The 144,179-nt window shown below is 37.6% G+C and overlaps 1 protein-coding gene across 19 annotated transcripts; it reads right to left on the bottom strand.

Moving 5' to 3' along the window:
• Window positions 1-36,488: 36,488 nt before the first annotated feature.
• On the bottom strand, window positions 36,489-124,325 carry CD36 (CD36 molecule (CD36 blood group)). Of its 19 annotated transcripts, XM_080665660.1 has the most exons (18): window positions 100,724-100,821; window positions 81,551-81,712; window positions 81,198-81,235; window positions 79,322-79,402; window positions 72,345-72,437; window positions 71,662-71,855; window positions 62,571-62,731; window positions 57,448-57,595; window positions 56,605-56,784; window positions 54,988-55,079; window positions 52,335-52,381; window positions 49,906-49,975; window positions 48,208-48,395; window positions 46,381-46,499; window positions 45,364-45,437; window positions 44,164-44,218; window positions 43,050-43,214; window positions 39,129-40,155 (listed from the first exon to the last, which is right to left on the bottom strand). In XM_080665660.1, exons 6-17 carry the CDS (start codon window positions 71,779-71,781, stop codon window positions 43,050-43,052), a joined length of 1,419 nt encoding a protein of 472 aa, XP_080521786.1. In that variant the 5' UTR covers window positions 71,782-71,855; window positions 72,345-72,437; window positions 79,322-79,402; window positions 81,198-81,235; window positions 81,551-81,712; window positions 100,724-100,821; the 3' UTR covers window positions 39,129-40,155. The 19 variants fall into 19 exon arrangements, with proteins under 19 accessions (XP_080521782.1, XP_080521793.1, XP_080521786.1 ...); XM_080665669.1 differs by lacking the exon at window positions 81,198-81,235 and having other exon boundaries at window positions 100,724-100,794; XM_080665659.1 differs by lacking the exon at window positions 81,551-81,712 and having other exon boundaries at window positions 100,724-100,794.
• Between the last annotated feature and the right edge of the window lie 19,854 nt (window positions 124,326-144,179).

Genomic DNA, 144,179 nt, shown 5'->3' with positions numbered 1-144,179 from the left:
AATAAGTAAGAGCTTGAGTTACTGGGATTCCAGTTTCTTGCTGGCTGCTGTTCAATTCCACTGTCTAACCAGACCAGATTTTTTGAGTCAGTCTCATTTGGCTTTGTTCAGCTACACATGGCCTTGGTATAAAATGGTGCCAAAATGAAAGGCGAACATGCTTTTCCTTACTCTGCATTTTCTCCAAGGTGTAAAAATGAAGAGCTTCACCCTCAGGGTCACAATGACGACTTTCTCCAGTTTTCTCAGCAGTAATTGAGAATCATCTTGTCAGCATCACTGTCTTCTCAAACAGGTGTTGGGAGTGAGACAATCAATCACAGGTGGTGTAGAGCATAAAAAAAAAATCATTAAAAAATTCCAAGTTTACCCTGGCAGGTGTTTCTCAGTGGGTTAGAGCAGTGGTCAGCAAACTGCGGCTCGCGAGCCACGGTTTGCTGCTCTGTTGACTAATGAGTTTGCCGACCACTGGCCTACACTCTCGATTCCAATAATTACAGGCTGTTGTTGTTCCTTGTGATTAAGCCCCTATCCCAGTGGTTGGCAAACTCATTAGTCAACAGAGCAGCAAACCGTGGCTCGAGAGCCGCATGTGGCTCGCAAGTCGCAGTTTGCCAACCACTGGGTTAGAGCATTGGCCATCATACCAAAGGGTCACAGATTCGATACTCAGTCAAGGGCATGCACCTGGGTTGCAGGTTCCATCTGGCCTGATCAGGGTATGTGTGGGAGGCAACCAATCAATGTGTCTCTCTCACATTGATGTTTCTGTCTCTCTCTCTCTCTCTTCCCCCTACCTCCTGCTCTCTACCTTCCACGCTTTGTAAAAATCAGTGGAAAAAGATATCCTCAGATGAGCATTTAAAAAAATCCCAAGTTTGCTCGCTGTTGTGCCTTTCCGTTTAAGGAAATCCAATACATGGTCTGACACCTGAATGGATGTACCTCTGCACTAACCCAACATTGTCTTACCCCACACCAAAGGTCCTTCCTTTCTCTACCTCATCCATGCCTCTATCTCCTCAATTCCAGAGCTTCTCAAACTTCAATGTGCACATTAATCACCTCTGAGCCTTGTTAAAAGGTAGAGTTTCATTGACTAGGTCTAAGATTAATATGGAGGGTCCATATTTTTAACAAGCACCGAGGAGAAGCCTGTTTCACTTTTATAATTGACTAGTAGCCCTGCGCATGAATCCGTGCACCAGTAGCTCTCTGCGGGGCCTGGCCGCTCCATGCCCACTGCCCAGAGGCTCTCCGCGGCCCAGAGGCCCATCCGCGGCCCAGAGGCCCATCCATGGCCAGGCACAGAACGCTTGCCTCGTTGCCGGGGTGACAACGCAAGTGTTTCCCCCACCCAGGGTCGCTCCTTGCCCACTGCCCAGAGGCTCTCCATGGCCAGGGTGGAATGCTTGCCTCGTTGCCATGGTGACGAAGCAAGCATTCTGCCAGGCTGCTCATGCTGCCCACTCTCAGCAGCTACCCCCCCGGGACTGGGGCACTCCAGCAGGGCTGAGAGGACTGGGCACCTCCATCTTGTGGCTATGGGCACCTCCATCTTTTTGCGATGGAGTGATGGTTAATTTTCATATTACCCTTTTATTAGATAGGCTGGTTGAAAAGATGAAGACAGAATTTGGAAGAAGCCAAAGGGTAATTTATTTTTTTTTATCTTCTCCCCATTCTTCACAGTAAAATCAGTGTTCCTTTTTTTTACCAACAAATAGAAACCATCTTCAATTAGGACAGTTGAAGCAGACTTGAAAAACATACATTTTATCTTTGTTTACAATTACCTATTTCTTTTGTAGTAACATATGAAGAACTTTTCTCTAAAGAACTTAAGTGTGTATACTTTTTATAGCAAAACTCATTAAATCAATAGGATTTTCTGTGTGCTTATTTTAAAAACAGTTAGAAAAAAAGTTAAAATTATTTTCACCAAGACTTAACCTGATTTAGGATAAGGTTAAGACCAGTTATGTACTAGTCAAAGTTTAACAACTATACAGAAGAGGGGTGGAGGAAAGTCCTGATGTGTAACATCTGTTCTTTTTTAAAAAATTATTTTAAAGAGAGAGACAGGGAGGGAGGAAGGAGGGGGGAGAGAGAGAGAGAGAGAGAGAGAGAGAGAGAGAGAGAGAGAGAGAGATAAAGAGAGAGAGAAAACATCAATTTGTTGTTCCACTTATACTTTCATTCTTTGATTCTTGTATGTGCCCTGTCCAGGGATCGAGCCCACAACCTTGGCATATCTGGACAATGCTCTAGCCAACTGAGCAAGCTGGCCAGGGACCATGTGTTCATTTTCATGGTATAAATACAACCATCCTGGCTACTGATATGAAGTCACCAAATACTAAACTGGGAAGAGATTCACATGATTGCATTCAGAGCTGGCACTGGAAACCACTGAGAGACTCTACACAGAAAGATAGTTGAAGCTGTTGAAACTACAGGGAGGATAATATTACTCAAGGAAAATTACAAAGGAAAAAGAATGTTGACTCTGTTATCTTCTATAGAACTTTGTGTCTCTATGAAATTTTCTATTGCATTTATCATTGTCTCATAGTTAATTTTGGATTTGCTCCCCAGACATTAGATCAGAAGTCCCTGTTCTAAATGTCTTTGATACTGTATAGTAAGTTATATTTTTAAAATAGGTGCTGATTTTCAAAAGGAAGGGAGCATAAAAATTGACTTCATTATAAGTATTTTCAAGAAAAAATACAGTATTTATAACTTTTTAATTAAAAAACAGGGTACTGATAAAGTAGCTCTTTATGGTAATCATCTGTAATTTTCAAGAAAATATTTTCTAAATTATAAATATTCTAAGGAAGTGTCTGTATTTCTAAAACAAATGTGTGAATAGTTGTGAAGAAGCCTGCCAGAATTAAGTTAGAAGAAACGTGAACAATAGAAATCTGAGAGAGGCAACAGGTAGACACATCCCTTCCCTTTCTCTCTCACATACCATAGAATCAATATGAACTATAACTATGATAATAGAGTATATTATTCTTTCTAACTGCTAGACTAATCCTATATAATAGAAGGGTAATATGCAAATTGACACTAACGGTGGGACGATCAGAACAACCACTCCACCAGTCACTATGTGGCACACTGACCATCTCTCGGTCCCTTTCCCCGGCCAGCAGGCTCCAATTGCCCAATGGTGAACAGGAAACTGGAGGTGGGTGGCGGGGGATGCAGGTGGCACCAGGCCAAGGCCCCCACCCCACCAGTCGCCCCACACACAAAGGGCACCCCACAGCGGGGGTGGGCTGGCGAGCAGGCAGAACGGCTGACCTCTGGGTTCCTCCCCCTGGCCAGCAGGCTCCAATCACCCAATGGCTAATGGGGAACTGGGGGTGGGTGGTGGCAGGGAGCGGGGCCAGCTGTGGGCAGCCAAGAAAGATGGCCCTGATCACAGGCCAGGCCTAAGGACCATACCTGCACATGAATTTCATGAGCTGGGCCTCTAGTAAGACTATAAAAGCAATGGATAGGCTATTGAATGTCATTATAGCACAGCATTTTGATTCAGGGATATGAGTTTCTGTCATTTAAAAGCCATTGTTAGGCTAAGGACCTAGGCCAATGGTTGGCAAACCACGGCTCGCGAGCCGCGGTTTGCTGCTCTGTTGACTAATGAGTTTGCCGACCACTGGACTAGACTAAATGTTACTGTGTAGTTGGAAGCTGTGAGAATTAGGCAATTGTGGCATATTGTGTGCAAAGAGGTAAAGGGTAGTATATGACAGTGGTCGGCAAACTCATTAGTCAACAGAGCGGTAAACCGCGGCTCGCGAGCTGCGGTTTGCCGACCACTGACCTAGGCAAATGTATGTATGATCAACTAGCATAAAATTATGAATCAATAAGAAAATACACATAACTTTCAATTACTCATGGGATGTTTAGCAATCTTGGAAAAAGAATCTTAGATCTTTTTTTTCCCCATTGAGAGCCTCAACTCAGGAGTTTCTCCAAAATCTTCATCATTGGCTTCTTCCTGGCAATGTTTTTGGACCAAACAACAAATCAGCTCCAACAAAAACCAAAAGTGAAACCAAAAAAAAAAAAAAAAATGACAAGTGAAATTATTTCATTGAATAATAAAGAATTAAAACTAGAAAGAAACTAAGAGATGATATAACGTGTTTTAATTGATTTCAGGCCTTGAGGATTACACAGTGTCTATAGCTAGCATTTAAATGTGCCTCAGAGAAGTTTAGGACAAAATGAGAGTCCTTAATAAGAATCCACTGGATCCTGATTAGTTATTAGACACCATCCTTCTTTCCTATTTATTCTAGTTTGAAAAGGAGTTCGCTGCAGGGCAAAACACTACCATACATCCACACTTCGATATACAGGTATTTCCGGTTTAGTTATCAATTTAATTTTTTCCTTTGGTCATTTTATACACAACAGATAACATCACCAAATGGCTTTTAGGATAATGCACCATTTACATGGAAACACATTGCCTAACTAAATTTGAGATACCTCCCAATTGGAGAGAGCAGCTTTTATAAAAATTGCCTTCACCAGGCTCATTCCAGCTAAATTTACACGGCCTGTTTTAATGTGCATATTGTCATGACCCAGAGACTGCATTAAGTAATTAAGAGACCAACCACATACTGTCATTTGCTGTAACTGAATCTGTAGATTCAATCAATAACCACCTGCAAGTGCTTCGGGCTACAGGATTAGGGCACACCCGACTGAGTCAAGCCCTGGGGGACACAAATGGGAGTGTGTTAATTTGTGGCTCCATTATGCAGTTTTCAGTCCCATTTTAATTAGTCATAAAATGTAGCCTAAAGCCACGTAGTTCAGAAAACCATCCAAGACAGCGTCTTCCTTTCCTTAGGAAAGATTCTAAGTAGAGCTGACAATACAAATCAAGTAGCCAGTTGAGCACCAGGGAGGACATGACTTCTCTCTGCCTTCCTAAGGCATGGTTTATCTCCTAAAGAAGAGCTGAAGCGTGGGACTGCTGCTGCGGATGTTCCTGTTTTCTGCAGACAAAAAGAAATAGTCATTTTTGAAGTGCTAATACCACTGTAAACAAAATTCATTTCGTTTGAGTTTTTATAGCTCCACTGGTGAAAGGGCCCTGCAGCTGTTGTTTACTAAATTGTCATTTGTCGGGTTAAAAGTTCACCCACTCACCCAGAGTATGGTCACCGCTCAGGAATCAGATGACCACACCAGAGCTACATAGTCTATGGATCATATAATTTGTTTTGGATCAGCTTCCTTCCAGATGCTACAATCTGGTGTATTTATTAAGAATTGGCTTAAGCCCTAATTCACTCTGGAGTTCAACAGACAAATCGATCGGGACCCATCCCAGCACATATGTCTCCTCCAAGCTGAAAATGATTTAGGGTTTTGATGGCAGTTACTCACCACTGGATAGATTTGTACTCATTCTAGGCAGCTCCACAGTGTTTCCACCCTACAGAAAACTTGAGGTGAATATTTCCCAGATGGCTTTTTTAGACAGAGGTCTCTTACAAAAGAAGAAAAGGACACTTTTACAAAGACTCGAGATCAGCTCATATTTAAGAATTTTTGATAGACAAGTTCAGAGGCCTTTTCAAACGCTACAGGGTGCTTCTGAAACATGTTTGGAATGTAAACACAGACTTGCCTTGCCCAGCTGCCACCTGGCTTTGAATGTGACCTTTCATAGAATTTTTGTATTTTAAAGCAAAAAAGAAATCTTGGTGATTATTGGGGTCAGACTGTTTCTTTACAAAAAAGAAAAATAGAACTAAGGCAAGTGAAGTAATGCGCTTACATGAATTTTAATTCCATCCAAACATCCAAGTTCTCTCCCATTTCAGAAGGTGTCCTGGGGTATGTGTCTTGGGTGCAACTCAGCATCACCTCATTTATTGATGACACTGTCTTTAACTTGCTTTTATATTCATTTATCTCCCTTTATTCAGAGTCTTGCTTTCCCCTACATTTACCCCTGCTCTACATATCATTTTTTTCTTTTGCTATCTCCCTTTCAGAAACATTCCCACCCTAGTGGGTTTTGCTCAGTGGTTAGTGTCAGCCTGTGGACTGAAGGGTCCCGGGTTCGATTCTAGTCAAGGACACATGCCTGGGTTGCAGGGTCAATCCCCAGTAGGGGGCATACCAGAGGCAGCCAATCAATGATTCTCTCTCATCATTGCTATTTCTATCTCCTCTCCCTTGGTCTCTGAAATAAATAAAAACATATTTTAAAAAAGAAATATTCCCAATTCTAGCCCTAAGTTTTCATTATAGTACCAAAAAAATAACCTGAAGAAAGAAAACAAATTAAAGGCCAACTGAATACCTGCTCACATGATTTCAGATTTCTCTCAAGTTTCAATGGAAGGTTTTTATTTATAGCATTTGTCTGAAAAATTCACTTCTTTATAACATTTGGGATTTTGTTCTTATATATTTAACTTCAGATTTTTTGTGAATATGCTGACCAAAGACTTCAGACTATTTTGAATACCTCACAGTACCAAGCATAGTGCTAGACTATTTCAAAAGGTTGATTTTTTATCTGAATCTTTTAGATCAGTGGCTTTGATTTAGAAAATGTGTGCAATCAATCAAATGGTTCCTTACAAATACTTTGGGGGGAAGAGAACATTTCTAAAACACAGATTTACCTTTGCATCTTGACTCTAACAGGAATTTGAACACCCTATTTCATAGGAAAGTGAGCTAATCCTGGTATCTCATTCAGGCATTTTAAGGTTTGGGGGATTTAACTTTTCTACCCATATGAGAAGGCATCTCAAGTCTTTCATTAAATCTTTGCTTCCACTACACACACACACACACACACACACACACACACACACACACACACACATACCGCTACAGCTGTGTGCAAACGTACAAAATAAATAGTAAGTCATTTTAGTCATAAAAGTGTATTAAGCTAATCTGCAGTCCTGTGTTCAAAATTTGTATGATAGCCACAAAAAAATGAAGGTTAGAAATATTATGCTAGAATTAAAGAAATACGTTGTCATCTTGATCACTAACCATAATGGAGACTATAAATTAAAGAAATGAAAGTACCATAGGCCAATGGAAAGACCTGTGAAAGGGTAACGGGAATGTTCTCAGTAAGACACAGATGGGGCAGTGCGTCATGTAGAGTGTGAGTGTGACTAACAGAAGGCACAATGGTCTGGAAGGGACCGAGGACGAGCGGGCAGTGCAGAGCCACTGGCACAGAGTGCAAGGGCTCATGCTGAGGGAAGGACTGAGACCCAGCATGGAGCACATTGACCAGTGCTGAGTAGCCATCACTGCTGACGAATGGGGGTCACAGGAATGTGAAAGGTCAGCGGGTGGCACACTGGATGACTCTGTACTATATAACTACAGACGTGTCAGGAGTGAAGTGTTAAAAGAGCGTGTCAGTGTGTGTGCTCAAATATAGCAGGGTAAGTTACTGAGATGATTTATTTTGCTCTCAACAGTGTTTTCTCTTTCTCTCCCTGGCCTCCTACTTCAAAGCAGGTAACCAGGCCCCCATACTCTGTTGCCTTTGAGAAGATTTCTGTAGCTTGATCGAAAATCAAAATTACCTTTAAGAAGTTTGCACTTTATGATTCATTATATAATGTTAATTCTTTATATTATGTTAATTAACTTTATATAAATTAACTTTTTTTAAATAATTGCATTTAAAAGAATGTTTAAAGTTTATATTAATTTACATTTTTACATTTTCCAGTTTTATTGAGATGTATATAATTGACACACAGCACTGTATAAGTTTAAGGGGTACAGCATAATGATTTGACTTACATATATTGTGAAATGATTACCACAATAAGTTTAATTAATCTGTTATCTTATATAGATCCAAAATAAAGCAAAAGTTTGGCTTTTTTTCTTAAATTACAATTCTTAGGATTTACTCTCTTAACAACTTTCATATATACCATACAACAATGTTAACTGTAGTTATATGTTATATATCACATCCCTAGTACTTATTTACCTTATAACCATTAGTTTGTTACTTTGACCACCCTCCTCTAATTTCCTCTCCCCCCATGCCACCTATGGTGACCACACCCTCCTCTAATTTCCTCTCCCCCCATGCCACCTATGGTGACCACAAATCTGATCTCTTTTTCTGAGGTTTTTTTTTTTCTTTTTTGGATGGAACATTAGGCAAAGAAAGGAGTTATATCATTGGATGGAATCTGAAGACCATAAGGAAGGGTTGTTGCAACACAATGTGGGAACACTGGAATATATCTAGAACCCATGAGTTCACTGGAGTATCTCTTGATCTTTTCATGCCTACTGATGAGTCTCATGGGCAATTGCAATTAACCCAAACTGTCAGCATTAAAGCAACTGAGAGCTCCAAACCTTAATGAAGCAAGCCAATGAGACTCAAGTTCTAGCCCATGGTAGGAAAGTGTAAAACTGGTGATAAAGGAAGAAGAAAATAAATGTGACTTATTCCTTTTGGACTAGTTACAGAAGGATAGATAGAACATTGTTCCATTAACCTTTGCATATTATTTTATGGAATCATACGAAATTTTTTAAAAATATGTTTTATTGATTTTTTACAGAGAGGAAGGGAGAGGGATAGAGAGTTAGAAACATCGATGAGAGAGAAATATCGATCAGCTGCCTCCTGCACACCCCCCACTGGGTATGTGCCCCCAACCAAGGTACATGCCCTTGACCGGAATCGAACCTGGGACCCTTCAGTCTGCAGGCCTATGCTCTATCCACTGAGCCAAACCAGTTAGGCCCATAAGAAATTTTTGAAAAATAAACATAACAAGGAGAATCAGCCAATGTAATCACATCTATATATATATATAAAAGCCTAAGTGACCAGCCAACCAGTGGACCGGTAGCTATGATGCACACTGACCACCAGGGGGCAGGTGCTCAATGCAGGAGTGGAAACCACAGGCATGGAAACATGGAACAGACTGATAAATCTCAGAGGGAAAGGGGAGAGGAGGGAGGGTGGGAAGAAATTAACCAAAGATCTTATATGCATACTAGAGGCCTGGTGCACAATTTGTGCACTGGTGGGGACCCTTGGCCTAGCCTGCACCCTCTCACAATCCGGGACCCCTCGGGGGATGTCAGAGAGCCAGGTTTGGCCTGAACCTCACAGGCCAGGCCAAGGGACCCCACCAGTGCATGAATCCATGCACCAGGCCTCTAATATGTATATAGTTATAGTGAATGAGAGTGATAGGTAGAGAGAGTGAGAGCTATTAAATAATTATACATTTTTAAAATAAATTAGGTAATGATGAGCAAGGAATATTCACACAGATTAATAAATAGGATAAAGATTCCAGAAATAGATTTAGAATTATACTAATTTACAATATAATGAAGCCATATATTATGTGGTTGAGAAAATAATACACTTTTCAATAAATGATGTTAAGAAAACTACAGGGATTCCCACCTTCTGCCTTTATTACAAAGATATGATGGAAAAAAGGGGTTTGGAAATAGAGTTTGACCTCTAGGTGATTTTTTTTGAGGTATTGCTTCCTTGAAATTTGACAAGTATTTTATAATTCTCCACAAACAAATGTTGGAAATTTATAGAAAAACAAAGTCCTTACAAAACCTGGAAGTTCTCCTAGCAAGGTTGGTGTGGGCTTGTAGCTATTGTGATTTAAGGTACAGTTTTAAGTGTAACCTCACACCACGTATATTGAGAAAGAAGTAAGGAGAGGTCATTCCAGAGAAAGGGAAATAGTGACAATAAAATCCTCACATATTCATAAAGCTTTTGTTAGGGCCAAAAATAGAATATTGGGGACTAGCTATAGTTACAAGAAATATTAATCATGCTCTGTTAACTGTGATTGCCTTGTTCTGATTAGAGAAAGGACATTCTAACCTGGCTGGGAGTTGTAAGCCCCTGAGACCCAGGAGTCAATCTTGGACCTGGGAGTCAATCTTGTGATGCGGAATTTTTGGACTGGAACCTGGATTTTTTGTCTGCCAGAGTTGAAGGCCAGAGTTGAAGAATGAATCCACAGACAGAGGGTAGTATAGCAAAGGTGGAGATTTACTGAAGAACAAGTACAGACTCCCACGTGGGGAGGGGGAAGAGTCCCACAGAATAGATTCCCAAGTGGGGAGGGGGAAAAGTCCCACTGAGTTCCTTTTCCCTATGGCTTATAAAGGCTGCAGATCCTGGTGCCTTGATATCCCCTCTAATTGGTCACTATTCCCTTAGACTGCTTACTATAGTAACTCCTGGGCTCAAAGGTTGAACTTCACATGGGACCTGTGAGTTCTCCCCCCTCCTTCCTTATTGTTTTCCTATTCCCTTTGGGCTTTCTTCTTCTCCCTCCCAATGAAGGACTTCCTTCTCTTTATTCTGTAAATACAGACCTTTTGCTGTTCCCAGCTCCCTCATTCTATGGAAATGTACCTGTTGCAGCTTTTCAGCTCCCCTATTGTATGGAAATACACCTTCTGCTGCTCTGCAGCCCTGTGCTTCCTCCATGGTCCCCTTAATTTCTAACATTTCCTAAAACCTATCTTTTTCACCCCCAAAAATTCCTGTTTCACTTGGAATGTGGTCCATTCTCATTCAAGGAAGATTAACAACCTTGTCCAAACAATGGAGTCCCGCCCCAGACCGCATTGCCTACTTCCCCATGTAATCTTTGTCCTACCCAGTGTAAGCAGCTGGCTTGTGGGGGGTTGCAGAGCAGATTTTTGTGGATGAACTACTGCTCTCCCATACTGACAGCATTATTGGAATAAATGCTCCTATATGATTCAATCCTGTCTTTACTTATTTGCCTCAAATAGTGACAGGCCACCCAGACCTCTTGGTAGTCCAGTTACACTTTGAGAACACCAGACTGACAAGACAGGGTGAAATTTTGGAGGAAATTGTGAGAAATAAGGCTGGCTAGTAATAAGAAGGCTGGGTTAGGGTGCAGATTGTCAGAGAAGTTTAAATTAGGTATAGTATGAAATGGGAGGTATGAGGAGGGTTTTCATGTCACCAAATAATATGAATTCGGCATCACTTTAACTTGCTTGCAATACAAATACAATCACAGTTCTTATTTTCCACTTAGTTGTTTGAGTTTTCAAGGCTTTTCATTTTCCCATTTAAGATATCCTCTAGCCCCAGTGCCACACTAAATTGTCCCAGAACCAAGGTACTTAGTTAGTACAAGGAGATTAGCTCTGCCTCCAAACACCAGGCAGAAAGAGAGGATTGTAAAGTCAGATTAACCCATGTCCTCCACCGGTTTGGTCAGGACAATCAGAGAATGTTTGTCCCCTCCTGCAGGGGTGCCCTGGCTAGGCAGATACCTGCACAGGATGGCATGGTGACTATCTTTCAGCTTCAAGGCTAGAGATCATAGGTAAATATTTATTTTCTCAGACATTATGTCCTGAAATAGGACACTATACCACAGTGGCTGGGTCTGAACTCATGCTGACTCACAAGGAAGCAAGAGCACAGAGATGTTCTTGGAGGGTAAACTCGAAATTCCACACGCTCTGCCTCCCAGCAGCTGATCATAGAGTAAACTTTGCTGCCCTGCTGCACATTGCCTGCAAGTTTAACAAAACCAAGTGTTCTTGAGGATGTGAATAAACTGCAAGGTTTATAAAATGCTGTAGGAGTACAAATAGTTATGTAGTAGGCAATTAGGCATGAGCAGAGTAGGGACCATAGGCCAGGTAGGAAGGTGTCCAGGGGGAAAGCCTCCCGGTGCCTAGCAAGAGACAATTGTAAAGTGGGACCTCCCCCTGTCCCCCCTGCCCCCCCCCCCAAGTTACCTTTCTTCTCCTGGCAGGTCACCAGCCATGCAGTAGAGCCACTTAGAAGAGGAACAAAGGGGCCAGAGAAGAGACTCATAAAACTCCCATACAAACCTCTGCATAACCACTCTCTTAAGCATTAAACCCTAGAGATAACATCTAGGCCTCAGTTGTGTTTCAGCTCCAGGCCCAGAAAAGCAGCAAAGCCAGGAGGGGTGATGCCATGGCTGACATCAGAACCAGCTGTGATGTGTAATGGCCCCCTGCACTGGCACTCACCAATCAGTGGAGACCATGACCCCAGGGAGACACAAGAGTCCAAAAAGGCCCAGCCAGGACCACCTTGCAGATATAAACCAATACTAGCTACCAGCAGGGGCCCATTTTCCCCTATGGGCTCACTCTTCACCTTGCATCAGGTAAACTTCGGTAAGTTTCTCTTAGAATTCCAACCTCCCTGTTTTAAGGTAAGAGGCCCACTTTGAGCTGTTTTGTCTTTCTTCAAAAAATTCTTAAGGTGGAACTAAAGGTTAAGAGTTGAGAGAACCTAGGCTAAAGATTAGAGTCAAGATAACTAAGCACAGTATTAAAAAATTGGCTGTTGCCTGGCTGGCATGGCTCAGTGGTTAAGTAACGACCTATAAACAAGTCTCAGTTCTGTTCCCTGGGTTGTGGGCTCGGTCCCCACTAGGGGGAATGAAGAAGGCAGCCAAACAATTATTCTTTCTCATCATTGATGTTTCTGTATCTCTCTCCCTCTCTGAAATCAATAAAAATATATATATTTTAAAAATGGGTGCTGCCCTAGCTGGTTTTGTTCAATGGTTAGAGCATCAGCCTATGGATGATTCAATTCCTGTTAAGGTTCCAATGCCATTCAGGGTGCACGTGGGAGGCAACCAATTGATGTGTCTCTCTCACATGGATGTTTCTCTCTGTCTCTTCCACTCTCTCTAAAAATCAACGTGAATCAGGATTTTTGGACTGGAACATGCGGTGTTCCCCTGGACAAGTTGGTTCCTGGACTCTTTTGTCTGTCGGAGTCGAAGAATAAACCCACGGACGGAAGATGGTATAGCAAAGGTGGAAATTTTATTGAACAAGTACAGACTCCCACGTGGGGAGGGGGAAAGAGTCCCACAGAGTCCCTGTTTCCACGGTTGATAAAGGCCGTAGATCTTTGTGCCTTGATATCCCCTCTGATTGGTCACTATTTCCTTGGGCTGGTTACTATAGTAACTTCGGAGCTCAAAAGTTGAACCTCACAAAACCTCACTTGGGATATGTAAGGTTTTCCTCCCCTCCTTCCTTATTGTTTTCCTATTCCCTTTGGGCTTTCTTCTCCTTCTGGATGAAGGGCTTCCTTCCCTTTATTTTGTAAATACAGACCTTTTGCTGTTCCCAGCTCCCTCATTCTATGGAAATGTACCTGTTGCAGCTTTTCAGCTTCCCCTATTCTATGGAGATATACCTTCTGCTGCTCTGCATCCCTGAGCTTTTTCCATGGTCCCCTTGATTTCTAAAATTTCCTAAACCTGTCTTTTTTACCCCTAAAAATTCCTGTTTCAAATGGAAGAAATATCCTCAGGTGAGGACTAACAACAACAACAATTTTTTTTTTAAATGGGTGCTGTTACACATACCCTAAAAAATAATTTCAGATCTAGCAAGTTAAATATGTTAATATGCATGTTAATATGCTTGTACTAAATAATTCCACTTCCTAACTATATGCTCAAGATGAGTATGTTCATGACTGTATTGGCAAAAGAAGTGGAAATAATCAAAATGTCCAGCAATAGAAAAGGACTACATAAATTATGATTTGCAATGGATTCAATAGTAAAAATATGTGAACAAGAACTACATATGTCAACATGGATAAATCTTACAAGCAATGCTCAACAACACAAGCAAGTCATAGAAGAACATATAAGTTGAGGCCATTTATCATTTCAAAAATATGATAAACTAAACAATGTAAAGCTGCGGAATATGTACATGTGTGGTAAATTAACAAACACAAGGGAATGATGAACACAAAGTAAGATCCTGGTTAACTCTGAAGGGGAGGAGAGCTGTGATGAGAAATATGCTTATGAGGTGTCCCAAAGATATTGTTAACTTTATGCATTACAGAGAACACAAGTGTTTATTTTGTTTTTCTGTAAGCCATCCATATACATTATGTATTTTGTGCACACCCATCTATAAACACATACATCCTAATATATATAAAGAGCTAGGTGGCATCACGACCGAACGGGTGACCGGTCACCATGAAGTACATGGAGCACCTCTCGGTCCCCCCTCTCTCCCAGCCCTGAGCCGCTCAGCATGAGGGGGTGCTCGTGGCGGGGCAGGCCTGGGGACTGTTGAGTGGCGATGGCAGGCTGCTTCATGGGGTGGCCGTGAGCTTAGTGGAGCAGTCACCCAGGCGGCAGCGAGTTTCGTGAAGCAGTCGTGGGGCGGGAGAGTTTCGCAACTTCATGGGGCAGCAGCAAGCTTCATGGAGTAGTCGAGGAGGGGGGTGGGGCTTGCAGAGCAGTCGAGGGGCTGGGAGCATCACTGAGTGTCATGCAATGGAGCCAGGCTAGGCACGATTTCGTGCGCGATGGGCCTCTAGTAATTTCATCCATAAAATTATTTTTAAATAATCATTAAATGGGCTCTGTAATTATATAAGTGCAAGTCCACTCAGTAGATGTTCAGTGCTCTCTCTTTTCTTCCTGGCTTGCAAAAGTCTAGGGAAGTGAAGAATCATTTGTATAACAATCTGTTGGGGATTTCAGAGAGTGAAAAGATTGAAATACCAACTCCTCAGGCAAAACACTTCTTATGGATGATGACAACCCGTCTCTTCTTCCAGCAGTTTGACCTCCAAGGTCTCCTCAGCAGGTGACCATGGCTCCAAAGCACAGCCTCTGGTTTAAACATCTACTTTACATTGTTTGGACATTCCACTCTTCCAGCGTTTCTCCTTCTCTCTTCCTTTCCTCAGCTACTTTTCTAATTTTTTTAACCTTCATTCTTCACTTGCCAAATTCTTATAGCTCAAAGTAATAGAGAACATATGGAACAGGATGAAGAGAAAAAGACAAGAAAGCACTTCCAAAAACTGTTTTAAAGATACTCATCGTATCCCTGTAGGTAGTTGAGGAGGACAGATCCTTCCATATTAAATAATTATAGCAAATGTTGCAAAAAAAGTTTTATTTATTTTTATTCTTTATTGATTAAGGTATTACATATGTCTCCTCCCCCAACATGCCCTCACCCTCCCTTGTGTCTATGTCTATTGGTTATGCTTATATGCATGCATACAAGTCCTTTGGTTGATCTTTACCCCCACCCTCCCCTCCCTTTCCTCTGAGGTTTGACAGTCTGATCGATGCTTCTCTGTCTCTGGATCTGTTTTTGTTCATCAGTTTATATTGTTCACTATATTCCACAAATAAGCAAGATCATATGATATATATCTTTCTCTGACTGGCTTATTTTGCTTAGAATAATGCTCTCCAGATCCAACCATGCTGTTCTATTTTTATTTTTTGTAGAAAAGCAAGCAAGAATTTATTGACCCCAGAAAAACATACTGAAGTCAGTGAAACATGGAAGGACATAGAAGAAGCAACAGGAGAGCCTAGGCTGGGCTGCTTTGGCTCACTGGGAAGTCAGAGAAAAGGGGGAAAAGGGGGACTTGGAGACAGGTTCAGGGGGTTAGCCCAGGATGAGCAGCTGCTGCCGATTCCTCCCCTGGTTGCAAGTCTCATGGTAGTAAGAAGTTACAAAATAGTCACAGGGATTTAAAATATAGCAGAATGAAATGTAATCAATAATCTCTATATATAAAAGCCTAAGCGACCATTACAACTGGGCAACTGGACAACTGGCCAGTAGCTGTGATGCACACTGACCACCAGGGGGCAGGCTCTCCAAGCAGGAGCTGCCCCCTGGTGGTCAGTGCACTCCAACAGCCAACCTTCCCCCAGCCTTCAGGCCTCAATTGATTCTGAGTGAGATGGCCCCGATCAGCCCTGATCACCGGCCAGGCTGAGGTGCACAAATTTGTGCATTGGGCCTCTAGTAATATAATAATTATGCATGATGCCAAGTGGGTACTAGAATGATCAAGGGGCTTACTTTGTATATTATATGTCTAACCACTTTATATATTATATGTCTACTAGAGGCCTGGTGGACAAAATTTGTGCACTGTGGGGGGGGGGGGGGGGCGGTCCCTCAGCCCAGCCTGCACCCTCTCCAATCTGGGACCCCTTGAGGGATGTCTGACTGCCCATCGGGATCGGGCTTAAATGGGCAGTCGGACATCCCTCTCACAATCCAGGACTGCTGGCTCCCAACTGCTCGCCTGACTGCCTTCCTGATTGCCCCTAACTGCTTCTGCCTGCCAGCCTGATCACCCCCTAACCACTCCCCTGCCAGCCTGATTGATGCCTAATTGCTCCCCTGCCAGCCTGTTTTCCCCTAACTGCCCTCCCCTGCAGGCCTGGGTCCCTCCCAACTGCCTTTCCCTGCAGGCCTGGTCGCCTCCAACTTCCCTCCTCTGCTGGCTTGGTCACTCATAACTGCCCTCCCCTGAAGGCTTAATCGCCCCCAACTGCCCTCCCTTGCAGGCCTGGTCCCTCCCAACTGCCCTCCCCTGCTGGCCATCTTGTGGTGGCCATCTCGTGTCCACATGGGGGCAGGATCTTTGACCACATGGGGGCAGCCATGTTGTGTGTTGAAGTGATGGTCAATCTGCATATTTCTCTTTTATTAGATAGGATAGAGGCTTGGTGCATGGGTGGGGGCCAGCTGGTTTGCCCTGAAGGATGTCCCGGATCAGGGGTTCCCTTGGGGCGTGGGGCGGCCTGGGCGAGGGGCCTGTGGTGGTTTGCAGGCCGGCCACGCCCCCTGGCGACTGAAGCGGAGGCCCTGGTTTTTGGGGTTTATTTATCTTCTACAATTGAAACTTTGTAGCCTGGAGCAGAGCCAAGCCTTCTGCTTGCTTCGTGGCGGCAGCCATTTTTTTTGGATTTATGTATCTTCTATCATTGAAACTTTGTAGCCTTAAGCGGAGGCCTGGGCCGGCCAGGGTGTGCAGAAAGCTTGGCTTCCTCCATCGCCAGGGAAACCCAAGCCTCCCTCCTGCTCTCTGTGGCCATAGCCATCTTGGTTGGGTTTATTTGTATATTTGCTCCTGATTGGCTGGTGGGCGTGGCTGGTGGGCATGGCTGGTGGGTGTAGAGGAGTGATGGTTAATTTGCATATTACTCTTTTATTAGATAGGATACACCTAAAACAAATTTTAAAAAAAACAGCACAAAAAACTTGGAGAGAGAAACCAAGATGGCGGCATAGGTAAGCACCTAAACTGCTGCCTCGCACAACAATTTCAAAACTACATCTAAAAGACAGAACAGACACCATCCAGAACCACAGGAAAGCTGGCTGAGTGAAAATTCTACAACTAGAAGGAAAGAGAAAAGCTCACAGAGAATTGCAGGTACAGCAAAGGGTCTTTGTGCGTGCAGAGGGAAGGGCGGCTGAGAGCCTGGCTGACTTTCTCTGGCGGAAGGGGGAAGGAAGCCCCTGACCGCACTGAACCCCAGTTCTGACTGCACTGAACCCCAGTCCCGGGTGAATCCCTGTGGACCCCGGCTCATACAGGGGGTGTCTGGACTGTCAGGTAGAGAGAAAGGCACCAGGAGACTCGGAGACCCGGGGGAGACCCGGGGGAGCCCCAGTGGGCAGGGGTCTGGAGACGCGCGTGCCAGTGTGCACAAAGGCTGCGGAGGTTGCCACAGGCTTTCCCTAGCAGAAGGGAGTCGGAAGAACCTGCCTGCACTGAGCCCCAGTTCTGACTGCAGTGAACCCCAGTTCCAGGCGAGCCCCTGGGGACCCACGCTCTTACTGGGGGGAATCTGGACTCTCAGGCGGAGACTCGGGAGCCGGGGAAGGCAGAGGTCTGGAGGCGCGCACGTGCCAGTGCACACAAAGGCTGCGGAGGTTGCCACAGGCTTTCCCTAGTGGAAGGGAGTCAGAAGCTTCTGACTGCACTGAGCCCCAGTTCTGACTGCACTGAACCCCAGTTCCAGGCGAGCCCCTGGGGACCCACGCTCTTGTGGGGGGAATCTGGACTCTCGGGCGGAGACTCGGGAGCCGGGGAAGGCAGAGGTCTGCAGGCACGCGTGCAAGGGCAAGGCTGACTGGAAGCCAAGACTGTCTGCTCCGCCCTGAGACTCCACCCCATCCAAACTGAGCACAGAGGCTATTGCAATTTGGCAAGTCTAATCCTATAAGGCTGTCTCCAACATCGAACTTCTCCCAGTGTAGAAACAGCTGATCCTTACAGCCAACTGGCCTGGAGGTCAATTCCTCCCAGTGATACCAACAACAATCAAGACTTAACTACAACAAGGCTGTACACACAGTCCACAAAGGGGTGCACCAAGAGTGTCCACCTCAGGTTAACTGGGAAGGCCGACCCACTGGGCCATATAGGAAACCTAGCACACAAATCTACCCTACCAACTCAGGGAAGCAGTGAAAATGTGGCGTCAAAGAAACAGATCACAAACGAAAGAAATGGAGGAAAACAAACGACTGGATATAGAATTCAAAACCACGGTTATAAGGCTTTTCAAGAATATCCTAGAAAAGGCCGATAAATATTGATTTTTTTTTTTTTAAAGAGAGGAAGGAAGAGGGATAGAGAGTCAGAAACATTGATGAGAGAGAAACATTAATCAGCTGCCTCCTGCACACCTCCCACTGAGGATGTGCCCGCAAACAAGGTACATGCCCTTGACCGGAATCGAACCCGGGACCTTTCAGTCCGCAGGCCAATGCTCTATCCACTGAGCCAAACCGGTTTCGGCAAGGCCGATAAATATAACGAGACCCTTGAAGATATGAAAAAGGACCAACTAGAAATTAAACATACACTGACTGAAATAAAAAATATTATACAGAGACCCAACAACAGACTAGAGGAACACAAGAATCAAGTCAAAGAATTGAAATACAAAGAAGCAAAAAACACTCAACTTAAAAAGCAAAAAGAAAAAAAAATCCAAAAAGTTGAAGATAGTGTAAGAAGACTCTGGGACAACTTCAAGCGTACCAACATCAGAATTATGGGGGTGCCAGAAGAAGAGAGAGAGCAAGATACTGAAAACCTATTTGAAGAAATAATGACCGAAAACTTCCCCCACCTGGTGAAAGAAATAGACTTACAAGTCCAGGAAGCACACAGAACCCCAAACAAAAGGAATCCAAAGAGGACCACACCAAGACACATCATAATTAAAATGCCAAGAGCAAAAGACAAAGAGAGAATATTAAAAGCAGCAAGAGAAAAACAGTTAATTACCTACAAGGGAGCACCCATATGATTGTCAGCTGATTTCTCAACAGAAACTATGCAGGCCAGACGGGAGTGGCAAGAAATTTTCAAAGTGATGAATAGCAAGAACCTACAACCAAGATTACTCCACCCAGCAAAGCTATCATTCAGAATAGAAGGGCAGATAAAGACCTTCACAGATAAGAAAAAGCTGAAGGAGTTCATCACCACCAAACCAGTATTATATGAAATGCTGAAAGGTATTCTTAAAGAAGAGGAAGAAGAAAAAAGTAAAGATAAAAATTATGAACAACAAATACATATCTATCAACAAGTGAACCTAAAAATCAAGTGAATTAAAAACCTGAGGAACAGAATAATCTGGTGAATATAATAGAATCAGGGGCATAGAAAGGGAGGGGACTGATAATTCTCAGGGGGAAAGGGGTATGGGGGGGTTCAGGAAGAGACTGGACAAAAATCATACACCTATGGATGAGGACAGTGGGGGGGAGGTAAGGGCAGAAGGTGGGGTGGGAACCGGGTGGAGGGGAGCTATGGGGGGAAAAAGGAGAAACAATTGTAATAATCTGAATAAAGATTTATTTAAAAAAAAAAAAAACTTGGAAGAAAGTCATGTCCAAAGTAAAACAGGCCTTATCAAGTTAGAAAGCTTCTATATTGCTTTAAAATTATTTTACCTTCACCCTAGCTGGTTTGCCTCAGTGGATAAAGCATCAGCCTGCCGACTGAAGGTTCCTGGGTGTGATTCTGGTTAAGGGCACAAGCTCAGGTTGAGGTCTCAATCCTCTGTAGGGGGCATGCAGGAGGCAGCCAATCGGTGATTCTCTCTCATCATTGATATTTCTATCTCTTTCTCCTTCTCTCTTCCTCTCTAAAATCAATAAAAATATATTAAAAAATGATTTTACCTTGGCTTTTTAATCCTCAGACAAGTTAAAGTTCTTTAAGTTACATTAAGTATTATTGATGTAACTTAATAATACTTAACTCATGTGCAATAGTTAGAATAAGGAGTTGTAGTGCAATAAAACGAGGGATAAAAATTAGAAATTCTAATCTTGCTGGTGTCCTGAAGAAGGCTTAACCTTTGCTTGTGGATTCAAGACCTGGTCAGCTGTCATGCTGGATGCACTTTGTGTGCTGTACTCTGCAGTTCATAGAAGTTGAAAGCATGATTAGTCTAACCCAAATGTTAATCCCAATTGGCAGTGAGAGCTATCCAGGAATTTGGGGCCTGATTCCTGATTCTCTAAGTCCCTGGGCCAGATGCAAGATCCCAGGGGAGTAGTGACTCAAGAAGATGATGAAGAGTTTGGCAGTATCTCATGTAAGTCAGAAGGCAAATGGGTCCAGGTGGGTGTGCCTGACAGTGAGATGTGCAATGTGTTGAATACACCATGGAAGGACTGTGAGCAAAGAGCCAAGGGGCACCCCAGGGACTCTGAGAAGCCAAGCTAGGTCAATTATGTATACAAGCAGAGGACAGTTAGGTCACTAGGAGAATTCAACTGCAGGCTGGAGCAGCTTGGCAATAATAAATAAAAATTTATAACAGACATGACAGCAGTATTTATCACACTTTCAGCATTTGGAAATGGCTTGTCATTAGCATGAATAGTATAGCTCTGACCAGAAATTACTACTATTTGCATATGGTGCAGTAATTAAACTTGTGGTCTTCTTGTAATACTTTCCATTTTACTGTCTTCTCTGACTTGCACGTAGATAACTTCCTGGTTCTAATTCTCCTGTTATTTAGGTTTTTGTTCTTATGAATAAAATTAAAGTCAATAAACTCTTATTGAGAAAGTCTCATTCATTACAACAAACATGCCAGACAACACGGGGGAGATAATGATGTGGAAAGAACTCTTATTTCTTGGAATTTATCATCAATGAATTTCAATTTAGATGTGACTTAAGCCTGTCTAGATTACAATGCTTCATTTTGTTTAACAAATACTTATTTATCACTTATTATGCACTAGAGGCCCAATGTACAAAACTAGTGTAAGAGTAGGCCTTCTTTCCCTCTGGCACCCAGGACCCAGGCTTCCCTCACAGCCCCAGCTTTGTCTGGTCTAATTAGCATATTATGCTTTTACTAGAGGCCTGGTGCACAAAATTCGTGCATGGGGGGGGGGGGAGGGTGTCCCTCAGCCCAGCCTGCACCCTCTCCAATCTGGGACCCCTTGAGGGATGTCCGACTGCCCATCGGGATCGGGCTTAAATGGGCAGTCGGACATCCCTCTCACAATCCAGGACTGCTGGCTCCCAACTGCTCGCCTGACTGCCTTCCTGATTGCCCCTAACTGCTTCTGCCTGCCAGCCTGATCACCCCCTAACCACTCCCCTGCCAGCCTGATTGATGCCTAATTGCTCCCCTGCCAGCCTGTTTTCCCCTAACTACCCTCCCCTGCAGGCCTGGTCCCCCCCAACTGCTCTCCCCTGCAGGCCTGGGCCCCGCCCAACTGCCTTTCCCTGCAGGCCTGGTCGCCCCTAACTTCCCTCCTCTCCAGCCTGGTCACCCCCAACTGCCCTCCCTTGCAGGTCTGGTCCCTCCCAACTGCCCTCCCCTGCTGGCCTGATCGCCCACAACCGCCCTCCCTTGCAGGCCTGGTCCCTCCCAACTGTCCTCCCTTGCTGGCCATCTTGTGGTGGCCATCTTGTGTCCACATGGGGGCAGGATCTTTGACCACATAGGGGGCAGCCATCTTGTGTGTTGGAGTGATGGTCAATTTGCATATTACTCTTTTATTAGATAGGATAGAGGCCTGGTGCATGTGTGGGGGCCAGCTGGTTTGCCCTGAAGGGTGTCCCAGATCAGGGTGGGGGTTCCCTTGGGGCATGGAGCAGCCTGGGCGAGGGGCCTGTGGTGGTTTGCAGGCCGGCCATGCCCCCTGGCGACCCAAGTGGAGGCCCTGGTATCTGGGATTTATTTATCTTCTACAATTGAAACTTTGTAGCCTGGAGCGGAGCCAAGCCTTCTGCTTGCTCCGTGGCAGCAGCCATTTCTGTTGGGGTTTATGTATCTTCTATAATTGAAACTTTGTAGCCTTAAGCAGAGGCCTGGGCCTATCAGGGTGTGCGGAAAGCTTGGCTTCCTCCATCGCCGGGGGCAACCCTAGCCTCCTGCTCTTTCCAGCTCCATGGCTGCCGCCATTTCTGTTTGGATTTATGTATCTTCTATCATTGAAACTTTGTAGCCTTGAGTGGAGGCCTAGGCCAGCAAGGGCAGGCGGAAAGCTTGGCTTCTTCCATTGCCGAGGAAACCCAAGCCTCCCTCCTGCTCTCTGTGGCTGTAGCCATCTTGGTTGGGTTTATTTGCATATTCTCTCCTGATTGGCTGGTGGGTGTGGCTTGTGGGTATGGCTTGTGGGTGTAGCGGAGTGATGGTTGATTTGCATATTACTCTTTTATTAGATAGGGTTATTATAGATTATTATAGATAGTATTATACTATGCACCATTCTAAGTTCTTTAAAACATTAACTTATTGAATCTTCCTCACAACCTACTAAGCAAGATTTCAGTAATATCTTCATTTTACAGATGAGGGACTAAAGCAGTGGTTGGCAAACTGTGGCTTGTGAGCCACATGCAGCTCTTTGGCCCCTTGTGTGTGGCTCTTCCACAAAATACCATGGTCTGGGCGAGTCTATTTTGAAGAAGTGGCATTAGAAGAAGTTTAAGTTTAAAAAATTTGGCTCTCAAAAGAAATTTCAATCGTTGTACTGTTGATATTTGGCTCTGTTGACTAATGAGTTTGCCGACCACTGGACTAGAGGAACAGAAAGGATAACTGATTTTCCCAATGTCTCATAGCTAACAAAAGATGAAGATGGAATTTGAACCCAGTCATCCTGGTTAAAGACTCCCTGCTCTAAATCTCAGTGTTGTAATACTTCTCAAAAGCTATGAAATATATGTTAATTCTAGTGAATTACTCTTTCCCACTGACCTATGCCAGATCAGAAAAAATTCTTTTAAAATGTTGTTATTGATTTTAGAGAAAGGAAGGGAGAGTGAGAGAGAGATAGAAACATCAATGATGAGAGGGAATCATTGACTGATTGCCTCCTGCATTCCCCCCACTGGGGATGGAGCCCTCAACCCTGGCATGTGCCCTGAGTGGGAATCAAACATGGGTCAGTGCTCAATCACTGAGCAGCACCAGCTGGCCAGAAAAAATTCTTAAGTGGGGGAGTGACACTCATACAAGCATAGCTATATATCTGATTACACAAAGGATCCACCAAAAATCTGAAATTTGTCAAGGGAGGGAAAGGGAGATTCAAAGAGAGAGAACCATTGATGTGAGAGAGACACCTCAACTGTGTTGTCTCCCACATGTGCCCCCACTGAGGCTGGGGATCAAGTCTGCAACCAAGGTACATGCCCTTAACCAGAATGGAACTCGGATCCTTCAGTCCACAGGACAATGCTCTATCCGCTGAGCCAAACTGGCTATGGCCATAAGAAAACTTTTGGTATTGAGGCCTTTAAATAGTATAAAGTTGAAAGAGGAAATTAATAAGTAAATGTGCTTGTTGATCCCATAGGAATTCACTTCTCTTTTTCTTAAATAGAAAATTGAATAGAGATTTCTTAAGTTGGATATCTGCACTTTTTATAGTTGCGATATTAATAAATATATAAATATAAGCAATTCCTCTTGAGTTCCAGCCGGTAAATGTCCCAACTTTGAAAAAATATTTTAAACATTGTGCTGGTAACTTATTTACTCGGGTTATTTCTTGCTGGTTTATATTAAATCTTAATATATTTAAATGAGTCTTGTATCTGCTCTATTATTAAATTTCTTTTGTGTTTATATCCTATCTCACTAATTACATAATCACTTCCTTGAAGGTTTCCTATAGTTCTGTCAATTCTCCCATAGCAAATAAGATAGTTCCAGACACATAGCAGGTATTTAATAAACATGCTTTGATTAATTAAGTCAATTGGAGTTTTCTTTTGTTTAATGTTTGTAATGTTAATCACCATCTGTGGGCCCATTTAATTATTATAATTATATCAAAACCAAGCACGGTAATGTTCTCCTCTAGGTTTGTGCCTTCTTAAAATTCACCTAGACGTGTAAGACACTCTTGCAAGCACGTGTGTGTGCAGGCGCGCACACACACACACACACACACACACACACACACACACACGATTATTGGAGATTAAAGATGGAGAGTAAAACTGATGTTTTCTGTAGGAGAAATACATTGCCCCTTCCACATCTGGTACCTCTACACCCCAAGGTACTCCTCAGAGATATCATTTGTGCAAATGTTTATATTTTTAATAAACTTTATTTTATAACTTCTATATAGTCTGCCTTCAGACATTCTCATAGGGGAAATAGGCAATTATACTCATTTGTGATAAATGACGAAGTAAAGTGAAATAAGGGTTTGGGGGAGCACATAGAAAAAATAGCTACCTTACACCTGGATGGGAGAAATGGGGAAGGATAGTACAGAAAATTCTTCTGTGCAAGTAGTGGGCAGAAGCCTAAAAGATAAACCAGTCATCCAGTTTTCTAGTTGTCTGTCACTGTATATCAAATTATCCCTAATAGAGTGGCATAAAACAATTATTTATTATTATTATCCCTCCTGGTTCTAGTATGAACCAGGTAGGCATTCCAGATCATGATCCCTGTTATGGACTAAATGTTTGTGTCCCCTCAAAATTGTATGATGAAGCCCTATTTCCCATTGTGATGGTGGGTGGAGATGGGGCCTTTGGGAGGTAATTAGGGTTAAATGAGGTTAAGATGGTGGAACTCTCATAATGAGATTAGTGCCCTTACAGAAAGAGATACCAGAGAGTTGCTCTCTCTCCCCACCATGTGAGAACAGAGCAAGAAGGTAGCCAACCCTCTACAAAGGAGGAAGAGAGCTCTCACCAGAACCCGACCATGCTAACACCCTATTCTCAGACTTCCAGCCTCTGGACTGTGAAAAAAGGCATTCCTGTTGTTTAAACCACTCAGTCTATGCTATTTTACTATGGTACTCGGTGCTGATTAATATTAACATGAGGTTATTTTCTAATTTAGTACATTAATTTCATATTAATATCAATATGTTAAAAGGTCTCTACTGTAGTTATAGTCATATGGCATTTGAGGCTGGAGTCATCTCAAAGGCTCTCCCCCTCCCTCCCACGATGGAGTGGACTAAGAAAACTCAAACAGCTGGAATCAGAAAGTGGTGGGGCTCCACAGGCATTTCTCAAGTTCTATGCATTTTCTCCATCTGGTCTCACCAGCAGCGTGGTTTCAGAGTGGTCAGCCTTATTACTTGGTGGCCAAGGGGACATGTCTCAATAGAGAGTCAAAGCCAGGCAGAAGCTTCATCGCCTCTTATGACTTATCCTCACCTCCTGGCAGCATCCCTTAGTAAGTCATTAAAGCCAACACATAATCAAGGGGAGAAGACCTTGACATTACCTCCTGACTGAAGAAATATCGAAGAATGTGTGCATATGCTTTAAAGTCACCACACCCAGTGAAGAAATATCCCTGTGCATGTGTGGTGTGTGGATTTATATGTTTGTGTGCTGGTCAGAAGAGAAGGCAGAAAAGGAGGCTTGCTTGGTGAGAAGCAGCACAGTGGCAGAGTGCTCATGGGCTTCTGTGGAATTATATCCATTGCATTCTCACAGAGTTCTTCATGCTGCCATATCAAATAGACGGTTTTTAGTCCTTAACTTCTTTGATAGTCCTGGCTGTTTCCCTATGCCCCAGGAAGAGTCCATTCTTTGTCTCTCATTATGTCTTATCTCTCCTGCCTGTTTTGCTTGCTTCTTCTCCAGCTTCTTTCTCCTTTATTATGCCACTAGTGGCCCAGTGCATGAAATTCATGCACATTAAAAGGGGATTAATTAGAGAAAATATTTTAATATTGCTATTTGCCCTCTCTCTATAATAGAAGTGTCAGAGATGAAAGAAAATTAGTAAAATGTATATGAAAATCCTCCTGTCAGAATCTGGGGGGCACCATGGGACCCAGAGTCAAGTCCCCGCCCACCCACAGCGCCTCAAAATAGCACAAGACCCAGACCCAGCCAGCCCCACCCGCATTGGGCAAGATTCCGATCTGGCCGGCCCCACCCTTGTCAAGCCCTTCCTGGCAAGGGGCGCAGCCTCAGGTCCCCTGGCCTGGTACCGGGTGGGGGCACAGCCTGAGGTCCCCCATCAAGCCCTACCAGGCTGGGGGGGTGGGCATGGCCTGAGGTCCCCTGTCAAGCCCCACCAGGCTGGAGGCCCAGAACCACGCAGCCTCAGGTCCCTGCTGATTGCTTGTTAAGGCTCGTTATGGGAACTCGGCCTCGCTGTAGGCGCAGACATCTTGTGTTACAGAATCCCTGCCTCTGTTGTAGGTGCAGCCATCTTGTGTTACAGAATCCCTGCCTCCGCTGTGGGTGCAGCCATCTTGATGGTTACGGCATGATGGTCAATTTGCATATTCCCTCTTTATTAGATAAGATATCCTGTAACTCACTTATCCCGATATTCTGTTTCCTACATGATGCTCCAATCTATCCTTCCCTCTCCACCCTAACTACCAGCAGCCTTGGTGCCTACCACTGTGGTCATTTCTCTCATTCGTCATATATTTCCTGAGGCAGAATGAAGGGACTAGGGGCAGAATGCACATTTAAATAAATTGATTAGGGAAGACCTCATGAGAAAATTATTTTTAAGCACAAAATGTTGAATAGGTGAGGGAAAAAGCCTTGTGAATATTTGGGAACATAGATATCCCCCCGAGTCAAGGGAGCAGCAAATACAAAGACCATGTTGTGGGAGTGTGCCTGACATATACAAAGATGGACAAGCTGATCAGTGAGTCTAGAACTGAGTGATGTAGGGAGAGAGTAACAGCAGGTAAGGTCATAGTTAAAAGTGGATGGTGCACAGATTACCTGAGATCTTGAAGGATATTTCATGAACTTTGCCTTATACTCTGAGTGAGAGTCTTAGGCCAATGAGTGACATGAATCAGCATTTTAATAGGGACGCTGAATACTGGGTAGAGACTACAATGAGGAAAGGAGGTGAGAGTGGCAGGAATGGAAGCCTCCTTTCCCATGATTAAAGTGAATGGTGGCTTTGACCACTTGCTTAGAATATTGCAATAGCAAAAGGATTGTTATTTGTTTCCCATTTACAGATAGGAAATATTTTAGCATACATATATGCTCAAGTGGAAGAGACTCCTGTGCTAGTATGGAAATGAGAGATTTACAAGGCAGCCCATGAAAACAATCATGTTGGTGGGTAAAAAGCAATCTGAGAAAGTTCTGACACAGTGGCCTGTTAGCTCTGTGTGTGAGTGGGTGAAGTCATGGGCTGTCTAAACAAGACATGATAGGATGAGAGTTGCCCCTCACTTTCCATCTGACACATTTAAGGGATGTGATTCTAATATATAGAAATTATTCCACACTGCTTTAGACTCTGCCATAGGCACTCATTACTATGCCAGAAGTGTTTTTCTGTACTTGAGCCTAAGATTAGCATTGTAATACACAAGGTTATTAATATGTGTTTACTACCTTCCCTCCTTCATGTTGCTCAGGCTTTGTAAACAATTCCACTCCTTCTGGAGTTACTCAAGTGAAAAGCTGTTTAATAACATATTAATGCCTGTATTTTGGATAATCTGTTCTTGCCACTTACAACTTAGTGGTTTCAATTAATAGCACTATGTGTTTTCTTTATATGAAACTAGAGGCCCAGTGCACAAAATTCGTGCATGGGGGGGGAGGGTCCCCTCAGCCCAGCCTGTACCCTCTCCAATCCGGGACCTCCTGGGGGATGTCCGACTGCCAGTTTAGGCCTGATCCCCAGGATAGGGCTTAAACCGCCAGTCGGATATCCCTTTCACAATCCTGGACTCCTGGCTCCTAATCGCTCACCTGCCTGCCTGCCTGGTTGCCCCTAACAGCCCCTCACTGCTGGCCAGGTTGCCCCCAACTGCCCCCTCCCTGCCTGTCTGGTGCTCCTAATTGTCCCCTTCGCCAGCCTGATCACCCCTAATTTCCCCCTCTGCCAGCCTGGTTGCCTCTAACTGCCCTCCCTGCCAGTCTGGTTGCCCCCAACTGCCCCCCCCCCCCCCTGCTGGCCTGGTTGCCCCCAACTGCTCCCCGCCCCCACTGGCCTAGTCTCCCCACACAGCCTGCTGTTCAGTTGTTTGGTCGTCCCTCACTAACCCCCCTGCTGGCCTGGTCATAGGCAGCCATCTTATGGGGGTATGAGGGTCAATTTGCATATTACCTCATTATATAGGATGTCCTCATTTGTGTGGGATTCTGTGTTCAGTTGGAAGTCACATGGGCCTGTACCCACTTGCCTCTGCTCTGGAGGCTGCCCACTTACATCTTTGAGATGTGCCTCTGAGGTGGGCTAAAGTCTGCTTTACATGTAGTCCATGTCAAGTCAAATTCCAAACAAAACCTTTCAATTTGTTGCAATTCTATCACTTGTCTCTATCTGGAAACAAAGGACAGAAATTGATGTATTTATATAGACCTCTAAAATATGCTTGGAGACCACAGGGGTGCTTTTTTAGGGGCCCTAGAAACTGCTTAAAATCTCAACCAGTCATTCTGGTTTCTTTGAAAGGTGAAAAGCTTTGGAAGGAGTATGTAATTCATTCTGAACTTATCAGGTATTTATCGTTCAATGTAAATGCGAGTCTGGGAAGTAGGATTTGATGGGTAGGGAAAAGAAGAAAGCTTGCATGTAGGGCACTGCTGGAAACTGAGAGTGGTGTGTTAACAAGGGGAAAACACAGGGGATAAAGTTCACCTCCTTCACCAATGAGGACAAGCATATCTTGATAATAACTTTAACAGCTGAGGAGTTTTAGTGTGAAAAATTATTAACAAAAAGGACAGAGGAAAAGTTTTTATGATAGAAAACACCTGCCTGAAAGGAGCTGATAAATGTTTTGTTATTTTGAATTTAGAGTTTATTACTTAGAATATTCACAGAGTGTTCAAAGACTTCCACTATATCTTCATGGAAGAGCTAGACACTCTCTGATAAATGCACTTGGGCCACATTCTCCCCTAGTAAGACTTGGCCACAACCTGTGCTGGGGAATATTTTACAACCTATTGTGCTATCCAGCTCCAGATCTGACAAGTCACATTCTATTCCCTTCTCACAGATGGACCAGCACGAGTGTTTTCACAGGCTGCTGCTATAGTTAGAGTTTGAGTCATATTGCATGTAACCTCAGACTGTAGTGATTAATTTGAATCTTTAACTAAGCTTTATTGTTGGGATGTGGTCTGCAAGTGTGACTCTATACTCTTCTTGGGAATATAGAGGGAGTTGGGGCTATTACTGAATCTGAATTAGTAGGAGTTTAGACCAAAGGGGAAGCAAAAATCTCTACAGAAAGGATCCTAGAAGGGTGGAGGGAAGTGTGAGGGGCCAAGTATGACACTATCTGGCTTCTGTCCCCTAGATTAGAAAATTAAGTGACTCCAGCAATGTGACTCTGAAGAAGTTTCCTGTTTTCCTCTCATGAGAGCCAAGTGAGGGTTTTAACTCACAGAGGGAGCAAAAGTCCTGTGAGACACAGTATTAGAATCAATAGAATGTTTTACCTGGAGTAGAGAAACTTGGCAAGTGTCCAAAGGAGTCTGGGAGCCAAATACAGACACCAGCCAGAATCAATGAAAAGTGATGCTTCCCGGAGCTAGAAGGCGCTGAGGGTGCTTACCAGAGTAGGAGACAGGCTACCTGACTTGAGGTCCTCAACCCCACATCTCAGTCAAAAAAGGGGAGGGAAAGACTGAAGTAATATGAGTAAATCAACGCTGTGTAGTGCTTCATAGTTTACTATTTGTTATCCACAATTTATGGATGAGAATATAGAATCTCATGAATATGAATCTCTTATTCTTAGATAGCTCATTCTACATGATTCCTCTATTTAGTGTCAAAATTATGACTAGGACCCAATTCTCTTTTTATGTTCTTTCCACTATACCAAAATACACAGCCATGCCAATTGGTTCAATGTGAAACAAACTAACGTATAGGAAGTGTTTCATATGAAGTATATCTCTGCATAATAGTGATAAGAGTTCCATTAATAAACTGATTAAACATGTCAAAGTCAGAGGCCCAGTTTTCCAATAAAGAAATAGTCCCTTATGTGGAGGTGGGGGACAAAGAGACCAAAGAACTTACATACTTATATGCATAGCCCATGGACATGGACAATAAGGTGGTGAAGACCTGGGGTGCGGTGGGTAAAGGGGGGGAATGAGAAACATCTGTAATACTGTCAACAATATATATATATATATATATATATATATATATATATATATATATTTAAAAAGAAATGTTCAAGACCATTTTTCTCCCTTCGCAGCCACTGTATTTAACATTGGATTTCTTCTGCCATCTGGTGGAATATTGACAAACTACAAGTAAAACCTAAGGAATTCCCTGGAGTGGGTTATTCAATCTTTTTCTAAAATTAATGTCTTTGTCTTCATCTTTACCCTACCTCTTTAAAACACTTGTATGCACAGATTATTTTTAATATCAAAAATTAGTCATTGTTCTTTCATCTTGAATTTTTCTACAACCTAGTTTTTTTTTAAATCTTTTTTTCTTTTCTTTTCTTTTTTTTTCTTAAATATATTTTATTGATATTTTACAGAGAGGAAGGGAGAGGGATAGAGAGCTAGAAACATTGATGAGAGAGAAACATCGATCAGCTGCCTCCTGCACACCTCCCACTGGGGATGTGCCCACAACCAAGGTACATGCCCTTGACCGGAATCAAACCCGGGACCCTTGAGTCCGCAGGCCAACGCTCTATCCACTGAGCCAAACCGGTTTCGGCTCTTTTTTTCTTAATAGACTTACAAGTCCAGGAAATGCAGAGTCCTGAACAAGAGAAACACAAAGAGACCCACACCAAGGCAGATCATAATTAAAATGCTAAAGGTTAAATAAAGACAAAGAGAGACTCATAAAAGCAGCAAGAGAAGAACAGTTTGTTTCCTACAAGGGAGTAACCATACAACTGTCAGCTGATTTCTCAACAGAAACTTTGCAGGCCAGAGGGAGTGACAAGAAATACTCAAAGTGATGAATACCAAGAACCTACAACCAAAGTTACTCTACCCAGCAAAATAGCATTTAGAATTGAAGGTCAAATAAAGAGCTTCACAGACAAGAAAAAGGCAAAGGAGTTCATCACCACCAAACCAGTATTACATGAAATAGTGAAGGTTATTTTTGAAGAAGAAGGAGGAATAGGAGGAGGAGGAGGGAGAGGAGGAGGAGGAGGAAGAGGAGGAAGAGGAGGAGGAGGAGGAGGAGAAGGAGGAGGAGGAGGAGGAGGAGGAGGAGGGGGAGAAATCTTAAAGATATTTTATTGAGTTTTTAGAGAGAGAGGAAGGGAGAAGGAGAGAGAGAAAGAAACATGGACGTGAGATTTGCTGCACTCTACTGGGGATGTGCCTTGACTTGGAATTGAACCCACAACCTTTTGATGTATGGAATGAAACCCAACCAACTGACCCACACCAGCGAGGGCTATATACCTAGTCCCTGACTACTAACATGTGCCCCAGGACAATTATCTCTCTTTTTCCCCCCTGAATCTTCATTTACTTTTTTAAAAATGAGGTTAAAATCTCTTTCAGTTATAAAATTCCATGGCATTCTACAGCATCTTGACTAAACACTAAAAATAAGTACAACTTCTTAATTGATTCTGTTTCTTTATTTTCATACCTAACTCTTCCCAACCCTCACTTAAATCATTCCTATGTATTAGTGAGTTATTAGAAGACCAGAATTATGTGCAAAAATCAAATGAAGTTTTAAAAGATGGTTAACTATGTCATGGGAAAGACAATTAAAAATACCCATTGAGAGAACCATTGAATCTACATAACATATGGACAAAATATTTTAAAATTTTATTGAATCAGTCCATAAAATTTTATTTTATATTTACAATAGCACTTTGAGGCCTTTAAAGCAGGTATTGTTATCACTATTTGCCAGTGAGTAAACAAATATTTGGTTGCTCAATCTCACAAAGGCAGGCAGTTAAGTAGAACCACCTGGGAGCTCGTGAGAAATGCAGAATTTCAGCCCCATCCTAGACCTACAGAATCTGGCATTCTAACAAGATCCCCTGGGGATTCAATGCCAATTAAAGTTTGAGAAACTCTAATCTAGCCCATGAACCATGTATCAGACCAAGATGTCTTTCCAGGATATGTAAGGTAGCCATGTGTTCTTTGGGGGTGTTTGAATCAGTTTTAATCTGAACAAAAACTTATATATGGAAAAATATTGTCTCAAGTGAGTAGTGACAAGTGCCTTGGAGCCCATATGAGCTGCAAAGTCTAAAATATTTTCTATCTGGTCTTTTACAGAAAAAAAAAAATTCAGATTCCTGTTTCAGTAGCTTAAACACATTTTCATAAATGGTAAATATCTTACTCAGCATATAAAGGGGTGGAAAAAAGTAGGTTCACAGTTCTTGTATGAAAATATATATATTTCAAGAATAAATAATAACACAAGAATAAGCTGTTTTTCATATTCATTATTGTAAACCTACTTTTGCCCAACCCATATACAAGACTGAGTCAAACATGTTGCTTTAATGTTTAGAAGTGAGTCCTACTGTTAATATATAATGAACATTGGGAGTTTTTGCTTATAAATATTTCTAAAATATGACAGTAAATTAAACTAGTTGACCATAAAAGTTTATTCCATTTAATGGTATCAGTGGTTAAACCCACATACCAACTTGTTCATTTCATAGTAACCTGGTTGAGTTTCTGTGAAAAGTGCTGTTGGAATTTTGATAGGGATTGCATTGACTCTGTAGGCAGCTTTGGGTAGTACGACTATTGTATCAATATACATTCTACCATGAGAATGGAATATCTTTTCATTTATTTGTGTCATCTTCACTTCCTTCATTAATATCTTACACTATTCAGTATATAATTCTTTCACCTCCTTGGTTAAATTTATTCCTAGGTATTTTATTCTTTTTGATGCAATTGTAAATGGGATTGTGGTTTTGTTCTCTCTTTCTGATAGTGATTAGTATATAGAAATGCAAAAGATGTTTTTTAAAAAATATTTTATTGATTTTTTTTTTTAGAGAGAAGAAGGGGGAGGGAGAGAGAAAGAAGAATATCCATGCGAGAGCAGAACATAACTTGGCTTCCTCCTGCACACCCCCTGCATCCCGGGCATATGTACTGAACTGGGAATCAAACCAGCAACCTTTTTGGTACAAGAGACAATGCTCAACCAATTGAGCCACACTGGCCAGGGCAATGCAATAGATTTTTGTATAATGATTCTGTATCTTGAAACTTTACTTAATTCACTTACTAATTCTAACAGATTTTTGGAGTCTTTAGGATTTTCTATATATACATTTTCCACTGAGTGGCCAGATTATTATGACCACCTGACCTTTGTAGGCAAATTAGCCGTACACTGCATCGTATGGGATACGGAAGCCGAAGGCCTGTTCGAACACCTTTGCTGTCTGCAGTTACCAAGATAAAACGTCTCCAATTCGCACAGGAACACAAGGATTGGACAGTCGAGCATTGGAAAAAAGTCATGTGGTCCGATGAATCACATTTCCAGTTGCATCATGCAGATGGCAGATTGAGAATTTCGCAGAAACAGCATGAAAGCATGCACCCCACATGCATGAGTACAACGCTTCAAGCTGATGGGGGCAGTGTTATGGTTTGGGGCATATTTTCCTGGCATGATTCGGGCCCTTTAATTCATGTGGAACAATGTCTGAATAGCACAACATACCTAACTATTGTTGCTGATCAAGTTCATCCTATCATGTTGATGGCGTATCCCAATGGAGATGGCTTCTTCCAACAAGACAATGCGCCATGCCACGGTGCTCGTATTGTGCAGGAGTGGTTTCAGGAACATGAGAGAGACTTTACCTTGCTTAGGTGGTCCCCACAATCACCAGATCTCAATCCAATTGAGCATTTGTGGGACGAAGTTAAAAGAGCCACCAGGCAGCTGGTTCCACAACCATCAAATCTCACAGAACAGGACAGTGCTATTCATCAGGCCTGGTGTCAGATTCCTCGCATCACCTTTCAACATCTTGTGGAGTCAATGCCAAGAAGAATCGCTGCAGTATTGAAGGCAAAAGTTGGCCCAACGAAGTACTGATGGGGTGATCATAATAATCTGGCCACTCAGTGTATATGGCATCTATATAAATAGTAACAGTTTTACTTCTTCCTTTTCAATGTGGATATCCTTTATTTCTTTTTGTTGCCTAATACCACTGGCCATCCTTTTCTTTTTTCCTGACCTTAGAGGAAAATCTTCCAGCTTTTCACCATTGACATATTGTTAGCTGTGGACTTGCCATTTATGACCTTTATTATGCTGAGGCATATTTCCACTATACTCAATTTGTTGAGAGTTTTTATCATAAATGGTGCCCATCTAGGGATAGAAAGAAGATGGTGACTTTTAGCTTCTATCCTTGGAGAGCATCTCAGCAGGTCCCTAATGTGTGTTCAGTTAGATGCCTGCCCCTGAGGCCAACACTTTAAGATTAACAAATGAGCCTCTTTCACACAAAGTCTGGACCCCTCTTAATTGGCTGCCTCTAAACTGGGTCCTCAGTTAGGTGAGTCTGAGTGTGCAAGCCCTTTAAAAGCTGTTTCTCAGCTGTTTGCTATAGTCTTGTAGGTCATGTGGATATGAGACCCACTGGCTTTTAAAGCTAGATGTTTTGGGAATGCATCTTTCAGGTACAGGTTTTAAATGTTGGGGTATCTGATATAGGGTTCAAACCTTTCATTCCTCAGGGAGAAGCTCCAGGTTTTGAGTCCCCTCTTGAATGTGTGTTGCCATGCCATGGGTGGGATTTATGGCAAGATTGGGTATCAGCCTCTCCTACCCGCTTCAATGTTTTTTTTGTTTGTTTGCCCAATGTGTAGCAGTTGGTAAGCTAGTTTTTAGTTTGTTTGTTTGTGTTCAGAGAAAGTTGTTCCATATGTAGTTATAGATCTGGTGTGTTTGTGGTAGAAAGTGAGTTCAGGGTGCTACCATTTTAAACCAGAACCAGAGCTGAATATCCTATATAATAAAGAGCTAATATGCTAATTAGAATGGAATGACCTTCCAGAATGACCAGTGGCCCAGGGCGGGGCCATGAAGGCCGAGACAGCTGGGGCTTCGAGGGCCAAACCCCTTGCATGAATTTCGTGAACCAGGCCTCTAGTTTCTAAATACACAGCAAACATAAATAACACAGGAAGAGAACACATTCAGCAAGAAATTATTTGCAGGAAAATTTTTAGAATCAAGTGATCCAACTGTCCATTTAGTTGGGTATGCTACTCTTGCTGTTTCTACCTGCACTTCTATGAAAACTGCTACATGTGAGCTGGTGGCAGGGATGGGGTGGCCTGGGAAAGGGGAGTGGGGGAAAGGAAATGACTACAGCAGTAGCCAATAGAGATAGAGTCTTCACAAACTTATAGGACCATTATTTTTAAATGATTAGTCTTAAATCTCTGAGGCAGTGGTCGGCAAACGCATTAGTCAACAGAGCGGCAAACCGCAGCTCACGAGCCGCATGTGGCTCGCGAGCTGCAGTTTGCCGACCACTGCTCTGGGGGATCCTGTTATGCTGCAGATTCTGATTCAGTGGGTATGCATGTTTAACAAGTCTGCAGGTGACGCTGAGGCTGAGGCTGTCACAGTTCCCCTTCATAAGTGTGTAGAATGGAGCATTTCTGAAATGTGTAGACATAAGCTTACTAGCCTCTGAGAACAGTTGGCAAAGGAAAATAGGAGTAATGCATAAACAGTCCATGAATAGACAATAACAGCTGCTTATAGTAGCAATATTAAACCCCATTTCTATAATCAAAAGTTAAAAAGAAAAAGAAAAATTATTTTTCTAATAACAAAAGTATTTACAGGCACGCCTCAGAGATATTGGGAGTTCAGTTCCAGACCACTGCAATAAAGCGATAAAGCGAGTACTATAATAAAAGAGAGTTGTAATCTTTTTGTTGGCAGAGGGGTCTTGCCTTCAATTTATATATATAAAAAAGCACCATCTGTGAAGCTCAATAAAACAAGGTATTTCATGAATACTTAAAAATGCAGCTACCTTTGAGCTGAAAAGAAAAAAGCAATGATCATGTATGTATTTGATACAAATATAAAACACTCATTTTTAGTTTATTAGCTCAGATCACTCCAAACAACTCAGAAAAACCAATCATCAGTAATTTTGTTGACATATGCAGAAAAAGGTAATGAATAGTGATTTCTTAGGTAGAGTTCAAAATCCACTTAACATGGTAGATAAGCCAGAAGAGGTGAGCATAGTGAAAGCAGCCACAGTGTTGCAAACATCTTAGACTTCAACCACAAAAACTGACTTGCCAGCTCCAGCTAAAAAGATATTGTGGAGCTCTGACCATTGACAGGATATTAAAAGATTGACAGAATATTGCATGCATATAAATCCAAACACAAATCTCCTGAATGTTCAGAGTAAATTTTCAGAAAAAAACATTTCTTTTTCTGATATGATACTCACTCTACTTGCTTTTTTTTCTGACATTAAAAACTAAATAGATTGTTCTTTCTTCATGCACTTGTCAGCAACAATAAGCATTAATCCATTTTCACAAGCTATAGATTTTCAAGCTTAAGTTATGAACAGCAATTATAATTTTTGTGATAGTTAAACATAGTTTGAAATGAAAATGTGCCTCTCTACCAAATGGTAGAGTTTTCTATTGGATAAAATATACAAACTCATCCAGGTACAGTTATAAGTATTCAAACATCTACCTTCCCCGAACACCATACTATTTCTTTAGAGCAAAACAAGAGGTCACCTATTTAATACATTCCCCAATGTACTCCACTCTGACCTCAGTGCCTGTGTGTGCCATTCTTTAAGGAGTTGTTTTTCCTACTGGGTATTTTTAATATAATCCACTCACATTAGTGTATGGATTGTCTTTCCTCATATTTTATACAACTTAGAGAAAAGATGGTGAGGAAAGATAAATATTAGAATTTACAGGTATTTAGTTAAATAATATTAAAGATACATCAGTCAAAACTTTTTCCTTCATGCCTATGTACTGAGATGCATTTCTGTACGAAGATTATAAAATCTGACTCATTGATTAGATATGCAGACCTTATTTGAGGTGGCTATGTATTTCCTCATCCAATTCCTTTTTTAAAATATATTTTCATTGATTTCAGAGAGGAAGGGAGAGGGAGAGAGAGATAGAAACATCAATGATGAGAATCATTGATCGACTGCCTCCTGCACGCCCCCTACTGGGAATTGAGCCCTGAGCAGGAATCAAACCATGACCTCCTCATAGGTCTATGCTCAACCACTGAGCTATGCTGGCTAGCCTCCTCATCCAATTCTTCAGCACAGTGCCTACTTTACATAATTTAGACCATCTCAGTTCAAGAATTAAAGAGATTTCCTTATATTTCTCTTAGAGCAACATGTCCACAAATATCCTAATGCAAAGAGAGTAAAGTTTTCTCTTAATCCTCAGAAGAGGATTTCTAGAATCTCATCTTACACTTCATTATCTTAGGAGGATATATTTTCCCCTCCTGGTGACTATAAATGGACAGATACTAAGTCAGTATGCTTTGAGTACCTTCAGATTTTTTAAGGATACCTCTGAATTGGTGGTGTCTTGGTTGGGGTATTCATTATTTACCCTGGAAGCTAAAATTAAGACGAAGTAATTCTTAATTTTATTATCCAAACAAACCCATTTCTAATACTTCATCCTATAAACCTCTCTGTATAAAACACAAGACATAAAGTGGCTCATTTTCTCTCTCTATAAAGATCTTTTTAGGCAGACTGGTGCTCTCTGCAATATGTGAACCCTTGCTAAAGAAAGCAAGATTACCTAACAATCCTCCTATCTAATAAGAGTAATATGCAAATTGACCATCACTCCAACACACAAGATGGCTGCTCCATGTGGTCAAAGATGGCTGCCCCCATGTGGACACAAGATGGCCACCACAAGATGCCCAGCAGGGGAGGGCAGTTGGGAGGACAGACCTGCAAGGGAGGGCAGTTGTGGGTGATCAAGCTTGCAGGGGAGGGCAGTTAGGGGTGACCAGGCTGGCAGAGGAGGGAAGTTGGGGGCGACCGGGCTGCAGAGAAGGGCAGTTGGGGGGGACCCAGGCCTTCAGGGGAGAGCAGTTGGGGGGGACCAGGCCTACAGGGGAGGGCAGTTGGGGGGAACAGGCCTGCAGGGGAGGAGAGTTAGGGGTGACCAGGCCTGCAGGGGAGGGCAGTTAGGGGCAATCAGGTTGGCAGGGGAGGGCAGTTAGGGGCAATCATGTTGGCAGGGGAGCAATTAGGCATCAATCAGGCTAGCAGGGGAGTGGTTAGGGATGATCAGGCTGGCAGGCAGAAGCGGTTAGGGGCAATCAGGAAGGCAGGCAGGTGAGCGGTTGGGAGCCAGCAGTCCTGGATTGTGAGAGGGATGTCCAACTGCCCGGTCTGAACAGACAGTCAGACATCCCTCGAGGGGTCCCAGATTGGAGAGGGTGCAGGCTGGGCTGAGGGACACACTCTCCCTGTACACAAATTTCATGCACTGGGCCTCTAGTAAGTCTAGTAAAAAAGAAATTTTTCCCAGTCCAGAATTTAAGTCATGATGCTATAAAGAATTAAACCAAATATCCTTTGCTTTTCTTCCAACTGACTCAAAAAATTAGGCTAGGACAAAGTGTCAATATTGAATTAGGAAGAATATTTCAGAAGGAAATATGGATTCACAAAGAAATATAGATTTAAAGAAAATACTTTAAACAGAAAATCAGGGTAAACGTTTTGTGACAAAAGAGGAACTAGGCAAAGTGCAGGAGTTTAAGTAAGAATGTCTTTTAATGGCTGAAATCATTCTGTCAGAGGTGATAATGAAAGCAAAAATATTACAACAAATAACTATTAATGCATTCTCTTCTTTGTCATTGTTCATACATTAATTCCTTTATTCTCATTTACATATTTTCATACTAGGACAACATTCTGAAGTCATGAAGTATAAGTTGTATGTAACTGAGTAGAAAGATCAAAATCAACTCAGATTTCCAGAAGAGCTGCAGAATGTGGAAAATTACAAAGACCTTAACATGGAGAGCCAAAATGTGCTACCAATGACTCCCATCTGCATAATCAGTGTTAAAAATAGAAGCCCATACTGTTATAAAGTAAGACCATAATTATAATGCCTGCTGTTGCTATGCAAAGAATCCCACAGAGAAGGAGATTTAGGTAATATATAATAAATAAACACACAGGCTAATCATTTATTTTTCCATTCTTAAATGTCTTGCAAAATAATGATGCTCATGAAATGTAATGTACTGACAATCCTGGGGTCTGTTGCAAATGAACAGGCACACTGCCGAGAATGATGCTGTCTTCCCTTGATGAGAAATATAAGAGTTGAGGGTCCTTAATTTGTTTAGAATGTCCACTCCTCCGCTGAATTTGTCACCAGGGAATCAATTAGTGAATCAGCACCAAATAAACATAATTTGTCCATGCTAGAACCTGGTCCGTAGAAACTGTGCACAAGATGAATTTTTAAAGGTGCTGGTTTCTTGTTCAGATTATGGATTTTAATGACATCTTAATAATTGTTAGAATTGTATTGCTGCTTATTGCAAAAATGAATAGAGCCACCATTTCATCAACTCTAAGATTAGGCACTTTTTAAAAAAATAAAGCGTATTAAATCTTCATTTGTAGGTCAGTATTCACAAAGGTCCCGATGTTGCTGGTACATAAATGTAAAAATTCATTTGCTATCTAGAAAGTAGAAGAAATGTTACTGTTTATCAGGAAGCAGTGAAAAAAAATAAAACAGGTAATACTCAAATTTACATATCCAAGATACCCTACTTTTTGTTATTCAGCATCATTTGTCAAGCTGCAGAGAAAAGCTCTCTGGTGAACTATATAGTAAGACAATGCATATTCCCATTCAAGAAGGATAAGCTTCCCAACTCTCCAGACCTGCATGTAGCCAGGTAAGGATTGTTCACCAATGAATCTGCACTGGGCAAGCATTTCTACTCTTGGCTCTCCCTTCAGGCCATCTCCCATTCGGAGGTGTCTATACTATACTATTCCTTTTGAAGGGACTATTTGTTTGTGCTCTTTGTGATCCATTGAATAAAGCCACACTTTAGCTCCACCATCTTATATTTTATTTCCTTTTGTACATCTATCTTCTGTTTTTCCACTTGGTTACAAATCTTCCCAAAGGCATAATTTTATAATACTGAAAACTGGGGCTTCTTTAAGGAAATCTACATCTCCTGTGATTCTTCTAAATCTAATAAATCAAATAATCTACATAGAATTTTTTTCTCTACTTGTAAAAGAAAGGCATATAGTTTTATAAATACCAGTCACGTTTCCTCATAACAGTTAAAGGTAAAGAAAACTAATACATTTGTTGACAGAGATGCTCTAGAATGTTTTCAATCCTTTACCCTAATTTAGCCACACAGAGATCCAAGGAATTTGACATTCAGGGCTCATTGAGCAGTGATAAAATTTATTATATAATTTTAAGAGAGAATACTTGCTAAAATAAAACTTTTAACTACTATACTTCCTTTTGAAAACATGCTTTCCCACCAGAACAAGTTTTTGTTTTGTTTTATTTTTTTGTTTTTCAATGGATTATTTTTATCTCTATTATATAAATGGTTATATGAATATCTTAGTTTAATCATAACATGTTTGTTATTGGACTAATGGTCTTAACAGTGATACAATATTTCCCTTATTTATTATAATATGAATATATTATATTGTTATTTTGAATACATCCTATCCAAATAGATTGTAGCCATAATTGTTCAGCCTTTTTTTCAGTGACTAAATAGTGGCAAAAATGATCAAAACAAAAGATTGGGTTACCTTCCTAGACACAAGCACTCAATCACTCAATCACACAAACACACACACACACACACACACACACACACACACACACACAGAAATAGTGTTCTGAAAATTCCACTTAAAAAATTATCAATTTGACTGGTTCACATTTTGAAAATGGACAATTCTGCACTGTTAAAATTTACAATGTTCTGGAGTGTCTGCAGAAGATAGAACAGATGCTGATGAATCCCTGGCTATTAGAAATGCATGGAATTATATTAGGGATTCAATGTGATAGTACATATAACATATTTATCATGATCTTGGCACATAGTAAAAGCTAAATAGTTATCAGTGGCAGCACCACAATCTGTATTTAAGACACAGATTAGGGTCAACAGTCTGATTGAAAGTAAAATAAGAAAACTTGTTTTAAAGTTGTTATTTTAAAGCAAGTGTATTGCTTTTATCTTTTATTTTATTTTATTTTATCTTATTTTATTTTATTATTTTTAAAATATATTTTATTGATTTGTTACAGAGAGGAAGGAAGAGGGATAAAGAGTTAGAAACATCGATGGGAGAGAAACATCGATCAGCTGCCTCTTGCACACCTCCTACTGGGGATGTGCCCGCAACCAAGGTAATGCCCTTGACCAGAATCGAACCTGGGACCCTTCAGTCTGCAGGCTGACGCTCTATCCACTGAGCCAAACCAGTCAGGGCTATTTTATTTTATTTTATTTTATTTTATTTTATTTTATTTTATTTTATTTTATTTTAATGCGCCTGAGAAGGAAAGGCTGATGAGAATTATGGATGAAGTGAAAAATTCTCCCCCAGAGGCTACACCAGTGGTACCTATAATGATTAAAGAAAGGCTTCCGTTTAGGGAAGGTAGGATCGGCACTCATTCCTATTTATGTGCAGGGGGCACAGACACTAAATAATAACTAAACCAGAGGCCTGACCACCTCTGGAGTTCTGCTAACACGCAGATGTCCACATTTACATGATATTCTCTCTAATCCCTGAGTAATTTGGTTTTGCTGTGTTGAACACTACTTTCTCCTATTCTCTTTTACTGTTATATTCCAATTTTAGCTCATGAATTTTAATTGTTAATTCTACTTCCACATTAATCATCTAGGAAACACATCCTGATATTGGACAATGTATGGCCAGCATGTCTGTGAAGCAATCGGTATTTATAGTAATGTTATCTTCATTTTAAATTTCATTTTAATGTAGTATTTATTTTAAAGGCATATTTTATCTCTACCATTTATTATCAAGTTTTTAGTCTCTTTTTAATTTCTAAGTTATTTACTTTCTCTTTTTATTTTATTTCCTTTGTAAATTTCAATCTCTCCAAATATCTACCATTTTCAATTTTACATAACCTTTTCTAATCAATATGTTAAATTATTTTTTATTTTTTAAAAACATAAACTAGAAATAATCAATAAATGAAGTCAGAATTCTGCAAAAAAGCTATATATGTACTAACTTTTCAAAGGTGAAAATGATCTCTTATTCCATTCCTCTCAGAATAAAGATGGAATCTAGTGATCTGCTTGATAGTTATGAGCCTTATTTACTCAGTCTTCATTTATATCTTCATTTACATTAAGTATCTCAAAAGTTCAAGAATGTATTGAAAAACAATAATTGGCTAGACATGTCCAGAAGGAGTTACAAAATAATTTATAAACCCTCTTTGATAAAATGCAAAAAAGTAACATGTTAACTAATGTTACTAAAGTAGTATACATACATATATTTGTATTTTTGTATATACTTACTTATTTTGTTTTCATTGATCTGCATGCACAGTATGAAATCATAAATCCAACAAATAGCACCACACCAACACCGAGCAAGACCATTTCTACCAGGCCAAGGAGCTTTATTTTTCCAGTCACTTGGTTTTTGAACATTTCTGCCTTCTCATCGCCAATGGTACCAGTCTGTAATCAAGTTAATAATTAGCATTATTTGTGTAGATCATTAGAGCAAAATACTTAAAATCCTCCACTTACATATCACTCTTTCCCCCCAAACATCTATATAGGTATTAGTCATCTGTATCTTTAAGACATGCCAATGAAATTCCCTTTGCATGTTCAAGGAGACAATATATGCCAAGGTAGAATACAGAGTGAAATATAACCCACTTCCCTTTACACATGTTGTCTGGCACTCTTCAATATGCTAGCTCCATTGATCTTTAAAACTGTCTTACTGAAATCTTTCACAATTTTCCAAAGTATTTTTCCTAGTGACATAGGAAAATGGCAAGGGTCAACTATTTAATTCCCTATAAAGACTTGATGCATTTCCTAATTCTGTGGCTAATCAATTCCATGGTTTACACAAAAAATATCCTGTCAGGCAACAGTGGTCGGCAAACTGCGGCTCACGAGTAATTATTGGGATCGAGAGTCTAGGTCAGTGGTCTGCAAACTCATTGGTCAACAGAGCGGCAAACCGCGGCTCGCAAGCCGCAGTTTGCCGACCACTGGATAGACCTTCTACAACTGCTTTAACCTAGCTTTTGTAAGTTTGGTTGGCTTTTATTAACTATAATATTCAGTGAGCCTTGAATTATTTGAAGTTAGATGTGTGAATGACTCTAACACAAACATATGACAAGAAAAAATGTTTAACAGATGCATTTTGAAAATAATCTAAAATGATAAAAAGTGCACAGAAAACTAAGACAAATTTGATATTTCTATGTGGTTTGGTTCTCTCAAATAGCTATAAGTAATATTATGTAAACTCATCTATAAGGACAATGAAAACACATACAACCTCCAATATACATTAAAAGTATATTCAATTTTGAAATGTCGAAAGTATTTTTATATACAAAGAAGTTTACTGCTTTTAATACTAATAGATAAAAATACTAACCTCATTAAGCCAAAGAATAGGCACAATATAGTTCCTAGTCAGACGCTTTAAAGCCCTGTAATATACATTTAAAATTATGAAAATATATTATACATATATGACAGAAATTTTAGTAATTACCAGTATCAATAAATATTCAAAAATTAGTTACTCTTGCAACTTGGTAAAGTTCCTTGATTTTTGTTCCCTGTAATGAATCATTTAGGTTTTAATATGGCTGTTTCTCAGATATCTTCTATTCTAAAAGCCTTCATAGCAGATTTATAGTTGATTGACTCTTTCTAAACACAGATTTTCCCTTTAAACTAATTCTACTCAGGAAAGTAAAATAAGAATTTTAGAAACTATTGTCATAGAAATATTTGGAGAGTAAGCAAAATGTGAGATGCCACCTAATATTTTAAAACATTCCAAACTATATATAAACTAGAGGCCTGGTGCACGAAATTCATGCACGGGGGGTGGTGTTCCTCAGCCCAGCCTGCACCCTCTCCAATCTGGGACCCCTCGGGGGATGTCCGACTGCCAGATGTGTCCCTGCAGGATCAGGCCTAAACCAGCAGCCGGACATCCCTCTTGCAATCTGGGACCGATGGCTCCTAACCACTCTCCTGCCTGCCTGCCTGATTGCACCCTAACCACTCCCCTGCTGGCCTGATTGCCGCCTAACTGCTCCCCTGCTGCTCTGATTGCCCCAAACTGTCCTCCCCTGCCAGTCTGATTGCCTCCTAACTGCTCTGATTGCCCCAAACTGTCCTCCCCTGCCGGCCTGATCACCCCCTAACTGTTGGCTCCCCTGAGTTGGCCTGATTTTGCCCCAAACTGCTTGCTCCTTCACTGGCCTGATTGCCCCTAACTGCTTGCTCCCCTGCCGGCCTGATTGCCCTTAACCACCTCTACCTCAGCCCCCAACACCGTGGCTTTGTCCGGAAGGAAGTCAGACATCCAGAAAAAGTTCAGTAGACCCAGTCTAATTAGCATATTACCCTTTTATTAGTATAGATTCACTTCAGTGAATACCAGATGTACTTCTAAATTACAAATGAAAGTTATAAGCATTTAATAATTATTATTTAATATAGTCAAGCCAAAAAGAAGTTCAAGTTTTATATTATTTCCAGTTACATTCATAGATTTACTCACATTCTTACAAGAAAATACTAAAAATCATGTAAAGATAACCTTGGTCAAGATACTCACTCAATTTTTTTTGATTGCTTGACCAATATGTTGACTTGCAGCCGTTTTGCAAATTGTAAAGTGAATCCAGTTATCTAAAAAAGAGAACAAACTAAAATTATTTTTAACTTCTTTTGAAAACATTCTTTTATAAATAGCCAACATTAAATTGTAATGTTATATAGAACTTAAGGTGAATCTGTTCTATTTGAAACTTGTGTATTTATTAATAAATAATTGGACATGTTAAATATTTCCTACATAACTATCCATAATTGCATTATGTGCATATGTATGTGCATGCATATACATGCAAGCACACATGCATATATATGTAAACACACATATAATTTCTTTGCCCACTCTAATGTCAAGGTTTTAGCTAGATTTGTGATGTTTACCAGAAATGGTTTTGGGGAATCAACAATAACATAACAGTACTAAAACATAAAAGCATATACAGTTTATATAGTTCCTAAAATATGCAAGGTCAAGTATATATTCTGTCAGAATCCATATATCTTCAGTTTGATCATACTACTATCATTATTAAGATAAAATAAAAATTGCTACTAAAATTCCGGCATTCCATTAAATTTTTGAAAAGTAGAACAGTAAAATAATTAAAACTGTTGTGCTTATAGCATTTTTATAGATTTTTTGTGACACTAAATATAATAGATCTAGCCCCCAATTCACATATACCTATAAAATCTCCTTTTATCCCTCATAATATAATATAAAGGGTTTCTTTATATAAGCAATGATTAGAATCATTCCCATCACTAGTATTCCTGACCCATGATCCATTAAAAATGCTTAAAAAGTTCCATAATCTTAAAAACTAAAATTAAGTTACCTTGATATTTCATAAGGTAATAGAAAAAAATCAATGTAATTTTTATCGAAATAAAAGTAATTTATCAATAAATATGATTAATAAATGTAATTGACAAGGAGATAATTTATTTTTTTTCTTTCAGTTAATTTAAAAAAACACAATATTAAACAAGGCAGATCAATAGTATATTTGCTTACAGGTTCAACATCTAAGAATGTGCTGTGTTCTTCTTCATTTGGATGTAAGCCTTCAATAGTTGCTCTAATTTCAGGAGTAGCATGTAGGAAATGAGGAAGTGAAATGATCACAGGTTTTCCTGAAAACAAGTTTTAAGAAGATAATTGGGGATAAATATTTCACATAACACTAAAAACAGATTCTTTGAAAATACAATTTTAAAAAATGCATAGCTGGGTTTGAACACTAATTTTGGGGGATGAAGGTGAGGGAGAATTATAACATCTGATTGCTACTGTACAAATAAAATAACAAAATTCTCCATTATTCTACTAAGCAGTCAGTTGATTCTGTTGTTTATGCCTTAGGTATTAATTTTTAATATGTAAGGTTTAGCTGCTGAACACAGTTTTAACCATATATGTTTTTGTTTTAGGTAGTAATATATCTATGAACTAAGAATTAAGTAAGAGGTTTTCTTTCTTTATTCTCACCACTCCAATATAAAGAACATGAGCAAACCAAGACAGACCACAAATTGTGTGTAAGTCAGCCTTTGTTTCAGAGACACACTGAAAATATACTTATTTTTATTTACTATTTTCAAAGAAAGAAAAAATGGCCGATGGATAAGTTGAAATGCTCATAGTATTCTGGGAATTATTTTCCTTTTACCCTAAATTTAAAAGGAGCACAAGGATTCTATATGGCAAAAGAAACAATAACAACAACAATAATAACAATAATAAGGCTATCAATAGAATGGGAGAAAATATTTGCCCTCTAGATATCTAATAAGTAGTTAATATGCCAAAAATCCAAAATATACAAAGAACCCATACAACTCAAAAAGACAATGAGCATAATAATAATAATAATAATAATCCTATCTAATAAAAGAGTAATATGCAAATTGACTGTCAATCCAACCCACAAGATGGCTGCCCCCATGAGGTCAAAGATGGATGCCCCCATGTGGACACAAGATGGCCACCACAAGATGGCCAGCAGGGAAGGGCAGTTGGGAGGGACCAGGCCTGCAAGGGAGGGCAGTTGTGGGCAATCAGGCCAGGAGGGGAGGGCAGTTGGGGGTGACCAGGCCAGCAGGGGAGGGCAGTTGGGAGGGACCAGGCCTGCAAGGGGGGGGGGCAGTTGGGGGCAATCAAGCCTGCAGAAGAGGGCAGTTAGGAGTGACCAGGCTGGCAGAGGAGGGAAGTTGGGGGCGACCGGGCCTGCAGGGAAGGGCAGTTGTGGGGGACCCAGGTCTGCAGGGGAGGGCAGTTAGGGGCAATCAGGCTGACAGGGGAGCAGTTAGGCATCAATCAGGCAGGCAGGGGAGTGGTTAGGGGGTAATCAGGCTGGTAGGCAGAAGTGGTTAGGGGCAATCAGGAAGGCAGGCAGGCGAGCAGTTGGGAGCCAGCAGTCCTGGATTGTGAGAGGATCGGGCCTAAATGGGCAGTCAGACATCCCTCGAGGGGTCCCAGATTGGAGAGGGTGCAGGCTGGGCTGAGGGACACACACCCCTGTGCACAAATTTTGTGCACCGGGCCTCTAGTAATAATAATAATAATAAATGGAAAAGAGCCTAGACATTTTCCTTAAGTAACACAGGGAAATACTAGTATGATTTTATTGACTAATAACTAACCTTTGCAGCACTGAAACACAATTAGGACCTTGAACAAAGTACAAAAGCAAAACAAAAATTTCCTACCACCACCCTTACTTTCTGTCCTTATTGCTTTCTCACTTTAAATTTTTGGTCAAAGGGATCTTGGGTAAAGGTTACATTTTAAAGAATACTGCAAATTACATCATGAATTGTAATACTGTAAATATTTACTCACCTTCTTTGCACTTGCTAATGTCTAGCAAACCATAAAAGGTACAATTATTTGAGATCTCTGGGTCTGTGCAAAAACAATGGTTATCTGGATTTTGAATTGGAGATGCAAAGGCCTTGGGTGGAAGAATAAATCTAAACACAGAAATTCCTTTCAGATTAAGTTCGGCTCCAAACACAGCATAGATGGACCTAAACACAGAGAAGAAAAAGCTTCATTCCAGGCATCTGAACTATATTCCGGAGATTAATTTTTTTTTCTTAGTTTTAGATTTATATTTTTGCTTTCACTTGGAAAAATCTAATATACTCTTATCAGAATTCTTACTAATTTTTAGGAAAAAAAAAAAGTCATTGTGAAATTTTAAGGCATACCAGAACTCAGTATGCCTTAATCAGAACTCAATTTCTTGCAAATGGTTTGAGCTATCCTTACCTTTATTTTCAAAATCTTCTAAGAATAATTTTTGCTTGTGAAGTACCATGGTGTATTGATACTAAAGACATTTTTTTTAAGTTTATTTCCTTCATAGACTAAATATTTATATGACTGCCTCAAATACTTTTTTGTGCCCACTTCAAAAAAATAAAACTAAAATGTCTGTCTTTCAAAACAGTCATGAAGAGAAAGACCACTTACTTGTTGCAAGTGTGTGCATGTGTGCTTAATATAATATATCCTATACCTCCATCATTTACCAAGTGTCCACCATAATCTTGGTAATGTGCTGGGGCTCAATAAATATTTCTTCCAATCCCCAGATAACTCTATAGGAAGAAACACTGCTCTCTTTAATTTTACAGATAAGGAAAAGATTCAGAGATATTAAACACTTGCTTCCAACCACATAGCCTTTGGGAACAGGGTTAGGATTCAAGCATATTGGTGTGGGTTCCAATGCTCTGTGGTATCTACTAGGCCCCATCAATTGGAAAAGATGCTGTAGTGGAGGTGGAACACATTAATTAACATAGTTCGGTGACAGTGGCATCACCTTCTCTGGACATCTTAGAAAAAAAATGGGCATAGAAGGCTAGACTTGACTATTATTAAATACTAGAGGCCCGGTGCACAAAATTCGTGCATGGATAAGGTCCCTAGGACTGGTCGGCGATCAGGGCCAATCTGTGGGGTGACCAACGGGGTGATTGGGGGTTCCTGCTCGCACCCACCTTGGCCGGCCTGGCACCGCCCACTCACCGGACCCACCTCCCGCCGCCAGTAGCAGTCACCTCCCTCTGCAGGTCAACTGGTGGGGTGATCAGGGGACCCCCGCTGGCACCCGCCTTGGCTGGGCTATGGCCTATGGGCTGGGGGCAGCTCCTGTGTTGAGCATCTGCCCCCTGGTAGTCAGTGCATCATAGCAGCTGGTTGTTCTGCCAGTGGATCGATTTGCATATTAGGCTTTTATTATATAGTATAATGCAAGTTTAGTAAAAGAAAGAGTTCTTGCTTAGAAATAACAAGAAGAGAATGATTTATATTATGTAAAATATCTTTCTACAGCCTTTACTTTTTTTAAAAAGCATTAATAAACATATTATGACTGTCATATTATATTTATTCTTAATAAATGAAGAAAAGTTTCACTACGTGTACTTTATTTTTCTCAAATAACATTAAGTGTGAGCTTTTTGGCCTGTATTTTATTACATGGGGAAAATTTTCTGACTCACAGAAATATATCAGTCTTTGTCTTACCTGCAAATGTCAGAGGAGAAGAATTGCAGTACCCGGGTCTTCTCAACAAAAGGAGGAAATGAGGCTGCATCTGTTTAAAAATTAAGCCAGTGGCAAGTGATTAGATGTAATGTGTGTCCTAGAAGAATACAGAAATCTCTATTCCAGCATGGTCAATAGAAATAGTAATGTAAATTGTATCTGTAATTTTAAAATTCTCTAGCAGCCACAATTTTAAAAGTAAAACAAAATATGTATGTTTTATTTAACCCAATATACCCAAAATATTGTTATTTAAACATGTAGTAGAGTGGCACTTTTTTTTTTTACCATGAAATTGACTTAGAATTCCTTTTCAGTTTGCATTGTACTTTTGATAGTGATTCATTCATCTGCTCTAATGGCTGACTAATATTATTGAAATGATTTTTTAAAGTTCTCTCACTAAGAATTTCTTGCAAATGGTTTGAAAACATACCCATCAAACTAAAAAGAGCATTTTTTTAGTTTATTGAATTTCTGCTGTGGTTATGATCCATGGCACACTTTGGATACATGAAGAAATAATGAGATAACTCCTCTATTTGCTCCTTAAAAGAATATCACCAAACTGAGCCACCACTGAATGTTTTGTTTATAATATAAGACTCATCCTTCAATTATGAATTCTAGGTTATTTTTCTGGTAAGTTTCTAACCATATAATCTTATTACCTTTCACTTATACTCTTGTGATAAGTAAAATGTAACAGAAGATCACAATGTACTTGATCCTGCCATTAAGAGAACTGAATGTTTCAGATTGCTTAAACTCCCCAAACAGGTCACTGAATGGGCATTGCCTACAACTGTCTCACCAATGTCTTAACCATTAAAGAAAAAGAACATTGAAAATATTTAAAAATCATTACCTGAAATATCACTGAAGATTACATCATAATCATAGCAACAATTAGATAGCTGATAATAGCAGGGTGTTAAAAAAGCATCCAAATGTATATTAATACTTTTATTTTAATCTCTTCCAACTTCATGAAGAAGGTAGAGGAAGCCTTTTTAAGTTGTGATGAAAACACATTGCAACTTTTTCTGTTTCGTGACCAAGAATCTGTCTTATAGGGATCATAGCAGAGTCCCCTACTCTATCCAATCTACCTCTGCTCCTGGTTTGTTTTATTTCTGTTTTCCTCTTAGATCTTATAATTTCATACCAGTTTCTCACTTATTTATACTATTGTCATTATTGAATGTCCTAGCTCCTCTTTTAAAACTTCTCTACTTCTTGGCTTTGGACAGAAATGTTTAATACTTTTTTTTTTCTAGACCATAAAGAACCCGTCAGTACTTAGGAACAGCACAGTGCCTTTCACTCTGCATCTAAGGACTGAAGTATTATGCCTGTGCAATTACTAGAGTTAGTGGTATTGGGACACTTTACAATTGATAAGCAGACATGCTTTACTTAGAATTTTTTTTTTTTTCCTTTCATCCACTCTCAAGGCTCAAAGCACTACCAATCAAACCCGTGTTTGTTCTATAAGGGAGTGATAACAAAATTAAATAAAAATGCCAAACTCAACAACACTTTGGTATTCCTCTTTATTACCTATTTTTTGCATAATTTTGTATCTAAAGTTCTTCGTCTTTATTATACCGTTTTCCTACAGGGTATTGCCTCACCAATTTTGTGAACATCATTCTTCTGCCTCTACTTCTTAGTTGTTGAAAGCCCACCTCTGTTTTAATTACTCATGATGTTTGATTTCCATTGCTCTTTAAAATCTTAATTCTTAAACTAATAGGCACATGTGTACTTTGTTTTTCTTCAAGGAGTACAATCAGCCAGTTCTAACCATACTGTAGGTTCATAGTCCTGTGTTTTTCCCAAATCTTATTCAGAATGTTCATCTTTGCATACATTTTTCATGGTTAGTAGACACCTTACCTTGTTTTTTGTTGTTATTTTCGCTCTCATTCTGACCACCTTATTCAAATAGACAGCTCTGTCTTGCAACTCTATCGATCGATCCTACCTCAGCACGAAACCTTACTTGGAACCATGATTCACCTTCTGTAATTACCTTGATTTTTTTTTTCAATTTTAAATTATATGTACAGTATTTACAAATGATGTGAATAGTAGCTATGTTTTTTATTCCATTACTTCTATTGTCAGGAAGGCAGTTCATTAAGTAAAGCTTTTACAAAGCAAACATTTCCCTAGTAATTCAATAAAGGCTAATCCTTGATGCTTAGTCTTCAGAAATCCTATCACATTAAGCAGATATTTACTAAACCTGTAAAAGAGTAGAGACTCTGAATTATGTTCTGGGGTTATAAAGACAGGTAAACATATACTCTCCCCTTCAGAATCCTCTAGGTATGATGGTGGATTTGTGGGAGAGAGGGAGATGGGTTCATTGTGATTATTGCCAAGAAAAATGCTCTTACCTGTACCATTGACCATGTCACAATAACTTGGCCAATAGCCGAGAGTCCTTAGGAATAAAAAGAAAGAAAGTGAATAAACATTCTCATTTCAAGAGCACCTTTCTTATGTTACTTTGTCTGTTATGATGCAATACCGCTAAAATAAAGCTTAGACATGACAAATGCTAAATTCAAGAAATGTTGTAACTCCTTCAGTCCATATTTTCTTTGAAGCTTTCATCTTGTTGAAGTAAATTAAGTGCCTGATACCATTAAGTAACCAGATTACAAGATAAAACTGTTTACATAGAAACAATTTGGAATAGACACCAGTCTGAAAAAAGGAAATTGAGAAACATTGACCAGAAATTTAGATCTCTGCGTAGGGGATATTTTTTTTTCCAATGGGAGAAATAAATTATTTGGTAGTATGTTGAGTACTCAAACTGAATAGAAGAAATAATATTCAGTGGGTAACTGATGTGAGCTCAGTATGAGAGGAGAGGGTAATGTGGGGAAAGAGAAGCAGATGTTTGATTAATAGAGATTGGAAACATGCAGTTAACCAATTTAGAACCGCCCTTTTAGTTCTTGCATGATCTGGCATTAAAGTAGGACTGAGTTTATTAATTTATGCTCTCCTATCTAGACAAGACATATATATCTGGACACTGAGTGGCCAGATTATTATGATCTCTGAATGCATAATAATCTGGCCACTCAGTGTATATCCTATATAATAAAAGGCTAATATGCAAACTGTCCCCTCAACCAGGAGTTCGACCAGCAGGCAGGCTGGCCAGCTGCCCATGTCTCCTCCCCCTGGTCAGGCTGGCAGGACCCCATCAATGCACGAATTCATGCACTGGGTCTCTATACTGGGTGGCCAGATTATTATGCGTTCAGAGATCATAACAATCTGGCCTCTCAGTATATATATATATATATATATATATATATATATATATATATATGCACACACACACACACACACACACAATAAAAAAATATAGTGGTAATAGTTTCTCTGTATCCTCGGTCACTTTTTGGTGATAGAAAAACTTATTCTTATTCTTAATATATCATCCAGTGAGATACCAATGCATGTTGATGCTTCTTTTTAAAAACAGAATAGGTTGTTAATCATGCTCAGTGTTGCCATGATCAGTTACATTAACTTTATTATAATCTTGAAATTCTTACTCTAACTGGGAGCACTTAGCAACTCTCCTCAAAATCTCTCTGTAATACTGAAATAGAGGAAATGTTCATGTTCTTCAATATATAAACCATGATGTGACTTCCCCTTAAATGATCATTTAGAAGTGTTTGCTTTCCTCCACTAAACTCTATAAAAACATGTAACTATGGACTCCGTAGAAGAAAAAGTACCACAGTAGTGAATACTCAACTGTTGTCAATTCTTCCATAGGGGCTCAGATGTGAGGAAATGGTTGGTTATATTAATAAAAACATTTTATCTCTTCAATATTTTTGACAGAGAGAGAGAGAGAGAGAGAGAGAGAGAGAGAGAAAGAGAGAGAGGTGAGAGAAACATTGATCTGCTGCCTTCTGCATGTTCCTTGACCAGGGATGGAACCCTAACCTGGGTGTGTGTCCTGACAAGGAATCGAACCCACCACCTTTTGGTGTATGGGAGGACACTCCAACCAAATAAGCCACCTGGCCAGGCTCTTTCCATTTTGAATACTTTGATCTTTTTCGGAAAGCAAGTGGCCTAAAACATATTTATTAACATCAAGGAGAAGAAAAGGTTTTCTGCCCTGAAATGTATTATGGTTCTTCCTATTTTACTCATATGATAAATTTCCTATACTTCAGTTGAATAGGCAGGAGCTGGGAAAAGAAAGAAAATCATGGCTGGCAATATGAACATATCACATTCTATTACTACTTCAAAAGAAGCATGCTCCTTATTTCCAAGTTTTATATGCAAATTTTAAAACTACTTGAAATATAAAAAACTACTTAAAATATAGAAACATTTTATATTTTCATTAATAAGAATTTTTAAAAAGCTGAGCTATCATATATAGAAATTATTTCAAGAAGTTTTTGAAGGGGTAAGTCATAGAAGTGTTAGCACGGATTCATTAAGCTTTTATCTTTATAGACACATTAGGTCATGTCAATGGGATGAATATTTTTATTTGATATGCTCCATAAACAAGTTTAAAAAGCCAGTAAAACGTATTTGTATATCTCCTAGATCCTTGGTCGGCAAACTGCGGCTCGCGAGCCACACGCGGCTCGCGAGCCGCAGTTTGCCTCTCTGTTGACTAATGAGCTTGCCGACCACTGTCCTAGATGATCAGCTGGTGCATTGATTTTCTCTCTTTTCATTTTGTGGTTATCTAATTGGATGGGGCACTATAATGCTAGTTACACAGCAGAAATGAAAACAGTCCCTTTGGATTTCTTCATGTAAGAGAACCTGGGGCTGATTTTCAGCAGTGAGGCACTGGTATAACCAGCTTTCATAAATAAAGGGTTAATGCCTTATAGAACAGGAATTCTCAGAGCTGAGATAGAGACAGATCTGTTGCAGAGGTGAGTGTCTACGCAACACCTGCTTTAGAGTACCCTGGTAACACACACACACACACACACACACACACACACACACACACACACACTTTACCTGGATACTTACTTTTTATCTTTATAAGTGTCAATTATGGCAACTTTGCTTACATCGTCTTTTCCATTGTAAACTCTATAAACTCCATCTACAGTATCGTTGTACTGAAAATACATGTACCAAGAAAAAATTATTTCTAGAACAACCCATACTCTCCAAGTTATAAAATATGTAATTAACTCATTTTTGTATTTCTCAGACTGGTTATTCATAATTATTTTATATGATTTAAAGTATATAGGCCATGAAGTTTTAAAATTATTCTTTTAGATGTTAAAAAGACAGAATATAAAAGATTCCAAGAAATAAGTGCTAGATGCTGAGACAAAGGAAGAAAACATATCAGAAGTTGATATAACCCAGACTCTAGTGTTCTTTTTCATAATTAAGCCAGTAAGACAGTTTGGATTACTATTCCTATTATATTGAGGTGAGGACATATTGAACAAAATCTATGAGAACAATGACAGATTTCTAGAGTTATTCTAAATATTATGATCTTTAATAAGTGGTTACCAAAAACTAGGTATACAAAATTAAAAACAAAATTACCCAAGTATTTGAGTTAAAAAATATATAACTGGGCCTTGCTGCCATCTCTCAGTAGTTGAGAGTTGACCTATGAACCAGGATGTCATGGTTCAATTCCCAATCAGGGCACATGCCCAGGTTGCAGATTTGATCCTGTGTGGGGCGTGCAGGAGGCAGCCAATCAAAGATCCTGTCTCATCATTGATGTTTCTATCTCCTTCTCCCTCTCTGAAATCAACAAAAATATATGAGAATAATAGTAGTAATAATTGGTCAATGGGGGAAAAGAGGACATATGTAATACTTTCAACAATAAAGATTAAAAAATAATAATAACTGAATCTCTGATCCCTTAGGCTCTCTACATTGATACTTAACTGATAATGTTGCAATCATGAACACTTTCTAAAAGTAAAATAACAACAATGAACTGGAGAATATAACTAATAACACATAGAGTGTCAAATCATTGTCAAAATTCCAATTCAAGGGTCAGCTTGTCTTATTTATAATTCAAAACATTGATCTATAGTTAAGTCTATCACTAAATTCACATTTTCCTTAATCTTCAAACTGTCATTTCATTTATAGACCACTAGAAATTTTTATTAATAAACTCCATAAAAATAGGACATTGCTAATTTATCAGTGTTGTGTGTGTAAATTTAGGCTTTAAATGTACATTAAAACAATTTGTAAGAGGTCTAAAGAAGGAGGAATGAAAGAACTAATACATTTAACACAATTAAAATGTTGACATTAAACTTGATTTTCTGAGAAGGTAAGTCAAAACTGAAAATAGTGTTCAAAGCCTTACCAGCGTATAACTTAATTTTAGACAAATTGTATATTTATCAAAAAAGAAATCCTGATCAAATATCTTCTTAATTAAAAATTTAATTGTTAAATTTATATAAGTAAATTTTATAAACTTGAAAAGCTGAAGCATGTGAACTAAAAGATTTTGAAAAATTAGAATATATATTCCCAGATAATAAATAGGGCTAACACACTAAATTATAAAATTATAGATTTCCAATGCTATTTTATTTATCCAATTAAAGAATAACAATATCAACATTTATATTTGGTACTCACAGGATAAAACACACCAACTGTTGAAGAAATTGGGTATGGTACCAAATTCAAGAATGGATCCTTATAGCCCCACAATAGTTCTTTCACAGTTCTCCTTTGAAACAGAGATGACTTTGACTTTTTGATAAGTGAATTGAGTAACACTTGAACAAATGGATTTGGATAGAGATGGGCTGCAGCCTACAAAAACAAAACAAAACAAAAAAACAACAAAAAAAAAACTGTGTAAGACATCATTTGTAGTATTAAATATTTAACAAATAAATGGATTAAATATGAGAATTAATTTTTTTGAATATATTTTATTGATTTTTTACAGAGTTGAAGAGAGAGGGATAGAAAGTTAGAAACATCAATGAGAGACATCGATCAGCTGCCTCCTGCACGCCCCCTACTGGGGATGTGCCCGCAACCCAGGTACATGCGCTTGACCAGAATCGAACCTGGGACCCTTCAGTCTGCAGGCCGACGCTCTATCCACTGAGCCAAACCGGTTAGGGCGAGAATTAACTTTAATAAAAATTTTTAAAAACTATTTTTCTAAAATTACTGCAAAATCTTTCCAGAGCTAAAAGTATAATTTTTTCTAATCCCTAGATAAGCACATTTGAGTGCCTCAGTTTCAACGACAAGAAGTCTTTCAAAATTATTTTTTTCCAATGATACACTTGAAGTGGTCTTCCAATTCAGTTGATTTTTTTCATCTTTCCTAATGACCAAAACTCTATTCAAATAAGGACTTAGGAGCAGAATAAATACTATCTAGTGAGAGTTCTAATCATGAGATTAATTATAGTGGATTCCAGAGCATTTCAAAACACATCATTTTGTTTGTCTACTCACAGCGACAGCCAGATTGAGAACAGTGAAAGTGTCATTCTCTGATCCAACTGACAGGGTAGGTTCAAAGATGGCACCATTGGGCTGTACAAAGGAGACTGTGTTGCTCAGAGAGTCCTGGGTTATGTTTTCCTTGGCGAGATAACGAACTCTGAAATACAGAAGTAAATAAAATTAAAAAAAACATTGTGTCAAGTGAAAGTTAGGTCTCAAATGCCATTCATTTATACAACGAATATTTTTGAATGTATAGAATGTGCCAGAAATGATGTTAAACCATTGGCATAAGCCAATGCTGGTTCTCTAGCAAATTAGAGAAAGGGGTCTTAAATTTGCACATCATAATATGTGTTATTTCAGGAGTTTACAGAGTACATGGTTAAAACAGAACAGATACAAATCTAGGCTTGGGGTGGTCATGGTGGGGATAAAGGTCAAGACACATTTTTTAAAAATATATGTATTTTATTGATTTTTTACAGAGAGGAAGGGAGAGGAATAGAGAGTTAGAAACATCGATGAGAGAGAAACATCGATCAGCTGCCTCCTGCACACCTTCTACTGGGATGTGCCCGCGACCAAGGTACATGCCCTTGACCAGAATCGAACCTGGGACCTTTCAGTCTGCAGGCCGACGCTCTATCCACTGAGCCAAACCGGTTAGGGCCAAGACACATTTTGTAGCAATTCCACATAAGTGGTCTGAATTACAAAAAGAAGTTTAGTTAGGGAAAACAGGTTTGAAAGTGGCACATAGGAGGTAAGAAGAACCTGGTGTATTTTTAGAAATGCAAATGGTAGAATTTGGTTGGATTATAAAGTGAGAGAGTAAGGAGAGTGGTAGGAAATAAGCAAGATCTCAAACATAAAGGCTTATATCTCACACTCAAATGTTTAGTCTTTCTCCTTAGGGTAAGGAGGGGACAGGAGAAAGGTTTAAGTGGGAGAATATTAATAACACATTGTCTTCGAAAGAATGCTCAAAATAGATAATCTATCCAGCACTGGCTGGCTGTTCCATATTTTTCAGTGCTTCAATGAGAATAAAGATAACTAATGGAATATAATTTACTTTTTACCGACTAATTTCCCTCCCTTTCCCATATATTGAATCTTGACTAGTATTAAACCAGTATTCATTGGCTCTACCATATCTAGTTTCATGGTACCAACTACATTTCAGGGATGTATTGAAGGGTGATTACTATGGAGAAAAATCTTGGCAAGTACAAGATATTCACTGAGATAAAATAATGGACACACCATTTGTTGCACTAGAATATATTTTAATGTTTATGATGTAAGAAGAATAGATAACTAAGGTAAAGACTGAAAAAAATGGAATTGAAATGTAAAAAGCAATACTTTTCACTCAGGTATAATAAAAATGTAAATTTCTGTAGGGTATGGATTATGAGTGTTTTGTCTCTCCAGCTCAGTGCCTGGTGGATGGTGAGTTCTCCATAAATATTTTTGAATGAACAAATTAATTAATGGCTCACATTATTTCAAAAGAGACCTCCCAATCATCTAGAAAAAGATTTTATTTTTAATATTTAATCAAAGCTTTATTATTTATTCTTATTGGAGTTCTAAAGACATACAAAGAACATACAAATCTAAATCAGCACCCAGGACAGTTTATTACTAGTTATTTACTATTTTCTCTTACAGAGATGTAAATTTAAAATTATATTACATATTATTCACATTTAAAGTTGAAATAATAGGTATAAAATTGTGACCTCAAGTCTAGCTTATTTAAATTGTACTTACAACATTATACCAGTAGATGGCACTCACTGAGAAAAATTCTTTAAATTGAGGCCTGTTAATAGAATGTGCTTTTTAAAAAAAGAACATAATCACTCAATTTTTTGGTTTAAAAATTAGAATGTAGGCAGGTTTTGGAAAGTGTTGGTTAAGAATGTCAAAGGGAGTAATTTGCCTTATATTTTTTCCCAAGACTGCTTTCTTTGTATTCCTGCAAAAACAAAGTAACTCAAACATTCTATATGTTTGAGATTTGAAAATATTCTGAAGGATTTACTAAATATTCATAGAGCTATAGAGATGGTGAATGTTGGAATAAATGCCATTAAGATCTCAATCCTGGAAATTTTAAGCAGCCATCAGCCAAATAAGCCTGTGGTTCTGTATGAGACAGAATACCCTCCTACACTTCCAATTTCACCTGGATTCAGAGCATCATTTATGGGGTGGTAGCTTCACTTCAACAGATGTAAGATTCTCAAGCTATTAACTTTTTCTGAAAGGTAGTTTCCCATTATTTAAGGCATGCCAGCAGACACTAATGACTCAATTATGGTGACATTTGTGAGACAGGATGACTCCAACATGATCAAAAACCCCTTTAACATTGTCACATGCTAACCTGACTAGCTCAGTGAAGACCTGCATGGCATCCTTGTAAACTCAGAGACCTAAAGTAACCACAAAGGTGGATCTGAAATTAAACCTTCTTTAGCTAAAAGCAGTTTATGGTGGGTAGTCATGTCCTAGGCTGGTATCTTCCCTGACAAAGGTCAATCTCTACCTTAACTAAGCCTGCCTATTGTCTTTTGCATCTGATAACATTCCTTTGGAATGTCAGGGTAGCTCACCTTTTCCCAGACCTCACAGGGCACAACCAGTACACTAGGACCGAGACCATAAATCCTCTCATTGCTTTATCATGTTAATTGTTGACTGTTAACTATCCTGTACCCACCTTTGTAAAAGATATATGTGTCTATCATTTTACTTTTCATCCAATCCCAGAGGTTCCCAGCTGTGCTTTCTCCCACCCCCCTAAATTATCACCAATGGATTTCATGTAGCCCACTTGCGGCATCTCTTTTGATTGTAATGTATAAAACAAGATGCACAGCTGCCGTTCTCAGGAGCATTATCTTAATCCGTTGAAATTTTGCTCCCCAGCCGTTGGCAACAATTAGGCTCAAAAAAACTCACAAAAATTCTTCACAGGTTTGACTGTTTCTTGTGTTGACAATTGTTATATAAGTAGAAATTTATTGTTTATAAACATTAGCTGCAAATCCAACTTGTTTCCTCCAACCCTCCCATCATTGCCTCTTCAAATGAATCGAGTGTATCTAACCCACACCTTTTTGTCCTTTAAAGGTTAACGCCTCTAAGAATGAAATATACATTACTTGTCACCTATCAGAGTAGGGCTAGGACTAGATTCAATATTATGTTAATGTTTCCCCACATTCTCCACAAAGTAAAAAGCAAACAAACATAACCTCCTCACAAACAAAAATTTAAACAAAAAATATAAATTTTCAAATTCTAACAACTATTCTCTTTCCTCACATGCATTCAATTAATCAGAGTATGATTTTTAAACAATATGCTTCGATATTCATTTGGTCACATGTGACTTCTAGATTTTCATAGGTACACATCATATGTGCAACATTTTTTGAAACAAGATATTCATATAGGCTTTTTTAAAATATATATATTTTATTGATATTTTACAGAGAGGAAGGGAGAGGGATAGAGAGCTAGAAACATCGATGAAAGAGAAACATCTATCAGCTGCCTCCAGCACACCTCCCACTGGGGATGTGTCTGCAACCAAGGTACATGCGGAATCGAACCCGGGACCCTTCAGTCCGCAGGCCGATGCTCTATCCACTGAGCCAAACCGGTTTCGGCTCATATAGGCTTTTGATAATAACACAAAACTATAGGAGCATGAAAAAAATGAATGTTCTTTCTAAAGTAAGCTTGCTTTTTTTGTAACAATGAAAATCAAGTCTTCTTGGACAGAGTTGTAAATGGTTACAGACATGTGCACAGACACAGGAGACATGGAATAATTGCTAGGACACAACAGGCACCATGGCCTTGTATACATCATGTGCTATTGCAACAGGCACTACCTTCACAAGTATCGTATTTCATTATATTTTGACTGTGAGTTGTTAATATAGAAATATAATAATATGTGGAGAGAAAAAATATACAATTATAGATGATCTAAAATAAAAAGATACTAAAACTATAAATTATTTAAAAATCATTAAAAATATATATTTGTGGTAAGAATTGCTCATGGTATGTAACTAGTTATAATCCTTGAAAAAAAAATCACACGTTTGTATATCAAATGATACAGCAGAATTTAATTATGTTCCCATATGGATCTCGTTAATATATGCCTAATCCTTGGTTAAGGTTAGTGTTTGTAACAGCTCAATCTCTGCTTTTTTTCTTACTTTGATAGTGGGTAAAAAGACATAGTCTATAACTTAAGTAGGGGAAAACATACAAAAATCTAGGAGTTACCAGATCCTAGGTCTGCAAGAACATGAACAAATCTTACCACATCCCCTGATGTCAGTTTTGTTTAATTACAAGATGAAAAGTTCTGGCTATTATTTCCCTCTTAGTTTTAATAGTCCAAGATGCCATTCCAAAGCATGTTAAATTATTAGGAAATGTAGGATAAAGTTCTAGCATATTCAGTCTCAGTACTAATTCAAAATTAGTTTGAATAGAAAACCTTAGTAGGTACTGCAGTTGTGTAAAATCAGTTTAATGTTGTGGTTTTCAAATTTGAGTGTGCATTGGCATCACCCAGAGAGGTTTGTAAAACTTATTTTTGGTTTCTAACCCAAGAGTCTCTGATTGACTTGATCTGGGGTAGAGTCTGAGAATTTGCATTTTTACCAAGTTCCCAGTGTGATGCTGATGCTGCTCGCCTTGGGACCACACTTTGAGAACCACTGCTGTAATCTACACATTCAATCTTAAAATGTTAAAATAGTCTAGTTTTTAAAATTCTGATAGATACCTTTTTCTATAGATCACGCATATCTCAGAGTCATGGGGAATATATTCCAAAAGTGTAAAACTACTGCAATTTCTTAAACGTAGGCGTTAATTGATGCTAGTCAACATAAACCTAAACAGATATTTCTTATAATCAGTAAATCCTTAGATTAGGATTCTATACAGGCATAAACAAAATATTTCAATGTATACGATTGACAAGGTAAGTACCTTTCAAATCAATGGCATTTATCATATGGAAGCCTTTTCAGAAATGCATACGGTCAAGGAAAGAGCGGCATTTAGTAGAGGGGACTCACCTGTATGTATAAGGACCTACTTGCTTAACTCTGACATTTGTGCTGTTAAGTGTCACTTCCTCTGCGTTTTGCACATCAAAGATCCAAAACTGTCTGTAAACTTCTGTGCCTGTTTTAACCCAGTTTTTAAAAGCAGTTGTACCTTCTTCAAGGACAACTTCCTATAAAAAACACACAGACACAAAACAAGCGTGGGTTATTTCTTTGTAGTAAATAAGGGCACTTCTGGGTGTTTTCACCTTTAATTAGCCAAGGAAAAGACCAGGCGCAAGTACTTCGTACATGAGAACCTTTGCAATCTCGCCACTCACTTGCAACAGAAATGTTTCAACAAACCATCGTAGCAACCTCTTTAGTTAACCTTTTACAAAAAGGATCTCTGTGTAATACTGCACACATGTCTGTTGATCTTAAGGCCAATCACTGGCAAGCCTTCGACAGTGACCCTTTGGCAATATTGCAGCAGTTAGGAACAACACAATTTATTAAGCAAATTTTATTAAAGCTCTTCTGAAAAGTTCTTATCAAGTGGGACGTTAACTTCTCTTCTGCAATATGTGAGTTGGGCTGATGAGGCAAAAACAGAAAAATTGAGAGAAAAGTCTAGTGGTCATGGATGCTATTTTCTTTTCTTCAAAAGCTGGAGACTTCAGGGGATGATCACTTAAGGTTAATTAAATTAAAGAAAACAAATGCTCCCAAATAAGAAACACAAAATTGACTTCCGCACTTCAAAATTATGCTCAATATGGCTTCCCCTAACTCTCAATATATCTGCAACAGCCCAACAGTACATGTTTCCAAAAATTACAATAGTCTAATTTATTATTATTAGGAGACTAGTTTTAAATAAAAGGATTAAATAAGGAAGTTGTCCTAGTATTCTTTTGTGAAATCCATCAGACATTGTGGACACTCTTTGTAGTGGACAAACAAAATACCAATGGCAGAACCAGAAAACCCTATTTTAGAAATCTGTCCCTTTCTTTAGGAGCTGTGGGACTGAGTGGAAAGCCACCAGACCCCTCAGGGTTAATCTCATTATCTGTAAAATAAGGGAATTTTAGATGCTCTCCCAGTTTCCTTCTGTGGCTTTTGCTCTCAGGGCCGGAAGTCTATGAAGCTATAGTAACTAGTGCCAACAAAGGTGATTTCTTGGCAGGCAGTATTTCCAATGAAGAACCTTGTTAAAAATGCCCAGATAGAAAGCTCTAACTTCCCTTGGTGTGCTTAGAGGAAGAGGAAGAAAACTATTTCACAGAACATGAATCTAAAGAGGCCCATAAATATAGGAACACAATCTGATCTATTTGTTTCCTTCACCTGGAAGCGTCAGTTCATAGAATGATGAATCCAGAAGGGACACTGAACATTATTATCATATTTTCTAGTACTGAGGCTCTGCGAAGCCAGGTGTCTGGCCAAGGATAACCTGGCACATCGTAGTAGAATCACACTGAGAATCCTAGGCCCTGACCCTTAGACTAGTCCTCTTTTACACCATGCTATTTTCTGTCACCTCTGCACTTAGTTGGTAAAAGTAAAATTGAGTTACATATCTTCAGGAAACTTTACTTATTGCTTAAAGCAGAGACTAAGGCAATTCCTTGGGGAAGAACAGGGCACCAATCAAAAATGCCATTACAAAATCCTTGCTGTTGCAAGCATTTACACTGGATACACTGGAGCTGCTAAAGTGATGGTGGGCCCTGTTACTTTCACAACCAATTACCCTTGAAAAACTTCCCATTCTCTCCCAGAAAGTTAGATTCCTGTACTAACCAGCCTCAATTTAAGACAAAATCACAAGCAGATAATGTATCATGGCTATTTTTCTAACTGTAAAGTTGTATAATGAGGATGCTGAAGCTGAAATCCATATAGAAGCTGTGTGCTGTATTAATTTACCCATTTCAAGAGACCTATGAGAGGAAAACACACCTATGTTTGTACACATTGCTCTCACACTTCAAGAATCTTAAGGACTAATGCAATATCAATTATTTGTCATGTACCTCTCAAGCCACTTATTTTAGTTCAGTTCTTGATAGAAAATCAATACATGCTTATGGAATTGAAAAGGGAATATGATGGGATATCCTTGGTAGGACAGAATACCTCCCTCACCCTAATGCATATGCATTTAATCTTGAAAGACCTAATATGCCTTTCTTCTAAAGGCCAATACATCACTTTGCCTTAATTATTAATCTGAAGATATTGTTCATTTTAAATGTGAATATTGAAATGAATGCTTTGATTTGCCAACTGTTAAATTTAGGGTCATCTAAACCTATCCAATCTTTTTTTCAGAGGTAGAAATGGGTCCTAGAGAAAAGAGAAATCTGATTCAATGACATTTGACAATTTAGTGGCCGATAATAAAGAAACCGGGAATTTTCACTACCATTTTGCATGGTTTCCATATCGTCATGATTTGTTCAGAGACAAAAATATTGAAGCAGTCAAAATAGGAATGCATTTCTTCTGATCCTAACATTACTCTATGTATTAGAACATTGTATAGACACCCTTTGACCACCAGGACTAACTATGTCACAAGTTCTTCTTTTAAAAGGAGCAAAAGATTTTATGCCTTTGTGAATTTTAAAATGGATTTGGGCTATCTAGCCTATGTTGTAAATCCTTGGCTAAATTTGAAGTATAAAGCTGATCATTATGTGCCCAGACAAAGTAATGTAATGTGAGATCCTCTGACGTGGTTGATGTGCACATCAGTATCTGTCTCCGACTTTAAGTGTACAGACTACCCAGCCTCAGCAATGGCTGGAGTCCAACCCGATGGCTTCTGTGGCATGGTCTCCAGCTGGGTTTGGAAGCCATTGACTTTGAAACTTGTATTCTGTTTCCTTAACTTGAAAGCAGATGTTTGTGATAGTAATATCTTCTATCTAGTCACATGCTCGCTTGATTATTATTGTTGCAGAAAAACAGTACTCATCTATATGACTAACAACTTCAGTGTATGCAATTATTAAAATGAGCTTGATGTCTTCTTATGTGTTTAGCATGGACAGTACAGTTGTAGAAAATATATCCATTTCTCAAGGATATTATAAAACACTAAGAGGCAGAATCATGTATAGCAGATTGCAATCTATGAGTTAGATTCCCTTATCCTACCCTCTCCCTGACTAAGTACAGTGGCTTCTTCCCTCAAAGCATAAAATGAAGTGGTTAAAATGAATCTAAGATGCTATGAGTTTGAGACTCAGTTTGGTCATGTATTAATCATTTAAACTCAGACAGGTTAAATTACTTTGTACCTCAGTTTTCTGATGCGTAAAATGGGAATAATAATATTAGGTTAAGCCATATGAATTAGAATTTTTGAAAGTCAAAATTAGTTGAACATAGTTTAATTAAATATTTATCTCTATAGTTTGTTATAAATATGAGCACTTAAAAAGAGTTAGATACAGCAAGCATTCAATAAACATGTTAACTATTATTACTATACAAATCCTACCCACTCTATAGAGGGAAAATGCTAATGTAATTTATTCCCAGACTGCTTTAATGACATCACTTATATTATTTACTATCTAAACAAGCCATGTGGCAATAACTCATGTACTATCCCATGAAACTAATTTTTCTGCTACTTAATTGTTTTTATATTTATACTGACCCCAGTGAGATCAAAACTTCCTTAAAAAAGCAGAAACTAAAAATAATATTTTCCTCCCCACTCACTACCACAACTCGTTCTGTTAGGATCAGTTACAACTGATTTCCCCAAGTTCAAAAAAAGTTATTTTTATATGCATTATATGTATGTGTGTGTGTGTGTGTGTATGTGCGCTGAGTCAAAAAATGGCCTTAGTCTCAGATTATCAAGTTATCGATTAAAATCCAGAATAAAATTCAGTGAAACAGATTGAACTTAATATTTCTAAAATTCAGGAAATTAGCTTCCAAGAATTTATGTGGGAACTTAAAATAAGAGTTTAGTATTTGGTATGAAAACTAAATTATGTTCACATTATATTGGGCTGGAGGAAGAAAATTATATATGCTTACCTGCTATTTCTTGAAACATTGTTTTTAAGTGATTTTATTAGTGCAGTTAAAATGCAAATATTTCTAGTGTTTAATCCATTTTTACTGCTATATTAATTTAAAATTTGTTCTAAATTATTTCATGTACTCAGATATTGTCACTAAATTTTTTAAAATTCTACCTTCTTTAACAACTAATACTTCAGACATTTATTTTTAAATTTTAAATGCTAAAAATGCATGAACTATTTTGTTATATGTAGAAATGCTATAAGCATATATGTGAAATTAATATAAATAGAAATTAATTTATATTATTAAAATGTGGTCTATTGATTAAAAAACCTAGTCATTTTAATGAACAGAGATAATTATTATTTCAATTTACTTTCTCTGAAAGAATTATTTCAAGCTACTAAAGGATCATTCTTTCAAGAATTGGAGGAAGAAAAGGATGGCATAATTGAATGATGACATAACTGAAACATTCGTCTTTTAATAGGCAAATAAAAGGAAAACTTTAATTCCATTCTTGGTGTTCTATGGTTAATATCCTAGGAAAATTAAATTAAAATGTATTTAAAATTACTTATGTTACACAATATTCACTAAACATTTATCAAGTAACATTAACAAAGTGGAGTGATAAATTATCTTTTGTGAGTGGTGGCAGAACTTTGACCTTTTTCCAAAGTGCTTTGCACATTTGTGGCAGCTTGAGCCATTGGCTTTTAGTCTACTTAGCAAGATTACATAAACCTGCTGACTCAACACAAATCCATTAGGAATCACAGTATAAAATGTTGGTAAGAAAACTTTCCACTATGATCCATTAAAAAAGCATGAAGTCCCTAAAATCATCCCGTGGAAATAGAGTAAACTTCATATATGAAAGGAAATTTCTGAGCTAGTTTAGACCATTTCAAATGCTTGTGTCAGGGTGTCATCTTTTAGAATGGGATGGTATCATAGAATTCCGACCCTATATTTTATAAATAACAACAATATAAGATGATTATCTAATATTTTCCAACTAAATAGTTTAATTCTTTTTTAATAGTGCTAGTGTACAGGTAATAACTTTACCAATTTGCTATTAGTCAATTAAATAAAGAAAATAATTTTCAATGAGTTTCAATGGTAAACAAAAACTGGCCAGGACAAAAACTTGTACATATTTCTAAAATAACAGCAATATCCTAAGTGCTCCTGAGGCAGGGGTAAGACAATCAGCTCTTGCGTTTGTATATCATTCAGCCATTTGATTCTTACTATATGCTAAACAGATACATATGCCAGTCTTGTTTAAAAAAATAGTTTTGTAAACTAAAGGGGAAAAAGAACAGTCTTATTTAAACAAAGAAAAAGTTCTAGCATGTTAATGTGACTACAATCGTCAATTCAACATGGTTATATAGAAACGTGAGACAAAAATCAGGCTCAGTAACAAATGTACCAAAGACTCTGACCATTGAAGGGATTCTGATATTGCCTTAGTAGTTGATGGATATTGTAGCTGGGATACAATGTAAACCATCATTTAATAGGTTTTGGGAACTCATTCTTCTCTCAAATTTCAGTTTTGTACCTCTTCCTTCTTCCAGAGTCTAGATTCATACCTTTTGTCTTGTAAACGATTGCACAGTACATCCTCATTTCAAAACAAGAAGATAAAAACTCTACTTCTTTATTTCATGCCCCCTTTATTACCCTATCCTACTGAAATTATACTTTCAAAATCATATTGACCATGTTTTAACCATTATTGTCTTGATTTTTATCTGCCTGAGAACATTTTATTCTCTTTCCTCGAGTGTTGGCCTCCTATTAACTGCCCCCAAATGACCCTCTTTTGTTTTTATTTCTTCATTTAAAATCATTTCTTTCCATTTTCTGTTTTGTCTTCCTACCTCTGAATTATGCACAAGTCATAGAGTATTCTCTCTGCCCATTTGTCTCTACAGTCATATTCTCTGGAAAGCAAATCCACTGTTTAGTTTTATCTGTGTAGTAATAATAAAATCCACTTGAACTCTGACATTTGAAATATGCACTGGTGTTCATATCAGACCATTAATAATAAAACCTCTGTGTTGTATTCTTCTAAGGTATACATTTCTCTTAGTCACGAGACTAGATATGTAGTTTGTTCTCCTCTCTCCTAACAGTCCCTCCATCCAAACTGCCACTGCATCCCATGTCCCATCACTTCTTTCTATGGACTCTATCACACTAGAACAGTGACTTTTGTTACAGGATGTGCAAAGATCTTTCTAAAGAGAGTCATCCTAAGTTCTCCTTGAAAGGCTTTTCCCTATTTTGCTGTTTTTTGTCTTCTTACTTCCCAACACTGTCTGCTATAGCTAGAGCACAAGACTTGTATCATCTACTTTCTGCCTGAGATTGATTGCCTAGTTTTGGAAACTGAATCCTCCTCCACCTTTAGGCTAGGTGTGTTGGCAAGTGTTTCTTAAGATCTTGTGATTGTAAAATGGGTAAACTAATAGTACCTTCTTATAGATATTTGTAAACATTAAATAAATGAGTAAATGTGAAGCTCTTAGTAGCAGCACTAAATAAATGCTAGCCATTTGATATCAACTTCTAACTGCACACCTATCATAAAACTTACACCAATGACTATTGCCTAGAACATCATGAATTAAATATTCTTCTGCTCATGTTCAAAACTTTCTAAATCTTACCCCATGTTTTTGTCTTTCTAATCATTTCTTGTTAATCCCATATTTTTTGGCACATCCTCTATTTTCCTTATTTCTTCTTTACATCATTTAATTGCACTCCCACAACTTTTTCCATAGCATTTATCAACCCTTTCATGCATTTATTGCAGCTTTCTTTGAACTTTTAAAATTATATAGTACTTCAAAATCCAACTCAAATCTCACTTTCTTCTCAAAGTTTTTGAATGCACTGAGAGCTCTCTTTCTAAATAGCATTTATTTTTTCATATTCTACACTTTAGAATTCATTTACAAGTCTCATAGGTCTCTCTCTATTTAGTTTACAATATGCTTCCCCTAAGTTAAGTCATAAATTTGTTGAGATAAATTTTATTTTATTCTTTCTTAGTCTCTATACAAAAGCAAATTTTGATGTCTCAAAATTGTTATTTTCTCAGGGTTAGCTATTATGAACATGAGATAAATGTTAAACCATTAAAATAGATGCTAGTACTTTATATGCCATGTAACAAAGGTTCTATATGTACTACTATTACTGAATGAATTAAATAAATGATGATCAATAATCAGCTACTGATTGTCAATTATGTATTAGAAAAAATAGTCTTGGTCTAAAATGCTCTGCAGTGGGAGATTATTGTGACATTTCTATTCTGGAGACTTTTCCAAAAGATAAATTGTAGTCTCTGTGTTAGCACACATGCTGCATCTGTTCTCTCCCCACAGAAACCCAGGAGGGGGTGCAAATGACAGAGCAGTAAGGATAGTAAGCAATGGTGATCCCATCTCACACAATCACATAAGCTTCATCTCACTGACACCTATCTGTCTCTATCAAAAGTAATATCAATAAAATTGGGAATTCCAAAGAAGTGGATGACATTCAATTTATAATATTTTTAATTAAATTCTCAGGGCTTAAGATTTATGATCTGTTAGCAATAGAAAAGCCATAAACCACAATATTAGTATGTAGCAAACATAGCATGTAAATATAGGAACTATAACCTAAAAAATTTCCTATTTTTCCATAAGACAGCAGCTTATTGATTTATTTTTTTAACTTTATAATTTTTAGCTAAAGAAAGGAATAGGAAATAGTAATTGGCATCATCAGAAAATAGATTTAAAATGAATTCTTCATATTAGTCAGTTAAGTCAATGCTTCTGTGAAATGAAATGGTATTTATTATATTCTTCGTAAGAAGAAGATGTCAAATATAGATAAATGGATGAGGAAGATAAAGGTCTTCGCAGTAACAGAAATTTCAGTATGAATTCATAGGTATAGCTCAATTTATGATTTAATTCTTATTGTTCTCAATTGTGCACTGTACTTATTAACCCTCTGTGTAGGCCATTGACATCTAATCAGGCTGAAAACTGAGGCCAGTACTCAGACATGTTTTATTTGGCCAGAATTATGTTTTGAAAAAAGAAACATAGGACACACATTCACATTCACAATAGTTCCTAGTCTTCATTTTCTCTTGTTCTTCACAGCTTCACTTTTTTTCCTTCTTCTTTTTTTTTTTAACTCTGTCTCCAAACTTCTGAAACCATTTGAATTTGCCATCTTGGGTTTAGGACTCCAGCAGGTCTGTATGTCCTTATCCTAGTCTTTCTCTCTCTATCAGTTGAAGATGGTGAGTGTGAAGCTAAGGAACTAAGGTGGGAAATTAATTCTAGTTTATTGTGAAAACCTATCTATTGAATTACTCTAACTAGGTTACAACTACTCTGCTGTTGCACATACACTGGCATATGTCCTATGTAACATTTCTCAAAGCATTTTCTAAAACATAAAGCTTTATGAATAGGAAATACTTATGGCAACCATATATTATTACACATATCATAAAAAAACCCAGCAGTTTACCAAATAAAAGTTATCAGCTTTACCAAAAATTTCTGATCCATTATTAAACTTAATTATGTTTAAATGACTATGTATCACGTGTATTTATACGTTAATATTATATATGTTCTATATTCTATATTATACATACACATTTATTTTTCTCAGTTTTAACCAAGATACATCTACTTTTATACACTTACCTATTTTTTTATTCAAAAGCATACTCTTTAGACATAAACAATTATTTCAACTTACCTGTGTACCTATGAATAGCTTTTATCAGAATTTGAATATTTATACCTAAGGTAGCAATTCATTTATGGTAAATATACTTTTAACATTTCTCTATTGTATACAGTTGTGGTAGCCCATATTCACTTTTGTACTGAGGGCACAAAGTTACCAGTTACCATAAAATATAAAACAGGCACCCAGAGAAAATAAGGGACAGAAGATAGAATGAATCAGACTGAGAAAAAACTATCCTTCTGATTACTTGTACCTTTTTAATTGTCTTCTCAATAAGTAGGTCTCCAACTGGCATTAGAATACCACCAAACAAAGCCAGCACTGCACCAATGACAGCGCCAGTAATGAGCCCACAGTTCCGATCACAGCCCATTTTTCTTGTTCAGGGAAAAAGCGAAGTTTCGGCACCTGCTCTTTTTAAACTCCCGGGTTCCAAGAACTCTGGTTCTATCATTAGGAAGAGATCATAAAACAGAAGCTTAAATATCAATACAAACAGATCAAAGTACAAAGAAAACACATTATGAAACAGATTATTTTCCCAGTTATCAATAAACAAGTGTTTTTCTTTTTGTTTTAAGAAACTGATTTTCTAGATCAGGTCCTCCCCTTTCTTGCTTTTTACTATCTACCAGGGGTAGAAATTAAAAATATTGTCATATACAGCATTTAAAAAAAGTCTCCCCCTAGATTTCTTCTTATGGATAATTAACATGGAAATCTTATCTAAGGAGAACATGCTTACTGTACTCTCACCCTAATCTACCTTCCCCCAGCAGGTGACATTTAGTTGCATCCTCACCCTCTAGCTGGCTTGTCCACTCATACACAGCCTGCCACACCCTGGTGGAGTTTTCCTTCAAACTGACTGAGTGGGCTGATGTCTTCTCCATCTAAGAGCTAAGCAAGTATGGTAACACGTTCTCTTTACTATACCTTATTCACAAATGAACAGCAAGATATGGATTTTATGGAAAGTGATTTGATGCGTCTCAGAAACAATCAATTCTTCTAGTCATTGTCAGCTATCTGTTAAAACAAAAAAAGAAGCATGGATAAATTGGGGGAATACAATATTAGAAAATGAAATACTAGAATACTAATATCACCAAAATTATCATTACTATGAAAAGAAAATCCCATTTTAATGACTGTTGACCTTATGCCTAAATTGTTTCTTGAATTGTTGAAAAGATTGAAATACTTTAAAGAAATGTCCTTTACTTTCAATTTTATTGTTAATAATTGACTTTTAGATAGATTTAAGGTGCAAAGAATTTGAAGAAATTAAATAATGTAAAGGATGTCTAGTTTTAAAGTTAAGCATTGCTTTGTTACTAGTCTCAAATAATTTTTTGTACATATTCATTTGTAATATTTATTTTGTCATGGGCAACTGATCCGTGACAACTGTTAAAATGAACTTATTTGTGCCAGTATGTATTTCACCAAGTCAATTTTTGGTATCTTTCTACTATGTGTTTATTTCATAAAGATTGGAAGAAAATGATTGGTGGAATGAGTGGTTCCTCTTGTAACAAAGTTAATAAGAACCTATTACTTTTGACTAATATTTGAAACCACATTCATTTGAGCTATTATGATTGTAACAGCATTTAAAAATATTTTTTATTGATTTCAGAGAGGAAGGAAGAGGGAGAGAGATAAAAACATCAATGAAGAGAGAGAAACATTGATCGGCTGCCTCTTATACACCCCCTATTGGGGTGGAGCCTGCAACCCAGGCATATGCCCTGCCTGGGATGGAACCATGACCTTCTGGTTCATAGGTCAATACTCAACCAAGCCATGCCATGCCAGCGGGGCTGTAATAGCATTTTTAACGTGGGGTTGACCAAACATTAATGAACAGTCAGAATGCTTTGTAGCTTATAAACAAACATTCCTTACTTCAAAATGCCTATGGCCAAGGAAAACATAAATGCCAACAGAACATAGGCTACAAAAAAAGATTCATACACAACATATTTTTGTCAACACTTTAAATGTAATAATAAAAATTATATTCTGTTAGGGTCTCAGATTTTCCTCCACAGTTTTATTGCAACAGTTGTACAAGTGTTATAATTTTATTAATATTTATTTCTACTGTGGAACCATTTATTTTTTCAAAAGTATTATTTGCATAGCTAAGAAAATAATGATAAGACAATAAAAAAATAAGACTTTTTTTTTCCCCAAATGGAGAAAGATAAATGTTACAAAAATTTTCCATGGCAATTTTATTTATTTTACTTCTTCTTATCCATTGTGATTTCTCTCTACCTATGCCTTATACTTAGGATACTTCCACAGTAAGTCAGGATGTAACAAACTCATTCATACTGAGGTCCTGGTGGCTAAGAGGCTTGAGTCATGAGTGTCACGTGTTTTTTCAACTATAAAAGGAAAAAACACATAAGCCTACACATGACATTTTTCCTGTGGAATTTTGTGTCACTGAGTAAGTGGGGTTGGCTTTTTATTAATTGCTTGAAGGTAGAGTGTGAAGATAGCTTTCTCTTCCCTCAAAAATCATGCAACATGCTACCACATATGGTGTTAGCTATGCTTGTCATAATGCAATAGACCAAGTTAGTTAAAGTTTATAATAGGACTGGATAATATCAAGTAGAATTACCTTGCAAAGTATAACTAAGCAGCACCTTAAACTTTTCTTGAATCATAATCTTATAAACAACCATAGTAATTGGTAAGTATAGAAATCATCCTGCTGTTCTATCTATTTGTATAAAAGCCTAATATGCAAAGTGTCCCCTCAGGACACTCACAGGGGACTGGGAGTTTGATCACTTGCTATGATGTGTGCTGACCACCAGGGGGTGGTGCAGAACCAAGGAAGGCCCTAGGCAGCAACCAGAAGGAAGGCCCCAATCGGCCCTGATCACTGGCCAGGCCTAGGGACCCTACCTGTGTATGAATTTCATGCACTGGGCCTCTAGTATACTATAAACAAATAACCATATTCAAGGTAGCTTATTAAGTAATACTTACTGAAAGCCAATTGCATAGACCATTTCTCAACTCTTACTTGCAAGTTATAACCTAAAGTTGCACTCAAATGCAGGGATCCAACCTGATGTAACTGTGATGAAACCAGAACCTGATTTGCCATTCTCTTGCTAGGTGACCGTGAGCAAGTCTTTTAATCTGACTTTACCTCAATTTCCTCGTGTGTAAAACAAAGATATTAAGAACAGATAAGGTTCTTTTTGTGTTAATTTTTGTTAATCGTCACCTGAGGATATTTTTAGAGACACAGAGAGAAAATCAATGTGAGAAAGACACATCTTTTGGTTGCCTCCCGCACGTACCCCAACTGGCACTGGGGATCGAGCCTGCGACCACGGTACATATTCTTGACCAGAATCTAACCTGTGACCCTTCAGTCCACGGCCGGTGCTCTAACCACTGAGAAAAACAGCCTAGCGCAAGACCAGATACGTTTTTAACTTAAGCAGCTGCACAGTTCTTCACTCAGATTCTTACATGGAAGACCAATAGACAGAATTATTATGATTACGGCAGTGGCGGGAACCAGAGACCCTGATTTCTAACTCCGTTTTCCTGACACTCTCCTTTCCACCTTTAGGCAGCTCTAGGAGAATCTCTGTGGAGACCTATGGCTGTGCAGGCCCATTTGAAAATTGAGACAAGCCCTGACCGATTTGGCTCAGTGGATAGAGCGTAGGACTGTGGACTGAAGGGTCCCAGGGCATGTACCTTGGTTGCAGGTACATCCCCAGTAGGAAATGTGCAAGAGGCAGCTGATTGATGTTTCTCTCTCATCAATGTTTCTAACTCTCTATTCCTCTCTGTAAAAAAATCAATAAAATATATTTTTTTTAAAATTGAGACAAAAAATCCATAGTGTCAGGTTCCAGTTTTGTTTATGTACTATCATGAATCTTTTTTAAAAAACACAACTCAAAGATTAAGTTATCTTTTTTGGAAAGTTATTTTATCTCCTATGTAAGCCACTATAAATTATTCAATATTAATGTCATTTGCAAATCTGACAGATGGAATGTAAAGTGATTTGCAAATTACAAGTCTATTGTTGCTGTTTGTTGCTGAAATAGGTATATATGCATATATTTGCTCCTTTCCAGATTCCATGCCATAATGTAGTCATGAATCTTTCTGACTTACTCAGAATCTTTCTTCTTTATTCAAGTAGCCCCTTGTACTACAGGGAAGAATTTCTGTAAAGAGAAAACAGTCCTAAGAATGTCCACTTGAGGACCCAGGCAGGCAGCACATGCCTCCATCTCTACAGCTGAAACTCATCATTCTTACTTCCAAGAACCCTGGGCCCAGGGATGTCAAGAATAGGGATGTCTGGCCCTAGCCGATTTGGCTCAGTGGATAAAGCCTGTGGACTGAAGAGTCCTGGGTTTGATTCCAGTTAAGGCACATCCTTTCCCTCTCCCTTCCTCTCTAAAATTAATAAAAATATGTTAAAAAATATGGATGTCTGGGTACTGCCTACACTCTGCCTGCTGTGAACTTAAGTGAAATAGTGTCCATGTCCCACTGCTCTTGAGTCAGGTTCATCAGAAAACAGAAGTGTCAGGAAATTTATTCTGTAGAATCACATAGTTGTACAGTTATTAGTCCAACACCAGTCTGGATGATATATAAGCAAAGATACAAATATTCAAACATGTACTGATATTTTTTTGAGAGAGAGCGAGATTAAGTTTATCTACTTTTTCAGATTTTCAGATTTTCAGATGTAAGTTTCCAGCATTTTTTCCTTAAGCATAGGCAAGATATTTGGTATACTTGGGTTCATTTGTTATCCTCAGTGCCTTGACATAATCATGAGTAATTAATTATAGCTACTATAATTATACTTTAACCTTATGCTTCATATTACAAAATTACAATCAGTTTTATTCACCTGAGACAGAGGAGGGCCTAATATATTATGTAAGACATATATTGTGTAAATAAGGGAAAAGTTCAGACTCCATCATAAATTCTACTCAACAGTGCCTCCACTTACATTTACCCTTAGGGGGAAAAAAGTGTAGTTTGTCCCCACTTTTCTTTCAAATTTAGATGTTGAGAGCATGCAAAATTTGTGTCTTACACACTTGTTTTCTTAATAACACAGCTCCTTACATATTAAAATAGGTAATTTATTTCATTTGCTAATTTAGGATTAATTATTACTCTTTATTTATTGTTATTTTCCTTCATGCAAAAATAGAGAAGACACTGATATCTGTAACACTTTGCTCCTTGTAAAGTACCTAAGTTTAGAAAGCAAAGATTGATCACAGGTACAGAAAAGAAAACTTATTGAGACTTCTGTAAGGAAGAAAAAAAAAGTAAGGTCTGTTTGATGATATCACTATTATACCCTTCATGAGTCTACAGGGAAATTAGCTGTATCTTCTCAGTTTCTAGATTATAAATCCAAATCCTTCTGTTGAATTAGTGAGGGTATTTTATTCCCTTGGGTTATATTGGAAAGAAAGAAGAATAGAATTTTTCTTTTTTCTATTTTAACTGTTAAATCATCAGAGTATTTCTAGAATAACTTTATGACCATTATGCCTTTCCACTATGTTGAAAACCTGGTGGTAGAGAAGTGTCTTCAATACATAGGTCAGAAAATCAGAATATCCTTAGAGAATCTGCAATTATTCCCATGTGCAGGTAAAGCTATGTGCCCTGGGAAACTCCACCCAGAAAAAGTATGGCCCAGAGGTAAAATTTCCTGGGATGTGAACTACAAAACTTGAAAAGGTTTCAAATTATGAGTACTTGTATCATAAGTGAATGTCAAGACCTGGATGATATTTTCTTACTCATGAGTGACTAGTACCTCAAATTTCCTATTTTATCTGTAAGCTTTCCTTCTAATTCCCTTAACATAGAAAAACAGTCCACATACACCTCTGTAATGACTCAATTTTCTCTAAAACGGGTTTATTATACATTAAGTAAGTTAGCAAATAAAATTAAATGAGGTAATATATAAAAATTCCTATCATAGAAAATGTTATTGTTATTTTGAAATGTTATAAAACATTATGTTAAACAACGATAGCATAATGTTATTTCATATTGACCAAGTAAAGTATTATTATAAAAAGTCTAATAAATGTATACAGTTTATGCAAATAGGAATGATTATTTTCAAAACACTTAGTTTACAACATAATCTGATAAAATGATGTAAACATTTTATATATAGAAACTTAGAATATCATGCAAATGGAAAGAAAACTACTAGATTAGAGAATGCTACTTGAAACTTTTAGCCATGACTTGGGCCAGTGAACTAAAACACATTGTGATTAGATTTTTTTTCTAAAAAGTTATAAAGTGAGTTCCTTCAGGAACAAAAGAATCCATAAGAGATTCAAATGTGTTTGAGTAACCATGACCAGATATTTTCATACAAAAATAAGGGTGGCAACTATAATAATTTCAGAGGTAAATTTCAAAATTTTTGGTATATTCTGTCCAAGTATCTCTCCAATTATAATTATGAGATTTCTCCCAGGTTAACCTATTAGATGATGACTGTATTTGATGTATTGTTCTAGTTTAATAATAATTCTGGTAAATGAAAAAATGTCTTCATATTTCTTCTATTATAAGTTTCAATGAACTCCTGGAGTCTCTATATAACAAAACTTTTAAAAATTTAATTTTGGTTATTTTACAAACCAGTATTAAAAGCAATGTTTCTTTTAGATCCATGAGACATTACTGGCAAAGGTTTAGGTTTGTGAGGTTTGTTTGGATAAAGATTCTAAAACTTCTGATGGATTCAGAGAAACCTGATAGGAATACTACAAAAGATACATACTTAGAAATTGAATAAAAATAACCCTGTACTAAAACACAACAAAACATTACTAACTTCCAATCATATAGGAATGGACTAAAAAGTACATTCAAACAATTTAAAAATATATTTCAATATGTTACTTGATAATCCAAGTAACTATTTGAGATTCACTCTAGAGAATTTATGCCATTTACAGTTATAGATGGATTCACTTAGTGCAATTAAATTGAAACTTTTAATTTCTTCAGAATGATTTATCTTTTATTTATACTTGGTATCATGATTCAATAAAATAATTTGTTACTATTTGTAATAAGCTTCCTAAATAGCCCAAAACATCAGTTTTTTTTTTTTTATTTTGCTAACAAATGTTATATAATTTATACTTGGGCCAGGGATAAAATCTAGAATCATTATTTGGAATTAATATAATTTACCATTTCCAGGATAATTATAATGTTTGTTAATTTAAAAAATAGTTAATCAGAACATATCTAAATATACATTGTATTTAACCATGCAGACAAGGTCAAATTCACCAAAAATTGTGTAATTCAGATAGAAAATTAAGTATGCTAATATTCTATAAAATAATAAGTAGTTAACAATTGCATACAAGATAGCATGTTGACATAAGAGTGGCAAGTCATTTATAACAACTAATTCTACTATATTGATTTCATTTATGATTGTTTCTATTCATAATTTAAATTAAAAATCATGTATAAGTAGCCTAAGTATACAATGTAAGTTTTATAATAATCTAATTGTATTGTAAATCATTTTAAATATTAGCAAATAAATGTTTACAGAAAGACATAACATTTTGAATATAAAGAAGTGAACTGTCATTGAGCATTAAACGAGGTTTTCATATTTTTAAAAACATAAAACGTAGAAAATTGATAACTTAGAAAACAACACAAACCTAATTTTTAAATAAAGCCTAGTGACTAACAAAATAGCTACTGCTTTTTGTTATTGTTATATAACTTCTTAAGAGTTTTTATATAGTAGTGTCATCTATCATTTGGGAGATAGAAATCTCTTATCTTTAAAAAAAAATCATATGACTTACCTTTAAAAAAGCAAAGAAGGATTTTTCAGTCAAGAGCTCCAACATTTGAACAGACAATTCTTAGTAGGATCAAATGGTATTCTGCAGAAAAAACCCTGCACTGAAATCCTCATTACAAAGTGTGTGAGTTTAAATATGCTTAAAAAAAAAAGAAAAAGAAAAAAAAAAAAGACCACAACGTCCGTCAAATCCCAGTGAGTGGTTTGTTGCCAGAGGAATTTAAAAAAAAAAAAAGAAAAAGAAAAAACCCCACACACATCACACACTGGTATGACACTTAACCGTCTATTTTTGCGGTCTGGAAAGGACCCCTTACCTATATCTGAGATACACAGCAGCATTTTAGTTATTTATTTTTGGCCATTTGCCTATCTAACTAAGTCAGAGGCCAGGATGGAAAAAGAACTGAAGCTGCCTGTGATACATTCTGTTTCACCACACAGTCATTACTCCAAGTGATGAACTAGGGGTACGGGTGTGAAGATGTAAATTAGGGAGACTAATGAGAGGTTCGCTTCACTGTCATGGCCAGCTTGCCAAGCTCATTTCATGAAGTTTAAATAGAACACACTTTTCTATACAGCATGAATCTGAAGTGCATGGAGACTAATATCTTGAAAACTGTTGGAGACTCTGTCAATCAACAGAGATGACAAACAGACTCTAAAAAAGGAAATGGCCTATTGTTCTAACTGGAAGTTCTTAACTGTTTATCATGTTCTGTGAATCTTATAAAAATTTCATGGGTACAGCAAAATCCACCTACAAAATTCACAATATTAAATTTCTCTTAAATGTTTTCAGCCAAAATACAATGATCAAATAACTTGTAAATAGAATTACTATTTAGAATGATCTTTTGATACATATTTTAAAAAGTATATACATGAGTTACTTTAAAAGAACATCATTCATTTTATTTTTATTTTTTCATGTTTGTACATGTTCTTTATTTAGTTTTTATTTATTACAAATAGTAGTACATATGTCTCCTTTTTTTTTTCTTTCCCCAATTGACCTTCCCCCAGCCTCCCCTACCCCCTGGTACATGCCCTCACCCCCCTCCCAGTGTCTTGTGTCCATTGATTATGCTTATATGCATGCATACAAGTCCTTCGGTTGATCTCTTACCCTTCCTGTCCCCCAATCCTCCCCAGCCTTCCCTTTGTAATTTGACAGACTGTTCGATGCTTCTCTGCCTCTGTATCTAGTTTTGTTTATCAGTTTATAATGTTCATTATTATCCATAAATGAGTGAGATCATGTGGTATTTTTCTTTCACTGACTGGCTTATTTTTAAATCTAGCCAAAATAGAAGGCCTTGCACTTTGGGGTGGGGGGTGAGGCGGGGGAGAGGACCCTCAATCTTAAGAATCCATTCTTAACAAAGAAGTTTTCAGAATCCCACAGGCAAAATCAAACCATTCAGAAGGTTAAACTGTCACTTGTCAGACAGGCCTTTAATAAATGCTTCCAAGTCAACCTTGAAATAAAGCAACAGGACAAAAACAAGCAGAGATATACTTAGTTCATTACATCATATTTAAGCCAGTCCTTATCATTGGCTCGCTCCTGCTATTCCCTCTGGGCATGCGGGGAATCCTATCACCGTTAGCCGTACAACTGAAGGAAGGAATCCAAAGCACTCTTTTCAATTTTTTTTTCTCATGTATTGCTTTCTTTTTCCAAGGTATTTTTACTGACACATTTATTTAAAAATCAACAACATGTTATAAAATACTGTAGGTATTTTGGGATTTTTCCCCCTCAGATTTCAGACCACTTAGTTAGGTTAATGTAGAAATGGCCTTGCACAATTTCATTATAATTTATGCTTTTCATTTTAAAAGAATAACTTACAGAGATTTTTAGTTACCTTAGAAAGATGATTTCCTTATAATGGTGACCTTTTACCTTTGTTGTATTAGTAAAAAGGAAATATAAAAGATAATCAAATATTTTGATTAAGCATATCAATTTTATTTAAAATGCTCTGATATATTTTATTCTCAATCTAATTCTCTCTCACAAACACACACACACGCACACAAATATGACAATCCAGAAATAGCTCACCAACACGAGTTCAGATAGAATGTTTTTTAAAAAAGTAAATGTTAAACATATTAAAAAATAGTTAGATTATAATGAAACTATGAACAGTGTTAGAGAAAGATATTTCAGAATAAATACATGCAAAATTGATGCCTAAATTAGCCTTGCACTTACTTGGATCACTATTTAATCAGAAGCCTAATACCATCCATCCAATTCCTCTGTCTCTGGAGAGGAAAATGTCACACACTCCCATGAGCAGTCCAAAGAATCAAATGTACATTCCCAGAAGCAGCTGTTACGTGTTCAGTCCCATAGACGACAGTTCCTGAGTGGCTTAGCAGACAAGCCCGGGAAAGCGCACAGCTAAGTAAAATCTACCATCATATATTTAGATTTTGAGCAAAACATACACCTTGAGCAGCGAGGCAGGAAATTGCTATATCCATTTTAGAGTAAAGAATGTTGAGGTTTTCACTATTACAAGATTATGGGTCCACAATGTTTTGAAGGCATATGCTTTATATGACAGTATACCCTTGCCTTATGTAAATCCGCTATCATACTAGATACTTCTGGTAGAATAAAAGATACATTTTTCAATATAATAAAGTCAATTTAGGCACAGTTCTTTGGGAACTCTTTTTTTTTTTTTTTTATTTTGTGAGAGACCACATAGGGTTTGGAATCAGACAGACATAAATGAATTCTGATGTTACCAGGTGCTGGTTATAATCACTAAAGATTTATATAACTACTTACTCTTACTTTCTTAATAAAAAAATAAATAAGGGGGTGATGATAAGAATGAAACGAGGTGAGTTTTGTGCTACACTTGACAGGGGCCTGACTACTAGACACTTAACTATGTTTCCCTTCCGACTGGGCTCCTGCCCTTCTCCCTTCTCCACTTTATTTTCTGCAGGTTACATAGCGTACATAGCACCATGAGACATGCACTTGACCTATTTTCTTGTCCTGTCTCTGCATCAGCTAGAATGTTGGCTCTGTGAGAAGGGTGACAAGGGGGATACTTATTGTTTAGTTTACTGCTGAATCCCTAAAGCACAGACCAGGCTCAAGCTGGTTGAACGAATGACCTCACACAACAATGATCTTAACCATAACAATATTTCAAAGGGGTGAGAATATCCAGCAATCCAGGGTTATTCTGCTGCTTTGTTCATACCATACATATGCCATGGTTTGATTGGAATAGAACATTTGATGTGAAAGTGAACGAACCTGAGTCTGATCTTGGCATCCATCACCTCCTATTTGTGATAATGTGCCTCTCTTAGTTACAATGAAAATATCTCCAGTTTAGAATTTTTGTAAAGACTGAGAGTGATGATATGAATGACTCTGCACAGAGTCTGACATATAGTACTTGTTTCATAAATGATTGCCATGGTGATCATTGACTATTAAGCACATTTTTATTTTAAAGAATTTATCAAAGTATTATACACAACTAAGAAATATTGAAAATTATAGAAAGATATAAACTAAGAAGTTTTTTTCAACCTCTAATTCTGTTCCTCAGAAGTAAAACATTTTAGATATGTTCTCTCCATCCAAGTAATTTTATTAATTTTAACATTATATACATATATATATGGGATAATATATATACTGAATCATACTTTCTGCAACTTGTCTATTCTCATATTATGTGCCTTGGAGATACCTTATCATGAGGAAACTCTTTTCTAAAATTAAAATATAGTCCACAAAAAAATAATATAGTGTCTTAATGATCAGTCTCCTATTTAATAGACATTTTTCATTGCTTCTAGATCTTGATCTTACAAAAAACAATGCTGAAAATTCATGTACATATAGTTTTGTTTAAGACTGTAAACAGCAGAAAGTATAATTTCTAAGTCAAGAAATGTGGACTTTATTTTGATAAGGAGAGTTTCACTACATGTCTGTTCATACATGTACACAATGTATGAGATTGCCTATCTTCACACATCACTCACACTGGTTTATTCAGAACTTTAAGTTTGTTAATAACTTTAAGTTGTGACAATGTCCTTATTTATTCTTTTGTATGGGGTATTTTTTTTCTTATAATAGTAAGGAAATAGTCTTTTAACATTTGACAATTTAAAAAATATTAAACTTTTTAAACTTCATTTTTATTGTATTTTTACTTTTATTTGTTATTTGTATGAAAATTTGTAATGTTGGCCTTCCTTGGCCTTACCAAACTATTATATTTTTAAATTACCAAATTTTTCCATTTTTATGCCATTGACTTTCATAGAGTATTTTTAAGTATTGAATCATGCTTTGAAAGGCTTTTTCCCACTACAAGAATATAAGCAGAATAAAGAAAATTTACTCTGGCATTTGTACGGTTCTTAAAAATCCTTTTAAACATACTTTTAGATAAGCTGACTCATGGAATTTAACACGTGAAGTAAAAGAGGAAGACTAAAGTTGGGTAAGATAAATATTGCAAAATATTCAAGAAGCAGATGATAGATGTATTATATGAGTTCTAGAAGAGGGATCACATGGCCCACGTGCTGATCACAGCTTTATTAACAATAATAGAACTGTGAACTGGGCAACGCATAGTAATCATATTGCTGATTTCCCTTCTTGTCAAAGAGTATATAACTATGGAGTCTACCTACACTAGAGTTGAAGATCAAATCAGATGGTACATTTACATTGAAAAATGTAAAGCTGTATGTAGGTTCTATGCAGTAAAGATTCTTAAATAATTAATTTATTTTTTTTTTACAATTCAGCAAATGAAAAGAATGTTAGTATAATATACATTATAATTCTAGATTTTGTAAGTAATCAAAGACAAGAGCTATGATGGTGATACAATAACAACAGAGTTTACACATATTGGGGACTTGCTATCTGCTAATTCTTAAACTAAGTAGTTCGCATGTGTTAGTACCTCGTTGACCTATCATATCATCTTACTAGTTTTTTTAGACAACTAGCTGAGGTCACCCTGCTAAACATGCCAAAACAAGGATTAAAACCCACATTGCCTGAGATCCTATACTCCTTTCTGAGAAAAAAAGAAAAGATAAGTAAGTTCTTGGCTAATACCTAATTTTACGTATTCTTTTCAACACATTTATACAAATTGAATAATATATCCTATATAATAAAAGCCCAGTGATCGAAATGGTGGAATGACCAGAATGACCAGAGACCAGAATGACCACGGCCCCTCACCCTGGCTGGCTGCCCCCCAGCGAGTGGTTAGGGATGATCAAGCAGGCAGGTAAGCAGTTAGGGGCCACCAGGGAGGCAGGCAGAGTGCTTAGGGGCGATCAGGCAGGCAGGCTAGTGGTTAGGAGCGATCAGGCAGGCAGGTGAGCAGGTAGGAGCTAGCAGTCCTGGATTGCGAGAGGGATGTCTGACTGCCAGTTTAGGCCCGATCCGCAGGGATATCTGCAGGATTGGGCCTAAACCGACAGTTGGACACCCCCTGAGGGGTCCCGGACTTTGAGAGGGTGCAGGCTGGGCTGAGGGATCCCCTGCCCCAATGCATGAATTTTGTGCATTGGGCCTCTGGTATATGTATGAAAGCCTAAGCGACCAAATGACCAAATGACCAAATGAGAAGTTGACCAGTCACTATGATGTGCACTGACCACCAGGGGACAGATGCTCAATGCACAGGATCGGGCTCCCTCCTGTCTGGATCGGGCCTGCGGGGATCAGGCTGAAACTGACTATCGGATATCCCCTGAGGGGTCCTGGATTGCAAGAGGGTGCAGGCCAGGCCGAGGGACCCCACCAGTGCACGGATCTGTAGGCTGCAAAGGCCTACTCTTGTGTGAATTTCGTGCATTGGGCCTCTAGTAATCTATAATAATAAAAGTGTGATCTATAATAATAAAAGCATAATATGCTAATTAGACTGGGCGACCTTCTGGACGACCTTCCAGATGAAGCCATGGCTATGAGGGCTGAGCCCCTTGCACAAATTTTGTGCATGGGCCTCTAGTTTAAAATAATTGTGTGATATTTGATATTGTATTAAGAGGAAAATTTATCTAAACACAATAAACAAGGAATGAACAGTGATCATATTCTGTAAGTGGCAATTAACAGAATTATTTTGAGATTAAAACAATTAAAATCTATTCTAAAGACCTGTAAACTACCTCAAAATATTAGTTAAGAGTGTAAAACTCTAAGGTAAAATTTGTTTTAGCACTTTAATTCTTGGGGATAACTAATCATGGAGATTTATATACACACATACATATTTATGCACATGTATAATATACCTGTCACATATGTGTATATGTGTGTGTGTGTGTATATATATATATATATATATATATATATATATATCTATTTTTTCATTTTCTGACATGTTCATTTATAGAAATATTAAACCAATGGCATGTCCTACTTGCTTAGTCTGGTGAAGAGGGGATTACATGTAGAAATCAAAATAAATAAATATATATGAACATAACTTAATAAGAGAATGTTAAATGCATAAGACTCAATGATATAATGTAATGCCAGTGAAAGCTTGAGAGTCTAAAATTGAGGTTTTTAATGTCACCTTTAAAATAATATTTCAAAACATTATTAAAGATAATAAGAAGAATTTCAGAATAAAGTTTTGATTTAAACCATGTACTCTAATGAATTGAAACAGGATGAAAGCAAACATATTCATTAAAAATATAAAATAAACTTACCCATATGTTTAAAAGAAGCCCTGGTAAGAGGTGTGTGTAAAAGAGAAATTAAAGAGAGAGCACCTCTGTGGATAGTTCTCATGTGGTGGGGTCAGATCGATAGGTAAATTTCATAGGCCATCTAAAAATGTTGATAGATCCAATCTTTACTTGAAATGTTTGCAAAGCTGATTTAACTTTCTAAGGAGAGGGGGGAAAGTCAACATTTAAATGATACTGAGAAACATAAGGAAATGTTATGATGAGCATAGTTCTCAGTAAATTTGTATTTCTTTGGTAGATGGAAAATTATTGGGAAAGGGGAAACAGAAATATTCAGGTAAAAGAATAACTGGGCCTCAAAACATAGTGTGGTGAAATAGTAGGAAAAAAGTCAATAACAAAAGCTAGCATTTAGTTAATGAATGCCAAATAAAAAAAGGTTGAGAAAAAATTACACAATCAATAATTTTAAAATTCACAAAGCAGAAGTATAAAAAGCTCATTGAATTGAGGTACAACAAATTTTAATGTTGATATATGTAATCGAGGCTAGAAATAATCCCTAAAGTGGGATCTTAAAAATAAAATAAAGAAAATATTTTTAAGAAGAGTTAGAGAAATCAATTTATATTTGCATTGCTTCATAGCTTGATCAAAATGATTTGCTTTAAAACGCTAAAATAATATCAAGTTTTTGTTATTCTGTTTAAGCAACATTTAAAAAGTTAAAGAGCATGATGAATATATAAAAACAGAAATGAGATGGGTAATGAGACAAAGTGATTTTGTTCCATTTAATGAACAGATATACTAACCATACCAGCAAGCTCTTCTTGAAAAACTTAATTATATTAACATTTATGCCACCTGACAGTCTGTTACTTTAAATTTAAAGATATCCAACACTTGGGCATCAGATTTCTGAAAGCGTTAAACACACATACATCCACACACACACACACACACACACACACACACTTTTTAAGGACTTGGAAGGATGCTTAAGTAGATTTCTTTTTATTTTTTAAAATATATATATTTTTTTATTTCAGAGAGGAAAAGAGAGGGAGAGAGACATAGAAACATCAATGATGAGAGAGAACCATTGATCGGTTCTCTCTGCACACCCCACACTGGGAATCAAACTCTGACCTCCTGGTTCATAGGCCGGCACTCAACCACTGAGACATGCCAGCTGGGCTAGATTTTTAAAGCTGAAAAAAACATTTCTAAGAACCACATTGTATAACAATACTTTATTTTAAAAATCACTACACAGGAAATAATGCATTTTCGATCTCTCTCTCTCTCTCTTTCTCTCTCTCTCTCTCTCTCTTTTGTTTTGGGATGGAGAAGTTTGATCCTTCTTCCTGACACTTGGAAGAACCATGTGGCACAAACCCTCCTGTATTTGAGTGACACAGCAGCTTCTGCTAAAAATTTTAAAGGATTATAAAGCAGTCTATCAAACCCTACAGTGAAATCAAACCATCATTTTCCAAGTTGATTCTCCATGGGCTCTTGGAAAAACTGGGGATTTCTGTCTCCCAAAAGACCAACACGTTTGTTTTAGAGTGCTACTTCTCAAATGAACTCCTTGCAAGAACTTGAAATATATTCTTAAGATTTCCAAAAGCAAACATTTCTCTGAAATGTTATGGATCTTTTAAATTGCTTTTTTACATTCTAGGAACTGTAGAATTTAGAATTCAGACAGAATAAATAGTGGCAGACTATTACTCTATCCTATATAATAAAGAGTTAATCCTATATAATAAAAAGGTAATATGCAAATTGACCATCACTCCAACACACAAGATGGCCACCCCCATGTGGACACAAGATGGCCGCCACAAGATGGCCTGCAGGGGAGGACAGTTAGGGGTGACCTGACCAGCAGGGGAGGGCTGTTAGGGGCGACCATGCCAGCAAGGGAGGGCTGTTAGGGGCAATCAGGCAAGGAGGGGAGCATTAGGTGTCTATCAGGCTGGCAGGGGAGTGGTTAGGGGGTGATCAGGCTGGTAGGCAGCAGCGGTTAGGGGCAATCAGGCAGGCAGGCAAGCAAGTGGTTGGGAGCAAGCAGTCCTGGATTGTTTAGGCCCACCAGGATCAAGCCTAAATGGGCAGTCGGACATCCCTTGAAGGGTCCCAGATTGCAGAGGGTGCAGGCTGGGCTGAGGGACAGGTCAGCAGGAGAGGGCAGTTGTGGGGGACCAGGACTGCAGGGGAGGGCATTTGGGTGAGACAGGCCTGCAGGGGAGAGCAGTCGGGGGGGGACCAAGCCTGCAGTGGAGGGCAGTTTTTGGGGACCAGGCCTGCAGTGGAGGACAGTTGGGGGGGACCAGGCCTGCAGGGGAGGGCAGTTGTGGGCAATCAGGCCAGCAGGGGAGGGCAGTTGGGGGAGACCAGGCCAGCAGGGGAGGGCAGTTGGGGGAGACCAGGCCTGCAGGGGAGGGCAGTTGGAGAGGGCCAGGCCTGGAGGGGAGGACAGCTGGGGGAGACCAGGCCTGCAGGGGAGGGCAGTTGGAGAGGGCCAGGCCTGCAGGGGAGGACAGCTGGGGGGGACCCAGGCCTGCAGGGGAGGGCAGCTGGGGGGGACCAGGCCAGCAGAGGAGGGCAGTTAGGGGGGACCAGGCCTGCAGGGGAGGGCAGTTGGGAGCCAGCAGTCCTGGATTGTGAGAGGGATGTCCAACCACCCGTTTAGGCCCGATCCCACTGGGATCGGGCCTAAACGGGTGGTTGGACATCCCTCAAGGGGTCCCAGATTGGAGAGGGTGCAGGCTGGGCTGAGGGATACTCCCCTGCCCCCACATGAATTTTGTGCACCGGGCCTCTAGTAGCATATAAATTCAGAATAATTCTAAAATATCAAAACCCTGCACATGTCCTGCATGTGTGTCTGATAGCTGGTTATCTGCTTAGATAAGGACAATGAACATTTTTCAGAGGCAGAGTAAAACCCTCCCTTTGGAATCTCCGCACTTAAATTTGGAGAAATAGGAAAGTTTGACCTATTAAACTTCATTTTAGCCCTGACACTAGTATCTGCATTAAAGTTTGCTTAGCATTATGGAGCATGGGCAATGGACTTGATAAAGGAATTCACCTTGTGGTTAAGTAGGAATAAATAATCCATCCTTCTAACTCTACTAGTTAGATTTAGGTAGCATCAATTCTGTCTTTATGCAAGTGTTTTGTTATTTTTCTTGTTCTCCAACAAGCACCAAAGGACTCAAAACATGTTTATTGTGACCATCCCCTTTCAGACATTTGAATATCACACTTCTCTTTTGTTTGGACGGTCTGATTTAAATAAACAATAGGTATGGAATCTGAATTGCTATGGAATGTCACCCTTCAATACCTCTGCTATTCCTGCTAGTGTTACACTGCTCAATCAGTGCATCTAACCTGCTAGGACACAACTGTTCCCTTGGCTTTTGAGGCTCAAGGTCTCTCAGTTGTGGTATTTAGGTAAACCTACCATCCTACTACACAATGCTTCCAGTTTATGGGCAAAGATACAAGTGTGAATCGAGATGCTTATGTTGTCTGAGTATGTTTCTGTGTATTTGTAAAACTCCTTTTGTTAACAACACAGTGCTTTCCTATTCACAGTGAATACGCTGAGAATAGTATTGTTTTCCCAAGCTGTATATACAAGGCTTGCAGCAGTATCCTCCATGTATTCCAAGGACTGAAAACATTCTCTGGACATTATCCAAGATTGTTGCTAGGCCTGTTTTTCCTCTCATTTTCTATAACTCCTCAGGGGACATTGGGTAACCACAAAGGTTGGAAGAAAGAAGGCTACAGTGAGTAAAATTTGGAGGTGAAATAAGTCCACAAAACATGGAAACAACACCATTTTATGCAACTCAAAATTTAAAACCATTAAGCATTTTCCATGTTATAAAGAGGCATATCCCAAATATTGTTTTTATAAGCTTCAGTATAAACTCTTTTCTCTTTCACAAGCCTCTCTTTTTAAGTTTCCCTGCTGTTCTTCCTTAATTGCCTACATTTATCTGTCCTAATTGACTTTCATATGACAACTCATTTTTATCTAATATTCTTTCAAAATAATACATAGTTTTAGGTATGTAAATTTGGAATTATATCCAAATTAACTTATTGTAATTGCACTTACAAAAGCACAGCTATCCTTAAATCAGCAGAAATTTTTGGTCCTTCACTCTTTTTATGGAGATGCTCACACACGCACAGATTTTACAATATTTCTGTTTTGAAAGGCATCCTGCCTCCAATGGCAGTTCGAGACACAATCATGGGTTTCCAAATATCACCAAAAAACATTTTAGTCCAAACAAACTTTATTCTGCCACTTATTTTTAACTTTGTATTTACCATTGTGTATAATATAAAATATTTAAATTCTCCAACCTATGAAACTCAAAAATGATGATTAAGTTAAATTTATGCTATTTACTAAATTTTTTTCTGGCTTATCAGCCATGTCAGTTAGGTTAGGGGTAAAAAAAAAATACTGTGGTGATTTACAAGTCTTTTGGTGCAAATTACTTGGGAAACCTGGTTTTATCTACCTTTGCATATGTCATTTCCAGACAATCTTCATCCAATCCTAAGTGAATAAAATTGAAACTGTGTTTTGAAAAAAATTCCAATACATGAGTATTAAGATGTGTTTTGGGGAATTGGTTTTAATTTTTAGTTGAGTATAAAACATAATGAATAAATCTGACTAAATCCAGCCATTTTAATTGACTAAATCATAATCATTAAGTGATACTTCCATTTCCTAGAGAGAGAAAAAAGGTAACATTTCTCTAAAAACTTACCAACCTCAGATCTTTAGTGCATGCAGTGTAGAGAGCAGCCACTTGGGCTCCAGAAGCATGAATGTCTGACTTTGCTTTCAGAGATGCCCTTTAATATTGAGCTCAGAAGGAAAGATTCAAAAGCTGCCTCCATATTTTGATTTATAAAATATGTATTAACATGGCCTTAACATGGTATTGCCATTAAAAATGCCAATATTCTATTTAATATTTTTCCTTATTTAATTCAATAGGGAGTGTTATAAGAACATGCATTTCCCCCCAGGACTCACAAAACCTGTTCCTTTGTTCAGTATTGGTGGAAACCGATTTTTCTATTATCATCTCATCCCCATCCTCATCCTCTGTGTATAAGAACAAGGAAACCTGTGCTCATATTGCTGGGAGCCATTTTAGAGCCTCATGGAAAGTCACCCTGGATCAAAGCCAATATCCAAGTTAAGAACCAGAAAGTTAAGAAGAAAGAGCCAGCAGTTTGATACAACTGTGCTTGAAGAGGTCTAATTCTGCAGTTTTCAATTATATGGGCCCCAAAATCCCCATATTGATTCAGCTAGTTTGAGTTGAAAGCACCCAAACTATTACTCTCAGAACCTATGTAAAATGTTGACCTTAGCTCATATACTGTAAACAACTAAACCATCTCACCAAAAGTGTTATCATAAAACATTATTTAATGAGTAGGCCTCTAAAACAAAAAAAGAAAAAAATATATCTGCGATATGATTTTCTACACTGTAGATTAGATGCTAAAGAACCTATACTATAGGTATCACAAGCATAGATTAAAAAGAGACATAGATATGGTAAATTCGTTGCTAGGAGATAAATTGTTAGGAGAGGAGATAACTTTACTTTTCCAAATTATCTGATACCAATTTAAAAAAACTGGTTATTTTCCAAATGTGCATCCTATATAATAAAAGCCTAACATGCAAATTGACCAAATGATGGAATGACCAGTTGCTATGATGAGCACTGATCACCAGCGGGCAGATGCTCAATGCAGGAGCTGCTTCCAGCCCACAGGACCCAGGCCAGCCAAGGCAGGTACCAGCGGGAGCCCCCAATTACCTCGCCGGTCACCCCACAGATTGGCCCTGATCGCCGGCCAGGCCTAGGGACCCTACCTGTGCACGGCTTTCATGCACTGGGCCTCTGGTTTTTAAATATTTGTAGACACCAGGTACATAATGGGACAAAAAACAGATGTTATCTGCTTTAAGCAAAATCTGATTCTGCCACATTAGAAAATATTTTTTGAAGGGTTTTAGTACTTCTTTTATTCCAGGCATTTATTGAATAACTGAAACAAGAATGAATGACAAGCTCGTATAAATAAGCTTTTCTCAAACATTTTAAATGATCTAGTGTACTGATTGTGTTTATGTGTCCATCGCCAGAAAGAGTCATAATTAATTAAAATAAAGATTTCTAAAATGTATTAGAATAATTCAATCATGCCAAAAAACTGTGATTGAATATTAAATGTAGATAATTAGTAAATGGTTACATTGTTTTTGTTATTTTTTCCTGCCTATTAAAAGTTCTTTCCAAGTATCTTGAATATACTCTACCATTTAATTTTTTTTACATGCCAATCTAATATCTCTTTATAGACTAATATGTATGATCCCTTGCTAATAGTTAGATTCCTTTGGGTTGTTTAGTGAATTTGTTCTGGACTGCTCATTTATTTTGTTAACAGTGGGCCTTTATCTGACTACCAAATGTACCTAGTGTGGGTGCCAGTGAGGGCTAGTCATTGGAGCCTTAAACAGGGACTCTCAGAACAGCTTTTCTGCTCTGATGACAGTTAATTCAAGAAAAATGGGTTAAGGTCTGTCTTGACTCTTGCTTCCATCTATGAGATGAGTCTTATCATCATTAATCTGGGCATTGCTTAGTTCAATTGACATACTAGAGGATTAGAAATATTGATCAATTGCAGAATTCTGTAGAAATGAATGAAGTGTAAGGAAAAATGGGGAAAAAATCACCAAATGTATCCCTGTGCCATAAAAAACTTGAGTCATACTGATTCTTTCATTCCCAGGAGAAACTTTAATATGATGAACTCTTAAATATGAAAACAAAATGCATAAAGGCCAAAACCCAGGAGAAAAGGACAGTAACTAGCACCTTGTAGCAGTCCTGTCTCAGGAGAGGCTGCTGGCTCTACCTCTGCTGTTGAGTGTGATAAACACAAGAGTTGGAATTAATAGGGAGATAAGGAAATACTGTGCCAATATATGACGAGGTACAGTTTATATATGGCATGAAAATGTAAAAAAAAAAAGGTGTCATTAAAATCTGAAAACATGCCTCAAATCAGAAAGGGCAAACAAGTTGAATATGTACTGCAGGGAGCAAATTTATTCAAACTGAGGATGAGTATATGTCCCCTAATGTCTTTCCATTATGGCAGAAATGAGGTTTTTTAATAAATTAATTTTCTAATATGTTTTTGTGTTGGATTATGTGGTTATAATATTTAAGGCATAGATTTTAAAGAGAAATAATGTGATAGCATATTTATTGTATTTATATGTGAATAAGGAGTTAATAATGTAAAGTTAAAATATTAAAATGTAGTATGTATATATGGATAATTTATAGATTATTTGTTTAGAACTATTAATAGAAGTCAAAATTACAGAATTTTCTATTACCACAAAGATTATATATGATGCAACTCTTACATATTCATGCTTTTAATTTAATGCAAATAATATATATATATATATACACATATATACATATATGGTATATATATGTATGTATATACTGTATATTTATGGGCTTAGAAAATGGGATAATAACCAGTAGACAATATATTTGAAATAACTATAATTACATTGTGAATTTAAGCTTAATTTGTATATAGTTTCTATTATTAACTATAAATGACTATTTTCAAAATTTGGTAAATTGTAATATTACTTAGCTTGTGTAAACAATAAAAATACTAATATGATAAAAGAGGTGATCTAAATATTCTTACCAGCAAAATATTTGGCACAATGCCAGTGAAGTGAGTTCTGCATTCACTGATAAATTGGGTTGCCATAGCAAGACCATAGTCACTGAGTTTCTAAGCAACCTAAGACTCCACAGACTTCAGATACTTTGGAGTCTACTGATCTTTCATCAGCCTTAAGCGAGAAATATGAAAACCTGTGGTATACCAAATTCAATGGCGGATTTCCTGATTACCCAGTAGATCAGTGACCCCCCACAAAGTCTCCCCTATATTGATAGTCATTGAATTTATTAAATAATAATATTCATTCTGGGGAAATTAAATCCCCAAAGTGCTAAGTGGACAAAATTAAGTACAGAAAATGGTCAGTACCTACTTTGTGCTGGGTAAACAAATATTTACTAAACAAATAAAGGAGATGCAACACATAATCCAATTCTCTAAAAATAGTCATTTACGTAATGCTGGCATTGATAAAGTCCTTGTCTTTTAATTTAAAAATATATACTGTACATTTCAGTTTTTTCCTAATAATTACATATATTTAGGTAACAATTTTAAATCAGTAATTGCTTGTGATCTTGTATTGAACTTTTAATTATAGCTTGTCTAGATGGCTTAAATAACTATATTAATCCTCCCCAAATGTCAAACAAAATTGTACATGTGTGAGCTGTAAGCAAGGTTATAAATTATTCCTTGAATGAGGTTGTATTAGCATTTCCTGTCTTTGCTTCTGTTAAACATTTTCTTCAGTCCCCTAATTTCACACAATATCAACTGAGGCAAATCATTGCTTCCAATGCTCTCTTTTAATTCACAAAGCTCAATTTCCAACTATTTAAGATAATCACAATGAAATAAAGTTGAGGCATATAATATTATTTGTCCCTATAGAACATTTTATCACAATGCAGTCAAAATAAAAGATCACTACTAGAAATGGTCAAATGTGATTAGTAAAATAATTATGTCTAGAACCTGTAAAATGTCACCTAATTCCAGTACCTGATTTTCTATGCCTCCCATTATCATTCTGTGTAGCTAGTTATTACCAAGAAAAAAACATCATAGGAATGATTTGCACATTGAAAACTGGCTTTAGCTCATTAACCATTAATTATTTTTTTTAACATCATTTCCTCTATCCTGTTAGCGGTTGCATCAAAGATGCAGGAACACAAGTCAGGTTTATAATATGATGAAGAATTCTCTTACCTAGCAGTAACATAGAGTTATAAAGCCATCTCTCAAGCAGGTCACAATAGCCACCTGTTGACTAGAGCCATTCCAGGAATGCCAGCATTAGAAACTGCCTGTATCTGTACTGGTTACTGTTGACTATAAGAAAAGGAGGAGGGGGATAGATTCTTTTCTCCAAGGTTGGGAAGACAACCACCCTGCCTCACAATGTAATAGAGCCCAAAGTACATAATGACAATTATTATAATTGCATCTTCAGGTAAAAAATGACCATCTACAAGTTAACAGTCTTCCTTAGTATATTCTTAAAAATAAAAAATAGCTGCACATGAATTTACCCTTTTAGTATGTTTTTCTACTAAGATATACCTGCATTGTTGCATGTATGTTGGATGGAATGGATAATTTCAAATATTTTTAATATCTTCTTATCACTTACTATTGTAGTTATTACTGACAAGATCATAATCAAGTTACTACACCTAACCAATTCCATCCATTTTCTTATATATATAACTTCTTATCTAAAAGTTTGGAACAGGTTGTTCGAATGTCTATAATATCTCATATATTCTATTTCCTGAAAGAAGAGAAAAATGAAACTATAGCTTAAAATGGACAAGAACAAAGCAAAAATCAGATCAAAGTGCGAGATTTTAGTATTGCAGGCACCAGTAATGAGTCCTACACTGTTAGGCAAGATAAGTTTACAAGGAATACATAGGCGTAATTACCAGTTAGAAGTCCGATGCGAAAGTGTAAGGCCACCAGTGTTAATGCACTTTCAAAATGCTGGTTGGGAGACAACAGGATTAACACTGATGAATCTGGTTGTGTTTGCCCCAAGTGCTGGGTCAAATCACTGCTGTACATCAGTCAGCCCCACCTCCAAATAGCCAAGAATGGCTGTGGAATTTTGATTGGCACTCCAGTGAGGCAGTGGGATTCCTAAACCAAAGTAATCCCAGCAGCCAGTGTTTGCCAAGCTCTCCAGCTTGAAAATGAGCTGCTCTTCACCCTGGTTCTTTCTTTAAAAAAGCAAGAAAGCAAGAAGAAAGAAAGCAAGAAAGCAAGAAAGCAAGAAAGCAAGAAAGCAAGAAAGCAAGAAAGCAAGAAAGCAAGAAAGAAAGAAAGAAAGAAAGAAAGAAAGAAAGAAAGAAAGAAAGAAAGAAAGAAAGAAAGAAAAGGAAGGAAGAAACAATTACTCTGTGATGTTTAAAAGAACACAGAAGCAGCCCTCTCTCCAGAGATATCCTACTTATTTTCTCATAGCAACTCCCCTGACTTTTTTACCCTGTGTCTTAGTTATAGGACTTTACCGTCCTCAGAGGAAGCACATAGCAACATGCACATGGGTCTTTAGGATAAAGAACAAAGCATCAGTGAATATCTAGTTGTGGAAAGCTGGAGATCAGAGCAACATTCGGCACGGCTTTGCAAAATGAACAAGTTAGACTTACAATACTTACATTTTTTTTTTTGCCATGTAAGAGAACTAAAATATTAATATTTTGTGGATATACTAATATTATGCAACTCACAAGAATAAGAAGCATCCAAAGAAAAATAAGGACATTTTGAAAACAAACCAAGCCAGAAGAGTATATGCTAAATTAGACAAAAATACTTTTTCCCATGTAACTTAAGGTGGTACTTCTTTGGGGATTCATGTTGAGAACATTCATCCTCATACACACACATACTCAATGAAGATTTTATAATGTGGCCACTGTGTGTGCAGAACTCTGCCAAAAAGAGGGAAGAAGTGTGATCTCTACTGTGAGGTTTTCTGTAATGTACTTCAAATACTTCCATATAGAATACAATGTGGAAGTATTAAGTATTTTTAATATACCTTCTCAAACTGGGCCCCTACCCTAGTTGTGAACATGCATTTGAAACGGGTCTACTTAGAATGTAAATGAAGCCTAGAATTTAGCTCTCTTTATCTCCTAAAATCTAGAAAATTACACTAGTAATTGTAATGATGATGTTTTCACTGGTGAATTAATGGTTTCAAAGATTTATGAATTGGCTATAAATATTACTGGATTGTGGAGAGCAGCTACAGTGTTTGGACAGGTTCAAGCCTCAGACTAATGAGAGGGCACAGTCCTCTCATGGCCACGTGCAAGTCCCAGCTTGGAGGGCAGAGCCCTCCCAGCACAATTATAGCCAACAGCTATAGTTGTAAGCTTGAACCTATGGTCCGAACACGTGGCCCCACGTGCCTGAGTGATGTGGGCTTAATAGAGTTCAGGTGCATGTAATTGAGTAGGATTGAAACCCACCAGAATGTTGTAAACATCTTGACCATGCCCTTACTTTGCCTCCTGGAATCTGGCTATAAAATAAAGACACGGCTTGTAGTTTGTGGCGCTGTCACTAGCTCTCCATCAGAGAGGCTCTCCATCAGAGAAGACAGCATCCCACCGAGACCCAGCTTTCTTCTCTTGTCTGTCTTTTCTCAATCCTTCACTGCCCCCTCTCAGGGTCACCGAACCTGGCTGAGCTGGCGTGGCACATAAGGCACCCAACGTGGGGCTGAGTATGCCATGGCCGTGCCAGCTTGCCACACTGGATAACTCCTTACCCTTACATCACAGGCTATAACAACCCACCAAGCGCAATTCAAAAATTGACTAGCATTTGATTTCAGGGCATTCCTGGTTGCCTGACCATGACTAGATAGTTAGCTGGATAGTTAGAATGCTATGTGTGTGCCTCTGATGAATCCTCCATGCAAGAACTATTGGGACACCTAAAAGTACAGGGAGCTGGGACTTCGAGGAGCATAAAGAACAGGTGGGTTTCTTCTCGCTACTCAACTGTTTCAGTCAGAGCCAATTAGAGAAGGCTTTTATTGTACCTGTTTTGGGGAAAAGAGCTATACCTCTCCTACTGTTATTTATTGAAAGCTACCAATTTTTACTAAGAGAACCCAATAATAGTATGTGCCCAAATTGACATGGATAGTTTAGCAACACATACTTTCAAGGAACTCACATACTAGGAATGCAACTCACCCACAGAGGACAATTCCACATAAAGATTCGAGGCAGAAAACCACAAAGTCTCTTGGGCTCGAAGGACATCCACATTTATTCAGATATAAATAGCTGTGACTCTGAGTTCAAAGACCTTTCACCCACTTCTATGGATGATACTTTTTTTTTTCTCTTGTTCATGACCTTTGTATTGCAGAAATGGAAGGAATCTTAGGATTCCTGATCATTTAACAGATGAGGTTTTAGATATCTAGATAGCTGGGAATTCTTGTTCTACATTGCCTTAATGGTTATGAGAGATGAGGGCAATGCTATGAGCCAGATCTCTCTTGCCTGAAGCTCAGATGGGGTCCATTCAAAGACAATCTAGGAACTCAGTGAACTAAGTTTTGTTTTGGTTTATCTATAGCAGAATTACCACAGCTTTACATTTGTGATGCCTAAAAGGAATTTCTAAAAACAATAAATATTGATTATATTTCTGGAAAAAGAATAAAAAAAAAATAACCTTTTCCAGAATATGACTTTCTTTTTCTCCTTATGGTTCTATTTTTTCCATTTATATCCTTTTTTTGCATATCTTTTCTAAGGTTCTGGACTGATATTTGTTAAAATATTGCTTTATTTTTGTGTGCATATAATTTTTCTCCTTCAGTAATGTTAGTCAAGTTAATAGTAAGGTCCTGGATAATTGGAATAATTTACACCTCTTTTTGATTCCCATTAACTGTACCCTGTTACTAGAGTAAAGTTAATTTTTTAAAACTCTTTTGACTTTCCTAATTTTGTTTTATTTTAAATATTTTTGAGGTGGGAGAGGTCATAGAGGGATAAATGGTAATGAAAAAAAGAAAAAGAAAAAAGGAATCATGAATAATTTTTAAAAAAATTATTTAATTTAAATTATTTATAAAAATATAATATTTCTATTTGAATAAAATATTATGTTTCTTCCCTTCATTTAAGGCAACTTGAAAAGTCCTATGAAAGGATAAGGAAGAGGACAAATATTTCTTAACATAATGACATAGATCAGGTGTCATACTGAAATTCTTCCATGTGTCATTAGTTAAGTTACCAAAAAAATCATCTATAATAAGGTATTGCTAGCCACATTTCTATAGAGGCTATAAATGACACAGGGAAAATTAGGTAAATGATAAGATTTCCAGAGTTAGTATGAAGTAGATGACCTTGAATTTATGCATCCAGGCGACAAGTAATATCAAAGATTAGTCAGAAGACATAAGGATACATGATTAAGTAAAGCATTTTCTTGCCTGAACCTAAAACCTTATCTTTCGTCAATATAACTCTCTCAGCAGATGCATGTTTTTTTTTTCTATGTTGATGTTTTAGAATTATTTTCATTACTTTTTACACAGATTATAGTTAAAACAACACATTTACTCACACAATTATTTAATAAGCTGTTCCTCATGAGTGCTGAATATTTCTAAGCCCAGAGAAATGAAAATAAATAAAATAAAACCCCAACTTCATGGAGTGATAGTTTATATAGACATATAGAAAAATTATTTTAAAATAGTACAATAGGTGGTCTAATGGAAGGTTTGTGGTATAGCAGAAGATCTACAGAGGGGGGAGGTTTTAGAGGGAGAAATGACAAGCTTCATGGAGGAATGAACCAATATTCCAGCTCCTTCGTCTCCTTCGTCAAGCATAAGTTTGAGATTATGTCCACGTATTGACCAATGCAGAAAAGGGGTACTGGCAGAGGACATTGCTCTGTACTTCGAAAGATAGCGATTTCTACCAGAAGCCAGTGACTTCAAAGAAGAAAAACAAACAGTTGTTGCAGCAAAATCAAATAAGTTGAGAGAAAATTCGCCACAAATTATCTGAGAGCCTGCTATGTTCAGGAAGTGTTAAAGGGAGGAAAAAGCAGTTTTACTTTAGAATTTTATAGCAATTGATATCAAATTGCCAAAAGTTATAACTTTGCTTATATAAAGAAGCACAAGGAACAACTAAAACTTTTGCTTTACAGTATAAAAATTACACATAAGAGTGAAAAAAAGAAGAAAAACATGCTGGGTAAATTTTACAAGTATCTCTGTTTTGTTATTTGGTACTTTTATAGATAAAGAAAGGCTCATTTAAATTTAGGAAATGAGGGAAATATATTGATTATTATAAAAATATTTTTTACTTGAAAATAATGAAGATTCTTCTTATGGATAAAGCATATCATCCTACTGTGAATGTTAGGGCTTAGAGAAAGCAAACATTCATGTTCAGGCCTAAGGAAACAAGAAACCTGAGGTTGTATAAATACTAATTCACATGAGATAAAAACCTAAGTAAGCATTTTATTTAAATAAATTAAATGTAGGGAAAATTTATTTCCATTTGAAAGTCCAGAGGAAAAATATTTTTAAATAAGAATTTCTTTGTCCTCCTATCATTCACTATAAAATGTTCCTAAAATATGGATAACCTATACTGTAGCACTATGTCATGGAAGTTGGCTTTTAAGAAGTACTGATTTTCCTCTAATCTCCTTTATTCCCCTCACTTTAAAAGTCTTTTAACAATCCCAGGTCACTTGTTTTAAAATCTACCCTACAGGTGCCACCTAAGCATAGTGATTTTTAGTCATATTAATTTCCAAGTTCACTAACCTTAGCAGACGCAGAGACAATGTGAGGACAGCAGACTGTGTGTGTCAGCCTCTCTCTGGCTTCTGTCAGACAGTCTGTCTCAGAGGCTCTCCCTCTTCTCTATTGCTCAACTGGATTAGGCAATAAGAACAAGAGTCCTGCTCTCCTCTGTTAAATAGGTAACTCCCAAAGTTCCTGGGGGCAGGACTGGACTCCTCTTTGCCTGAATTTCACTGAGCTTCAACACTGAAACCCACAAAGAAATGTTCAGATATATAGACAACCTCCCAGACTGAGACAACTGGGCAAATCATGATTGAAAGCTAATTGTAAACACCACCCAAAATGGTATCTTGTGATGCTTCCTTACTTAGACTAAGTGAGTATTTTTAAAATTCATTGCGCTTATTTCCTCTATTCTGTCTGATCCAGCATATTTCACAAGTTCATTGAAGGGCAGGGGACATAGTCTTATAGTGTGTTGACTGACATTTAAAATAGTCACATCGCCATTGTTTTTCCTTATAATATCACTTTGTATTTAGTTTATGAAATGATAATCTTATCAGAAGCACATGTGTGTTTTTTGTTGTTTTTTAAAAATATATTTTATTGATTTTTTACAGAGAGGAAGGGAGAGGGATAGAGAGTTAGAAACATTGATGAGAGAGAAACATTGATCAGCTGCTTCCTGCACACCCCCTACTGGGGATGTGCTCGCAACCAAGATACATGCCCTTGACCAGAATCAAACCTAGAACCCGTCAGTCCACAGGCTGACGCTCTATACACTGAGCCAAACTGGTTAAGGCTGAAGCACATGTTTTTAAAAGCCCACATTGTGCCATGTTATGGTAATGGCTAACACTGAGGGCACTTACCACAGGCCAGACATCATTCTGAGAACTTTATGTGGATTATTTAAATTAATCTTCATGACAGTCATTTGAGGTAAGTATTATTATTTCCTAACATTACAAATGGCAAAAGCAGCAAAATACTGAGAGGCAAAAGAACTGAGAGGGTATGTAAATTGTTCAGGGTCAGAGCTCAGCTATGGTTCAATCAATTGTGAAGCTTTTGTCTGCAAGCGGCAGAGCACGCCAAGAAAAGTATCTTAATATATGGAGTAACATATGTGTACTTGCCAAGTAATAGATATTAAGAACTAATTATTAGCTTCCAAAATGCTAGCTCTTCTCCAAAGCAGTCATTTTAAAATATTGGGCTGACGTACCATCATGATAATACTGTTATTTGCTCGGTTGCGTATGTGTGTGTATGCATATGTAACAAACTCAAAATAAAGACCATAGAAATGCCACAGGCTCTCCTACCACCCAGAAGGATATTTTCTTTAATAAGAGAAAATGTTACATGTTAAGGCTTCAAAAGCAAATCAAAGTTCAAAAATAAAAAGCAAGTGCAAGTTTTCATCATTCCAGGAAACGTAATTGTCTATCCTGACAAAGGGAATGTAAAATACAACATTAACTAATCTAGAACACCTTGGAGAGAACTACCATCGTTGGACATTGGAAATGGCTGAACATTACTGAAAATAAAGTGAGTTTCACAGTTACAAACTCAGGAATGCAGATAAATTCTATTTTTCTAAATTGCATTTTTACCTCAAACCTCTATTCTGTCCGATCCAACATATTTCACAAATTCATTGAAAGAAATGTCCATTTCTTTTGTGTGTTTCTCAGTCATTTCAGATTAAAACTCAATTATATTTTTCTGAATAGGTGTTATAGTCAGAGAGGATAGACGAATACTGAGCATACCCTCTCTAAACTCAGGCTATGTCTTGCCCTTGTCCTGGCCATGCTCACTTCACAGACGAGGGCTCCCTTTTTCTCAGCTTACTTTCACAACCTCCATGGGCCTTAAGCACAGTGTTAGGGTCCAAGGGGCTCCACGAATCCGCTTCTAAAATCTGCCTATGCACCACACAGAGCCCAGGGTACTCCACTGCCCTGCTGTCATGACTGATGGGATGTTTTCTGAGGCTTATTCTCTCTGAGTGACACCTCTGCTCTGAGATCCTCAGACTTGCCTCTGAACGAATGAATCTGCTGCAGGGCAGATGACAGTTCTTTCTGGGATTCATTGGCATTTAAACTCCTGTGTTCCCACTCCTATCCAAGCTTAATTTATTTTGGGGTTGTGCTGAGAACAACTGTTTTGTGTTCATCATAAGTGCTTTCCAAATCTTTATTAACCTGAATAATAACATAATGTCAGTTTTTTTTCTTTTTCTTCTCTCTAATGAAGTCCTTCCTCTACTTGCAGCTTCACTTCTTGCAGTCCAAACAAAGAATGGAAAAGGTGGGAGGGACAAAGCCACAAGGATTGATACCTCATACTATTATTTTATCATATTACAAAAACTATAAATTATGGGAAACAAACATATGACAGAAGTTTAGCTCAGAGATCCCTGGGGACTGAAATCTTAAGAATATGTTCACAGAAATCTTAGATACTTAATCTTCCCTAGGTTAGTTGAATATAAATGAGTAAAAGAAAGTAGGATTCACAGCAAATAAAATTAGGTCATCACATAAAGCATTTATCACTGTAATTGGTATGGTTGGAAAAAAAAGGCATGTGAACAACTTAAGCCTGGTTTGACATGAAGGTTCATATCTATAAGTACAGGGAAGTATATCTAAACCTGGTTACAGGAGCCTTAAATGACTGTGCATAATCTGGCCAAACTCATTGAAGAAGGAAATGGCGAGATAATTTGAAGGTTTAAAATCATGACCTCTGGTTAAACATAGCAGATTGAATACATTTTGCACCTGAAGTCTCATTGAAATTGAAGTAATCTATATATATATAAGAGCCTAAGTGACCATTATGACCAGACGACCAGACGACTGGACAACTGGCCAGTAGCTATGACATGTAATGACCACCAGGGGGCCAGTGTGCAGGAGCTGCCCCCTGGTGGTCAGTGCGCTTCCACAGCCAACCTCCAATGGCTGGCCAGCCCCGATCAGTCCCAATTGGGACTGGGTGAGACAGCCCCCGTTGGCCCCGATCGCCACCAGGCCGAGGGACTCCACCCGTGAATGAATTCGTGCACTGGGCCTCTAGTAAAAGTTATAAAAACTTGGAACACATGTTCAAGCCAAAGATTTAAGTGAGAGAGGACAGAAAACAAGTCAATATTCAGAAAGCAAATGGGCTTATGATAACTGCTCAGCAGACACTAAAGTGTCAGATTCTAAACATATAAGTCTAGAGCAGAAAGATGATGAGAAGTAAAAATGAACCTTCTATATAATCTGAGCTAGGTCCAAGAACTAACAGCGTAGGGTCTAACTTGGTTGATACCTTTAGAAGACCTAAGCCTTAGATCGTCTCCCTCTATACTCTACACAGCCTGCCTGCTCCTTCCTCACCTGTCAAAAGGTAGGGTGTTGGAGGCCGAGTGGGGGGATGAGGTAGATCCGTGCTGAAATGTGTTTACCTGAAAATGAACATACAGATCCTTTTTTAAATTTTTTTAATTTTATTGTTTAAAGTATTACACTGCCACTTCCAGAACTCTAGCAAGCAAGAGATTCCAGTATTCCTTTATGGAGGAACTGACTAGAGCAAGAGAAAAGACTTGTTGATACTCCCTTTTTTCATGATTTAGTGTAGTGAGGGAGGGCACTGAAATGGTCATGAACTTATCTGGTCATTCTAGAGCAGTAATGTTCAATAGAGGTAAAACAAGAGCCTCATGTTATATAGACTTTTGAAATGTACAGTAGCCATATTAAAAAATAAATACATCTGATATTACATATTCCTTAGCCCAATATCATAAAGACTATAATTTCAATCAATATAAAATTACTAGTGAGATATTTTACTTCCTTTGGTGCAAAGTCTTAGAAGTCTGGTTTTTCATTTACTCTTATTGCACATCTCAATTTGGACTTACTTCATTTCAAATTCTCAATAGTCACCTGTGACCAGTGGCTAACACATTGGGCAATGCAGCTCTAGAATGAGATTGTATTCATTGGCCACAATTTAAACATAAGTGAACAATTAGCAAATATTTCAGCAACACCTCTGACATGCAAGAAAAAAGTTAAAACAAATAAGCAAACAATAAGAACAAATATAAGAAAAGGTGATAAAAACACTAAATATTTTGTGACTAATGTTTTCAGACAACTAAGAGAAGATATTACATCATAAAACTAGGAAAACAGAAAACCATGAAATAATTTAAAACATTTAAACAAAAAGGATTGTAGAAATAACATCGTCAGGAGAACAGCTGGGCCATCTGAGCAATAGCATTACAGTTCAGAAGAACAATACAAGGCTGGTAGTTGCAACATCCACATGATGGGATTTTGACAGAAAAAAGAGTAAGAACCAGAACAAAATGGGGAAATAAGAATAGAGTTTATACCCTAGCCAGGGGTCCTCAAACTACGGCCCCCGGGCCACATGCGGCCCGCCGAGGACATTTATCCGGCCCGCCGGGTGCCGCTGCCTGTCCTGCTTAGCAGTCGACTCGTCCCGGGCCCGCAGTGCGCATAGGAATTTGTTCATAGTTTGTTTTTTTAAACTATAGTCCGGCCTTCCAACAGTCTGAGGGACAGTGAACTGGCCCCCTGTTTTACAAGTTTGAGGACCCCTGAGACGGTTTGGCTCAGTGGACAGAGCACAGCCCATGAACTGAAGAGTCAAGATGCCACCCAGCTGCAGACCATGGCCTCCATGCCAGTCTTTAGAATGAACAGAAAACCTTAAAAGTCTTTCATGGGCTTGTGAGTAATGTCTCATACAAATAAGAAAAGAAAAGAAAAACAAAACAACCCACAAACAAACAACTTTGATAGTAACACTGGGAATTTAGAAATCAAATGAGCAATCTCTTAAAAAATCTGAGGGAAAATGATTTTCAACTATTATTCTATGTGCAAACAAAATTTTAAGAATGAGGACAAAGACATTTTAATATTAATATAAATCCCAAATTTTACCCTTTCTTAGGAATCTCAAGGAGCTCTCAAAATATAAACTTCATTAAAACAAGAAAGCAAACCAAGATATTATATAATAGCTCAGAGAATTGAGGAACAGGGGATCTGATAACTAAAAGGGAATTTCCAGGAAGAAGGTGAAAGGAAGTTTCATGGTAACAAACATGTCATGGACTTAGGAAACAAACCACTTATTATTGGATCAGGAGGACGAGGACAAGGAAGCAATTATCATCACCAGGGAAAAATAAGTTATTCCAAAAAAAAAGCACTCATTATATACTCCATGGCTCTGCTGTTCAGAAACTTTATAATAATAATGTAAGTGGTCAATATTATTTTTTTTAAAAAAAGGAATTACATTGATTGAGTTGGGAGAAGAAAATCATTGTGAAGATGGTAGGTGGAATGGATGAAGTGGTATTGCTTGTGGAACTATAAAAGCTGGATACTTTCTTCCACAGGGGGAAATATTAGGCTAATACGTAAAACAAAACAAATTTTACATATCAAAGAATAGCACTATAAGTATGTTATCTAGAAATAATTCAGAGTATTTTCTCCTGGAAAGGGACATGGGAATGGGAGAAGGTAGGGAAAATAAAGCAACCGTCTTTTAATTTCCTTTAAACTTTAAAACACTATTTGAATGGACGCAAGACACTGGGAGGGGGCAGTGAGGGCATGTGCCGGGGCGGGGGGGGGGGGGGAGGGGGGATAGGGGAGGTTGGGGGAAGGTCTTTTGGGGAAAAAAAAGGAAACATACGTACTACTATTTGTAATACTTTAAACGATAAAAAAGATACTACTTGATTTTTCAATAACAAACATTAATTTGATATTCAAATACATTTTTAAACAAGATTATATTAGTACTGAGTTGGCTCAATAACTGCTTACCAACACTTTACTTTTTTTTTAAACTTGTCACTCTGCACTTAGTTTTGCTGAAGTGAACCTTCTTTATTTTCTAAAGCATTTCCCTGAAAACCTGTCTCTTCAAGATATTACTTTCTACTTAACTGAAAAGATTGAGGCCATCCACTATATAATCTCAAAATCTCTACCAAAAAAAAAAAAAAATTCACTCAGCCAGTTACTATAATCCCTCACCTAGAATCCTCAGCTCTTATGAAGGTATTTTCATACATGGGTAGTTGTTCAAATTAATGTTTTTAGGAGGGGATGGGCACTAGAAATTTTTGGAACTGCTATTTCACTGACATAATTCCTGTTTAGTCTAAAAATTTTATTGAAGTCTTTATAAACAGTTGCTGTGTAATTCTGTACATCAGAAAATCAACACACACACATTTACATCTTTGTTGGTAGTTTGATCAAGATATTATAACCAGTTGCATACCAGCTCCCAGTCACCTCCACTGTAAAATCTAGAACACATAGCCCTGTTAAAATTATCTTCATCAATATTTTTAAAAACGTACGTGGGAAACTTCAGTGTAATAGTATATACAAAAGAAAGGAAATAGAGTCAGATTCAGATAGTAGATGATCAAGTAAACTTCAATTGGAAGATACTTTATAGATTATCTGGTATGACTTCCCATTTTTCTGAAAAGCAGAGATGAGCCCTAACCGGTTTGGCTCAGTGGATAGAGCGTCAGCCTTCAGACTCAAAGGTCCCAGGTTCGATTCCTGTCAAGAGCATGTACCTTGGTTGCGGGCACATCCCCAGTGGAGGGTGTGCAGGAAGCAGCTGATTGATGTTTCTCTCTCATCAATGTTTCTAATTCTCTCTCCCTCTCCCTTCCTTTCTGTAAAAAATCAATAAAATACATTAAAATAAGAAGAAAAAAATAAAAAAATAAAAAACAGAGATGACATTAAAAGTTACTTTCTCAATATCACAGATAGTAAGAGAACAGGGATCAAGCTCATGTCTCCTGACTCTGAAATCTGAGAGGGATATTAAAAATCACTTGGTCTCAATGATTTATCAGATGAGAAAACAGTTCCAAATTGTTCACTTACAGTGTGGCTCTGTGGAAACAAAAGGGGCCACAGACTAAACCTGACCACCATAGGGGAAGCCTGGAGAGTGCACCTTACAAACCCAGAGACCAGTCACCACACAAGGTGGTCTGGATATAAAAATTCCTAATTAAATGTGAGTCATGGTGGGTAGTCAAGTCTTAGGCCTGCCCCTTCTTTGACAAAGGTCAATCTTTCCCTTTGCAATTTTATTTTGTCTTTGTGTATCTAAGATAACATACCTCTGAAATGTCAGAATAATCTTTTCCAGAGCAAAAGACCACATTGTTACCTTGTTGCCCATATAGTATCTGTATGTGCTATAAATGTTCATTATTAACTATCCTGCACCGCCAATGTAAGAGAAGTATGTGTCTCTTGTTTAGTTTTTTATCCAATCTCAGAGATTTCCTCCCACTTGGCTTTCTCTGACCTTCCTAATCTATCACCAATCTACCATGGCTCCTCCTTTGATTCTAATGTATAAAACAAGCTGCAAAACTGCCATTCTTTTGAGAAATAGCTCAATCCTTTGAGATTTTGCTTCCCAGCAACTATCATCAGTTTGGCTCAAATAAACTCTTATAAGACTTTTTCTTAGGCAGGTCAGTCTTTTGTCAACACTTTTTTAAAGTATTAACCATAGATAATTTTTGCACCCATTTTATAGATGGGAAAACTGAGACATAGAGAAGTTAATAATTTATTCAGGGTCATAAAACTAATATGTAGTACTTGAATTCAGATCTATCCAATGCCATATAGCCTATAATTTTTATACTTGGAAACTGCTATAAGGGAAAACTCCAAGAGTTTTCATGAAGTTTCCTCCCTAAGTTGTGTTGTGTTTTTTGGGGGGCGGGGGGAGGAGTGGGGGAAGACATTATAAAGAGTAGAAGTAAAGACAATTCCAAGATTTGGGCTAAATGGGAGAAAAGGTATTTGGCAACTCATTCATTTAAACACTTACTAACCATTGACTATATCCAGACTTTGAGCTTGGCACTAGGATACAAAGATTAATAAAATATTGTCTTTAATAGTTGTGGTTTTGTTGAGGGAAGATAGACCATAAAATAATGGAAGGGTATCAACTGATAAATAGACACTATCTAATCAAACAAGAGGAGGCAAAGTCAGTACAGCAAAAAAACAAACAAACAAACAAAAAAAACCCAGCATGAATAAATGCAGAGGCAGGGAGAAATAATACATTTGCAAAAATCACAAAAATTATTTTTAGGGAAGTAGCAAAGAATAAGAAAAATGGCCAGAGACCAAATTTTGAAGCCTCTTTCATGATATTACAAGGAACTTAAATTTATTCTGTAAGCACAATAGAATCATTAAGTAATTGAATAGGGGAAGTAACAAGATAAGAGTTTTCACTTTTAAAAGGTCATATTAAGAGCAGTAAATTGGGATGAGAGTCTACATGGAAGTCTAATAAAATAATACTGGAAAGACATAAGGTTATAAACCAAAATTTGCATTTTGCCTAATGAAGAGAAGGTGGGCTTATTCTAGGCAGAGCTTGATTAGTGGGGAAGTACTTGCAGTTTATGGGGGCAGTTATGGCTGTGAAACTGAGAAGCAAGCCCTAAGAGTCATTATGGTAAGTGGGAGAAATACTTTTGCTAAACTTTTTTGATGGCACTCTGGGACATAACAGCAGTGGTAGAGAAAGGAGAAGTAATGAAAATTGGATTAAGAACTAAAGCAACAGTTCCAGTAACAGCAGAGAAAAACACACGAAAGGCCAAAGGACACTGGGAAGTTGGCACTTCTGTTATTGGCTCTGTTTGAAGTAACAACTTGAGTAAAAAGCTAACAAATAGCAGACCAGGTAGCAAAGGCAAGCATAGATTTCAGTTGTTATTAGGAAGTATTACATCTTCTAATTTCTCATTTTCCCCACTTCTCATTCCAGCTGGAATTTGGCCCCCAAGGCAGTGCAGAATCAGAGCAGCACTTCCAGGTCACAGGGTTGGAGGAAAGATGAAGGGGATGAGGACAGGGAACAAAGACAGAGTTCCACTGCAAAGAACCAGGGACCCATCAGCGAAGACAGTGATCATCAGATTTACTTAATGTCAGTAACTGGACTCAGTTAAAGAAGGACCTTGTCAGGAAGGAGCAATGAATAAAATAATTATATGAACCTGCCTTTTGGTGAACATATAATTTATCCTGCATGGCCAGTGGGTGTATAAAATATAAGGGCATTATGACAGTTTAAAGAGGTATAGAACAAAGAGAGAAAGAGAAATCTAAGCCCAACGCCAGTGGAAAACAAGGAGGCTCTTCAAGAAATAACCTGAGTGGTCTTGGCAATTAAAAACAATCGCCACTGAGAAGTGGCCACTCTTGGCCTTCATGGCTTAAATGCTCTGGAGAAACATGGATTGGATGTAAACAAAAAAGAGAAAGCTGCTATTTTATTCTGGCATAGTTATACAAGTAATACATATTTTTATTGTTGACAGTATTACAGATGTCCCACATTTCCCTCTTTTCAAGCCCCCCACCTAGCTCCTGCCCCACCCCAGGCCTTCTGCCCACTATTGTCTGTGCCCATGGGCTATACTCTGCACTGCTGTGCGGATGCAGACTGGTGCAGCCACTGTGGAAAACAGTATGGCGTTTCCTCAAAAAATTTAAAATGGAACTGCTGTTTGACCCAGCGATTCCATTTCTGGGAATATATATCTTAAGAACACCAACCAGGCCCTGCCAGTGTGGCTCACTGTTTGAGTGTTGATTTGTGAATCAGGAGGTCACAGTCCCATTCCAGGTCAGGGCACATGCCTGGATTGTGGGCTTAATACCCAGTAGGGGGCGTGCAAGAGGCAGCCAATCAATGATTTTATCTCATCATTGATGTTTCTATCTCTCCCTCTCCCCTCCTCTCTGAAATCTATTAAAAAATATATTATTTAAAAACACACCAATCAGATAGAATATATGCACCCCTATGTTCATAGCAGTGTTTATTTACAATAGCTAAATCTGAAAACTGCTCAAATACCCATCAGTAGATGAGTGGATAAAAAAGCTGTAGTATATTTACACAATGAAATACTATGTTCTGTAAAAAAAAATATGGATCTCTTACCCTTTGCAACAGCATGGATGGACCTGGAGAACATTATGCTATCTGAAATAAGTCAAAGGAATATAAAAATATCACATGATCTCACTTACATATGAAATCTAATGAACATACAACTATTTTAAAATATATTTGATGTGTATAAACTTCTCAGAAACACATCAAGTGCAGGAAATATTTCAGTTAATAAAACTGATTAACCCTAATCCTCTTTTATTTCCATTTCACATAGGTGCCTGCTGCTAAAATGAGCACACAAAATTCTTCTTTTTACCATCATAAAAAGCAGTAACAAATGTTCATCTGTAACAAAGTTCCACACAGTAATATTAAAAAATATACATATCATTATATACATATTATGCAAATTTGACCCCCCATAAAATGAAAAATAGATTCCAAGAATACTAATTTCCAAGTAACTAGTGGATATTTTAATATTTTTGATGTTATTCTTCTTTTATTATTGTTAATAAGAAATTAAGTTATTTATCAGGATTCTACTATAATTTAACTATTGAATCATTCACATTAAAGGTCCAAATTGCTGCCATTGGTTGTAAAGACTTGAATGAAACCACATCACATAGATCCGTGATACTTATCTACATTGTAAAAATAAAGTAAGCCTTGTTGTTCAATTAAAAGTTAAGATGTTTAACTGTAGTTTTAACTTCTCAATTTTAGTTTCCTGTTCAGTAAATTATTATACCTGGCTCAATAAAACAGAACTACATGTTTTCCTTGAAAACAGGAAAGATAAAATAGATTCAGGCAAAAGTATAAACCTTAAGGAGAAAGTGAAAAAATGGTCATGTTTTTTAGATCATATTTTCAAAGGTAACTAAAGGGCAAATTCTATAAAGTTCAAACAAAATAACTTACGTTTATTAACAAGACTAGGGGCCCGGTGCATGAAATTCGTGCACTGGGGAGGAGTCCCTCAGCCCAGCCTGCCCCCTCTCACAGACTGGGAGCCCTCAGGGGATGTCCTACTGATGGCTTAGGCCCCCTCCCTGTTGGAGCAGTCTGACCTCCCTTTGCAGGAGGCAACCGGGCTGATCAGGGGAAGGCGCCAGCCCCATCACCCCACTGCTGCAGCCACTGCCAATCACCACAGCCACCAAGGTATTTTCATCAACATGGACTCCAGTCCCTTCACCATGAAAAAAATGACAACTTTCTTTAGGCATTTTCAAGATGTGCCTTTCATAAGATATGACATTTCTTCCTTTCTTTTTCTTTTTATCCTCACCTGAGGATATGTTTCCATTGATTTTTTTCCCCTTCCCTCTGATTCCAGGCTTGGCCCCTTCCCAAGCCTACAGTCTCTGCCCCAGGCTGTAGGTTTGGGAAGTGGGCACCCCCCCCCCAACTCCGATCCGAGGCTCGGCCCCTTCCCAAGCCTACAGCCTCCGCCTTAGGCTGTAGGCTTGGGAAGTGGGCACCCCCCACCCCTCCGATGGCAGGCTCGGCCCCTTCCCAAGCCTACAGCCTCCACCCCAGGCTGTAGGTTTGGGAAGCGGGCACCCCCACCCCTCCGATCCAAGGCTCGGCCCCTTCCCAAGCCTACAGCCTCCGCCCCAGGCTGTAGGTTTGGGAAGTGGGCACCCCCGCCCCTCCGATGGCAGGCTCAGCCCCAGGCTTTAGGCTTGGGAAGTGGGCACCCCCCGCCCCTCCGATGGCAGGCTCAGCCCCAGGCTGTAGGCTTGGGAAGTGGGTACCCCTATCCCCCAAGCCTAAAGCCTCCGTGGGATGGCCGGCTGGGAGTGACCTGGGTGCCGAGGAGGTTCCTGGGACCCAGGTATGTATGCAAATTAACCGACATCTTTATTGGGTTAATTTGCATACTCACTCTGATTGGCTGTGGGCGTAGTGGAGGTACAGTCAATTTACATGTTTCTCTATTATTAGGAAAGATAATATGATGAAGTGATTTGAAAACAAATCACTCTATTGTTTGTATTGCCTTTATGTATTTTAAGACTTAATCAAAGAAACTTAGTGATGGAGAAACTTAATCTTATATATGGGACTGAAACCTTAAATTTATTATGCAGCTCATGTTTACAAAGGATATATATGTCCTATATAATAAAGAGGTAATATGCAAATTGACCCTCACACCCTTGCACAAGATGGCCGCCCCCATGTGGTCAAAGTTGGCTGCCCCCATGTGACCAGAGATGGCTGGCAGGGGAGGGTAGTTGTGGGCAATCAGGCCAGCAGAGGAGGGCAGTTAGGGGCAACTGGGCAGCAGGGGAGGGCGGGGGGTGGTGATCAGGCTGGCAGGGGAGGGCAGTTGCAGGCAATCAGGTCGGCAGGAGAGCAGTTAGGCGTTGATTAGGATGGCAGGGGAGTGGTTAGGGGCAATCAGGTGAGCGGTTGGGAGCCAGCAGTTCCAGATTGTGAGAGGGATGTCCCCACAGGGATCAGGCCTAAACCAGCAGTCAGACATCCCCCGAGTGGTCCCAGATTGGAGAAGGTGCAGGCTGGGCTGAGGGACACCCTCCCCCAGTGCACCAATTTCCTGCACCGGGCCTCTAGTGTATGTATGTGTGTGTGTGTGTGTGTGTGTGTGTGTATATATATATATGTATGTATATGTATATATATCATATAGAAATCAAAGAAAGTGGTATATTTAACAATATTCAAAGTGTCTTAAATATTACATTATGAAAAAAAACATTTTTTGTCTGTGTGTGTTTTATGGAGTCAAGCTTAATATATAGTCTTATATCATCTCCTCTCCCATTTCCTACCCTATAGCATCTCCTTTACAGACTTATAATAACAAGTTACAAAGCAAATTATAAGCATGGAAATTTGTCAATGTTTATAGTCATTTTAAATTCATCTAGAACATCTCAGTAAAATGTTTGCTATATAAATTTTTTTAAAAATATATTTTATTGATTTTTTTACAGAGAGAAAGGGAGAGGGATAGAGAGTTAGAAACATCGATAAGAGAGAGACATCGATCAGCTGCCTCCTGCACACCCCCTACTGGGGATGTGCCCGCAACCAAGGTACATGCCCTTGACTGGAATCGAACCTGGGACCTCTCAGTCCGCAGGCCAATGCTCTATCCACTGAGCCAAACCAGTTAGGGCTAAATTTTTAACTTAATTTATATAATTTCAATTTAGGTGCATATTTCCAGAAATATCTTTACTTATAATAATTTCCAATTAAAATATTCTTCATAATCTCTGATTAAGATCTTTCTCCATGTAGTAAGTGAAAGAACTCTTAATTTACAAGTAACTTTTACTAAGTAAAATTAAAATTTTATTCTCTATATTTTATACACTGAGTGGCCAGATTATTATGAACTCTGAACGCATAATAATCTGGCCACTCAGTGTATATATGTATATATTAGAGGCCCGGTGCATGAATTCATGCATGGGTGGGGTCTGGCCAGCCTGGCCCGGGGGAGGGGACATGGGCGGTTGGCCAGCCTGTCTGCTGGTCGAACTCCTGGTCAAGGGGACAATTTGCATATTAGCCTTTTATTATATAGGATATATACTGAGTGGCCAGATTATTATGCATTCAGAGATCATAATAATCTGGCCACTCAGTGTATATGCCAATGATATATATTTTTCACTTATGTAAATTACTTTTTATGCTCTAAGTGTAAAAAGTTAATTAATTCCCTAAACAATTTATGCTCTTTATAGTTATTATAGACAGGAGATTTCCTCTTGTGGTTCTTGTTACTCTTCAAAATGCTAGCATAAGAGGAATGAATTTTTGTGTTAAAATACTCAAATTGTTGAGCATTCCATAGTGTTTAGGGAGAAAATTACAAGGAAATGCTATTAGAATTTTACCACCATAGTAGTAGAAAGTAGATTTCATGAAAGTAGGTTTAATTACTGAAATAACAAAAGGAATTTTTCATGAGAAAGAGAGAATAGCCCATGACTTTCAGGCTGTGGCCTGGTACTAGGTATCCCCTTGTTGAGTACAAACAATTTCACAGAACATCAGCTCTAGATAAGGCCCCAAGGTCATGATGAATCAGACAAAAACTAGATCCTGTCTGAAAAGGGACAAATTTTTAACATTGTCTAAGCCACAGATGCCACACATTTTTCATTTTCCTCATGCACACCAATTTTTAAAGAATTACTGTTAAATCTAGTCCAATTGAAATAGCTATTAAAACTGAGCTAAGTGGTATGAGAAAAAACTTTTCATTCTCCAGTTTCCAGTATTCACTTGGCAGTCCTTGTTTTCCAAAAGAAAGAAGAATTTAAACTAGCTAAGAGCCTAGCTGGTGTGGCTCAGTGGTTGACCCAGGAACCAAGAACTCACAGGTCCAATTCCCAGTCAGGGCACATGCCCGGGTTGCATGCTTGATTCCCATTCAGGATGCAGATGTTTCTCATTGATGTGCCTATGTCTCCCTCTCTTTTCTTCTCTCTCTAAAAAAATCAATTAAAATATATTGGGGGGAAAAAACTAGATTAGACTGAGTTTGGGTCATCTATCATAGTACATGTCTTGCCCTAATCTTATTTTGCCCTCAACCCTTTGCCTATTTAGCAAGCACCTGCTGAGCAGTCATGGCAGCAACCTGATCCAGCGTCTGATTTGGCTCCTGTCACCACCAAATCACAACCCAGAAGATATGCAAATTCTTGCTACCGTCTTTTGTCATTATTTTTACTGGTTCACATACTGGATCATTTCCCCAGTCAAATTTTTTCTCATTCTTGATATCCCCAGATTACTTTTGAAGCTACTTTTTAAAAATCATAGCATAAATTATTAACTTTGTTTTTATTTACATATGCTTTTATTCCTCATTAACACTGGCAAATGTTTTATTAATATATAACCCTTGCAATAGTAAAACAAAATAGATTCCTTAGTATGTTTTTTAATGTGTTTTTATTGATTTCAGAGAGAGGCAGGGAGAGGGAGCCAGAGATAGAAACATCAATGATGACAGAGAATCATCAATCGGCTGCCTCCTGCACACTCCCTATTGGGGATCAAGTCCACAACCCAAGCATGTGCCCTGACCAGGTATCAAACCATGACCTCTTGGTTTGATGCTCAACCGCTGAACACACTGGCCAGGCTCCTTAAGCATTCGTAGTCTGAAATTTTAATTGGGATAAAATGAGAGAATCAACAAAATGAGAAGCTGATACTTCCCCTCAAGTAGCTCACAGCTTGATTAGGATGATAACTTCAAAAACAGACAATAATAATACAGTGTGACACCTACACTCAGGTGAGAAGAGTGAATGTTGGGTTAGGAAAGGCTGTTAAAGGACACCTGGTAGAGGAAGTGATAGCTCACTTGAGAGATATAAAATGTAGTTCTAATTTTAGGGGAAAAGCTTTCAGTTTTTTCACCATTGAGTGTGATATTAGCTAAGGGTTTATTATAGATGGCCTTTATTATGTTGAGGCACTTTCCTCCTATACCTATTTTATTAAGTGTTTTAATCATATGTGGATAATTGTATTTTATAAATGTTTTTTTTCTGCATCTATTGATAAGACCATAGGATTTGTATCCTTTATTTTGTTGATATGGTGAATCACATTGATTGATTTGCATATGTTGAACCATCTTTGTGCCCCTGGAATGAACCCTACTTGATAGTGATATATTATTTTTTAAATATATTGTTGTATTTAATTTGCTAGTATTTTGTTTAGGATTTTTACATCTGTATCCATCAGAGATATTTGTCTGAAGTTTTCTTTTTTGTTTGTTATCCTTGTAAGGTTTTGGCATCAGCGTTATGTTGGCCTCATAAAATAGCTTAGGAAGCGTTGCCTCTCCTTCAATATTTTGGAAGAGTTTGAGAAGGATGGGAATAAATTCTTCTTTGAATGTTTGGTAGAATTCACCAATGAAACCTTCTGGTACAGGACTTTTATTTTTTTGGAAGGTTTTTGATGGTTGTTTCAATTTCCTCATGGTTGATTAGTCCATTTAGATTTTCTAATTATTTATTATTCAGTCTAGAAAGGTTATATATTTCTAGAAACTTATCCATTTCTTCTAGATTATTAAATTTGGTGGCATATAGTCTTTTCATAGTATTCTAGTATGATCCTTTGTATTTCTGTGATGTCTGTGGAAACTTCTCTTTAATTTCTCATTTTGTTTATATGAGTCTTCTCTCTTTATTTCTTAGTGAGTCTAGCCAGGGGTTTGTCAACTTTTAATTAATCTTTTCAAAGAACCAGCTCTTTGTTGCATTAATTTTTTGCACACAATGCAATATATAGAACAAGTATCATAGAAATGTACACTTAGAACCTATATGATATTATTAACCAATGTCACCCCAATAAATTTAAATTTTAAAAGTTTCCCCAAAACACAGGTCTGGGTAAAGGGAACAAAGGCATTCTCCCAAAATATAATTCCATAAGAAACCATACAACTGGGGAAATATAGATATTTTGGTAAGGCTTTGGTCGAATGTATGAGTTTTGGAGAGACAAGAGAGGGCACTGGAGAGGTAGGCACAAATGATATAAGAAGACTTAACATAATGCATCTGTCAGACTGGTGTTTGTGCCTGAATACCTAGAAATTATTTTCAAGCATTTATCTTGAAAGCACTACAGAGCTACTAAAGGATTTTAAGGAAGGAGTACATGATAAAATTTGGGTTTAAGAAGGTGCCTCTGACACACGCGGAGAACAGACTGAGGAAAAGCCAGAGGAAATATTTTGAAACAATCTAGGCAAGAAAATACATGGTCTGAATTAAGGCAGTGGCTGGGGAAGAAGAAGTTGGGGAAGATTTCAGAAATATGTAGTATAGACAGGGAGATATTTATAAGGTAGTATGAATAGTGGGAAATACAAATCAAGAATGTGTCATAGGTTTTAGGCAGGAATGACAAGATTAAAAAAAAAAAGAAATAGAAGCAAAATAATAGGACTAGATTTGGGAGTGGGGGTTAGTTCAAGCTGGCATTTGGCTAATTAACTGTATTATCCTCAGCCAGTTTCATAATCTCTCTGAGTCTGTTCATACATTCTTAAACAGAGAATAACACTACCTACTTTAAATTTATTAAGAGAATTAAATAATAATAGTTAACCCTTCTATAGCACTTATGTGGAAGGCACTTGTGCATTTTACCTATGGTGATTTGCTTATTTTGAACAATGAAGTAGATACTTTTATTATCTCTATTTTACAGATGAGGAAGCAGAGGAACAGACAGGTTAACTAATTTGCCCAGATCCAAGTTTCAAACCTATTCATTCCAGCTACAGAAAATGTACCTCAACTAATAATTTACAATGCTTCTTATGAAATGCTAGGCACTTTGCACAATCATTATCAGAATGCCTTGTAGGCACCCTGTAGGTGATAAATCGCTATTATAATTATTTAACCCATCCATTTATCTTAAAAGTATTTACAGAGTGCATGTAAATGTACTGAACACCAGGATAGATTCAAACATAAGAGACAACCTTTTGGGGGGCTATTTACAATTTAATTATGTACATAAAAGGCTCATCAGAACACTATGACAAGGTTATGTGTTGAAGAGTTTAGATAATTTCAACTCAGGGTGTGGTCCATCCACATCTAGAACTTGACCAGTAGGCACACAGATATATGAGCCAGAAACTCAAGGAAGAGATTAGTTCTATGAGATGTAGCATTGGATCTGTTCAATATATAGATTATAGGTGAAGACATAAAAATTGGTAAGATCACTAAGTAGGTGTTGATGGGGAGGGAGGCCTAGAAAAACATCAGAAAGGGAAACTTGGAAAATGACAGTCCAACGGCTAGGCAAGTTTTAAAGCTCACTTAACTTCTATGAGCCTCACAGTCTTCACTTGTGAAAATTAATGGGTCTTAGTTTAAGAGTATTCTAAGTACTATTCCAACTTGCAATGTTTACTGCTTTTGCTATGAACATATGTGAACATTGGGAGAGTAGCTGAATGCACACTTCTACCCTTCAACCTCAGAAAACAATAACACAAAAATAGCTTCAAAACTGTTGCATTGCCATGGTAAATAATTAGTAGGTAATTTTTTTTAAAAACAAAAAGCTATTCAGATTGTTTCAATTGCTTTTATTTATCTACAGGATTTCAGCTTAAGAAATGCTCTTGCTGTTATTCTGTACAGAGGATTTTAGAGAGAAAACAAAATATCTTTAACACTCAAGAGGAATATTAATGGGGTAGAGAAAAATAGTGCCAATAACTATAGTATGCTTTCCTTCATTTTATCTTCTATACTGGAATCACTTTTTTTCTTGCCTAAACCTGTTTTTCCTGACTTCAAGTGGTAAAATATATAATTTTATTGAACTATAAATTTTATAATTTTATTATAATAGGACTGCAGTATAAGGATGAAATAAACAGAGGTCTGGAAACTAAAGGTGAAGAAACTTCAAGAGGCTCTCAATGAAGTCAAGAAGGAATTCTGACCAGGGGATTGAGGAAGAAAACAGAAGATGGCTGTACCTCTACCATTAGCCAGCCACCACCTCCACGCCAGAGAAGGTTTTGAGAGATATGTGAATAGGATAGCAAAGACCCACACTACACATGCTATGGTTTCCTACAAAGTGAAAAGTGGAGACATCAACAACCCACACCTGGAGGCAAGAGTTCTTTCTCTAGTTTTATCTAAAACTTGGTACACTCAATGACAGTAACTAAGAGAGTGAACACAGAAGCAAGCACATGCAAGCTTTGTATACAGATTAGAGAAAGGATTAAGACTTCAGTGGAATTAGTTGAAATGAATGAGCTTCTTGGGCTGACTCACTGAGAAATTATCAGTGTCAGTGAATTTAAATACTACTTAGTGCAAACTGAATTACAGAATGTTTCTCTATTAAATTTTATAATTAATTTTTAATAGATGATTGTTTCTATATTACAAACAAACAAACAAACAAACAAAAACCCTCCCAGACTGGAAAGGGCAGGGATAGTGCTAGAGATGGTAACACTCCATAAAACGGCCTATCTGAGTTTTCTCATATAAAAAAACTCACAGATCTATGTACAGTTGACCGTTGAACAACACGGGTTTGAACTGTGTGGGTCCACTTGTATATGGATTTTTTTTCAATAAACACCTGTTCTGTTTCAATCCACAGTTGGGAGTCCACGTATGCAGAGAGCCAACTGTATGCATTGATCTTTGCCATTCTACATAGGAGACTTGAGCATTCACGGATTTTGGTTATCTGTAGGGGTGCTGGAACTAATTCCCCTTGGATACCAAGGGGAAACTTAAGTTTTGGGACAGTTGAAAATTTATATATAATATCAAATGCACAGGGGCTGGGTACCCCAACCTTGGTGTTGTTCAAGGGTCAACTATATTACTTTATGGTAGCGAGATGTCAATTTGATTATTACAAAAAAAGTGCTAAGCATAAGAGATTCAAGAAATAGATTTTTCAATTATTGAAATGATCAAAAATTTTTAAAATTTTAGTCCTAGAAAAGATTTAGATATAGTATTTTGAATAGATGAATCAAATACAACTATTGAGTGCTTATTATATGTCAGGCACCGGGCATTGCTGATATTAAGTTACAAATGACCCCAGCCTTCCTGAAGTTATCAGCCCAGTGGGAGCTGCCAACGTTAAGTAATAAAGGTCTGCAAGCAGTGCCCTTATCACTGTATATGGCCCTTATCACAGCTTGTGTCCTCCTGCATCGTTATTGCCCATCTACGTGTCTGCTTAGATGTAACTTTTGACCAAGCAGCTCTTAAAAGGAAGAGGCTTGTAGAAACTAGAGGTTTCCATAGAAACCAGAGGTCTTCCCCAAGCTAAAATTTAGATTAGTGTTTGTTCCCCATTGCAGACTACACAGTTCAACAAGAAATACATTTAGAAAGCTATCAAATCTAAGGCTTACAATGTACACCACTTCAACTTATTTTATGTGGAGGGGTTTCCCTGTGCTGTATGTTACTTAGCATTTTAACAGTAAATAATGCATTTAGAAAGACAATGACAAGAAGCTAAGAGTGCGCAAAGGAAGCAACTCTGTCCTGTATCTTCCTTCTACTCCTTCTGTAAATAAAACAGTCACTTGTTTGGCCTATTTTCTTCAGGAGATTGATGGTTCATTAACAGTTCTGTTTGTGTGCTGTGGTGGGGCAAGTGTCCACAAAATTCAACCTATGTTTTCATCGTTTTCAAAGTTAACAGATCTTATTTTTAACTTTCAAAAGCTTTCATCCCTCATAAACTAAAATTTCGAACAACCCCCTGTAAAAAGTTCCTGCGTCCTTATAAGAAAGCTCAGCACAATATTGCTTCTAATAACAGAACAGTGTCTGACACGTGATAAGTGTTCACAAATATTTTTTAACAAATGTGTCAATGAAAAATGAATCTGAATATAGTGACTCCATCGTGTAGTCAATAAAAAAAAATAGTGGTGTTTGCTTGTCATTTTAGGGTTCGGTCTTTAAGAATACTTGTTAAAGGGATGCTGCTTACTTACTAAAATTGTATGACTGCTATAAACAGATACTATGCTTAGGGTCCATGCTATAGGACCAGCAGACTGAATAAACTAACTTGTATCATTTTTCAATTTCCTAGAATGAGACCAAGAAGGACACCTTATAATGACATCTGTTACATTTCTAATAGAGTAATAATGAAGCTCCAGAATAGAATGAAAGGGACCTCCAGATAAGTTTCTGTTAGTCTGTGTTCTTAATTTTTAAAACCATGACATGACAATGAATAGCCTTTCTGATTTCCTAAAATTAAAATGAGAGAAATATAAGATTTATGCTTAGAAGATTTAAAGAGATGAAACTAATATTTAAAAAACACACACAACTGTGCTTATTCCCCTTTAAACTTCACAAGCACTGAAGGACAAACAATGCTTTTCTATTTGTGCACACTCTGGAGTCCTTGGTGAATGTAGCCAAGCTGTCTGCTATGTCCCCTCCGTATGCTTGCCAATTTTCTGTCATTTCCTCCTTCAGAAGATAGGGTTTGTGTGACAAAGTTCCCTGGGTATATTTCAAAACAGCTTAAGCTCTTAAACAGCACCTATTTAAAAGTGGTATTTGTTCTCCACAAGGCTACATTTTTCAGGGGACACAAAGCAGAATTCATGTTAGCCTTCTCCAGAAAGAAATGGCCAGAAAGCTCATTGTAGGAATAATGACATACTAATTGTACTTTGTAAAAGAAAAAAGTTTCCAGTGGCTTCACCAATTCCTGTACTTTGACAACAACAAACAAAACAGTAAAACTAATTATTTACTAAACTATATATATATATATATTTTATATTGTCTATGCACTTATGCTAGTTTTAGACTATTTCCTTTTCCGGATGAACAATTCATTTCGAGTTAAGAGGATTGCTTTGGATTGGGTCTTTTTTTAGGATTCCAGTAATCTGATATGGAAATACAAAGTCACTTCTCCTCTTCTAGTCCCCACAGCTTCTCATTCCAAATCACTCCTTTTAGGTTGTCATAAAGTGGTGACACACTTTACAGTTTTTATCCAAAAAGCAACAAAAAACACATAAACAAGTGACCAACACAAAACTTATTCCCTTTTCATTTATTTTAGAGCATTTCTTTGTAAAGAATTTAACTGTGAAGCTTAGTTTATAAATACTAAGATGATTAGATTAAGTTTCTTAATTAGTAATCTTAATTAACAATTTGTACCTAAAACAAAATTGGCTATAATCACATCCACAGCGATATATTATTATGTATTTCTTCACTCTCAGAAAAATATATTCTTCTATTTAGTTAGCCCACTCTATAGTCTTATATGGTCTTTGCCACTGATTTTTAGCACTTTAATGCTTTTTCTCCCCCTCCACCTCCCCCACAATGATTCTTGTGAGTGGAGGAGCTTATTTTTTATCCCCAGGTAGAAATTGTTTGATTATCCTCAGGTGCTCTCTTTCTTTCTTAAACATTCAGAACAGTTCACTGCAAAGTTGTCATTGTCCTTTACAGAAGGATCTGATTCCAAATAATTACTGTTTGTGCTGTGCATCATTTGAAAATATTTCTCCTTTTCCCTTGTCAGGATTACATGAGTCTCATATATTACCCAACAAAGTCCACTTTTATTATTTAGTCAGGTATACCTGAGAACAGGTTGCCTGTTTCTCTTCACCTGATCCTAAACCCATCTGAGTGCTGTGTTTTCTCACAGGAAGAGAACAAGAAGTTAGCCCATGCATAAGTATAGCCCAGAATGCTTTCCCCAGAATTTAGCACAGCTCCAAGCAACCATTCTCCAAAGGATAAAGGGAAGTGAGCTTCTTTAAAGGTACAGAAGCCTATCCAATTCATTCCCAGGCTTTGTAGAATAGCTCAGGAGTCAGAAGGAACTGCTTTTTTGTATCAGCATTTAACTTTGGTATCTAAACATATAAAGCCTTAAGTTTCCAGTATGCATAAGTCACTATCATTCTTTGCAGTGTTTCCTTCTCTTCCATAGCCATATTATGAAACACACAAAGTTACAAAAATTCCGCTATGCAACCAGATCCCCTCCCCACAAAAGAGAATACCCGTTGCCCCCATTCAATACAACTTCTATGATCACTACTGATCAATAAGTTTATGTATGAAAAGATTATGGTTTTCTTCTTTCTTTCTAGGAGTCATTTGTAAAGAGGAATGGGTTTTTCAGCTTCTTTCTTAAATATACTTGTCAGTCTTGACAACACTGCGAAAAGCATTCTCATAGTCTTGTGAACAAAGGTTATTCACCTTCTGGTCTCACTAAACAGGTGGTTATCCAGTTTGGAAGATAAAAATCTAATTAGTCATATTTTTATAGAGTATTACTTTTTAAAGAATAGTAGTTTAAAAGCCTATAAGAAAGTAAACAATTTTTTAAAATCTGAAATCAGTCTAGATTAAGTACATGCCAGACGAATTAGAGAACCTGAAGGAATAAAAATTTCCAATAAAATTATATTTTTTAAAATAATTAGGAATTTACATTTTCTGATACTTTTAAATAAAAGGCATGAGAATGTAAAAATGTAAATTTCATAGGATGAATTTAGAGACTAGTGGAAATGTAAAATGTATGTGTTAAATGTTTATTTCTTCATCCATGTAGTTGAAAGCTTATAAATCTTTTAAAAGACAATTATTACACCAGATAATATTTACTTTTTCAAAGTTAAAAATCATAACATTATTTACTAGATAATAGTCCAGTAACTATTTATAGCCTCATCCCTAAAAAAAAAAAAAAAAAAAAAAAAAAAAAAAAATCTGCTCACCAAATTCTACAGGATCTTGCTTGCCCAGATGTAGGATTTTAAGAGTGGCATCAGAGAGACTGTTGCAGGAGGAGACTCAGAAAATAAACACATGATTTCTACAGTACAGCTGCTGAGAACTCAGAATGAGGCACTGGTCTTGACCATTCATCGATCTTGAAGGTTACTCTGACTTCTGAAAGCAATTGACAGCCTGAAACTTCCAGTACTTCGGACGCATGCCTAACACCAGATAAATATAGATTCCTGACACCTGAGCCGGATGAAATTAAAGTTAACTTGAAAAATCTCACTCATTTTGTGTCTCAGCGGAGGAAAATAAAACCCTTAATCCTTTTCCTGTTAAAACCTGTTATAGTCCTTACCAGATAGCTGTTGTGCTTATGAAACATGGTAATTCAAATAATCACTAATAATCAATTGGCTTTGCTCTTTGATTAGCATTTGTTGTGATAGTGTTGAGAAAGGTCCACATTTCCTTTTCTTAATTAGATATAAAGAAAGATAATAAGGAATATTAAGTATTATTTATTTAACAAACTTTTTCTTTAGTAATTTTGTAGTGAGTCCTTGAAATGTGAATATCTTTTGATAAACTTTCTAGAATTTTTTTCTCCTATCTAGTGTCAGTAGTAATGGTCCATTTTTGTTTGCCTCAATTAATGTGGCAGAAAGTGTTATGCATTGTCAGGGTGCTTTGATTTAAGTTAATCTTTTGGTATAGTTCTATGTTGTAGTTGATTTAAATTGAATTTTGTTTAGTACTACTGGTAAACATATGACTGAGGCTCTACCCTCAGTCTGAATAGATCCTATGATTAAAGTTATTACTCTAAAAATATAATGGCAACATTTTTAACAATAAGTCACTTTCTGGGACTCACTTATTAATAATCTAATTTCATATTAAAACAAGCTGAACAGGGGGACTACCAAAGTCATACTATTCTCCTGAGATTTTGAGGTATTAAATGGTTTCAGTTAGTATTATATTTTATAGAATGGTATTCAGTTAATGTTATATTTTACAGAATGATCAATTTTGGAGTTACTGTTTTCTAAATGAAACTGATATGTAACCAGTAGTACCTACTATTTCAGAAAAGAGAATGACTTTTTTTTTTTCAAATTACCAAAATTATTATTTTTGTATTTTAACAATAGGTCCCTTGTATTAAGTGCTGTCTGTGTGCTTGGAACTTTGCTAGGTAGATATCATATAATGTCATTCTCTTTTCATAATTCCAAAATAGCCTTCCAAATCAAGTTAATATTTCCAGGAGCCATTTTATAAAAAATAAAACTGAAACAAAAAGGTTAAATATTGAAAATGGACTAATGGACAATGGCGAATAAGTGGTTCATATGAGAGTCTCCTACAATATAGTAATAGGTTTAAAATGAGTTTCACTCATGCTTTATCTGTATAAAATTAGCCATCCTATGAGTAATGTCAAAACTTCTTGAATTTTTTAAAAAAAGCTATGAAAGCATAGAAATGGTCCCTATGGAATATTGCTAGGACACCAGGGAATCCCCAGAAGGATTATGTTCGTAAAACAAGGAAAAGATAGAAGATCTGTAAAGTACAACTCTAGCCAGGGGTATTTCTCATACCTTTACATTTTTCAATTTGTCCTTGTCAGTTTGTACAAGTGGAGTTTCACCTACCAGAGCCTGGAGGGCCAGTTCCGGTGGCACCTATCAGCCCTAACACCACAATGGGCAGTCAGAGGCTGAATACCTCACCTATGTGAGGAATATCTACATGCCAAGGAGTCATCAGATGAGGGCAAGTGGCCAATACCAGGGAGATCTTTGCAAAAAGAGGGCCACCTTCTCAGCTACCATAGAATGTGACCCCCCTTTTTTTATATAGAAAAAAGTGTTGTTGGTGTGTGTAAAAAGCTCTCTATTACTTGAACTGGAAACTTGCTAAACAAAATGTCTTATCAAAGAAGTGAGAAGACAAACTAAAAATTCAGTGAATGCAGGATCACACATATTCTGTGACTCACAATAAATACCATAGTATGTCTCCAACATTGTAAGCACTGTCATCTTCAAATATAGATTATGTTCTATAAATAGGAATAGGACATCCTGAATTTCCTTTCCATGAATTATATACTATTCATTATCATTTAATTGTTCACTCCCTGCTGGGCATTGATTCATAAGGGGTAGGTGGTGAGGTAAAGGGAAGAATAGTGATGGATTGAGCTTAAATAAATAAATAAATAAATAAATAAATAAATAAATAAATACTGTGACTCTGGGCTAAATAAATAGGACAAGACCCTAACCTTCTTCATCCAGAGAATAATCAGAAGTTTTCTTCTGAATTTAACTTCAAAAATAAACATTTCATCAGAGAATGTCAAATAAATCCAGGAATTCCCTCCCAAAACACTGGTAGCCTTTCAAGTGTTTATGAACCTAAAAGTTTGAAGTAGACAAAGTCAAAACCTTGTCTGGTTTGTGTTTCACAATGAGTGACATAACTTTAAGGCATTAAAGTTGACCAACGATCCTGCTGCTAATAGCAGCTGTTGCCAGCTGTTAATAGAATGTTCCTCTCACGATATCATTGTGATTTCCTATTTCTGTGTGAAAATGTTTTCTAGAACAAGCAATTAAATGTATCTATATGTATGAAAAGTATCATTGATACAGTGGCAGTAATAATACTCATATTTTCTCTCCTTCCCGACACCTCCCCAAATCCTGTTCCTCTGATGTTTTCAGGGTACTCTCCTTCTCTCAGATAGCTTTCTTCTCCATTCAGCCAGCATTATCCAGTGTACTTCATCAAATATTAACAGCATTGGCTTTATCTTTCAGTATGTCATGGTGAATGTGTTTAGGACTTTTAATAATAAGATGCTTTCAAAAAATTTCCTTTAGAGACATTCAAAATTTAAACCAAAGATTTTCCCTTTATTTTATATTCCTGGCCATTGTGTAAAAGTTAACAGTAAATTGTCCTTGAATCCCTGGCTCTGTGGCATAATATAACAAAGGAAGAATAGTTTGTGGCCTTGTCAGGAAATTTTGGCACAAACCTCTGTACACACTTGAAAACAATGAGAATATTCACCAATACTTTTTAAAGTATTAACCTGATAAAACACATTTGGAAAATGCCCCTGGATTATTATCAGTTGGCATAAAGGATATAGTCAGGATCTAAAAGACATTTTGGGGCTAGTTTATAACTGATTTATTAGCACACTGTACTTATCAGGATTTTCAATTTGTGTGTCTGTGCACGGTACCATGTTAGCATGGAATAAATAATTTCACATAACACCTTCTTCATAGAAAGCATTTTCCTTCTGGATTGCTGTGACAAAAGCTTAACTTTTATTTTCTCTGCTTAACTTACTCTACTGATATTTATACATGTGAAATGTCTTTATTCTGAACATCAGCTTAAGGTAAAACTTTTATTGTCATTTACTCTCCAAACTGACTTTAGGGGAGAGTGCTGGCTATATGTTTCTTAATCTATAATAATGAGGATTGATGGGAAATCTTTACTATTGAAAAGCATCTAATGGAGTAGGGACTCTAAAGTTATTGATAAATTTTATATCCTTATTTTTTGCTTCCTCCCAATATTTCTTCATTAGTTATAAAAAACTTACAAGAATGTGCAGAAAATAATATAACCCCAAAGCAACATTATTTCCTTTTAAGGTGGATGGGCAATCATTTGATCATTTATTAATTTAACAGCAAGATATACTGAGATTCTATTTGTGTGTTTGACATTGTGCTACTCCTTTGAGAAAAAATGCTAAATCAAGAGGCAAAGTTTAGCTCTTGAGTATCTTTTAAATAAAGAAAGACTGTACTGTTTATCAAATCTATTATCATAAACTGGGAAGAATAATGAAATAAAGTTTCATTGTAATAAGTTAAGCTGAAGAGTCACATATATGTGTGTGCATATATGTATATGATTGCATATATAGTATGAATTTGTTTACATATGTATATGAGTGTACATATGGATATTTTATATATGTGTATATATGGATATGTACATATATATTATATATGATAGAGAAGCCTATATATTGGGAAAGTCTCTCTTGCCTCTCAGCTTACCTCATCACAGTATACCACTCCTTCACAATGTATCCCAGTTTATCTCAGTTTATAAAAATAACTTATCATTTCTTAAATAATACCTGTCTCCCTTCATGAAGCAATAAGATACTTGATAACACTCACTTTGGCTATTTACTTACTATTTGCCAAATATATGTATCTATATCACATACACATATAAATACCTAAAAATGAGTAAGTATTAAGTGGCAAAGAATTAGGAAAGCATTCAAAGGTAAGAGACCAGCAGCTGTATGAAGCCTGCCATAGACAGAAAGACACATAGTAGACTCAGGTAACTGAAAGCAGACCACAGAAGACCAATGTGACTGGATGAGAGAAGACAGGGCAGAGTAATATGAGATGATAGACAAGTGTTAGGGAAGAGCCAGATAGCATAGGGATTTGTAGGGATTTATTTTAAGAACAATAGGAAGACATTGAAGAATTTTAATCAAGAGTGATACATTACTAGATCTGAATTACATTGAAAAAGCAAATTCTCTTAACAGGACATGACCAATGGATTGAAGAGAGGTATGAATGGATGTGAGGATGCCCTAGCTGGTTTGGCTCAGTGGATAGGGCGACAGCCTGCAGACTGAAGAGTCCCAGGTCTGATTCCAGTCAAGGGCACATGCCCGCATTGTAGGCTCAATCCCCCAGTAGGGGGCATGCAGGAGGCAGCTGATCATTTTTTCTCTCTCATCATTGATGTTTCTATCTCTCTCTCCCTTCCTTTCTGAAAAAAAAAAAAAAAAAAAGAATGGATGTGAGGAAACCGATAAGGCAACTATTACTGACTTTAGTTATAGTTTGTTTTAAAATGGATGTGGGAAAAAACAACATAGACTTAATAAATACTTAGAAGGTAATAACAGATTTGGGTGATATATGAAAAAAGGAGAACAATAATTGAGGTAGTCTTTAAATCAAAGCTGTTCTACATGCAATGAAACTAAAGCAGTCATATTTTTGTCAAAACATTAAAATTTAAAGTAATCAAGACTGCATTATAAAATTTACAAAAGCCTCCATTAATCAAAAAAGGGGGGATAGTAGGGTAATATCATGTAAGGAAAAATACCCTATAAGTAAATTACATCTAGAAAACTTTTACTTTACAAAATTAGTTTTCATTTGTAATGCTAACAGCAAGACACCCATGAAAAACACACATGGTGTCTAAATAAGGCAAAGGAAAATCGTTTGGGCAAAAATAAAAAGGATCCCAAATCAATTATATAGAAAAGATTCCTTTATTAACTTTTGGTCGAGAATATGTTTGTATATTTTCAGAAAACAACTCCAAGACCATGTGGATTCCTGCAACAGAGAGGAATTGACAGGTCTGCTCCAACCACGAAGACAAGAGGAGAAACAGTCCAGAGATGGAAGACGCTGACGACGCCTTGCCACACTAGCAGTCAGCAGCTGTGCGATGCAGCAGGTTGCCTAGGACCAAACCAGAGAGGGTCGGACCTGCATTGCCACCATGTGCCCACCATCCAGATATCATTGCTGACATGTACACTTAAGGAACTGTTTGACATTGAAACGGGGACTCAGAACTGTTGGACATTGAAATTGGGACTCAAACATTTTTTGTTATTATATGTTTATTTCTAGTCTGTAGAGGCAAGATTTTTTAAAGGAAAGAAATGGGGAAAAATAGGTACAGAGGCAATGAAACATTGAACAGACTGTCAAACTACAGCGGGAAGGCAGAGGAGGTTGGGGGGGGGGGGCTGTAAGAGATCAACCGAAGGACTTGTACGCATGCATATAAGCATAACCAATGGATAAAAAACACTGTGGGGGGGGGGGGCACGTAAAGGCATGTACTGGGGGGAAGGGGAGGCCGGGGGAAGGTCAATGGGGGGAAAAAAAAAGGAGACATATGTACTACTATTTGTAATACTTCAAACAATTTAAAAAAATAAAATAAATCAAAGCTGTTCTAGAAATCATTCTATACCCTAACAGACATTTATTCTTCAGATAATATATGAAAATGAATCTAAGTGATTAGCACATAACTGGTGGTGAATCAACATTTCTTGAATGAAATGAGTAAGTGAATAGAATTGAGTACAGTGTGAACAGGAGTCAGCAGTTATATTGCATCATCAGTATACCAATTTTGTTTGGGTTATCAGGAAGTTTTCACAGGGCTTTGGCAGGGAGAGTCACAATGAACCAAGTGATACCTTAGAGACAAAAAATCCAGTGAGATAGTTAATTCTTACAGAGGAAGGACCACAGGAAACTGAATGAATCCAATCCTGAAAGAAGAAAATTTAAAGTGATTTAGAGAAATTGTGCAAGCAACTTGCAAAATCTGGCTATGTGTATAAAGTTTGTAATCTAATGGAAACTTGGGTCCCTCTGGACCAAGAACAAATAATATCCACAGAACATAAAGTCCTTCTCTAGCACAACAAAACAACAGGCCAGTAGCCAATTATGGTAGCAACCAAGCAGATGTCCCACTGGTTTTTAAATCATACGGAACCTTGGTTTGTTATAATTATTACTTCCCTGCTGAAGCAATTTCTGTTTATGAAATTTTGTTTCTATCTTATCACATAATAATCAGCTAATAATCAAACAATTCTTATGTACTTTCTTGGTGAACAATTGTACAAAGCAGTGTCTAGTACACTGTAGCTCTGTGCTCTTCAAGAAAAATGGGAAGACTGAGTAGGACAAATCTCAGGTAAATCCAAAGATTCTTAGAAAGCTCTAGAATGAAGACCTCCAGCCCTTACATTATCCGTCACCTATGATTCCTCTTTTAATATTTCAAAAGTTTCTGCTTTTTTTTTCTTCATGTAAAGATCAGACACTCATTTTCTTGGCTATCATTTCCCTGTTCAGTTATGGGTTCTTTTTGCTGTTTGCATTCTAGTAAGAATCTACTAAGGCTTATGCCTGTTCTTTCTCTTTTCTTCCTCTGTCTTCTCTTCCATAGCAATGTACAAGTTCTGTGGACTTAATTTAGCACTTTTGCACAGCTAATCCCCAAAACTATTTTTACCCCTAAATTCTATCCTAGTAGTAAATTTAGTTAGCATTTTTGAGAATTCTGTATGCTAGTCAAACTATACCAATGCCTGTATTATCTCATTTAATTTTATAAAAACTCCGTAGGTATAACCAATATTTACAATTTTATAAGTTTCAATGGAGATATAGTAAAGTTAAGTAACTTACTTCACTGTTACAATGCTCCAAAGAGCCAGATTTGGGCCCAGCTCTTCAGGTCTCTAGGTCTTGAGCTCTTAGTGTTGTGATTGACTTCACTGTGATACAACTGCATGTCAGCCTTCTGTGTACATCTCTACCCAGCTGTCTTAAACACATATTTCCCCTTCTCTACCTTTAAGTCTGTGTTCTCAGTCTGTAAAATGATGTCATCATACTTCCTATTACCCAGCCTAAAACTGTTCCCCATATACCCATTTATCTTCCAATTCCTCACAACTCTACTTCACCATATATTTTCCATTTGTCTCCTGTGCTTCATTTTTACGGTCTACCTAAGTCAGTTTTTTTTTATTATCAGCTACCTTGACTATTGCCATAGTCTCTTAATTGATTTTCCTGCATGCAGAATTACTCCTCTCTCATTTGTTCTCCCAATGCTTTCAGACTAATTTTTTAAAAAATGTGAATTAGATGTTTTGCTTTATTTATATAAAATTAACATTAATAATACCCATTGCCTAAAATATGGATTTTAAACTTCTTATACCATTATTGAAGGCCCTCTCAACTATCGTTTCTATTCCTGCATAAAGTCTATTGTTCAGTGAAATGGTCCCTATATTCTCATGTTGCATTTCCCACTGCTTCAGATATTTCTTTTACCTAGAATTTTTAGGGCTTCTGTCCAAGATGGTGGCCTAAGAAGACCCTGAGCTCACCTCTTCCATAAACACATCTTACTTATACCTACAAAGTATAGGTAAGTAGAGAAGTAGAAAGCAATCACTAAAGGGCCGGGGAGCTAACTTGCCCACCCTGGAGTACAGTGAAAAAACAGTGTTTAAAGGGCAGCTAGATGATATGAAAGGAAATCTATTGACATCCTAAATCATCTGCCAAATGGGAGTTGACTGCAAAGAAAGTCTCTGGCACTGAAGACTGCCATTTGTTGCCCTCCCACCACCTCTTGATCACCCAGGCAGGAGCACAATCCAGGCACTGTAGCCTCCCAGCCAAAGCTGACAGAGTGTACACAAGGATCACACCAACTTGGCAACTTGACCCTGGGACTCCCCACCATCTGCTTCCACTTCATCTATAGCTCTAGGCCCTGGCATGGCTTAACCCAAGAGTCCTCAAGGCTCACACCCACTCCAGCTTCATCTCTAGGACCCAACCCCCCATGTAGCTTATCTCTTGGACTTCCAACGGACCGCACCCACTTCAGCTACAGGTCCAACTGGCCTGTCAAGGTGCTTGCAATGCAGCTTGCACTCCCCCAACCCCTGAACTGCCCATGGCCCTTGCCCACTCTAGCTACAACTCTGGCCCTCAGTACAGCTTGTCCCCAGGACTCCCTGCAGTCCAAGCCTGCTCCAACTCCAGTTACAGCTAGCCTGTCAAGGTGACTCTAATGACATTGACCCTGGGACACACTGTGGCCTGAGCCAGCTCCCAATACAGCCCCAGCTGCCCGCTAATGTGGCCCCCATAATGTCTACCCTTGAGACACTGCATGGCTTGCACCTATTCAAGCTTTAGCTCAGGGCCCTGGTACTGCTTCTTCTTGGGCCTTCCCACAGACCCACCTACTTCAATCTCAGCTTCAACTGGCCTACCAAAGTGGCTCTGGTGTTATATGCCCCCAGGACTCCCTTTGGCTCATGCCTACTCCAGCTTCACATTCAACTGGCCACCGAAAAAACAATTAATAAAATGGCAATATGTAGGTATCTATACATAATTACTTTAAATGAAAATGGACTAAATACTCCAATCAAAGTACCTGGATAAAAAACAAGACCTATGCATATGCTCCCTATATGAAAGTCACTTCAGATCAAAAGACACAAATAGTCTCAAATTAAAGGGATGGAACAAGATGTTTTTAAAAAATACAGAAAAATGTGAAGGTTAAACAGCACTCTACTAAGCTGTCAATGAGTCAATGAAAAGTCAATAGAAAATTCAAAACATATATTGAGACAAATGAACATCAAATACAGTGATTCAAAATCTTTGGTACACAGCAAAAGTTCTAAGAGGTACTCTTAGCAATACAGGCCTACTTCAAGAAATCTACATATGGATTACTAGAAACAAAATTGAATTAGTAAAAACAAACAAACAAAAACAAACTCCCAAAAAACAAAAGTCCAAGTCCAGAAGGCTTTGCAAGTGAATTCTACCAAGCATCAAACAAGAATTAATACATATCCTTATCAAACTACTCCAAAAAATTAAAGAGGCGGGAACCCTTCCAAACCAGTTCTAAGAGGCCAGCACTACCCTGATGCCAAAACCAGACAAAGATACTATAAAAAAAAGAAAATTACAGGTCAATATCTCTGATGAGCATAGATGCAAAAAACCTCACCAAAATATTAGCAAACCAAATTCAGCAATACATTAAAAACATTATACACTCTGATCAAGTATTTATTTGAGCAATGAAAGGATTGTTTAATATCCACAAATCAATCATGATGTACCACCTAAACAAAATGAAGAGTAAAAATCATATGTTTATTTCAATAGATTCAGAAAAGGGATTTGATAAAATCTAACATGCATTTATGATAAAAACTCTCAACATAATCAAGGCCCTACATGAAAAACCAACAACTAACATTATACTCAATGCTGAAATTGTTTTCTTTAAGACCAGGAACAAGACAAGGATGCCCACTCTCACCGTTCTTATTAAACATAGTATGGGAATCCTAGCCACAGCAATCAGACAATAATAATAATAATAATATCCAAATTGTAAAGGAAGAAGAAAGATTGCCATTATTTGCAGATGACATGATACTATATATAGAAAACTATAAACATTCATAACTATTAGAACTAATAACTAAATTCAGTAAAGTTGCAGGATACAAAAATATTCAAAATCTGTTGTGCTCCTATAAACAGATTATCAGTAAAAGAATAAAAGAAAACAATCCCATTTACTAATTCTTTATATATTTTGGATCTATAATTTGCCAATATCTTCTCCCATTTAGTGGGTTACCTTTTAATCTTGTTGATGGTTTCCTTCTCTGTGCAAAGGCTGTTTAGTTTGATATAGTTCTATTTGTTTATTTTTACGCCTTTGCCTGAGGAGATATACCAAAAAAAAAAAATTATGCCTACTTCCAAAAGGTATTTAAACAACGTAAAATCAATGGAGACATAAAACAAATAACAAAGGTGAAAGAGGAGAGACAGATTACGTGGAAACCTTAGCTGAGAAATGTCAGTTTGCTCAAGCCCAAGCTTGGTCTGCTGGCAGCCAGGCCCACAGGGAACTGTGATGTGTTTCAAAGCTCTCATCATAAAAGAAAACTTAGCAATTATTCAGAAGACATCAAATTTCTTCATACACCAAACTCAATTAAATTAAGTAGATAAGCATTAAAATGGGGACTGTCTTCAAAGAGTTTAAGGAATGAAAAATACCTTCAAAGACTCCGAATCTAAAAGTCCCTGAATGGTTTGGCCATTGACCAATTCTCCATCCTTTATGTTCTATTCTGTGCATTCTGTTCAAACGATACCGTCCAATACTCAGTATTGGAATGTGTCGAACTACATCCCACCACTGGACCTTCCACCGGCCATTCCCTCTACTTCAAGCTTTCTTATCCCACATAAGTGTGTGCTGGTTCTGCTCCCTCTCTTCATTGAGCTTCTCTTCTCAAATGTTCTCTCTCTAGGGGCCACTGTATTGAAAAGAATAATCTCTCCCCATACTCTGTATTCTAACATCACTTTATTTCCTGTATTATGCTACCTGATTTTATAACATACAGGGTTTTGAAAAAGTAGGTTTATAATTGTTTGTGTGGAAAATAATAAATAGTAATACAAATTAATAAATAAGTCATAATACAAGAATAAACTGTTTTGCATACTCACAACTGTAAACCTACTTTTGCCAACACCTGTATTTGTTTGGTATTTTTAAATTTTTAATATCTTTCTTCCATATGAAAATGTAAGTTCCTAGAGGCCAGGGAATTTTCACTGTCTTGTTCACATCCATATTCCACATTAAGAAGAGTACCCAGCACATGGAGAGCATATCAGAAACATTTGTTCCCTATTTAAAAATAAGCTATATTTCACATATTTATTGCTTTAATCCACAACTAATATGCTTAAAATTTAATGTTGAACCTTAATTCCATGAAATAATTTATATGGGGAATGGAACGTCTATAGCCCATGATATAGCTTTCCTATTATTTGCCGTTATTCAGGAAATTGTAAAAATAGCAAAACAAAAAGCCATAATTAATGTACTAGTTTCCTATTACTTCATAACACATCACTACAAACTTAGAAGCTTAATGCAAAATCCATTTATTATCTCACACTTCTGTCTGCTACAAGTCTGGGCTTGAAGTGGCTAAATTCTCTTCTCAGGGCCTCAGAAGCTTGAAAGCAAAGTGTTTTTTGTTTTTTTTTTTCTTTCTTTTTTTTTTGCATGTATCTGTCCAATTTTTCCAGCACTATTTATTGAAGAGACTGTCTTACTCCATTGTATGTTCTTGCCTCCTTTGTCAAATATTAATTGAGCATAGTGGTTTGGGTCAATTTCTGGGTTCTCTATTCTATTCCATTGATCTATATGTCTGTTCTTGCGCCAGTACCAGGCTGTTTTGAAAACAGTGACCTTGTAATACAGCTTGATATCCCACCCACTTTGTTCTTCTTTCTCAGGATTGCTGTGGCTATTCGGGGTCTTTTTTATTCCAGATGAATTTTTGGAGAGTTCATTCTAGGTATGTGAAATATACCGTTGGTATTTTAATGGGAAGTATATTGAATCTATAGATTGCTTTGGGTAGAATGGACATTTTAATGATGTTGATTCTACCAATCAATGAACACAGAACGTTCTTTCATCTGTTTCTGTCTTCCTCTATCTCTTTTTTCAGTGTCCTGTAGTTTTCCGAGAACAGGTCTTTTACCTCCTTAGTTAAGTTTATTCCTAGGTATCTTAATTTTTTTTGTGTGATGGTAAATGGGATTGCTTTTTTTAGTCTCTCTTTCTGTAAGTTCACTATTGGTGTATAGAAATGCCATAGATTTTGAAAAAAAATGAAACTAGACCACCAATTTATACCATACACAAAAATAAACTCAAAATGGATAAAGGATTTAAACATAATACGGCAAACCATAAAAATACTAGAGGAATCCAGACACAGCAAAATCTCAGCCATATGCTGAAGCAATTTCTTCACTGATACAGCTCCTTAGGGCAATGGAAACTAAAGAGAAAATAAACAAATGGGACTATATCAAAATAAAAAGCTTTTGTGCAGCAAAAGAAACCATCAACAAAAAAATAAGAAAGCCCACTGCATGGGAGAACATATTTGCCAATGTTATCACTGATAAGGGTTTAATCTCCAACATTTACAGGGAACTCATACAACTTAACAAAAGGAAGATAAACAACCCAATCAAAAAATGGGCAATGGACCTAAATAGATACTTTTCAAAAGAAAACATCAGGAAGGCCAAGAGACATATGAAAACATGCTGAAAGTCACTAATCATCCGAGAGATGCAAATCAAAACGACAATGCGGTACTATCTCACACCTGTCAGAATGGCTATCATCAACAAAACAACAAATGACAAGTGCTGGCAAGGATGCGGAGAAAACGGAACCCTTGTGCACTGCTGGTGGGAATGCAGACTGGTGCAGCCACTGTGGAGAACAGTATGGAGTTTCCTCAAAAAACTAAAAATGGAACTCCCATTTGACCCAGTGATCCCACTTCTAGGAACATATTCTAAGAAACTAGAAACACCAATCAGAAAGGATATATGCACCCCTATGTTCAATAGCAGCACAATTTACCATAGCTAAGATTTGGAAACAGCCTAAGTGCCCATCAGCATATGAGTGGATTAAAAAAATGTGGTATATCTACACAATGGAATATTATGTTGTGGTAAAAAAAAAGAAGAAATTCTTACCATTTGCAACAGCATGGATGGAACTGGAGACCATTATGCTAAGCAAAATAAGCCAGTTAGAGAAAGATAAATATCACATTATCTCACTCATTTATGGAATACTAGAGGTCTGGTGCACAAAATTCATGCACGGGGGGCCTCTCAGCCCAGCCTACACCTCTCATAATACGGGACTGCTGGCTCCTGACTGCTCACCTGCCTGCCTGCCTGCTTGCCCCTAACGGCCCCCACTGCCAGCTTGATCACCCCTAACCACCTCTGCCTGCTGACCTGATGGCCCCTAACTGCCCCCCCTGCTGCCCTGGTCACCCCCAACTACACCCCCTGCCGGCCTGGTTGCCCCCAACTGCCACCCCCTGACAACCTGGTCGCCCCACGCAGCCTGCTGTTCAGTCATTTGGTCATCCCTCACTAACCCTCCTGCCAGCCTTGTTGCCCCACGCAGCCTGCTGTTCGGTTGTCCATCCAGTTGTTTCAGTCTTAATGGTCCCTGGTTTTTTATATATTAGGATAATGAACAACATAAACTGATGAACAAAAACAGAGACAGAGAAGCATCGATCAGACTATCAAACCTCAGAGGGAAGGTAGGGGAAGGTAGGGGTAAAGGGAGAGATCAACCAAATGACTTGTATGCATGCATATAAACTTAACCAATGGACACAGACAAAAGAGGGGTGAGGGCATGAGTGGAGGGCAATGGGGGGATAAGGAACATATGTAATACCTTAATCAATAAAGAAAAAAAAAAGAAAGCAAAGTTTCTACTGGGCTACATTCTTGTTTGAGGTATGGAGTCTTCTAACCTCACCTATTGTTGGACAAAGTAAGATTTTTGTGGTTCTAGAGCTAAGTTTCCTGCTTCCTGGCTTGCTGTTTGCTAGAGATTGTCTGAGGTCTTAGAGGATACCCTCAGGTTCTAGTTATACTAGTACTTGACCCTCACAACATAGCAGCTTACTTCTCAAAAACAAGCAAACCCATTTCTCACACTTGAAATCTCTATCCACTTTTAAAGCCTCCCAGCTAATTGACTTCCTTCCATTTTGCAATATAACATACCCTGATTGTTGGAGTGGCAATTATTATATTCACAGTCCCAGTTACACTCAAGAGCAGAAAATTATATCAGGTGTGTGTATTAGGAGCAGGGCAGTGGACCATCAAGGCATTCTGTCTGCCACACCTCATATGCTACTATTCCAAATCAAGTCAAATTAAGTTGTTACTATTCACATTCTGAAGAGCAGAGAGATAAATGGCTGCTTATTTCCATGGAATTGGCATAGCGATTGCAGCTTCCTAGTCTAGGAGACTCATGTTATTTAAATTCCAATATCTATCATGTATTAAAAATCATTGTGCTTGTTTTTCCACCTTAAACTAATTATTTGATGTGAATTTAAAAATAGTAATATACATACTGCTAGTTATGGATATTGAAAATTAACATGTTACTAATCCAACAAACTAATTTATTTTAGAGTTATGCATTATATTGAAAACAGATTAATTCTTATACTAAGGATTTCTAAAGCAGGAATCATGCAATGCAAATCCCTGTTCCTTGTTAGGAAATCTGCATAATTTTAAGGCATACATTCTCATGCTAATGGAACCAAAATTAATGATCCTAAAATTTCATTGTTAATATAGATATATTTTATCATTCAATAAATATCTAAAAGTAATCCCAGCACATTTTCTCTTTTCATAACAGCATTCAGTCAGGTTTATGGAAAATAGTGGGGAAGCACACAATGAACTGGGACCTCTACAGTTTATTGCCAGATCTATATATCTTTATTGTCTAAAGTCCCACCACCCCAGTATCTGTGTCCATTGGTCCTAAACATCTTTTCAGGTGAATATTACACAAGAAACTGGACTTTGGGATGCAGGCATGAGAAAATTAGGAAGATTTTTTGAGTTTGTGAAAAATACCTAGGTAATACTATATCTTTCCCTTCATTAACCAAATTAATTCTTACATATTTATTGATTATTCATTAAATTGACTTCCATAAAGATGTATTTTGTCTTTTTAAAACATTCAGTGCAATGTATTTTAAAAGATAAATGAGCTGGAAGACTGTTTTGCAAACTCCTGAGGAGCTTCTTGGGTATAATCTGAAGCCACCCCCCATATGCGGAGGGCAGGGAGAGACCAAAGAAAGAGGCAAAGCATTCCAGATTGGTAGATGGCAGTTTTAATGAGCAAGGGAACTTACCTATGAGGCTAATATTTGGGTGGCTGCAAGATGAGTAGTTTTCCGCACCCATCCACCAGATCTTATAGAGGCCAGAATTGGTTGGTTACTAGTCACTTTTACCATCCAGATAGTATCAACACCACATTTTTATCTCTTGGCAGTATCCTTGGGGACAGTTTCTGGGAACAGGGGAAGGCAAGTAAAAAAGAATGCACATTCCAAAGATAGGGGGAGGAGGAGAGCCTCTCATGGACCCAGTCAAGCTTATAGGCCAACTGGCAGTCCAGTCTTTTCAATGACCTCCCCCAACAAAGACTAAAGGATTAGCTTTAGTCTTCTTCCTTTAGTTTTCTGTCTAATCTAGGAAGGTAGTGGACAAAATAAACTACAGTGGGGAAAAATGTGTGATTGAATTTGAATAAATAAGGATTACCAGTATTTACAGTAAAGCTGGGAAGAAATACCAACTTCCAGGATTTGTATCTTCCTCCCCAGCATTTCAATAAGTTGCATTCAAAGTAAAGCATGTGAGTGTCCAAAATGTTTGCCTAGAGATACTCATGGACATATTAGAAATAGTATTGTATTTATTATTTTATAATTATCTTGTGCTCTAAGACTAAAGTTTTTGTGAAAAAAAAATGTCTTTCCTAATAACTGCCAGTGTTAGAATTCAAACTAGGTCTGTCTGGCTTTACAGTCCATCTCTTCTCCAACAAATCTTGCTATTCCCTACTCCTTCATTTATGCATTTACTCATCTACTGGTTTATTTACACATAAATTTTGAGGGATGTAAAGTATCAATATAGTATTTTCAGTTTTAATTATTTTTTGTTAATCAACTATATTTCTAAAGCTTTCCTGACCTGTTGCTTATTTTTATCACTATATATAATCCTCTAGTTATAAAAATATTATTTACTTTTAATAATATGAAATAAGTATTTAGGTTTTTAATGATTTACTAATATTTAAAATTTTGCTATTTAATATTGCTATTAAAAGAAAACTATTTTGAATTTTTCCTACTAAGGAGAAAAATTGACTTTTTAAAAATAGTGTTTTTTTAATTGCAGTTGACATTCAATATTATGTTAGTTTCAGGTATATCACATAGTGATTAGACTTTTATGTAACTTACAAAGTGATCACTCTGATAAGTCCAGTACCCATCTGACACCATATATAGTTATTATGATATTGAGACTATATTCCTTATGCTGCACTTCACATCCCCATGACTGTTTTTATCACTGACAATTTGCACATCTCAATTCCTTCCCCCTTTTCACCCATCCTCCAAACCCCTTCCATCTGGCAACTATCAAAATTTTCTCTCTGTTTTATTTGTTAATTTATATGTTGTTTAAATTCAACATATAAGTGAAATTATATGGCATTCATCTTTTCCATTGTTACAGATGGCAAGATTTTATTCTTTTGTGTATATGTACCATCTCTTCTTTATCCATATGTTATTCATGGACACTTAGGCTGCTTCCATATACTAATATTGGCTATTGTAAATAATGCTTCGGTGAACAAAATGATGCATATATCTTTTCAAATTAGTGTTTTGTTTTATATATATATATATATACATATATATATATATATATACCCAGAAGTGGAATTGCTGGGTCTCTCTTTGTCTCTTGTTATAGCCTTTGTTTAAGTCTATTTTGACTGATATAAGTATTGCTACTCCAGTTTTGTTCGTTTGTTTTATTTTGTTTTCATTTGCATGAAGCATCTTTTTCCATCTCTTTACTTCCTATCTATAGTAGCTCTCTGTAAGCAACATATGTATGGGTCTTGTTTTCTTATCCATTCAGCAATCCTAAATCTTTTTATTGGAGCATTTAATCCATTTACATTTAAAGTAATTATTAATAGGTACATAGTTATTGCCATTTTATTATTCATTTCTCCTCCTCCTCCTCCTCCTCCTCCTCCTCCTCTCCCTCCTCCTCCTCCTTCTTTCTTCAAGAAGTTCCTTTAACATTTCTTGTAATACTGGTTTGGTGGAGATGACCTAAATGATAACCTTGCTGGGTTGAGTAATCTTGGTTGTAGATCCTTACTTATCATCATTTTAATATTTCTTGCCAATCTCTTCTGGCCTGCAAAGGATCTGTTGAGAAAACAGCTGACAGTTTTATGGTAGCTCCCTTGTAGGTAACTAACTGACTTTTCCTGCTGCTTTTAAAATTCTCTCCTTGTCTTTAACCTTTGTATTTTAATTATGATGTTCTTCAGTGTGGGTCTCTTTGAGTTCATATTGTTTGGGACTCTGTGAGCTTTATGGACTCATATGTCTATTTCCTTCACCAAGTTAGGAAAATTTATCATTACTATTTTTTAAAATAGGTTTTCAATTCCTTAATTCTATTTTCTCTCTTCTCCTTCTGGTATTCTTCTGATGCAAATATTGGTAACTTAGTGTTGTTCCAGAGGTCCCTTAAACTGTCCTCATTTTTTCAGTTTCTTTTCTTTTCTTTCTTTTTTTTTCTGTCCTGATTGGAATTTTCTGCTACCTTATCTCTCAAATTGCTGATTCAGTTCTCTGCTTTATCTAATTTACTGTTGATTCCCTTTAATATAATCTTCATGTTAGTTATTTTATTCTTTATTTCTGACTGATTCTTTTTTTATGGTTTTCATGTCCTTTATTATGTTTTTTATTCTTTGTTGAAGTTCTCACTGAGATCCTTGAACATCCTTATAAATCAGTGTTTTGAACTCTGCATCTGTTAAATTGCTTATCTCCATTTTGTTTAGTTCTTTTTCTTGAGTTTTGTCCTGTTTTTTATCTGACACATGTTTCTTTGTCTTCTTATTTTGGCTTCTCCCTGTGTTTGTTTCTATGTATTAGGTAGAGCTTCTATAGCATCCAGCCTTGGTAGTGTGGTCTTACGTAGTAGATGTCCTGTGGGGACCAGGGGCACAGTCTTCCTGGTCACCTGGGCTAGGTGCTCCAGGTGTGTCCCTTGTGTGGGTTGTGTGTGCTCTCCTGTTATAGTTGAAACTTGATGGCTGTTGGCACCTCAGTGGAAGTGATTAACCCTCACGCTGATTGCATATGAGGATTGGTCATGATTACAGCAGCGGAGCTATTGTGCCAGAGTTGACCTCATAGACCGGGATTCACTTTAGTGGGGCCCGAGTGCCTACGGAGTCCACCCTTTGGGTATGTCATTTGTGGAGATGATTGGGTGGTGCTCTGGTGTAGTCTGAAGCTAGCCACTAGGTGTGCAGGTTCTTGGACCTCTGGTGCAGGCCCAGGTCAGCCTCTGCCTTTGCTCTGCCTGGGGCCCCTTGGTATGACCTATGAAGTGATCTGCACTTGTTTTCTGCTTATGCTGGGTTTGGAGGTAATGGGAAGATGCTAAGCTGTGAATTGAGGCTGGCTGGCACTAGTGTCCTATTTGGAGCAACTTAGCAAGAGATACAGGGCATGCTAAGGCCAGATACTACTTGTTTGGGGTTAATAAACCTTTGAACTATTTTAGGAAAGTCCTTGGCATGAGCCAAGACAGGCCTTTGGTGTGGAAAAGCCATTGAAAACGGCTTGGGTAGGTCCAAGAGTTGGGTGGGGTGGGGTTTCAGGGAATCATCAGGGTGGGGACAGTGATAGCTAGGTTGAGAGAAACTTAGATAAGGTGTTAGAGAAACCTACATATTCAGGGGGAGAGCTCAGCAATAGAACAATGGCTTCTGCCAGCACTCTGACTTGGAGAAAGCTGCCCCTCCAGCCCTTGCACTGAAGCCAGACAATTCAGTTCTTCCTTCTATGTGCCTGTGCTTTTGAAATGCCGCTCCAGTGCTAGAGCTCAGAGCAAGTGAGTCTGTCAGAAAGTTCATTTATGGGCCCTTTAAAAGAATTGCCTGGGACTCAAGCAGCTCTCTTTCTCATTCAGCTGCAACCCCCTCTGGTTTTCACAGCTAGAAATTATAGGGACTTCTCTTCCAAGCACTGGAACCCTGGGCTGGGGAACACAGTATGGGCTCAGGGGGGACCTCCATAGCCAAGATATTTCTCCTGATGTTTTAAGCACCACACATGGGTGTGGGACCAGCCCATTCTGTGCCTCTGCCCCTTCTACCAGTCTCGATGTGGCTTCTTCTTTATAGCCTTAGTTATAGGACATCTGTTCAGGTAGACATCTATTCAGCTAGACATCTGTTCAGCTAGACTTCAGGTTTTCCATTATGGTTCTGTAGTTTAGTTGTAATTTTGAAGTGGATGTGGGAGGATGTGAGCACAGTATTTACCTACTCTGCTATCTTTACTGGATGTCCCAAAATTTTTACTTTGAAATAATTAAATAATAAAGGGCACCATTCATAGTTATTATAATATCCCCAAGGCTGTTTTGCTTTGCTATTTACATCCCCAAAACTGTTTTTGTTTTGCTGTTTTCAACTGTCTTTATTCTTCTTGAAATTATAATTATCTCTGGGTTTTAAAAAAGAAAATTAGAATAACATTCAAGATACCTGTAACTACCTACCTTTTGCCTTAGTGT

The sequence above is a fragment of the Plecotus auritus genome (genome assembly GCF_963455305.1).
Source record: "Plecotus auritus genome assembly, chromosome: 4".
NCBI classification, from domain to species: domain Eukaryota; kingdom Metazoa; phylum Chordata; class Mammalia; order Chiroptera; family Vespertilionidae; genus Plecotus; species Plecotus auritus.
This window is presented reverse-complemented; position numbering and strand designations above follow the sequence as displayed.

Bases quoted from the DNA above. Each gene is read 5' to 3' on its own strand.
- CD36 (XM_080665661.1), bottom strand. From the start codon at position 71,781: ATGGGCTGTGATCGGAACTGTGGGCTCATTACTGGCGCTGTCATTGGT. The intron at 62,732-71,661 runs GTACAAGTAATC...TGTTTTTTATAG, and splicing joins TTGAGAAGACAATTAAAAAG to GAAGTTGTCCTTGAAGAAGG. The intron at 43,215-44,163 runs GTTAGTATTTTT...ACTTGATTACAG, and splicing joins CTATTCTTTGGCTTAATGAG to ACTGGTACCATTGGCGATGA.